Source organism: Ctenopharyngodon idella, chromosome 15 (genome assembly GCF_019924925.1).
Source record: "Ctenopharyngodon idella isolate HZGC_01 chromosome 15, HZGC01, whole genome shotgun sequence".
NCBI lineage: Eukaryota > Metazoa > Chordata > Actinopteri > Cypriniformes > Xenocyprididae > Ctenopharyngodon > Ctenopharyngodon idella.
The window spans coordinates 37043216-37187394 of NC_067234.1; the positions used below are offsets into that span (position 1 = coordinate 37043216).

At 35.5% G+C, this 144179-nt stretch overlaps 4 protein-coding genes across 8 annotated transcripts in view; 3 read left to right on the forward strand and 1 right to left on the reverse strand.

The window, feature by feature from the left end:
• The first annotated feature begins 743 nt into the window (after positions 1-743).
• Positions 744-5382, forward strand: LOC127495208 (uncharacterized). The gene is made up of 4 exons (XM_051861910.1): positions 744-1021; positions 1099-1206; positions 3230-3363; positions 4382-5382. Exons 1-4 carry the CDS (start codon positions 787-789, stop codon positions 4559-4561), a joined length of 657 nt encoding a protein of 218 aa, XP_051717870.1. The 5' UTR covers positions 744-786; the 3' UTR covers positions 4562-5382.
• Positions 5383-6863: 1481 nt separating this feature from the next.
• On the reverse strand, positions 6864-70812 carry clcn2b (chloride channel, voltage-sensitive 2b). Of its 5 annotated transcripts, none has more exons than XM_051861779.1 (25): positions 70499-70812; positions 48436-48589; positions 45198-45242; positions 42450-42572; positions 41000-41128; positions 40789-40922; positions 40570-40647; positions 38384-38462; positions 38147-38272; positions 37215-37299; positions 35054-35155; positions 34180-34264; positions 32958-33113; positions 28833-28902; positions 27586-27696; positions 26070-26283; positions 22708-22841; positions 22022-22212; positions 21805-21916; positions 19739-19806; positions 19405-19473; positions 16066-16104; positions 15047-15151; positions 12949-13035; positions 6864-10761 (listed from the first exon to the last, which is right to left on the reverse strand). In XM_051861779.1, the coding sequence occupies exons 1-25, from the start codon at positions 70547-70549 to the stop codon at positions 10555-10557; spliced, it is 2754 nt and encodes a 917-aa protein (XP_051717739.1). In that variant the 5' UTR covers positions 70550-70812; the 3' UTR covers positions 6864-10554. The 5 variants fall into 5 exon arrangements, with proteins under 5 accessions (XP_051717739.1, XP_051717738.1, XP_051717742.1 ...); XM_051861778.1 differs by having other exon boundaries at positions 42450-42581; positions 70499-70811; XM_051861782.1 differs by lacking the exon at positions 45198-45242 and having other exon boundaries at positions 70499-70811.
• A 9620-nt stretch (positions 70813-80432) lies between these two features.
• wu:fb18f06 (uncharacterized) lies at positions 80433-85929 on the forward strand. Its single transcript, XM_051861914.1, has 4 exons — positions 80433-80573; positions 80685-80779; positions 81240-81419; positions 85679-85929. Exons 1-4 carry the CDS (start codon positions 80552-80554, stop codon positions 85682-85684), a joined length of 303 nt encoding a protein of 100 aa, XP_051717874.1. The 5' UTR covers positions 80433-80551; the 3' UTR covers positions 85685-85929.
• Positions 85930-87271: 1342 nt separating this feature from the next.
• igsf11 (immunoglobulin superfamily member 11) overlaps positions 87272-144179 on the forward strand; it is a 103498-nt gene continuing 46590 nt past the window's right edge. The window contains exon 1 of the mRNA XM_051861852.1: positions 87272-87873. Within this exon, the coding sequence (XP_051717812.1) occupies positions 87813-87873 (61 nt within the window). The 5' untranslated portion in view covers positions 87272-87812. The remainder of the gene's footprint in view (positions 87874-144179) is intronic.

The window sequence follows — 144179 nt, forward strand, 5'->3', positions numbered from 1 at the left end:
GAATCACATCCTCATGTTCTGATATCAGACACACAGTGTTCAACTTGTATGAAGTTCTTCTCTTTCTGCTAGTCGAACAGGAACAAACTCAATTGCGTTTGCAATAATTAAAACTGTATTATATTTTTTGTATATATTTTATAGTTTTCACATGATTTTTAATAATTTTATTCATTGGTTTGTTAAATATACACAGTATTACTGTTATTACTGTATAATGTTTAAACAAAAAAAAGTTCAGATCTTGTTTTTCATGCCGTAAGAACAATAAAAACACAGGAAAAAAATCTTGATTGATGTTGTCATAATTCATGCATGAGAGGGTTAAACACAAGCATCTATTTACTCATTTATTGGTCTTGACACTGATTAGGTTTACTTGTAATTGATGAACAGACACTTGTGTTTAAGTTACAAATTTATACATTTTATTTATATATTTATTGTTCCTACTTGACTCTGACTGGGTTTACTTGTAATTGATAAATACACTTTTAGTGTTTAAAAGTTACAAATGATTTTATTATTATTATTTATTTATTTTTTATTTGCAGTTTTTCGATCAGTAGGATTCTGCGGGTCTTTCTGATAACACTGTCTCCCGCTCATTTGAAGAAGTTTTCCATCTCTTATCTCGTTGACCGTTATTCCAGGAGTGGATTCCAGAGCCAAGGCCTTTTATGGAGTGGTCAGGGTGTCCAGCTGACCCATAATGCACTGCATCTGCTCTCTATATGAGACCCGCTCACAGCAGAGACGGTGCTTCTCTCCTCCATCTGTGAGCCCATGGCTTCTCTGAGCGCTTCTTCAGCCTCGTCGTTCCAGCGCTCGTCACGTTACAGCACGAGCACCGTCAGGTCCTTCAACGCCGATTCCCTCCACCCGAGACTTCACAGTCAGTTTGGAGAAGAAACATCCATCAGCTCCATCACAAACAGGTTCGAACCCGAGTCCTTCAGCCGTTGCCATGGTGATGCACAGGATGAGTCATCATGGGGTGAATCCTTTGGAGGTTATCAAGGTAATCAACTGTTTAATAGGTTACCACAGAGATCAAGAGTCTTTTATGGGTTACCAAGGTAAACAAGTGTTTTATAGGTTACCAAGGAGACCGAGAGTCTTTTGGAGATTACCATGGGGATCAACAGTACCAGACCACCCGAGAGGGAAACCAGGACGACTGGATCCTTGGAGATGACATACAGGGTAAGTGAGGAGAACCCATTTTTAATTCATAATGTAAAGTTCACCTGGCAATAGAAAAGCATTGGAATTAGACAGCATGCAGGTAAACTGATCTCAGTTCATTTATTCTCTGAGGATCGTTAGAGTTTTTTCATTATGAGACTTGAGCCCTTGGAAACAACTGAGATATTAAAAAGTTTTGATTTGTTTCATTTCAATGTTCTTTCCAATGAGTTTGGAGTAGAGTGAGTAACAAAACACACCAGAGAGCATTAATCAGCGCTCAGAGCCCGAACTAACCAGAAAAAAAACGTGTAAAAAACACTGATGTACAGCTGCTGTGAGACCTCAGCCGTCCGCAGAGAGACCTCAGAAATGAGAAATCAAAATTATATTGTGCACTATAAGAAAAAAACCTGAAGATAAATGGAAAAGGCACAGGTAATTTTCTGCCAGGACATTATCTATGAAGTTTACAGATATTTCCTTTAACCATAAAACACAATACAAGTATAAATCAAAATATGGGTAAAACACCTGTGAACACTTAAAAAACTAGTTTTGGCAAACTTTTGTTAACTCCTTATGTACTTGAAAAGTATCATTTAAAAAAACTAAAAAAACAACAAAAAAAAAAACAACCTGTACTTGCAAGCAGTAGTAAGTAAAAGTCCACTTAAGTGCACTTAAAACGAGCACACTTTCACAACCGTTTCTTAACACACTTAAGTGCACTTAAAGCAAGTACACTTTCACGACTGTTTCTTAGCACACTTGAGTGCACTTACAGCAAGTACACGTAACACACTTAAGTGCACTTAATGTGAGTACACTTTCACAACTGTTTCTTAACACACTTAAGTGCACTTAAAGCAAGCACACTTGATGACTGTTTGTTAGCACACTTAAGTGGACTTAAAGCGAGTACACTTTTACGATTCTTTCTTAGCACACTTAAGTGCACTTAAAGTGAGTAGACTTTTGATGATGTTTCTTAACACACTTAAGTGTACTTAAAGCAAGCACACTTTACTCAATGACTGTTTGTTAGCACACTTAAGTGGACTTAAAGCGAGTACACTTTCACGATTGTTTCTTAGCACACTTAAGTGCACTTAAAGCGAGCACATTTTCATGATTGTTTCTTAGCACACTTAAGTGCACTTAAAGCAAGTACACTTTCACGACTGTTTCTTAACACACTTAAGTGCACTTAAAGTGAGTAGACTTTTGATGATGTTTGTTAGCACACTTAAGTGTACTTAAAGCAAGCACACTTTACTCAATGACTGTTTGTTAGCACACTTAAGTGGACTTAAAGTGAGGCACACTTTCATGATTGTTTCTTAGCACACTTAAGTGCACTTAAAGCGAGTACACTTTCACAACTGTTTCTTAACACACTTAAGTGCACGTAAAGCGAGTACACTTTTATGACTGTTTCTTAACACACTTAAGTGCACTTAAAGCAAGTACTCTTTCACAACTTTTTCTTATCACACTTGAGTGCACTAACAGCAAGTACATGTAACACACTTAAATGCACTTAATGCATGTACACTTTTGATGACTGTTTCTTAGCACACTTAAGTGCACTTAAAGTGAGTACACTTTCATGATTGTTTCTTAGCACATTTAAGTGCACTTAAAGTGAGCACACTTTCTTTGCACACTTAAGTACACTTTTAAAAAGTGCTCTTTATAATGTCAATTTAAGTTTTACTTTGAAGTACATTTTAAATCATTACATTTTAATAATCTTTTGTTGTGCTTTAAAGAAATACACTTATTTTGATGTGCTGACTAACATACTAAAGCACATGTGAAGTACTTTATTACAAATGTACAGTACTTAAAAACATGACATCACAACCAAAACCAATATGGAAAAGTTCTTCATATTAACACCAACATAGTGTTATAGAATTATTAAACCTGTCGAGTTCAGCTACACATTTGGATAATTTCCTAAGAGACATCATGTAATGAGCCTCAGCATGTAGGAACGGCTCATATTTATTTCTCATCAGTGTCTCTATTTCAGCTGGCGGCTCTGGCGTGGGTGTGGTCAGGACGATGGGGAACAGCTACTTCCTGTCTGCAAATGTCAGCGGGTTCGAGCCTCATGAAGTGGTTGTGGTGGCGTATAATCAGCGTGTGGTTATTCATGCGGAGAAGGTGTGTGTAATACACAGCCCTTGTAATAAAGAAGCGTGCTTAATGTGTACTTCAAATCTTAAAAATATATTTTTATAAAACTGTAATTGCAGATAACATATTATTTATGAAATAAAATGCCACTTAAGTGCACTTAAAGAGAGTATACTTTCATGACTGTTTCACTTAAGTACACTTTTTAAAACTTATCTTTGTAATATCAAATTAAAAGTCTTTTAAAGTACATTTTAAATCGTTATATTTTAATAACTTTTGTCATGCTTAAAATAAGTACACTTATTTTGATGTGTCGATTAACATACTAAAGCACGTTAAGTGTTTGATTGTAATTTTAACTGTAGTTCTGAAAGTGAATACATTTCAAATGTACTTAATTGCAACTTTATTACAATTTTGTGATTACAAATATATTTAAAAAATGACATGCAAGTTTCAATAACAATTACATAAAAGCAGATTTAGGTTTAACGTAAATTCTTGTCAGTACATTCAGCTGTACACTTTAACCATATTTCAAAGACAGCAAAATTATGAAATTAAAGAATTCCTATTTAAGTTCAAAGTTCTTAAGTTTAACTAATTGCATTTAATATGAATTTAAACTCTGACATTTTCTTTTAATTACAAATAAAATTAATAACAAATAACAAATTGTTCTTTCGAACTATCTTTTCATCAAAGAATCCTGAAAAATAAAATGTATCACATTTTTAACATTGATAATAATCATAAATGTTTCTTGAGCATCAAATCATCATATTAGAATGATTTCTGAAGGATCATGTGACACTGAAGACTGGAGTAATGATGCTGAAAATTCAGCTTTGATCACAGGAATAAATTACACTTTACTATATATTCACATAGAAAACAGCTTCTAGAAAGTGCAATAATATTTCACTATTTTTAATGTATTTTTGATCAAATAAATGCAGCCTTATAGAGCAGAAGAGACATTTAAAAATCTTACCGACCCCAGACATTTGAACCAGACTGTCTTTTCCATCCCTGGTTTCAGATCGGAGCAGATGGGAGTGTTTCAGGCAAATTTACCCATAAGTCTGTGCTGCCAGCAGACATGGACCCTCTGTCTGTGAGCAGTAAGCTGACCGCAGAGAAGATGTTGCTCATCAGCATCGGCCGGATCCGTGACTCCTGTCTTCCACCCTGCAACTCGGCTTTGAGCTTTGACCTCTGACCTTCTGTGATCTCACAGTCAAACCAAGTGTGTTCTACAGTACAGACTCAAACTCCCCCAGAGTCCAAACACGAGGTCAGGGAGGACGTGTAATTCTCAGGTTCTGTCAGGAACTTCATATAGAGAAGCTTTAGTGGTTCCATCATGGGATCATTTTATGGATTTAGTTTTAATTTTTTATTTTAATTAAATTGTATGAATTAGACAACATAACATACTTTATCACTAGAAAAAAGTATTATGCAATCATGTAAGACATTTCTTTTGTAGAACCTTTTTGGTGCTAAAAGAGCTCTTTAGAACCGAGTCAAGAACCCTAGAGTTCTATATAGAACCTGTTGTCTAAGAATGACACTCTTTGATTTCTACTCTTTACACAAGGAATGTTTCTAAGTGTGAGAGCAGAAGTTAGTGAGAAATAAAGATGATCAGAAACAGAGGTTATTTGTGAGTCTACTGTATATTCACATGCATATTTCTCTAGAAGGCTTTAGTTTGCACCAAAAACATTTGGTTTGCACATAACGAACCTGAACTTGAATTTACAAACTCCTCCGTGTGTGTATGGAACCAATAATTTGATCTTTCTTGAGAGTTTCTTCCCTGATGTTTTCAGTTTTGTGTAACAGGTATAAAATACATCTAAACCTTGATACATTCACTGGAAAAAAAAATTTTTTTCAAAGATTAGAGTATGTTTTCCAAACAAAACTTTTTTTTTTCTACTTGAGAATTTCATGTTTAATTCCATGTTACTTGCAATTTCTTTGTATATGTGTGAAATTTACTAACAATTTCTGAGCAAAGATTGTTTCTATACAGTTTCTTTTTCAGTGTGAGTCACATACAGTATGTTTGCGAATGGAAAATCATTATTTATACCATTCAACAATCATTCTCTTTCCAGTTTTCCATATTTTCCTGTGAGGTTTTTTGTTAATTATCATATATAATCATTTTGTATATCTTAAATGAGCCCCATTTATTCTTTTAGTTTTTACTGTCCCTTTTTCTTCCATTTCTTTTTTTTTTATCTCGCTCTGTATATTTCAAATCCTATAAACTCTTTAAATGCCTAGAGTTGTGCCAATAAAGTTGACAGACTCTCATGTAGAAGATGATGACGAAGGTGACTAAAAAGGGAAAAAATGTGTGATTTTGGATTACTAAGGCAAAATTCCTTCATCTTAACACTAACTATATCAAAACAAAGTGAGGTTATGCTTAAAGCAATAAAATATCTGTCAGTGAGGTATGAAAAATAATCTTGTTTTCCTTTGAATTAAATTTATTTATTTACAGATATTTTGTCTAAGCTATCAAAGGATTAGTTTCAGAATTAAAATTTCCTGATAATTTACTCACCCCCATGTCATCCAACATGTTCATGTCTTTCTTTCTTCAGTCAAAAAGAAATGAAGGTTTTTGAGGAAAACATTCCAGGATTTTTCTCCATATAGTGGACTTCACTGGGGTTCAACAGGTTGACCTTTCCAACGTGATTACGTAATGCGTGGTGCATCGCAGAGCAGTGCAAGACGAGCATTTGTGGTTAAAAAGTGTATAATTTTACTTTTTTTTTTAGAAAATGTCTGATGGTTTCTCTAGATAAGACCCTTATTCCTCGTCTGGGATCGTGTAGAGCTCTTTGAAGCTGCACTGAAACTGACATTTGGACCTTCAACCCGTTGGTAACTGTTGAAGTCCACTATATGGAGAAAAATCCTGGAATGTTTTCCTCAAAAACCTTCATTTCTTTTCGACTGAAGAAAGAAAGATGTCATCTTGAATGATATGGAGGTGAGTAAATTATCAGAACATTTTAATTCTGAAGTGAACTAATCCAAAAAATTCAACTCATTGTTCTTCTCCAGTAAATGTATCTTGATTTAAGAATGTTTAGATATTTGTACTGGAAAACAAGACAAAAATACTAAATCATTTTTTGCAGTAACTTTAAAGGTTGAGGTTAAAGTTAAAGGGTTAATGACAGTCTCTCACACATTTCTAATCACTTAAGAAGACGTTTCTAATGATATTGAGATTTGTTGCTCATTTATGACAGATGGGATATTCCTCTGAGTGAACGCGTCCCGCACCTGAAACTCACTCGGGGGCTTCATAACCTACTTAACAGAACGACAGCCAATCACACGATCGAAGAACAACACAACCAATTAGAACAGACACAAATACAAAACTACAAGAGAAAACAGCTCCAGTGCCAGAGCACATGCTGTTCATCTGGAAACACAGAAGACAGAGAGTGGAAAAATGTGTAAAATTCACACCAGTCTGAATGTTCTCATGTTAAAATCTCTTTATTTATCCCTGATGTACAAAAACTTTTTGTTCTATTGCAGAGCTTGATTTTTCTCTCTCTAAAAACAGCAGGAGTTTTGCTGTTGTTGTTGTTTCAACGCTTGCTAAAAATTCATGAAACTCTGAGAATGGGCCGGATCTGAAGATTTACTCTGTAAACTGAATGTGAGTGTTAATATTTCTTACAAGAGTTTTTCAACTAACACTGTTTTTTTGTGGCAATGGAATGTTTTTGGCCCTCGCAGAGTTTCTAGAGCTCTACACTGCAAAAAATGATTGGCTTAGTTTGTATTTTAGTCTCGTTTTCCAGTACAAACATTGAAACGTTCTTAAATCAAGATACATTTACTGAAGAAGCAAAATGATTTAAGATATTAAGTCTTGTTTACTGAAAAAAATGGATCAAAATGAAGTGAGTTTGTGCTTAAAACAAGGAAAAATATCTGCCAATGGGCTCAGAAAAACAATCTTGTTTTCCTTTTGAAGTTTAACACTGACATTTATTTTTTTCCAAGCACAAACTCAAATTTTCAGTAAACAAGACTTAATATCTTCAGTCATTGTGCGTCTCCTGTAAATGTATCTTGATTTAAGAAAGCTTAGATATCTGTACTGGAAAACAAGACAAAAATACTGAGCAAGAAAAACATTTTTCGCAGTGTAAAAACATCAGCAAACACTGGAAACACTATCAGACATACAGCTCAGCTCTTTTTCTTTAGAAAAATATGGTTATCTCCCCACAAAGTCATTAATTCTGGTTACTAATGAAGAAAAAAAAAATGTTATTGCACAAATACATTATCTTCCAATTACTGAAAATAATGACAATGATATCAAAAATAAAATCACTTGATCTACTTTGTTGATCACATGTAAGATTGTTAATAAATATGATTCTCAGAACAACATATTCTAACACGTGAAATGAAATGGACCACCACAACATGAAATAAAAACAGAAGCGATCATGATTTGCTCTTTTGGTCCAGATTCAGGAGGAAAAACAAGCCACTTATGGACATAAAGGAGTGTTTCTGACAGTACTAGATAAAAGTCATTTCAGAGATGATACTGGCACCATTTTGTAGACTCCATAAGTCCATCAACAAAAAAAACAATCTCACGTTTCCACAAAGTTCAGTCCAACCATTACATATTCTTGAAATAGTCTGAATTTTGCAGCTTTGCGTCACACAACAGGAGCAGGAGGAAAAATGACAAAATAAAAGAACAAATAAATGGCAAAAAGAAGAAAATATTTAAGTTAACATGATATTATAAATATATTAAAATCTGTAAATCTACATGAATCAACACAAAAATAAGCCTCTCCTCCACCGGCGAACAGATTAAAGCTTATTGGTCAAATCTGTCAGTTAAGAATCAGAATTAAATAAATTCAATTTAACGATCAGCTAATGAAATGTGAAGTCATGAAACACTTATAAATCACAACAGACATTTACGACAGAGAATAAAACACTCTCAGATTTCACTTCTTGTTCTATTCGGCTGTTGTTCGTAGAAATGCATGAATACGTTTGCAGGCGAATCTGACAAAACCTGTCAAGAGCACGTCTGTGTCACATTAAAAGAGAAATATGATGATATGCTAAAACTTTATGCACTATAAATGTATTCATAATGTATGTTACAATGCATTATATCTTCTCATAAATAATTGTAATCAAAATTAAAATGCATTATATTTGCAGATTCCATGTTAGATCTGAAATGATACTTTCTACAGGTGTGTTCAATAAATGATATAATGTATTATAACTGTGGTTATAATTATTCATGAGATCATACAATGCATTACAAGGCATAATTAATGCATTAAAAATACTTTTATAATGCATTATATATAAAGGCTTTAAGTATATAATATTTAGCGTAAATAAAAAGTATCCTACTTTAAGGACCATTAAGATTTTTTTGCATTAAAAAAATAATTATACACAATAGTTGTATTTTTTGATGCAATTTTTGGTATTTTTTTTTACTCTCAACGATTTTCATTTAAATTCTCATTACAGAAATTTGTATTTGTTATTTTTATGTACTTTTTTATATTAGTCTCAATGATTTTCATTTAAATTCTCATTACAAAAAGTGTGTAATTACTTTTTGAAGTACTTTGTTTTTGTATCTTTCATTAGTATCAATGATGATTTTCATTTAAATTCTCATTAGAAAAAAACAAAAACGACAACAACAAAAAAGTACATTAAAAAATGACAAATGCAACTATAGTGTATAAATACTTATTTCTTGTTAATGAGAATATACATGAAAATCATCACTGAGAATTACAAAAAACACAAAAATGTCCAAACATATTGTAATAAAAATGTAGAGGAAAGACATTCAATTTAAAAATCTCACAATGCTAAAAAAATCTTAATGGTCAATTGCCGAAAACATTGATATTTGGTGTTAAACATGAGCCGGACATGATCTTGACAGGTTTTGTGAAATTCACCGTCAGTCATCATAAACATTTTTAAAAAAGTTTCTGCCAGAGAGAAAGAAAGAGACAGAGAGATTTTACAGTGTGACGTGTGGAAGATGTGACGTGGTTTCTCATATACAGATTAAATAGTGATCTCATCTATCACAACACAAATCACATGGGTTCCTGCGGCTTTAAGTGCTAAACCGTTTACATCCTCCTGGATCAATGGAAAACAGTGGGAAGGACAAAACATATCAAAAATTAGTGGTTATTGCAAAGCAAATATTGTTAAGTTCTCACACAACAAACTCTCACCGTTAGTTTGTTCATAATTTGTATGAATAACAGTATTGTCAGTTGAAATGTTATGGTTGTGTTTTGACTGTGACTGATTTCATAGTGCAAACATGCTGATAAATGGTGCCAAATCTTTCAGAAAGGCACGTTAGTGTGCAGGCAACGTCATTTTCAACACAGAAACCCATAAAAAGTGCGCATTCTTACATAACAGTATCAAACCGTAATGAGTTGATTCTGCTGCGTTGGTGAGATTTGCTGTTTGTGACCAGATAACATACAAACACTTTGGCTTGAAACGGAAACTAAATCTCCTTTTGAAGAGGAACAAAGGCCAACTGCAAAAAAGAGTTTTCAAAAAGTGAAAAGAAATCACTCCCACTCCGTCTCGTTCTCTCCATCACTCTTTCTCTCTGCCCCCTCCTGCGCTCCGCCTACACCGCTCACATCCACTCTTTATTTAGAGGAGAATTTAATGCCCACAGACATGAAACACGACAGATGAAGCGTCCAAACAGATCTTGTGTATCACATTTTTTTTGGTAACACTTTACAAGAAGGTTTCATTTGCTAACATTAGTTAATGCTCTGTGATGAAGTCACATTAACAAAGGTTAATAAATGCTGTGAAAATGCATTGCTGTTGTCAGTTAACTAATGTTAACAAATGAAACCTTACTGCAAAGTGTTATCACATTTTTTAAAAAGTGACTGAAAGGTAACATATGGATCTGTCTCACAAACACACATATAAACACACACACACTGTACAGGCACACGCACAAGTCTATTTGGTCCCTGATTCTCCAAATCTAGTGTAGGAAGTAAAGACAGGAAGACCTGAAAGCGAGTGGAGAATCCGACCAATAAAAAGACCGTTTTGGATGCGTCTCTATAAATAGTTTTCGTGCGGTCACTGGGACTTGTCGTCGGAGTCGGAGGTGTTTGGTTGGTGTTCTCTGGGCAGCGCGAGGCTGGTGTGACGGTCCCACAGTTTGTGGAGTTCAGTGGCTTCGCTTTCACTGCTCGTGCCGCTCGTCCCGCTGTCTCTGAAGCTGGCCAGAGGGGGGCGCACTTTCACGCCCTTCACCGTCATGGAGCCCTCGATGGCTTTACGCAGCTACGACACAAACAAGAGCTGGTTAACAACTGTTCAAAAGTGTCATATTTATTCAGCAGTGTTATTTTAGTATTATATATACACTTGCGGAGCCCCGCACATGACATGTGGACAAAAACATATGTATATCATGGCCACAAATGAACAATTCTTTCGTTCCCTCATTTTAATAAATCGTATGCATGATACAATTCGTTCCCTCGTTTTAAGTAAATCGTGCACATGATATAATATTAAGTTCCCTCGTTTTACTAAATTGTGCGCACTATATAATAATTTGTTCCCTCGTTTTACTAAATTGTGCGCACTATATAATAATTTGTTCCCTCGTTTTACTAAATTGTGCGCACTATATAATAATTTGTTCCCTCGTTTTACTAAATTGTGCGCACTATATAATAATTCGTTCCCTCGTTTTACTAAATTGTGCGCACTATATAATAATTTGTTCCCTCGTTTTACTAAATTGTGCGCACTATATAATAATTCGTTCCTTCGTTTTACTAAATTGTGCGCACTATATAATTCGTTCCCTCGTTTTACTAAATTGTGCGCACTATATAATAATTCATTCCCTCGTTTTACTAAATTGTGCGCACTATATAATAATTCGTTCCCTCGTTTTACTAAATTGTGTGCACTATATAATTCGTTCCCTCGTTTTACTAAATTGTGCGCACTATATAATAATTCGTTCCCTCGTTTTACTAAATTGTGTGCACTATATAATTCGTTCCCTCGTTTTACTAAATTGTGCGCACTATATAATAATTCGTTCCCTTGTTTTACTAAATTGTGCACACTATATAATAATTCGTTCCCTCGTTTTACTAAATTGTGCGCACTATATAATAATTCATTCCCTCGTTTTACTAAATTGTGCGCACTATATAATAATTCGTTCCCTCGTTTTACTAAATTGTGCACACTATATAATAATTCGTTCCCTCGTTTTACTAAATTGTGCGCACTATATAATAATTCGTTCCCTCGTTTTACTAAATTGTGTGCACTATATAATTCGTTCCCTCATTTTACTAAATTGTGCGCACTATATAATAATTCATTCCCTCGTTTTACTAAATTGTGCGCACTATATAATAATTCGTTACCTCGTTTTACTAAATTGTGCGCACTATATAATAATTTGTTCCCTCGTTTTACTAAATTGTGCGCACTATGTAATAATTCGTTCCCTCGTTTTCCTAATTCGTTCTCAAGATATAATAATTCGTTCCCTCGTTTTACTAAATTGTGCGCACTATATAATAATTCGTTCCCTCATTTTACTAAATTGTGTGCACAATATAACAATTCGTTCCCTTGTTTTACTAAATCGTTCTCGCGATATAATAATTCGTTCCCTCGTTTTAGTAAATCGTTCTCAAGATATACCAATTCGTTCACTTGTTTTACTAAATTGTTCTTGCGATATAGTAATTCATTCCCTTGTTTTACTAAATCATGTGCACTATATAACAATTCGTTCCCTTGTTTTACTAAGTCTATAATAATTTGTTCTCTCGTTTTACTAAATCGTTCTCAAGATATAATAATTCATTCTCTTGTTTTACTAAATCGTGTGCACTATATAACAATTTGTTCCCTCCTTTTACTAATTCATTCTCACAATATAATAATATTATAATATAATTATGTTATATTACAATATAATTAATTCCTTTGTTTTACTAAATCATCATCATTCCCTCGTTCTGAGAAGGATGCATTAAATTGATCAAAAGGGGCAGTAAACTCATTTATAAAGTTACAAAAGATTCTGTTTTAAAATAAATGCTGTTCTTTTGAACTTTCTATTCGTCAAAGAATCCTGAAAAATCAAATCTATCAGTTTCCACAGAAATATGAAGCAGCACAACTGTTTTCAACATTGATAATAATCATAAATGTTTCATGAGCAGCAAATCATCATATTAGAATGATTTCTGAAGGATCATGTGACACTGAAGACTGGAGTAATGATGCTGAAAATTCAGCTTTGACCACTGGAATAAATTACAGTTTAACATATATTCACATAGAAAACAGCTGTTTTAAATTGCAATAATATTTGACAAAATTACTGTTTTCATTTTATTTTTGATCAAGCAGAAGAGATTATAAAAGAGATAATATTTTCAGCTCCAACTCTCATATGGTGTTTTTGTGTGACTGCTGAACTCTCACCTCTCTCAGCGAAACAACTCCAATAAGTCGTCCGATACTGGTGACGTAAGCGTGATCCAGACCCAACAGAGAGAAGATGGTGTGAGTCTGTCAGAGACAAAGAGGTTCATTATGAAACTTGATTTTTTTTTTATTTTGGTCTTTTAAAATAAATGAGTTTAGGCACATTTTTAGATTAGAAATCATTCACTATACTCGTAGCACCAGTTATTTTTTAAGTACAAGCCACAATAAAACAAACAAAAAGCACGCTCGTCTCGAATTAAGCAGAAAGAAAAATCAATCTCAAATATCACTAAGGAGATTGAACTTGCATTTCTGTACAGAAATCAATACGCTATTAACAATATTAACTGACGAAATTATATTGTGCATTTTATACTGTATATACTCATAACGGGAAGTTAAATGGTAGATATTTCAGTTATGTTAACCGAAATGCATCACTTATTAATACTAAAAGCTTAAAAGCAAATCTGCATAGGACAAGAATGAATGATTACTCGGCTTGGTTCATGAATGAAGAATTGTTTAAATAAATCTTTCCTGCATTTCACCACTGCTCTGGCTTGTTTCCTAATCTAGCTTTCTAATAAACCTGGCATCATATACTATGAACATCACTGGCACTGTAATAAACAGATTGCTATGTTCCTTCTTTGTAAGCTGCTTCAGATAAAAGCGTCTTCTAAGTGAATAAATGTAAATGTAAATGAATAAAAATTAGGTCATGTGACTGGACAGTATAGGAAGAATGTTACCTGGCAAAATCAGCACAACAAATTAATTTTAAATATAAAGGTTTGCTACAAATTTTTGCAGCACATAGCTAACATGCATGTGAAATTTGCCACAAGGAAGAAAACGTGAATAGAATGAACAATAAATAAATAAATAAATAAAAGTTTATGTACATAAATGCTAGTGTTTTCATGAAAATCGTTTTTTGTGCATGACACTTTAGGTAACATTGCAAGTAAAAAAAAAAAAAAAAAAAAAAAAAACTTACTGGAAACTTTACTGGAAAACTTACTACATTGATAACTAAATTCTGACCACAAATGTAATGTTTTTCACTTGAAATGTTCCCCAAAGTGTCATGCACCAGGCACACAAAACATGTGAATTCACAGGAAAACTTACTAAACTTAAAACTACATTTAAACACAAATTTAGTAAGTTTTCCAGTGAATTTACATGTTTTGTGTGCATGGTGCATGACACTTTGGGTAACATTTAAAGTGGAAAACTTACTAAATTTACTAGAAAACTGACCACAGAATTAAGTTCTAAATTTAGTAAGTTTTCCACTTAAAAAAAAAAAAAAAAAAATTCTGACCACAAGTTTTCCACTTAAAATGTTACCCAAAGTGTCATGCACACAAAACATGTAAATTCACTGAAAAACTTGCTAAATTTACTAGAAAACTTACTAAACTTAAAACTAAATTCTGGCCACAAAATTTAGTAAGTTTTCCACTTGAAATGTTACCCAAGTGTCATGCACCATGCACACAAAACATATTAACTCAAATAAGAAGTAGCAGAATGCACACACAAAAACGTGAATTCACTGGACAACTTACTAAATTTAAAACAAAATTCTGACCAAAAATTTTGTACATTTTCCACTTGAAATGTTTTCAAAATGTCAAGCACCGTGCACACAAAATGTGTAAATTCAAATATGAAGCGACACATTGCACACAAAACATGTAAATAAATGAGAGAGATAAAGGACAGTGTGCATGCAAGTGTGGAAATGTGTAGGTGTATATGAGAATGAATGGACCACATTAAGTACATTCACCGCTGCCGGCAGGAGAGAATGATGCATGTGTGTGTGTGTGTGTGTGTGTGTGTGTGTGTGTGTACCACTGCAGAGCGAGTCTTAATAAACACTTCTGTGCTCTTGCCACAAGTGAGTTTGCAAATGCAGATGATAAATCCAGTGTCAGCATGCGTATGTGTGCCTCGCAAAACCCTTTATTAAAAACGTCAGCTCATATTCATATAGATCCTGAATGCGCACACACACACACACACACACACACACACACACGAGTGTACAGCGTTTCGCTCTAACACCCAATCTGACCTTGTGCAGTGAGGTGCGTTCCACCAGCTGGAAGGGGGCGGGGTCAATCTTGCAGTTGTTGAAGTTCACCTGCTCGTCAAGCTGTTGCTCCTCCCACTCCTCAATCTGCATTCAGAAACATTTACTTGTACTTACTTTTTTTTGTATTCTTTAAGGTCATCCGTTTTATATTAAAAAAAAAAAAAATAGTTAACAATACTTAACGGTTAACTAGTTGTGGAAACACTATTGTGGATTTTTTTTCTATTGGATTTAAAAGGTAATGCAAAAATCTACTATGACAACTTGCACTTCTGAAATTGAGAAAATGTGAAAAAGTTCATGAAACACCTTCAACTGAGACAGGTATCATAATTATCATAAACTTAATATGAAAGCTGCTCTGCATCTACAGATTTTGTAAGTTTACATGCACTTATTTTTCTCAATCCGAATAAATTAAAAAACCCGATTCAGTTCTGTTTATATGAACCCCAAACTTTGCAATCTGATTCACATATTCGTTTACATGTGCATCACATGCATTTCAAACAAGTAACAAGTAGCAGCGTTAAGAACCGAAGAAAGCGATAATGTCACCGGAGCTACTGTGAGTATAATTTACTTGACTTTATTTTATTATCTTTCATTCGTTGACATATCTAAAAGTAAGCTGACAAATATGTAAGAGCTTTTTTTTTTAAGCAAATATGTAGTAAAAAGTCTCCTCCACTGACCAGCTCGTAAAACATTCGCAAGTTCGCAGATCTTATAAAAGGGTAAACATACACATCATGGCACTGCATGTTGGCAAGGCAATGGGTATTGAATCCGATTGAGAAGATTCAAGCGTTTACATGCTTAATTTTCAGATTATTTCAGATCTGCACCATCCCTTCAGACCGAGCTGAATCGGATTGACTGAGATGTGTACATGAAGGCTTTTCAATCAGATTGAGCAATCAAACCAGTTACTAATGGATCATTTGGGTACATGTAAAGGTTTTCACTAATCGGTCTGCATGTTAAAATGTCCTCACCTCTCCAAGAGTCATGTCATCCTCTGCGTCTGGATCCTCCTGAAGAGAAACACACACACACACACACACACACACACACACACATTTGTTTCATTATATTAGTGAGGACATTGCATAGACCTCCACTGATTTCTTATCAACCCCTAAACCTGCACATCATAGAAACATGCAAAAACACTACATTTAAATAAAAACATGTTTTGGCTGATTTATAAGTCTTTTTAACTAGTGAGGACCAGTCAAATGTCTTCACTAGTCTGGTGTCATAATATTTCACTATATAAGAGTATACTATAAACAAAGCATTGATTTAATCAAGCTTCAAAACAGCTCGTTTTGATATCAGGTGACCTGTGACATCACACAGGCATATGACATCGACGAATAGTTATACATCATCGCACCATAGGCCCCGCCCACTGGCGCTTAGTCTCTTAATGTTTAACATTTGCCTACACTGGATGTGAGCGTCGCTCAAAAGCAAAAAGTAAAAAGTCTTACAGGTTTGAATCGACATGAGTGCGAGTAATCATTTTTCAATATTTGGGCGAACTAACCCTTTAAATCATTTTGCTTCTCAAGTAAATGTATCTTGATTTAAGAATGTTTAGATATTTGTACCGGAAAACAAGACAAAATACTGAGGAAGAACATAATTGTTACAGTGCACTTCAAAATTTCACCTTTAATTTAGTGCGCTACTTACTGCTTCTAGGGTTGCATCAATGAATCTGTTATTTTCCTGTTTCCTGCTTTGAAACTATTTTTTTGAGTATAGATTTTCTACACCAAATTTTTCAGTGCATTTTGAGGTTAATATATGGCTGTGTTTTGACGATTTGTAATGTTAATATGTAGTGTCACTGGAAACACAAACATCTGATCAATAGCTCCGAGCGCTGATTTGGCAGTCGACAGATTTCAGTTCATCTCATGGATACTAAATTTAATCGATGAGATCACCCTGCAGTTGCACTTTTTCCACAGAAAAGAAGTACATTACACACACGCATATTGGTGAATAAATCTTTGCAGTACTCTCTACGCATTAATAAAACATCCATCCATTAGCGCTGGTTTTTGTAGAAATGCGAGCGTAATCTAATGAGCAGACCGAAGGCCTGCGGGTCAGGATCATTCTCTCGCTCACATACAGCGGTGAAGCCATTTACTGCAGGAGTACCTGAGAAACAGAGTGTAATGATGAGAGATGTGGAAGTCTGTCATGTGGGTTTGTGGCCATTAGATGTATTTGAAAATCATGCCTGTGGAAACGATCAGCGCAAAACAACTAGAACACACATAATTCAGTTCTTTTTTGACAGTAAAATCACCAAGAACCATATAATACAGATGTCCAGTGCCAGCACAGATCTGCATGAAGAAGGTCCAGGTTTATCACAGCTGTTATGATACGTTCATCATGCTGCAAATTACGCAAGTGTATTTCCATAGCAACATGTCTGACATCACTAATGACATACTAGTTCAGCTTTCAGAAAAATATTTGGTTTCATTTACAGAAGATGTGGGTCATTCAACAGCTGCAGTGACAGATCACATAAATGTACATCATTCCACAGAAATCTAGATAATTTAAATTGAGCATCAGAGTTGATACAGTTTTTATTAACCTTTGTTAATGTTAGTTGAAAAAAAAAAAAAAAAAAAAAAATACAACTGTTCACTGTTAGTTCATGGTAGTTCAGGCCCAATAAATAATATTAACAGATTATTTTAATGTATTATTAACTGTTGAAATTAACATTAATTAAACTTTATAAATGCTGTAGAAATATTTTTCATTATCAGTTAATTTTAACTAATGGAACCTTATTGTAAGTTTTACCAAAACCTATTTATGAAAACATAAATAACTTAAAAATAAGTTATATATGTATAATTGTTTTGTTTTTTTTGCAATTAAATGATTGTACTATATTTCAGTTCGATAATGTTTTTTATGTAATATTTTGTACTTTTAGGGGATTTTGTGGTATTAAATTATATTTATGCAGTAGTTATAATCCATTTATTCACTTTCTAAGCATAGAACTTAAAGTATTATAAATCTTAAATATTTTGGAGCACAGACTGAAGTTTGGACTTTTTTTAAAGATGACACTTGGCAGATTATTGCTAAAGTGGAAAAAAAAAAAAGTTTAAAAAAGTGAACTATATAAAATTTTATATTTGTTTTTTTTAATTTTTTCAATTTCTATATGAAATATATATTTTCCAAAACACGTTTTACTTTAAAACTGTGAGAAAATCAAAGCTATAAATCTAAACAAGTTGTGTTCCAAATTTGAGGTTTATATCTCAAAAAATGAGCTTTCAGTAAGATTTTGTTTGGCTGCAGTACCAAACGCTTCCACTAGATGAAATTCGTCTCCCATTCATTTCCAAATGCTCATTTTTGACAGTGAACAGTACAAGAGTGACTGTTTTTTTGGGACCATTTAACCTTTTTGAATCATGTCCATGATTATTTTGTGTTCACACGGAAAATGGCAAAAACTTTGTATTATAAATACTGTTTCCTTAAAGTTTCGTATAATTCTGATGAAGTAAAAACATGGTAAAACAGCACCAGAGGGTTAAACGTTCGGATTAAGTTATTTATGTTTTCATAAATAGATTTAAAAACTTTACAATAAAGGTTCAATTTGTTAACATTACTTTTTTTAAATAAATACAATATTTAGCTATTCATTTCAAAAAGACTTAGAAGACCTTGAAAACTCAAGGAAAATAGACAAAAAACAACACTGGACCCCATTGACTTTCATTGCATGGACAAAAAAACACTCATACAGGTTTGGAATGACATAAGGGGGAGGAAATGATGACAGAATGATCATTTTTAGGTGAAAATACTAAGATCTAAACTCTACAAGAGTGTTGAGCTTTACATTGGGTGAGTAAGAGAAGTCTTTCATTCATTGGCTTCACCTACTTTTATGGAACTCACACTGATTGGGCAGTTCTGATGTCATGCTGATGATTGACAGCTAACGCATGCTTGGTCGTCTCTCTTGTTCTTGCTAGTGTTAGTGTGATTGATTGATTGATTACACTGACCTTTGATCCCTGCTCCAGTGCAGCCCGATCAAAACAATGAAACTGTGCTGTGTATGGTTTATAGTACAATTAAAAATTACAACGACTCGGAATCTTGGCAAGTAAATCTGTTACTATAAATTCCAGTGAATCTTTATTTGTGTATCAGGTCAAAGGTCAGGAGCAGGTACGAGGGAGACGTTTATGACAACAACAACATGATGACAGATGATGACGCGATGATTTGACGAGCCAGTGTTTTATCGTGGCTCTTACCAAGACCGAAATCCTCACACGCTTGGGCGGCCTGAAGTCAGGAGCCACTGTGTGCTCCACGTTATTATTCTTCCGTAAGGAAAAAGGGAAGGAAAACATAACAGACACACAAAAAAATGATTACCCTTATATTACACACACATACGATTACCCTCATATTAAATAAAACTATGAGTAAAACATCACTACAACACAGCAGCAGATGAAACGGACGACTCGCAACTACAGTGATGAGATTTACCTGTAGCAGATATATGTGTGTGTGTGTGTGTGTGTGTGTGTGTGTGTGTGTGTGTGTGTGTGTGTGTGTGTGTCTGTGTGTCGTGAGTCTCACCTCCATTGCATCTGTCTGAGGTCGAGCACACAACAGATTCTTTAAGCCAATGCCAGAATCATGAGGACCTGACAAACAGAGAAAAGATGGCCAATTTACATACTTCTGATATGAATATAAGACAATATAATTTATGGAGAATTATTTTAAGTTTCCACTCAATATTAGAAGGTATCTTCACTAGTGGCAATTTATTTTCAAATGTGTACATTTTAACTCTTTCCCTGCCATTGACAGGCAATCCATGTTTTTGCTGGTTTACGGTAGGGGGCGCTGTTACGCATCTTCTGAAAGAGTACAGAATCTCCGGATCAAAACACAGGCGAAGAAGCAGAAACAAGCGATAGAAGCATTGTAAAATAATGCGATCAACAAACATTAAACAGCATTAAATCAAAACTCGGGTGTTGATGGACTCGATCTAATCCATCTATGTTTTGATCATCATTCTGTATCCAATCCGGATGAAGTCGAAAAATGTGATTTTTCTGTTCAAAATGTTGCTTTTTTTTAATGAAACTAAGCCACATACAAGTGTTGATAAAAAAAGAATGCACAAAGCTAAAATAAAATGTTTTTTTTGTTTTGTTTTGTTTTCTTTTAAAGGGGTCCTTGATTATGATCTGACTTTTTTAACTTTAGTTATTGTGTAATGTTGCTGTTTGATCATAAACAACATCTGCAAAGTTACGACGCTCAAAGTTCAATGCAAAGAGAGATATTTTCTTTTACAGAAATCACTGTTTAAGGACTACAACAAACGGCTGGTAGGGACTACAATGAGCTTCTTCCCAGGTTAGTGACATCACAAACCCCAAAATTTACATAAACCCCGCCCCTGAGAACACACAACAAAGGGGGTGAGGCCATGTTGGGCTGCTTTAGAGAAGAGGAAGAGTTGTTGTAGTAGAGTGTTGTTACCGTCGTTTTACGCCGGACTGCTTCACAAACGAGGGTCAATTACATGACGGCACATGATAGTGGATGAGTTGAATCAATTCCACAGCAACTACATAAATGTATCCACTAACCGTTCAGAAACACCCAGTTTCATTCTAAAAGTTGTAACTTCTTCCTGAGTCTCTCCATCAGTGTCGACTCCGGTTTGAACAATGTAAGGCTGAACACCGTTACTGACAATCCTCATTTTGGCTGCGTGAGATTCTCCAGCTTTGTTGTTGTTGAGCAACCGAAGCATGAGCTGTTAAAGCTCCGCCCTCTTCTGGAGCAGCAGCTCATTTGCATTTAAAGGGACACACACAAAAACGGAGTGTTTTTGCTCACACCCAAAAAGGGGCAAATTTGACAAGCTATAATAAATGATCTGTGGGGTATTTTGAGAGCTGGCTGGCAACTTTAAAAAAAAAAAATGCCGGCAGGGAAAGAGTTAATTACCACTATTATCTACAACATACCATATTCTTCATCATATAAATTACATTCTACACAATATTTTTCTTTTACTCCTAAAGTTGGGAAAGCAATTTGGTAGAAAGCATTTAGGAACATTTTCACTATTTTCACTGTATAATTTAGAGGTTGGGTAAAGGTGTAGCTTTTATAATTAGCTTCATATTAAAATCAACATGAAATCAAAACTGATCTCATTTACTTTAGCAATAAATGTTCCTGGTACAAAAAAACATAATCTTTTATCATAATGTAAGCATTTTCACAGCCTCTGAATTGACATTTCTGCAGACATAACCAATGCTGCAAATAATATTAATAAAAATATAACTTAAAGTCAGCCAGTAATAATGATGCCCACTTTTCAAAATCCAATCAATTAAATAATGATATTTACAAAGTTTCACTGAACACTATTTTAACATTTGGTTTTGCTCAGATATACATTATATTACTAAAGTTCAATGCACTGAGATTCACTTCATGTCTTCAAGAACAACAGAAGTAAATACAGTAGTGGCCAAAAAGTGGATATTTGTTTTTAATGACCCTACAAGTTCCATTAAACCATCAAAATATGAGAAAATAATATGTAGTGTGAAAAGCATACAAATCATCTTGAATTGAAGAGGTCTGAATTGCATGTGTGATATTACTTGTAGGGATCTCTATGTTCTTCTCGGCCATAGACGTCCTCTTCAGTGCAGGTTTGAGAGGTTTAGGAGAGATGGGACGGGTGGGTGTGAACGACGACTCTTCTGTGGAGATCTACAATTTACACACACAAACATTAAAGATCATGCCTCAAAGATCTGAAACAATGTGGAAAAAGTTGTTCTCATGTGAGAGTCAAATAAATGCTGGCACTCTGACCTGGAAGCGGACCTCGTGGTTGACCTTTTGACCCCCCTCCTCGCTGCTGGGCGTGCTGACAACAGACACGCGCTTCCTCTCTGCGTCCGCACGCTCTCGTACGAACTCCAGCCGCCGCTGACGACTGAGATGCTGCGATAGGAGGGCCTGTAACTGAGCGCGCTCAATAGAGCCCAGCAGGATCATAGACTCTGAGAGAGAGGCATTATTAGGAGGGAAATTAATACTTTCATTCAGCAAGATCAAAAGTGACAGAAAAGACATTCATAATGTTGCAAATGATTTCTATTCCAAATAAATGCTGTTCTTTCGAACTTTCTATTCATCAAGGAATCCTGAAAAATAAAATGTATCAGTTTTCACAAAAATATGAACCGTTTTCAACATTGATAATAATCAGAAATGTTTCTTGAGGATCAAATCATCATATTAGAATGATTTCTGAAGGATCATGTGACACTGAAGACTGGAGTAATGATGCTGAAAATTCAGCTTTGATCACAGGATATAAATTACATTTTAACATAAATTCACATAGAAAACAACTTCTTCAAATTTCAATAGTATTTCACAATGTTTATAGGACAGAAATCTCTCAGATTTCATCAAAAACATCTTCATTTGTGTTCCGAAGATGATTTTTTTTTCTATTTATTAATCTACTCCAAATACGTATGTGATTGTACCTGCAGACTCCACCAGCGCCAGTGTTTTGAGGTTTCCTGCCATGAGGATGTCGTGAAGGTCTCTGTAGGTGGAGTTCAGCTTGATGTAGCGAACATTTCTGACCATGATGTCCTCCACACGGATATTATACTTCCTGCAGACAGAGTTTCCCACAGTTACGCAATCACTGCAGCAGAATTCACAGCTGTTTGATTTATTATTAGCCGTGTTTGTTAAGTCAAGCAGCACTGCTACTACTGCTCATACTTAGTTTGTGATCTGAACAAACCCTTGACAGGTGTAACAGCATGAGAAGTGGCTTGTTTCAAGCACATCAAATGTCTGTTGTAATTATAATATAATATTAATATTACTACAACAATAATATTTTAATTTAACCACATTTTCTCAGTTTTTACACATATACTGTCACCCAGACTCAAGCATTCAACCTTGTTACTGTGTTATTTTAGTATCGAGAAACTATTACACAGTCTTTATCAACATGTTGAATTAGTTTTTATTTTTAGATTTCCATTTTAGTTCAAGTTTTAGTAATTTTGCTGTGTGTTAGGTCTTTTTTTAACATGTCTATATATAGTTTTAATTGATTTCTGTTTCAGTTTTAGTTATTTTAGTACATCAAGTTAAACTAAATTAAAAGGAGAAATGTTGCTTTGGCAATTGGCTCAAATAAAATAAGTTTGTTTTATATTTTATTTTATTTTATTTCAGTTAACCTTTTTTCCCATTTCAAGAGACAAAAAATGTTTTTTTTTTTTTTTATGGTTTTAGTTTTAGTTATGAACAATATCCCAGTTTGTTAAAGATTTTATAGGAAACAATCGCACAACTTTTTTTAAATTTATTAATAGAAAATATGTATTTATCAATTACTACAAAATAAACATTTGGTTCTGGAAAAGTGCAATCTAACAGAACTCATATTTACTTCAGAAAATGCACAAATATATTTAAAATGAATAAACGGCAAATGTAATCTTTTGCGATGATTTCAAGCGATGGCGACAATTGCGAAGACGGTATCTTTGGATCAACGTTCAAAACTTCTCACATATTATCCTTATATTGTAATCATTACGAGCACAAGTTGTAATTGCTGCCTGACACATTCATTATGTTGACGTTAACCACATCACGTATTATATTATAGCTGTGTATTACTGTCATATGGACATTACTTTGATACACTCATCTGATAACAGAATACTTCCTAAATTGTAACACTGAAACGAGTATTTTCTGTAAAGCTGCTTTGAAACAATATGTATTGTTTCAAACTTGAATTGAATAGCTTTTTTTGTTGCCATACAAGACATATTTTGTTCCTGTATTGATTGACATTTTGGCAGTATTGTGTGTAAAACACCAATAAAACACTCTGAAATGAAAATGAAGTGACAGAGAGAGAGGAAGAGATACAGAGCAGTGAATGTCAATGAGTGAGTGTGTGTGTGTGTGTGTGTGTGTGTGTGTGTGTGTGTGTGTGTGTGTGAGTCCGTCCTGCTGAGAAGTGAGTTTTCTGTAGATTCTAACTCAGCAAAAATCTAGCTTCCGTCTCTCTCTCTCTCTCTCTCTCACACACACACACAGTTATGTAATTGTTCTCTTGACAGGTATAAATGCGTCTCTGAGATGCTGCAGATGAGTTTGACACCAGGGCAGAAACACAATCATTCAGAGCAAAAGACCTGTTGTCTGTGTGTGTGTGTGTGTGTGTGTGTGTGTGTGTGTGTGTGTGTGTGTGTGTGTGTGTGTGTGTGTGTGTGTGTGTGTGTGTATTCTACATCACTGCTCCCAATTCAAACTTTGAAATCCTGAACATTTTCCTGAAATCCTAAACACCCTCAGAAACTAATATTTGTGTGTGTGTTGCACAGTTTGCCATTAGTCTGTGTTACACAGGACAGTGTGTGTGTGTGTGTGTGTGTGTGTTGTGTAACTTTAGACCCTGTTTGCAAACAGATTGGCCATTTACACTAATTAAGAGAAAACGCCATATCTGTCTGGAGGATTATGAGTGCCACTCAATTAAATGAAGGAAAAATTAATGCCAAAGAAAAAAATGTGAATCACTTTTCAAATTAACAACATCAAAATATAAAGTAAATTTGTTAATGTAGTTACATGTAAAGATAAACTGATAATTTTAACTTTTAATTGCATTAAAAAAATAAAAAAAATAAAAACATTTGCCAATTACTTTATTTCTTTAGTCATTACAAAGGTTCAGTTATTAGTTCTGAAACCCGGAAGTGAATGAACATTTACGCCACAAGTTCCTTCAGGACTCTGTGTTTTAAGAAACACAGATTTGGATTTATGATTACCCTGTAAAAAATTATTTTCTTACTTTTGTTATTTTTGTCTTGTTTTCCAGAACAAATATCTAAATATTCTTAAATCAAGGTACATTTACTTGAGAAACAAAATGACTTAAGATATTATAATTCAACTTCTATTTCATTTGAATTAAGTTTATTTTTTTGACCCCATTGGCAGATATTTATTTCTTGTTTTAAACACAAACTCATTTAATGTTGATGAGAAAAAGTCATATCTTAAGTCATTTTGAAAATGTAAGAATATTTAGATATTTGTACTAGAAATCAAGACAAAAATAACAAAAATAAAAAAGTCATTTTTTGCAGTGTAATCATAAATCCAAATCTGCTTTTCTTAAAAACACAGGAAATTTCTGAAGGAACTTGTGGCGCAAATGTTAATTCACTTCACTTCATTTTTTGCAGTGATAAAAATCAGAACTGTATTTAAAGAGACTTTCCTTAAAATATAATTACACACAGTGTTTTTTTAAGTATCTTTGAGATACTATTATAGTTTTTAAATTTTTTTTAAAATTAATTATTTTTGTATTTTCTGTTTTAATTTTAAAGTTATATTAATTTTGTTGTATGCTTTTGTCATTTTTTTTTTTTTTTTTTTTAATGTTTATATAGTTTTTATTTTTATTTCAGATTTAGTTTTAGTTATTTTAGCACATTAAGTTAAAACTAAATGAAAATGAGAAATGTTGCTTTAATAACTAGGTAAAATAAAGTTTAAGTTTTATATTTTTTTTATTTCAAGAAAGAAAAGTGTTTTAGTATTATTTAACTATAATAACCCTGACACAGCCAGACTTAAAAGATGAATTTTGAAGTTGTTGTATTTTTTAATAAGTTGTAAAATGTAAATGTAACTAGCTGCAAATCAAGGCAATGACTGTGACTGACTGAGATAAAAGAGTCTTTCTACTTGTGTATTCTGCAGTAGTTACTGAATCCATCAAAACACTCTGTTGACTGAAGAAACAAAAACAATATGGTAGCAAAAACTGGACAGACAGACAGAAACTCACTCGTGGTGACCCCAGCCGAGCTCGGGCAGGTAAGGCAGCTTCTTAATGCGTATTATGGAGTCGTAGATGGATGGCTGAAGACTCTGAGCGACAGCGTTGGCGAGAATCACAGCGATCATGATGGGCAGAATGTGACTTATCTGTCCAGTCAACTCAAACACGATCACGGCCGTGGAAACAGTGTGTGTGACCGCTCCGGATAATGCTGCCGCTCCTAAACAGAGAGAGAGATAGTTTTTAAGGCAAGCCACTACAGGCAAAACCAATGTTTTTTCACACACTAGCCAATTATAGTTTATTTTGTTTCCATAACATGTCTTTCAGGCTAAAAGAAAACATCTAAAATCCACATGTAAGTGTTTATTTTATTGCACTTTATCTATTTGCGTCTGTAGATTTCAATTACAATACATATCTTTAAAGGCTGTGAGTTTTTTTCTCCACTTCAGCAGCACTTGCATACACCAAAACTTACAGTTTTATTCTTATCTATATTCTGAAGGTTTTTACTGAGGGGTTTGTTCATATATCATTCATCTGATTTTTTTTTTACATTTTTTTCTTAAAAACATGGTGAAAATGTGTTTTTTTCTGGCTGTTGATAGTATTTTCTGATTTTTGGAGTGATAAAAAGATATATTCAAAATCCCCATTGTAAAAACTCCACTATGTCAACAAGAGAGAGAGTTTTAACAAAATAAATTAAAAACATTGGTGGTTCGCTTTAATTTAATAAAGCAAAAAGCAACAGTACCAAATGAACACAAACTGCTGGACCAATTCAGCTCATGCTTATCTTATTCAAACTCATGAATTGACAAGATTAAAATTAAAATTCAAAGAAATTCAGCAGGCACACATGCACAACACTGAGGTAAACTTATAAACAGCCAGTAAATATAAATTAAAAATATCTATATTAGCTAATATGTGCTAAAAATGAGCAATATATTTTTACAGCATTTATTCATCTTTGTTAATGTTAATTAGTAAAAATATAATTGTTCATGTTAGCTAATGTTTTAACTAATGTTAACAAATACAACCTCTGATTTTAATAATGTGTTAGTAAACGTTGAGATTAACATTAACTAAGATTAATAAATGCTGTAGAAGTATTGGTTATTGTTAGTTCATGTTAACTAATGTTAACAAATGAAAACTTATTGTAAAGTGTTACCAATTCATTAAGCAAAAATATTCTATTAAAGGGCAATTGTTTGTCAACATCCTACACTTCTATAAACCCTTCTATTGTCTATTAAACTATAAATAAAATAAGTATTCAAGAGGGGTTATTGTTATTTCATAATTAAATCTAGTGGCTATTAATCAAAGACTTCATCTTACTAACAATGAAAACAAACAATCCCCAACCCAACACAACAAAACTAAATCAATGCCTCTCAAAATCACTATGGCAACACTGAGGCAATTTCTATAAAAGGTAATCAGCTGTGATGAACGTGTGTGTGAACATGTCTGTTAAAGCACATCATGTGTGTTTGTTTCTCACCCACTACAGCGTATCCTCCAGGCACTATGGGATAGATGGTTCCGTCTGTATTAATGCCCTCTGGAAACCACGCGGCCATACTTTCACCCACCAAACGGCCAAATGCAGCACCTGAAACACACACGTTCCCAGGTCACATTTTAATGTCTCCATCATTTTTGTTTACACACATCACATTTACATTTTGAAAATGTAATATTTTAAGACAAGATACTACTTTTTCATGCACTGGTCAATTTTGAAACATTTTGCTTCCATAAACTCTTCTTTCAGATAAAATCCACATTTAAGTGTTTATTTTATTGCACTTTATCTATTTGCGTCTGTAGATTTCAATTACAATATATATCTTTAAAGGCTGTGAGTTTTTTTTCTCCACTTCAGCAGCACTTACATACACCAAAACTTACAGTTTTATTCTTATCTATATTCTGAAGGTTTTTACTGAGGGGTTTGTTCATATAACATTCACCTGATATATATTCAACATTTTATTCCTTAAACATGGTGAAAATGCTTTTTCCTGGCTGTTTATAGTATTTTCTGATTTATGGAGTGATAAAAAGAGAAATCCAAAATCCCCTCTGTGAAAACCTTTAACTCTAAATACAACCTCTGATTTTAATAATGTGTTGGTAAACGTTGAGATTAACATTAACTAAGATTAATAAATGCTGTAGAAGTATTGGTTATTGTTAGTTCATGTTAACTAATGTTAACTAATGTTGCTTAACTAAAAACTTATTGTAAAGTGTTACCAATTCATTAAGCAAAAATATTCTATTAAAGGGCAATTGTTTGTCAACATCCTACACTTCTCTAAACCCTTCTATTGTCTATTAAACTATAAATAAAATATGTATTCAAGAGGGGTTATTGTTATTTCATAATTATTTCAAATCCAAAATCCCCTCTGTGAAAACCTTTAACTCTAATAGGTCAACAAAATGAAAGAAGAATTTTGAATCTGGCTTTAGCCAATGTTCAGATTTATGTTCTGGAAACATATGCAAATTACACAATAATCATATGAAACATATGCAAATTGTTTATTATATACATTTTAATTTGATAATGCCTCATTTGCATATTTAAAGTAATATTTCAGAAAACGTAACATAACAACTGTCTTAATCTACTGTGATTAATCAACTGGGGAATTATGGTGAGAAGTGTTTTAACCTATTCACCTGGGGTGTCTTGCCTTAAAAAGCAATATTTTAAAAGAAAACTATACGCACACTTACCAATGACAAAAACAGGCATGAAGGCTCCACAAGGTACAGGAAGAGTTGTGGCTAAAGCAGACATCCAGAACTGCACAAGAGACAACAATAGCTCTCATTTAAACACAAACACTTTTTCGTAATATTTCACCAAAATCCAATACCTCTGCAACAACTTTTCTGCTGATGTAACCAAGGAGAGAGGAGAATATTAGCCAATAATACCATCAGTGTTGAGGGATTAACTAACTAAAAGTGGTAAAGCTATTATCTTGGTAGAATTCATTTTTCACTAGCATGACAGTAATTCAGTTTTTTCCATTAACAAGCTACTTTTTCCAACATGTAGCGTAGTGTGACAAAATTACATTGCTGGTTGTTACAGAACAATGGCAGTGACACACCTGTACGAAATTGAAACTCAAAATAGCCCAGAGCAAAAACAAAAAAGCTATTTAAATGTAACACATTCAAAGTGAGAATTCCAATTCGGAACTTTCAAACAGTTTGTTTGGATCAGTGAGTATGTGAGGAGGAGACTGCAGCTCACGTATCAGGCCTGTCTGCGTGCCTGCAGACGCCTGTCTCTCCACACACAATAGCCTGCCATATGACAAACCAGAGGGGTGTGATATTCACACATGCGCCTATGTGCGTCACAACACATCAAAATCCACAAATATCCTTACAGATCAACCGTTCGCTATACATATGACGCAAAATCTGTCATGCCTGTCATTTGCATGACAATTCATGCCTAGATTGTATGATTTCCTAATCAGACTAAAATAGAAAATTAAATGTCAGGTGTAAATGTGTAAATATAAAAGAATCATGAAAATCACTCATAGATTATATCCAACAAAACAAAAAGCTACTTTCTGTCAGTTTCATCCACAATCGACTCAAAGATCAGCACATTACAAGAAAAGAAATAAATTAACAGTTAAAGAATAATTTCTAGAAATTAAAAATTTAAATTATTTATTATTAAAATTTTGCATTTTAGAAAAATTATATTCAAAATACATTTAATGGCAAGCAAACACGGGGCTTAACGCCAATGATTTTTGGCCCCACCAAAAAATAAATAAATAACTAAAATATTTGTTGTTGTTTTTCTAATAAATATGCCATAAAACGTTTTATAAATTTCACAATTCTAGATTGATTTCAATTTCGATACCACAGCAAAAACTACTAGCCTAACTAATATAAAGTTCAAATATTATTGAAGACAAGTGAGTTTTCAGTAAAAAAATAAGAACAAATAAACAAATTACAAGCAACTGCTCAAATACTTACAACATAAAGATACAAATGAAATAAGTGCTTTAAGTTTTTTAGATAAGTCTGTCTAACAGTATTCAGAAATTCAATAATCAAATGTTAAATAACACTGCATAGTATTATGTATAAATTAAATATGTTAAAGCTACAAAAGTTGTTCAGTCAAAATCAGTGAGTGGTTTTCTCTTTGTCTTTTGTTGTTTGGTTAACAGTAATGGCACAGAAGGCAGCAGGAATATTAGGCTGCTGTCACTTTAAGACTGAATGCACGGATCCAATATACTGTTGGATGTGCGTTTTCTTTCTCATCTGTTTATGTTCAGCATTTTTCCAGTCAAGCAGAAGAAAACACGAAAGAGAACTCAATTCAGTACTCACATGCTGTTTTCGATGTGCACAGAAAGCGCTCAAGTACCAAATTGAGTTCTCTTTCGCATCTTCTTGCAATTGAATCTGAATGGTTAAAAATCACTTGAATGTTTAAATTGACGATACTTAAAAACACGTGCAAATGATAAACTTTCGTGACCGACTGGGCAAGTGACAGTTCTGTCAACTGTCCCGAGCGTTTTTTACACTGATCCCAGGCTATTGGGCAGTTCTTATTGCCCTGAAACAGAAGTTTAACAAAACTTCTTTGTAAAAGAACAAAATGATAAAAGTGTGTATTGTGTGTGTGATCTCATTAGTGAACAACACAAGAAAATCTAAAGTCACCTTTCATTTTAATAACACTTTATTTGAGACTGATAAATTAATTATATTAGGCAAATGGCAACACACAAACACGCCCAATCACACAAAACCAACAAGTCTGAACTTTTGTTCCAATCTGGAAATAGAATTTCAGATGATTTGTTAATTAGACACATGAACACACACACACACACAGAGATAAAGGTAAAACACACACCCACTTGTCACTTGGTACTGAATGTGAGGTGAATCCTGAAATGAACTGTGCGTAATTAGAAAAGCAATCTAATTGGCTGATTCACACACCAGCAACAGAAGTTAATTAAGAGAGAAAGTCACGCACTAAAGCAGACACATGAACAAACACACACGCGGAGCACAATCGATGGTTCCTGCGAGAACAGAACAGCTCCTGGTGGAGGTTGAGGTGGGATAGAGTGAGAATGTTACATAAGTGTTATGTGAGTTATGCTGGAGAGCGTTTGAAAGCTGTGGGTGGATAGAGAGATCATTGCATAATGTTCTCTCCTTCCTTCCTTTCTTCCTCTCAAAAGCTCTCTCTTGGCACAGAAAAATGGACAGATACTGCCGAAATCTGCTCTTCTCTTTCTTTCCACCTGCCCCGGTATTACTTCAGAGATATATATCCAGGGCATAATATATACATATATATATATATCTCTGAAGGAATGCCGGGGCAGGTGGAGAGAAAGAGAAGAGCATATATATACAGTCAAACCAAAATTTATTCAGACACCTTGAACATTTCATTCATTAATTCAGTTTATTCACTATAGTTTAAAAAAATGGTAATAAAATATGACAAGATCTCAGAGTTAAACTGTCAGAAAAAAATAATCTTAATTATGTCAGATAACACTTAAGCAAAACATGGTCAGGTCAAAGTGTCTGAATCATTTTTGGTTCCAAATTTTTATCAATTTTACTGGTAGTCCACTGTATGAAGAATTTTTGGGTATAATATGTCACAGTTTACTTTATTTTGCTGTCCTCACTTACATAAATCAACTATAGTGTCCTGAACACACTAGTAAAAAATATATATAAAAAAAATATATTTAGTGTCTGAATAATTTTTGGTTTGACTGTAATATAATATAATATAATATAATATACAGTATATATACACACATATTTTTATTTATTTATTTATTTTTTTTCAAGATTCTTTGATGAATAGAAAGTTCAAAAGAAATAATGTAGAAATAATGTAGTATAATTTAGAAAGTTTTGCTACATTATAAATGTCTTTACTGTCACTTTTGATCAATATATTTCATCCTCGCTACTATATTAATGAGGAATTGTTTTTTATTAATCTATTTTTAATTACTAGTGAGTAACTCAAAGCTTAGACCTACCCATAAAAAACTCATTTTTTTTATTTTATTCTAGTATAAAGTAGAATTTTAGAATAAAAAAAATAGAATTTAATTACAAATAAAGTCATATCTTACTTCTAAATTGTACTTCCAAAGGGAGGTTTTGTCAGATTTTGCGGTCTTCTAGGGACAAATCTGCCCCAAACTTTATCCAAGATTAAACCACGCAGGTTAAGTCAAAGGTTCCTGTTCAGAAAAAAGGACACACAGGGCACTTGTCCCCATGGCAACGCTGACGACATCACTTCCTGTGCTGTGACAGGTTTCGACTGGGTTCTGATGAGGTTGCCAGGGCGACACACTTATGCAGGTAGCGAGCGATCCAAGTCTTCACAAACACACACTTGTTTTCCTTAGCCAGTGACTTATATAGCTGGGAGCATGGGAGCGGATTTTGTTTTGTTTTTTGAGGGTATTGAAATCTCCTGTCGCTCAAATCAGTGCCAGAGTAAACGCCCCTTCTATACGTACAGTACGTGTGATTGGCTAATGTACCTCAAGCTGTCACTCATCAGGGCGGGTGAAGCTGCTAAATACTGAATAGTGTTGATTTGTAAATGTGGGCGGTCATATGTTAATGAGCTCATGAATAATCATTTCAGTATGAATAAATGTTCTGGAGAGGAACTTGAGAGTTCTGAAAGTTATGGAATGTTTTCATATGCGGCCTGTAAACCCAACAATCAAAAGACAGATTTCTGAATATATAAAAAAAAAAAAAAAAAAAAAAAGTGTTTAGATGTGCGTGTTTATGTACCTTCATAACGATGAAGATGACGAGGATCACAAAGACATTAGCCTGCGGGTGTTTCCAGGCGACCGAGTGACTGTCATAATTAAAGTCTTCTGTGATTCCTTGCTTTGTCCAAGTGCGATTGTCAAAAAATGAAACCAGGGTGTCCTTTTGTGTAAGCTAGAAAGAAAAATACATGTTATTAACAGGAGGTTTAGTATTCACTTGCTTATTTTAAGCATAACTCTCACAATATTACTGTTAGTTTTATGCTTAAAACAAATTAAATATATATATTTGCCAATGAGGTAAACAGGTAAGACAAAAATTGATTGAAGAAGATATATTCTCTGAAATCAAGATTTATTATCATACACCAAAGTTTCCCAAACAGGAGTTTGTGGGTTGATGAAAATCTAATAATTAATTCAATCATAAAAATGTACAATTTATAGATAAAACACTTACTAAAAAGAAGAAATATTTACATGCAAATGTGTTGTTAAAATACTGAAATATTAACTTAACTTCAGTGGGTAAATAAACACTTAAGGTCAAAAGAGTTGACAAAACACAAAATCCCTGTCTTAAATATTTTTTTCAAGAAAACATCATTGGTAACACTTTAAAATAACATGAACTAACAATGAACAATATTTCTACAGCATTTATTAATCTTACTTACTGTTAATCTCAAACCTTTTTTAAGATCAAAAGTTGTATCTGTTAACATTAGTTAATGCACTGTGAACTAAAATTAACATGAACATTTAACTAGAACTAACAAAGGTTAATAAATGCTGCGAGAATTATTGCTTATTGTTAGTTAATGCAATGTTAACACATGAAACATTATTGTAAAGTGTTAACACTTCCTTTTTACAGATGTTTAGATATTTTACTATTAAACAAGACAAAAATACTGGCTGAGAAAAGAGTGCAGTCATACGCTGCTAATGGTGTATTTTATTGCCACGTTCTGTATTTTATATAAGAGTGCGTATGTGTGTGTGAGATAGAGAGTGAGAGTTGATGCCTTATTCTGTATTTTATACGAGTGTGTAAGATTGATTAATGAACGCCTCATGTTTCTCTCAACTGTCTCATTAAGATTATTAACAGGATGGATTTAACAGCCTGGGGAACAAACACATATTGTGTGTGTGTGTGTGTGTGTGTGTGTGTGTGTGTGTGTGTGTGTGTGTGTGTGTGTGTGTGTGTGTGTGTGTGCGTGCGTGCGTGTTACCTGTCCGGCCATGAACTGCCCAAAGCCCGGAGGGAAAGTAAGCGTTGAAATCAGTAGTGTGACCAGGGCGGGATACAACAGACGCCTGCACACGAATCAGACACACAAACACTTGTGATATTATACTTCTGAACAGACCTTCACTGTTCTGAAATTAAGATAATTGTAATATAATAACTGCAGTCTAATTTGATTGCTTTCAGAAAGCTTTGGGGAATTTTAGAAGTGCCCAAATTATGGCATTTTAAAGATTCCTAATGTTGTTTTGGTTTCTCCTACAACAGGTTTACAAGCATCCAAGGTCAAAAAACACTTTAATTTTCTCATAATATTCATTGCATCATCAGCTCTTTTCTCTCAGTGTCTGAAACGGTTCTATCAAAGATTCGGTCTCTCTAAACCCTGTCTTTCTGAGAGCCTGCTCTGCTCTGCTCGGTCAGATGGACCAAATGCTCATTATCATATCTGAATCTCAGCACTTGATTCACAGTGATACGAACAGTAAAGATGGCGTCGGTTTTACCGTATCAATCTCATCATTTGCTTTGGCAGCAGAAAACAGCGTCTTCTCGACATGAACAACACCAACCAAACTCTTCCAGTCTCAGATACAACTACAGTGATTGAGGGCGGGGCAAAGGAGATGCTGTTCAGCCAATAAAAACCACAGGCTGCCATTATGCAAATTAGTTATAAACCTTTGTAGATTCAGCAGGAAGTGAGACTGAATTACTGACGACTCGTTTCAGTTCAGAATCACTTCTTTCATTTAGGAGACAAAAACTCCATTTATCTGAACTTTGATTTTTGAAACTTTTCAGATCTTTTCGCTCACAATTACAGAGAAACAAGCAGACACACAGGGAACACTCACTTCTTCATGAGGAACTTGTTAATAGTTTTCTGTTTTCGCATAAACTGAACAATTAGCCTGTTCAAATACACAAATAAGGCTCCACCAAACCCGCTGGCGATTCTGCAGAGAGAGAGAAAATTATGAGTGACATCATGCATATTCATTATGAATGGAACAAACATGTTCATGAATAAATCATTCATAATACAGTTCATTACAAGATTGTGTGTGCTTTCATCAAATATCTGTTGGGTACAAAGTGTCTAAAACACGTACATGAACAATTAGCTGGAGACATTTCTTCATGCTTTATAATATTAATTACGGTTTACTCTAACAATTATTTAAAGTAACTAAGATTAATAAATGCTGTAGAAGTGTTGTTCATTGTTAGTTCATCTTAACTAATGTTAACAAATGAAACATTGTAAAGTGTTACCAAAAACATATTTACATAAATGTAAGCACTTAAGTTCAGTACTGAGCATCATAATAAACAGATGCTAAATCACAGAGGCTGAAATATTAACAAAAGTTCTTCAAGTGGACTCTGGGTAATGTTACTTGACCAATCTGACACAGCTGTTGAACATTTCTGATATAACTGACGAGAAACAGAGAGAAATGTGTTTATCAAACACTTCTTCAAGGGGTCATGAACTGCATTTTTGTACATTTTATAATGTTCCACTTATAATGTTATCAAGGTTTTTACAACAAAAAAACATCCTAATTTAGAAATAATAAGCTATTTTCTGTCCTGTTTTTGACCCTCTCTTTGAAACACTCTGTTTTGATGGGCGTTTCATTCAAGAGTTGGAAGTAAACGCCCACTGCTGTGATTGGCTAACAGTTTTGCATATTAAAATAATTTTCAACATCCCCGCCATTACACGTGTGGAATTGTTTTGAAAACTTCCAATGTTGAAAAATGTCTCGTTACATAGTTGAAAATAAAACATGCGTATTACATATGCTTTATAAGTCTTGGTTATGGCAAATAAAGTTTAAATACTTAGAGTTAGAAGTTATAGATGACAAATGATAACTTGAATTATGAATGAATGTACCATCATTTGACACACTGTTGTTTTTATAAGCTATTCTTAGTTCATTCTTTTTGATAAAGTGAAAAACGTACATTGTCATTTGCAGTGTCATGTTTTAAATAAAATTAAATGTGTTTTAATGTCTTACTGATGACAAAACAGAAGCTTTAAAGCTTTTATTCAGGATTACAGCGAATCACAGATCAAACAATAACAAAAACAGTGTTCTCTTTTTCTTCCATATATGATAATCCAACGCATTAACCCCATAAATGCCGAAGCAAAGGAAAGAACAGCACATCACAAGTATTCAGTTTGACTGCGGTGCTACAGTATAAAAAAAAAAAAATTGTACATCAAGCGATCTGTATCAGACAAAGCAATAGTCACACATGGTAAAAACACTGTTACTCACACTTGTGTGTTGTGGATCCAATATAGTCGGCACTGCATCATCTTTTATTCTCAGTCTCTCTGAAAGGCCTGCGCACAACTGTGTTTTGTTAAAAAAAACTAATCCGAAGTAAAATTAAGCGAACAAACGAACAGTGTCTGACTGGAACGTCGTTAAAAATAAAGTTCATCCAAGTTTTTTTCCATAACTTGCCACTTCAACACCTCTTGTAATCCTCAGAGGCGTCTCTATGGTTTTGTTACTGGAGTAATCCTGCATTTGTGTCGGTCTCGTATTAACTAGTACGTGACGTGTGAATTGGTGGGCGGGGCTAAAGACGCGATGATGTAGAAGTGGGCATCGATCATCTTCTGCAGAGGCGCACTATGACGTAATAATGTGACAAAATCCATTTTCTAAGCTTGATTTCAATAAAAGCTGTTTTTGAACTAACGAGGAAGTTGAGTTCTGAAACGTGCAGGATGTTTTTAACAGTACAGTGACATCTTATACGTCAAAAGATCAAGGAAAAGTTGATTTCTCAATTCATGACCCCTTTAACTTTTTATCCTTTAACTTAGTTTCTTTAACTTAAATTTACAAAATGTATGTTATCGTTTAGATATTTTTACTGGAAACCAAGAAAGATATACTAAGAAAAAATTATTTTTGCACTGTTAAGAGCTGGTACACGAGAAATGAAGAAACAAGAACAAGAAGAACTGGCAGAACTGACCCGATAACAGCAAAGGCTGGAAGCTCCTGGAGGTCAAAAGGGAAGTCCAGTCTGAACCGTGTTTTAAAGAGAGCCGTGATCGTCTCTGAGAGAGAGAGAGAGAGAGAAGATTCCTTTAACACTCAACATAATACATGTACATAATGTGTGTTTTAAAGCATATAAAGAGCCCCTTTTATGCTTTTTGGTATATTCTCTTTCATGCAGTGTGTAAATGAGCTGATTCTGAATGTAAAAGATCTGAAAAGTTTCAAAGATCAAAGTTCAGATAAATGGAGTTTTTGTCTCCTAAAAGAAAGAAGTGATTCTGAACTGAAACAAGTCGTCAGTAATTCCAGTCTCACTTCCTGCTGAACCTATGTAAATTTGTAGCTAATTTGCATAAATCCAGCCTGTGGTTTTCATTGGCTGCTGTGAACAGCGTCTCCTTTGCCCCGCCCTCAAACACTGTAGTTGTATCTGAGACTGGAAGAGTTTGGTTCATGTTGTTCATGTCTGTTTTCTGCTGCCAAACCAAATCCACTGTGATGAGATTGATACGGTAAAACCAACGCCATCATTATTGTTCGTATCACTGTGAATCAAGTGCTGAAATTCAGATGTGCTAATGAGAGTTTGGTTTCTGACCAATCACAACAGACTGGGCCATCTGACCAATCAGAGAAGGAGCAGCTCTCAGAAAGGCGGGGTTTAAAGAGACCGAATCTTCGAACTAACTGTTTCAGACACTGTGAAAAAAGAATTGATGCTGCAATGGATATTATGAGAAAATAAAAGTGTTTTTTGACCTTGGATGCCTGTAAACCTGTTGTAGGAGAAATCAAAACAAAACTAGCAACCTTTAAAGTAGCATAACAGGGGCACTTTAACACACACACGCACACACGCACACACACACACACACACACACACACACACACACACACACACACCTTCATCCCTGTTCCACACTGCCAGGACTCTGAAGATAAAGGCACTGAATGTAGCAGCAAAGAATCCACGCCAGTAGTTTCGTACGGCGAAAAATGTGGAGGTGACCTCAATGCTGAATAATACACCTGAAACACACAAACATATATAATATTATTTTTATATATATTTTGTTCTTGTTCAGTTTTGCTTTAGGGAAGCTTTCAGATATTTTATCCCAAATAAACCACAGTTTTCACCTCCAATAGGAGCAGCAAAGCAGCATCCGACTCCGACAGCACAGGCAGCTGCAAGCATCTCAATGTTTCTGGACTCATTCTGTTCAACACACACACACAATAGATAATTTAATATACGACAACAGACTACTTGACTGGTTTTGTTTAACACACAAACACACACACAACCCACAAACAGAAGTACACACGCACCAGCACAATCTAGGACCATTCAATACACCAACACAATCACAATAAAAATCTAATTACAAAAACTTACAATTTACAGAACACACACCATCTACGTATCTACTAACAGATACACACACAGAGACACACACCTGTATTTGGTAAATCTATTCAGAGATGGATATCGCTGTTAGTTTTATCCTCACAAAAGGAAAACTTCATCAAGAGAAATACGAAAATAAACACATTTTAGATTAATTTCGAACACACACACACACGCACACAAACCCTCTCACTCTTCCCAGGAATAAATATTAAGGGTCTGACAAGGTAAGAAAGACTGTCATTTTTCTCAATGTACAATACTGCATATAAATTAAATATTTTTGATGAAAATAATAATAATAATAATAATAATAATAATAATAACAATAATAATAACAAACAACACATACGCTTGACTTTGGTGGATCTGTTCAACATCTGTTCAAAATCTTCCAATTAGAAACCGGAATAACAAAACCTAAACCTAGGTTTTTAAACTCACCCAAACTTTACAAGTAGCAGCAGTTACATATGATGATTAAAAAGAGGCATTATTATTAAAATGTTGAAACACACTCATTTTTCTCTTAAGTCCACTTATGTTTACATGTGCACCAATAAAGTGATTATTTCCAATAATCAGAGTAAGAACTTAATCACAGAGAAAGATGTTTACATGACACGAGCAAACCTCTTCACTCCTGTTTACATGCAATTTTCATTATTCTGATTATTCGCTAAGAAGTGTGGTTATTTTTACGGGCATTCTTCACATTCCCCAATGCATAGCATAAAATAACACAGTCAGTGTGTTACTGGCCACTGTTTTAATCCACTTATGACAAATGCAAAACATATTTCTAGGGACATATTGGATTTTATTCTGGTGACGTGCCTAAAAATGTCTTCATTTCGATTTTTTACAATATTAATATACATTATATTCATGTGACACAAAGTTGTCAACATGAACTCTTCAGCACCACAAATATGTGATGCCGTCTTTACCGCTGCGTTCACAAAATTGCGCATGAAAACGTCACGTGTTTGTCACAAGAACATGTGCACTTTGGTCATTTTGAGTGGAATAGATGCCATTAAAGTGTTTACATGCCTGTTTATGGCGATTAAAATCAGCATACACCACATATTTTACTATTATCATGGCTACTATGATTATGAGGTTAATTGCATAAATTTGATCAAACTATTGTGTTTACATGAGGTAAAGTTTATTTGCAATATTGCCTAAATTTCATTATAATTGCATTATGATGTTGCATGTAAAAGTAGTCATTGATAGTCAAAGTGTCTTGCATCAAAATAGTTGCATTTACATTTTTTTTTTTTTTGGTAATTCTTTTTTTTTCATTTGATTCTCTTTACTGTAATGCAGGATTTATTTACTGGATTACAGTTAAAACACTATAATGCAATGCATGGATAAAAGACAGCATTCAAACTTTGAATGCAATTTAATGAAATTATCTGAAACATTTTATGGTGTTGCATGGCAAAATTCACTTGTTCTAATGGCTTTATCGATCTTAGTTTAGAGAAATATGTCTAATTAGAAGAACTTTCACACTAATGAATTAAACAGGAGCCAATAGTTAAATACATCTGGTGGGTACATCCATAATTATTATGTAAATACATGGTTTTACATTGTACTTATTTAAAAATACCTGCATATAATTTACAGTTCTCTCTGTAATTACATACTAATTACAACTTAACCCACCCATAAACCTACCCATACCACCAAACCTGTTCTAACCTTACCCGTATCCACCTCAATAGCAACACAAGTGTTCTGCAATACAACATCTGCTCAATAATAACAATTTTATACTTCACTTTGGTACAAAATATGACCCAAGATACTTAAAACCAATTTTATGTGTACTCCATTTAGTACTATTAGAGGATTCTGCTTAAAATCGCAGGCTATGAAACTTTGTTTTAATTACCTCATAAATTCCACCAAAGAAAGACATGAATTTGCAGAGAAGAGCAGCACACAAACTGGCAATGTGCACAAACGGACCCTACAGGATAGAAAACACACACACTTAAGGCTTGTGATGAATCCAAAACAAAGCAGGGACGCTACAATAACACTGAGGGCAGGTAAATTAGATCTCCAGCTAAAAACACATTGTTCACATATGAAAAATACTTATGTTCACCTCCTTGCCCAGAGGCAAACCACTGCCCAGCGCGCAGGTCAGCCCAACCACTTTGGCCACGAATGTTTTCAGTGTGAGATATTCCTTCAGCACCACTCCTCTGAGAATCGTCTTCATTTCAGGAATACCAGACCCTGATTGAGAGACAAACGCTGAATTATGAAGAAGAACAGAAACCTCTTATGAGTGTGTGAATGTAAGCGTGTCTCACCGGCAGCCTGAGGTGCTACTATGTGTGTGAAGCCTGCAGAGAAACTGATGAGAACCACAGGATACGTGACCCAAGCCAAATACTGCAGGACAACGTTACTGTCCAAACCACCGTACATCCACTTCTGTGCTGTAGAAAGCAGAACACACAAGTAGAAACTTACAGGGTGCACGTATGTGCTGTAACATTTTAATAAGATAAATGACAAAGTATCTACACTGCAAAAAAAATGTTTGTTTTCCGTTAAAAAGATCTAAACTTTCTTAAATCAAGATACATTTACTTGAGAAGCAAAATTACGTCTTGTTTTCTGAAAAAATATCATTAAAATGAAGCGAGTTTGTGTTTAAAATATAGAAAATATAGTTGCAAGCAGCAATTAAGGTGCCAAGCACTTTGGGGCCAAGGCATCTGGAGATGATTTTAAGCAGAATGGTTGAAAACCCATAAACACATTCACTTTCAATGTAACAATTCCTTATTACTTCTGACCAATAGGTGGTGCTGACACCAAATTGATTTGGTGTGGTCAGTGTTGGGTGGCAATGAGACGCACCAAATTTGGTGTCAATATGCCAAAGCCTTGCAGAGATACAGCCTCAGATGCAGTTTGGCATCATGCATGAAATTCGTTGATGCGGTAAATGAAAATGGTTTCGTCTATTGACACAAAATCCATAACTTTTTGCCAGCATACCATAGCCAGATCAGAGTCTAATTTGGTGAAAATCGGACCAACGGTCTAGGAGGAGTTTGAAAGAGTAGGATTTTAAATGAATCAAAATGGCAGACAGGAAGTTTGGCCAATTATGGCATGATTTGGTATTGATGTTCTCAGCATGATCCAAGGGATCTATCAAGACCTGTCATGACAACAGGCTAAACTAATTAACATTTTTTTTTTTTTTTTTAATTATAATTTGTGACCACAATGCCTCAAAACTGAGTACATTCAGGACATTGTGTCAAAGACACATACCAAGTTTTATAACGTTACTCAAATGCATTTGTAAAATATAGTATTTCATGACAAAATTAAAAATGGCCGATGCCCAAAATGGCTGACATGGGAAAATTGGGTATTGTTCGACTCGGTATGCTGCATCTAATCTAAAGAGATTTGAGTCTTGTAATTTCTGGCCAAACTGTTCAGAAGTTAAAAGCAAAGATAGGTTGCAAAGGTTGTTGGTGGTACCACCACGGTAGTAAAAAATTGCCACCGTCACAGCCCTAAACGCAACTTTGGACAGTTGGTGGCACTAGAGGGATTGAGTTAGACTCCAAAATTGCTGTGGTTAATGTTCAGACTCTTTTCTATAAGTGTGCCAGTGGTCTCTAAATGAATTATAGAGCAACTCCAAAAAAACAGAAAAAAAAAAACAGATACAGCCAATAATCATGACAATTCCTGACATCTTCACCTCACACACACACACACACACACACTAACCTTGTAATAGGAGGGCGATGCAGAAATCCATAACAAAACTGACCAGCGCCATGACGAGTCCCAGCAAGATGAGGAAGATCCAGTCCTCGCCGACCCGCAACATGAAGAACCGCTGACAGTGCACTGCACAGACTCCACAGAGAAAGACTACATTACCCACAATGCATCAATGCACACCTGGCACAAAAACAGACTGCACTACCTACAAAGTACCCACAATTCCTAAACAACATACTTTGGGTACATTTTAAGCAAACAATACAGTAATTTTTAAACAATAGTTGAGTTAAATAAAATTACCCAGCAGGGTGGTCAAACATTTAACCCAACCACTGGGTCAAAACAACCCAATTGCTGAGTTTGTCTATTTTCAACCCAACTTGGGTTGTTTTTAACCCAGCATTTTTAGAGTCACTCTTACATTTTGCAACAATATAAAACAATGAAGCAGTTGAGATTTGCTATATATATATATAATTTTATGCATACTTTATGTATGCGGATAAAGTTGGATATCCAATTTATATGGATGTACTTTATATACAGAGCTGGGCGATAATATAGTTACATTTTGCAATGAAATAATAAAATCAGTCAGGCGTGTACGTTCTTGAGTGCAACTGCAGGAACGCAGTCCATTAAACTCAATAACAGCATTTCTGCAGTCATTTTGGAAACATTAATTCTTTATTCTTCTCATAAACAACAGGTCTGGAAAAGCATCTCCGTCATCCATAACACAAACACACGGCTGCTGTTAGTATCCACGGCAACCTCGATAAGAGCCAATGATGACTCACCAAATGATGGAGCGAGAAGCAGCGAATGTGAACATGTACGAGACAGGTGGCGTAGGAGTGACAATGTGGACGTGTCTTCAAACACACTTAATGCTCTTAAAATGACTTCTAAGGCAATGTTTCCAGACGTCTTTGAAATGCAGTCACCAACTTTAGACAAAAATGAGACATGAAAGAATGAGATGAACACACACACACACACACACACACACACACACTGAGGCCTGTGTGAGAAGCGGAACCTCTAAATGTCTTGTTTATGCAGATGTAATGAGGGTGAAGGGTTTATGTAAGAGTGTGTGTGTCACTGCTGGCTTCTGCTTTATAACACCACTCAATCAAAACAAAGTCATTAGCTCGCATTACTCTCACTCTTCTTCATTTAACCCCTCGCTTTCTGTTCACAGAACTGAAATTACCTTCTGTTAGCCCATCCAGATTCACTTATGAGCAGCCAAATCCGTGTTTCTTACAGAAAATTTTGGAATGTAATATTTACTATTATACAATCTATATCGAATCTGATTGGCTGAGAGGTATTCTACCAGTATCGCCACGTTTCACAGTTTGAATCACCCCGCTTACAGCGAGTGTCATGGCAAGTCCACCATATTTTATACTATTGTTGTTGTGTAATGGAATGTAGTTTTAAAGTTTTTTTTTTAGGCGAGAATGTAGTTATTTAAACTTCAAATGTGTTACTTATATAAACACAACAACTATTTGAAAATTTGTTTAGACGCTTTCGCAGATGTGAGCTCCAGGCCGTCAGCGGTTGTTCATCTCGGCCAGTCCTTTGGGAATTTGCCGCTGGCTCTTATGTAGATAGTGTTTAAACATGAAGTATAATTCGTTTTGGGTATATCAAACGGGCAATCTTTGGTTTTAATAATATATTACTTGTTCCAGATGCCAATCAATTTGGGTTAAGGGCTATATTAAGTTTCACAACTTTATATTTACATTTAACTTAAATTCTGTACTAGAACGCTGCTTCTGTATGTTTCACTGAACTGTTTGCTTGTGTTTATTTCCTACTGTACAAACTTCTTGCTGTTATATGGCTATTGTTGTTCATTTAAATATTATTGTTCAATAAATATTGTTTTATATAAATAACATGCCGTATTTGGTATTGAGAAAGGGTCCGTGTCAATGATTGTGTTACATTACATTAATACGCCATTAGATGGCGACTAAGTCTGTATGAGTGAGTCAGCTGCAAAGACTTATTTTGAAAGGGACTGAAACAAGGATGTTGGTTTTACTTTAAACAACATCTTACAAGACGCAACTGACAAATGCATTATCTAGCGCTGTCATGGGAAATCCCCTTAACTGTTAAAAGGACAAAGATATCGCTTTCCTCAGCGGACATTCAAACTGATTTTGTAATTTATCTGAAGGATATCAGCTAGATGCAGGTAATACGCTCTCTTTAAGTCGATCTCTCTCTCTCATAATACTCTACATATAAGCAATATCACACGAGTAGCCGTGCGATATGGCTGTATATCAGCACAGCTGTGATTACCTACAGCCGAATCATATCGCCATATCACACAGCCATATCGCACAGCTACTCATGTGATATTGCTTATTTGCATTATATCAACTAAACATAAATGCAAAAACAAAGTCAAAATTTTGAATTGGTTAAGGGCTACATCAAGTTTCATAACTTTATATTTACATCTGAGCATCATGACTTTTATTTAGCTGCTCCCAAGAACTGTTAATGTATTTCCCAGTACTGTATATGTCAGAAAAACTAAGAGTACAAACACATTAAAGAATCAGTTCATCAATGGATCAGAGACTGATGGTGACATTGTTTTATTGAGGAGTATTTAGTTTGTATTAAGTACATACGTTAGAAGTGATGAGTTAATAAACAACAACTTAATATTTATTGGTTTAAACAGATGCATTTAAATTGTATTTTTACCAGAAAAAAAGTCCGGACGTGATGATTCCAGGGCATATGGAAACCCTGAGAACAAACCACAGACAGTTTGAGGAAAAGTGTGTTTGTGGAGGAGAAACCAGAGAAATGACCAGAGAAAGTGTGCCAAAAAATAAGAGCGAGCGAGAAAGAAAGAATGCGAGAGAGAGAGACAGAGACAGAGAGAGAGACAGAGAGCTGGCAAAAGACACATTTTAGAGATTAGAGAACAGATCAGCTTGTTATTAACAAACACACACACAAACTCATGCCAAAATCAATTTGCAGATCTACAGAAAGTACAGAATGATGAAAAAAACAAACATTTATTTTGTCTCCTGAATACATTAAACAGGATCAGTCTATTCTCTCAAATAAATTAGTTAAATGTCTTTCACATGACATACATATACATACATACACATATACATATATATATATATATATATACACACATACATACACACACACACACACACACACACAGGGCTTGACACCCGCCACCCCGCCGAATGCAGGTATATTTCAGCAGTGTCTACTCCTACTAGACACTTTGGTGGGTTGAATTTTAATATATACATTTTTAAGTGCAATATACAGTATATTGTTGTCAAAAATATCAATATCTGAAACGCTTCCATTACTCATTTTCTGCAGAATAGACACACAATACCAGCATTTCTCTGGTGCCCCTTTTATACTTTCTGATTACACCTGTATTACGTCATAGGCTGTCGCCAGCCAGTAGGATTGTCGTGATTGGACAGATTGTTTCAGACACCGGTCAGGCGAGGGCGTTCCCCAGTTGCGTTCTAGGACGCAGTGTCTCGTTCCCTGTTCTCAGGGAAACAGGGTTACAGTCATAACCCGAGACGTTATCTCAATTAAATTATGTGAACTAAATGTCTTTTAACACTGACACTTTAGCTGAACCAACTGAAGATTTTCAATGCAAGAATCAACATAAAACTGAGTTTTGTCCTTTAAAATCTTTCTACAGTGTATTTTTTACGGCAAGAACTGGTGTTTTAGTTTTATTATGAACATTGCTATTACATTCAGAGGTAGTCAGAATACGAAATATTGCTAAATATAAAGGCAACCAAACATGTGTCACACTTTACCATCTAACAGGGGACCAGTGTCCTTTTGTGCAATGAAATCACTATAACATGCACATTTTGCTGCTGCCTAACTTTACCATGTACACTTTAACTTGTGTGAAAATGGGCATGGAATGGTGAATAAAAAATGTTAACCTATTATGGTAACCTGTTATTGTAATGGCGAATTAGCTAATTTTGTTCAAGTCAATTATTAAACCTTACTGAACCAACCTAAATACATTCATTTATAACAACAAAACCAAGTTTTATGGGTTAAGTCAAGCAGAAATAGCTCTTTGAGGTAACACCACTTTATACAGTGAATATTGATTCAATTAAACAAAATGCTTTTGGTCCCCTGTTAGATGGCAAATTACAAAATCTGTTTGGCTGCTTTGCCATTTCTTACCATCACAAACACACTGTAAAGATTTTGGAGGTCAGATCTCAATTTTATGTTGACTTGCTGCACTGCTGCAAAATTGTCAGTTATCTCTAAATGAGTGTAAATGTCTTTCACAGGATGTTTGACAGCGAGAATAACCAGCATGGCAGAGAGAAAATGAAGCAGGTCAGTGAAAATGAAAGAGCGGCCTGTTGAAACAACTAGTGAGGTTGTCATGGTGACGTATGGAGGGATAGTTTTCTGTAGTGATGATGTCACAGAAAGTGACAATTTAATCTATTTAGTGCTTCACTGTTGCCATGACAACAACAAACTGGTCATCCATCCACCTAAGGAGAGGAGAGGAGCGGCAACCTGTAACCATGGTGACCTGTGGCATGACACAGATCTCCTGCTGACATCACATCTGTTATAGGAAAAGTGTGTGTGTGTGTGTGTGTGTGTGTGTGTGTGTGTGTGTGTGTGTGAGAGAGAGAGAGTATGTGTGAGTGTGTAAGTGTGTGTGTGTGTGTTCGTCTCCCTCTCAATGTTTAATGCATGATCTCACTGTTGGCTTCGACTCCCTGAATCACACAGAAAGTGAAATCTACTCCCTTAGATAAAGACTGAACTGACCGTTGACCTCTGACCTCTGACGCTCTGATGATCTATGATGTTACACACACTGATCAAACCTCAGCATGTCTCTCTCATGTCACTCAGCGCTCATGTTCTCTCAGTAGAGTGATGCCGCCCCCATCAGGACAAACACTGACACTACAACTACTGCATTTCACAAAAAAAAAAAAAAATATATATATATATATATTTATTTTTCAATATTACTTACTTTTATGACTTTTTCCAAAATGAATTTCTCATTACAATAGAAAAGTGTCTAGACATTTTAAAAATTACTATTATTTATTCCCAGTGGAGACTGTCATCACATGTATTCATTATTTATTCATTACTGTAGAGTAAAAATACTGTGAAAAAAGATTTAATCAGCATTAATTAAATGCAAAGCAACAAATAAAATAAGAAAAATATTTAACTAATTAATTTTTGGTAAGGGCATAATTAAAAGCAAGAAAGGATAGATTTGTTTTAAACAAGTCAAGGACAAGGTTAGAAACTGATAAAGTGTAAAGGGTTTTTATGTCCTGTAGAGGGCGCAATATTCAACTGAATCACTATAGTAAGTGATGTTAATAAATGAACCCTCCAGTTACACACCGACAGAATAGATATATATTAGATATAAACAGAAATGTAACGTTAGAAGACTGCACTTCAAACCAAGAGTTCAGTCTGCTCTGTTATATTAAAACTCACTGAAACTTTCTTCTCTCATTTGTACAAATCAAGCTGCTGCTGGTTTTTCTCATGAGAGCAAAGTACAAATCACAAATATCCTGAAGCCAAGTGTAATTATTGAGACAAATGGCATCCTGAATGGTTGCAGGACACGGTTATAAAACCACTAAGAAGCAGCGATGTCATGTTGCAGAAACACTGACTGATACACTAGTTTGCACTGCATCAATCACCTGGATGTTTCAGATCAATAATCGCAGCGGAACACTTCTACACCAAAAATTCTATTTAAAGTGTTAGTTGCTATAGTAACAGACCTGACTGAATGGTTATAAAACAAGACAGTGAAGTGGGCAAAGAGTCTGTGCGTTATTAGCAGTCATATCTGCTGAAGTGCTGTGGAAATGTGGCACAGACTGGACTCACTCACTTCGACACTTGACACATCGTCCCTTCTCATATTCGAGGAGTTTGAGCGACGGGCTGCGATCAGAGATGGAGCGTCGCTGACGACTGTCCTCTCGAAGACGGGCGGCCTCTTCTTTAGCATAAACACCCAGTTCCTGAGTGTAACGGCCATACATCTACAGACAGAGAGAGAGAAACTGAAAACTCATCTACACACTCACACACACATATACGACCCACACAAACTACATAAATATATTTTTATTTATATATATATTTAATATAAAAAAAATATTAAAATAACATTTAATACATATGTTTCTTATCCATTTATAAATAAAATAATATATTTACACAAATATACACACATAAATATACAAAGAAATACAAAATGAATAAAAAAAAAAAAAAATATATATATATATATATAAATTGTGTGTGTATATATTTATATACATTTAATACATATATAATTTCTTATCTATTTATAAATAAAATAATATATATATATATATATATATATATATATATAATAATAAATATATTTACGTTATTTTTTATATTAAAATTATATATATATATATATATAAAATTATAGAGTAATGGAAAAGACAATGTTTGCGCACACTTTGTTCTGCTGATGCTCAGCTGATTTTGATTTTGTCTTTCATGGAGTTTCTTTTTAGGTCTCTGACCTCTAGAGCTCTAAATTTCCACACACACCCAAAGAGCCAAAGGTCAAAGGGCAATTATCATATTAGTCTTCTTCAGTAACATGTTTCTTTGTGCCTGACACACACACACACACACACACACACACACACACACACACACACACACACACACACACACTCGTATCTGTTAGAAACACAACTTCCCTCCAAAAGTTTCCACACAAATTTCACCTCTTTGGTTCAGTTCAGGTGTTTTAATGACACCTGATAAACTTACCAACCCTGCGGCCTATTACACGTACAGTGTGTGTGTGTGTGTGTGTGTGTGTGTGTGTGTGTTGCTCTGTCAGCATTCCATACAGGAGACAGGAAGTGTTTTCCCAGAATCCCCTGCCCTGCTGAAAAGTCCAGCTCAAACCAGCTTAAGGTGGAACTGGTGTTTGGAAGATAGTAGCTGGTTTCTAAAAGGTGAAACAGCTGGTAGAACATCTTGGTTTAAAACCTTACATTCACCATTTATTTGATCAAAAATACAGTAAAAATCTGAAATATTATTACAATTTAAAATAAGTGTTTTCTTTTTGAATATATAGTAAAATGTAATTTATAACCAGTGATCCAATCTGAATTTTCAGCATCATTACTCCAGTCTTCAGTGTCACATGATCCTTCAGAATTCATTCTTATATGATGATTTGCTGCTCAAGAAACATTTATGATTATTATCAATGTTCATATTTTTGTGGAAACTGTGATACATTTTATTTTTCAGGATTCTTTGATGAATAGAAAGTTCAAAAGAACAACATTTCTTTGAAATAGAAACTTTTGTAATATTATAAATGTCACTTTTGATCACTCATATTGTTGATACACATTTAAAAACACATTCCTGGGAGTTTCTAGAGCGCTACATCACCCTCATTCACACACTGATGGGAAAACAAGAGACGGAGATGGACACATGCGTGTCCTTGACCTGACACACAGCCCTCGCTATCAACAGATACAAAGTAATAATTCTTTTATCATGTAGTGTATTAGTCTGGGCTGTTCATTACAGTGAAGAGAGAAACAGACAGAAAGTTGAGAGAGTTTAATAGTGTTTTTGTTGCTTTATAAAGCATTCACAAGGTCACATGACCCACATCAAGATTGACATGAACTAAAAAAACCTTCAAAAGGATGAAGGGAAAATTACTTATGAAGGCGAGGACCTAAATACAGACACAATAAAACCAAACAAACATGCAGCAACAACAAAGTACCAGAGAACTGAAAAGCTATGATTATCATGTGTATTTGCGTGCAGCTATGCGTTTGAAACGACGCTAAATACAGCTGGACGAACGAGACTCGTGACCCCAACCCGACCGACCTCGAGGAACAGTGTTTTTAACCAAAACACAAGAACAACTTTTAAAGTAACAACTTCAGAAAACACTTGTGTTAGAGATCAGAGACAGAGAGAGAGAAACACAATAAAACGGAGACTGAATGTTTAGTTTATTCCATTCTATTCTATTGTATATTAAATCAACATAAATAAATACACATTATACACTTTATGAATTAAAATGAAAAAATTACCACACACACAATAGGTAATATCATAAACAGCAGAATAAGAGTATTCTTAACGTTCGTTTTGCTTATTCTATTCTATTATGTATTGTTAAATCAGCATAAATATACATATTTATAATGCATTGATGAATTATAATGAATTAAAATAATTTTTAAATAATAAAATGAATAAGACACGTTTACTTCACGCATTATGTAACAATGTAATATAAAAACCACAGAATAAGAGTAAACAATGTTCTTACATGTCATTGAATGTTTTGTTTATTCTATTCTATTTTACTGTTAAATCAGTATTAATAAATATACATAATTTATTAATATATTAATTTATAAACGTTATGCATATTTATTTATACCAATTTAACAACATACCACAAATAAAACAAAACATTTAAAAAATACTCTTATTCTGTTGTTTATTATATTACATATTACCATTTGTGTTTAGTAAATGCATTTTTAATTGTTTTTTTTTTTTATTTAATTCATTATAATTCATTAATATATGCATTTATAAACATCATAATAAATTAAATTAAAAATGTATTTACTATGCACAATTTAAATAAAACTTAAATGTGTCAGACTGGAAAATATCTGTTGTGTTGAATTTAGGGCTGTCGAAGTTAACATGACAATAACGCATTAACAGTCTAAAAATAGCGACGTTAAAGCAGGCTCTATTTGACCCTCTGAATCACCCGAAGTTCAAGCCAAGGGGTTGCTAGGTCCACGGTTTTTCCCTACACCAAACATTATTTGTAGCTCGTCTCCCATTCAATTGTCGCAAAGAGCTTTGTGCTTTCTTACTTCTGATTAGAAACAAATTCTAAGCTTTAAAATTACATAGATCAACATCATTTGAAGGGATGCTCTGACCGATCGGCCACAGATTAGTATCGGCCGATAATCACATTCTATGACTCCATCGAAAGTCACAAATTTGGCCGATCTCACAAACCGAATGCAATTTGATGACGTAAAACCAAAAAAAGTCGCCGCTGACGCACAACAGTATAGATGAGGCTTGTGCACCACTTTCTACTTTGTAACTTCGTGAAAAAACACATCTTTATTCAAAGCAGGTTGTCTCGATTCAAACGAGCCCAAACACAACATTACATGATGTGTAGATCTTGAGAAAATCCTAATGGAGTGACATTTACATGCTGCTTCGCTTAAGCAATGGGACTTCCGGGATCTGATAGCATCGCGATCATGACACAGTGTTTTCCAACGTCATTTGAAAGTTCAACCAATGGAAACTGTATCTCGGTATGGTAGGTGGGGATGAGTTTTACAGCTGGAGTGTGTTTGGATTGGTTTGATCTCTCAGATTGACAGGTCTTGATTTACCGTGCGCCATAGAATAAGAGCGCACAACTGAAACAGAGCTGGAAGATCATCACATCAATCAGGATCTTGTTACTTATTCTGTGTAATTATAAATGTTTTTATGTTTTATTCTGACGTCTACACATGTGCGTAGTTCTTTTGTTCAGTAAAACACTCATCTGATTGTTTGGAGAGGTTACTGGACTTTTGATAAAAGGCCGCCGTGGCTCCAAACATCATAACCTTTGATTGCTTTGAGATATCAACACAAATTTGGCCCAGATGCAGTTGACATGATTGTGAACAAGTCCACACTTGATTTTATGACCTGTCATAAATACTTTCTAATAGTCACCATGTCAAGCTTGAATAATAGCAAAATAAATCAATAAACTGCATCACTTTTTCTGGGGCACCTCCAAACATGATCAAAATCTATTTTCTTGAAAATTTGAAAGGTTTTCTATCAAATGAGACCATGTATGTGATTATACCTTGTTTTTTGTAGAGTTATAAGCCATTACTTTTCAGTATGCCACTTGAAATCACATAAAATCCTTAAAAATGCCTTCAGGGTTTAAGGGGTTAACAGTGACAGTCAACAGAGCTTACATATCACTTCTATATGAAGCTTGAGTCATCAGGATTGGTATCGGTCAATCATGATGACAAGAAATTGGTAGTCGTATCACATTAGCTTCATAATACGACATTAATAAGCTATCCTTGTCGGCAAACATGTCGCCCTCGCCTTGTGGTGGTTCAGAAATCCAAGGGGAATCGGATAGATGTGCGTTTAGACGTAGGTCAGATGTTCAGATATCAGATATGCATCTTAAAAAACACATTTGGAAGTAGCTCAGAATGGATGCAAAAAAAAAAAAAAAATCGGATCTCATGTGGATTTTTTTGTTTACACGTGTACAAAAAAATTCAGATCTGTGTCAGATGAGAGTAAAAAAAAAATTGGATTTTTTTGTGCCAATGTAAACGCAGTGTAATATTACAGAAATGTACCAAATGAGAGGGTTCCCTGTATAGTTTACAGCATTAGTTGGGAGAGATTTTTTTCCTTAAGAAAATCAAACTATCGGTATCAGTATCGGCAGATATCATTCTACATTATCGGTATCCATAATTTAGTATCAGTGGGTATATACTATATTTTATGTAATATAACAAACAAACAGAATAAGAGAGAATGTTTCGTTTATTCTATTCCTTTTTATTTTGTTGTTTATGGCTGTTATTCTTTAGGAGAGTCTATTGAATTGGCAATATTGTATTAAAAACAATCGCAAAATACTCTGAAATTCAGTTTAAGAATGAGTGTGTGTCCGTGCAGAAAGAGATTCAAAGAGTCAAATTCTGCCCTTAATAAGTCAGCGAGTTCAACCTCAATTCATCACAAAGAGCAAACGGTCTGAAGTCAGCTTAACCTGATGCACCTCCTCAACGGGTCACCGAACACATACGTGTGTGTTTGTAGGAACAGTTTATTACTAAACACATCCCAGGAAATTCAGACACATTCCATCGAGCGGCACATTTAGGTATGAACAAACACACACAGTTTGAGCTGTTACGAGCTGAAATCGCTCAAAGGTGTACATAAAAACCAGGGGGAGGAAGAAAAGATGAATAAGAATGAGTGAAAAAAAGAGAAACAAATACAGATGGACACATGTAGAGAGACAGAAAGGCAGTAGAGCGAGAGAGAAATGTTTGGCCGTGTAACAGTAGGTTTATTCATCCTGCAGTGTGAGAAGAATTTCAATTTTTCAGAGAGTGGGAGACACGAACAAAGAGAGAGAGACGAACGACAGGAAGAGCGACAGCATAGGAAAGACATGTCGGAACGGCCTCCTAAAATATAAAGACAAAAAAAGATTTCTCTGTTGTGTAATTCCTCACACTGCCACAGGGAGCGCTGTAGAGTGTCGTCTGAGCACAAAATTTACAAATCAAACAAACAAATAAAGCTGAACACGACAAACATCTTTCCTGCAAAAAAATATCTGGGTTTGGTTGACAGTTTTATTCACTTATCTGAGCAAGTTAACGGCATCTGTGACATCAAGTCATTTCAGAAGTGAAGCTAATAGAGTTATCATTATAGTTATGGTTCTTGGTGTGAACAGGCTTTAAGTCAGTGCTGATGGAGAGAGAGATGGACGTAGTTTGAACTCTGACAGTGTCACAATTACACTAACAGTGTGAAAGCAACAGCTGCATCTATCCATCCATCTCTCTTTCAATCGCTGCATCCGTCTCGTAAAGCGAGTTTGTGTGAGAGTAATAGAGAGAGAGAGAGGAGACAGAGGTGTTTGTGGCCCATCTCTGTGGGCGACCGAACACAAAGTGAGCTGTTCCTTCTGCACGTGCTCAGATGCATTACTGTGACACCATTCAGTGCCACCAAACACACACACACACACACACACACAGAGGGAGTCTGTCCTAAAGCGTGTGTGTTGTCCTGTGGTGAATGGCACAGTACATCATGTCCAGGGTGAGTATTACAGCTGTGACAATACTGCAACAATGTGTGAGAGAGAGAACTGAGAAACACAAGAAACCGGGAAAAAGAAGGAATCGTTCAGTGACATGGAGAAACGTGATATCTGATTAAATTAATAAGACATCTTAATAGAGACCTATTAAGCACTTTTACAAGGTCTTGATGTTGTTTTCATGTTTTGAATTCATTATTCATTCATTATTTTTCCCATATTCTCCATTGCTGCAGCTCCTCTCTTCCCAGTCTGTCAGTAACGCTCTGTTTAGTTCCTGTCTCTATGAAGCCCCTCCTTCTGAAAAGCACAGTGTGCTTTGATTGGTCGGCTGGAGCAGTGTGTTGTGATGGGTCAAGCGCTTTGAGCATGTTTGGGAAATGTCCCGCTTCTTACCATAACTGCCAGTTTCAACACACTACTAACTAACTCAACCAGGCCCCGCCCCTTTATTCTGCGTATGAGTTATTTAAATGAGGAATACTGTGACGTGTTGAAAACTCAAGACTCCGATGGAGGTGTTTCAGGGAGTTCAGAAACACTGACACTGATATGGAAAAACATGCCTCTACCAACATTTCCGCAAAACTCCTAGACATACAATTCACTGCCGTTTCCAGCTGAAATGAACACTAGTGGCAGTAAAACATCAACTTTTATTCATTTTCACACAAATAAATTAATATTACGGGGCAGATTGTTGATTAATAAAGACTTACTTTTGCACAGCTCCTGCACAATAAAATTGTGAGGTATAAACTCGGAATTGTAAAAAAAAAAAAAAAAAAAAAACAGAATTATGAGATATAAACTCGGAATTGCAAGAAAAAAGTCAGAATTATAAGATATATATTCGGAATTGCAAAAAAGTCAGAATTATGAGATATAAACTCGGAATTGCGAGAAAAAAGTCAGAATTATGAGATATTAATTCGGAATTGCAATAAAGTCAGAATTATGAGATATAAACTCGGAATTGCGAGAAAAAAGTCAGAATTATGAGATATAAACTCGCAACTGCAAAAAAAAGTCAGAATTATGAGATATAAACTCGCAACTGCAAAAAGAAGGTCAGAATTATTAGATATAAACTCAGAATTGCAAAAAAGTCAGAATTATGAGATATTAATTCGGAATTGCAATAAAGTCAGAATTATGAGATATAAACTCGGAATTGCAAAAAAAGTCAGAATTATGAGATATAAACTCGCAACTGCAAAAAAAAAGTCAGAATTATGAGATATAAACTCGCAACTGCAAAAAGAAGGTCAGAATTATTAGATATAAACTCAGAATTGCAAAAAAGTCAGAATTATGAGATATAAACTCGGAATTGCAAGAAAAAAGTCAGAATTATAAGATATTAATTCGGAATTGCAAAAAAAGTCAGAATTATGAGATATAAACTCGGAATTGCGAGAAAAAAGTCAGAATTATGAGATATTAATTCGGAATTGCAAAAAAAGTCAGAATTATGAGATATAAACTCGGAATTGCGAGAAAAAAGTCAGAATTATGAGATATTAATTCGGAATTGCAAAAAAAGTCAGAATTATGAGATATAAACTCAGAATTGCAAAAAAAAAAAAGTCAGAATTATAAAAGATCAACTCAGAATTGCAAAAAAAAAGTTATTACGTTACATTATATTATTAGGGGCGACTTCTTAATCTGAACTTAAAATGGCAGGCTGGAAAAGAACAGGAGGGGAAGATATAAACGACATAGAAAGATGGAAAATATGATATGATAAGAGATGATAAGAAGTTCATGTGAACATTGACAAAGAATAAACAAAGGGAAAAAAATATTGTTATGCAAGACACACACACACACACACACACACACACACACACACACAATTGACTTCTTTCTGACATTTAGGGAATTAACAGGAATTAAGTTTGTTTCTTCACACGTGATGAGATAATTCTCCATTTACACTGAAACACAATTTAGACTGTGTGTGTGTGTGCGTGTGTGTGTGTGTGAGAACACATAAATCTCAGGATTTGGTTTCATATTCATGTCTTAATAAAAGCTTGAGGAACAAGAACATACTCTAAAGCCAAAACAATACAAAAAGAACAAAAAAACACAATTACACAACAATAACAGTAAAGCCTCCGTACATAATCAGGCAGAAACTCCTTCTGGGTCAGCATGAGAGGTTTGAACACGAACACAAAAAAATACATGCAAATCATTCATAAACTTAGAATTTTTCAGAAAGTTTAAAGTTAAATCTCCAATGTCAATAAAAAAAATATATATATAAATAACATAAATGCAAATATTACTCATATTTTTAAAATGAACTTTAAAGTTAAATATTTAAAGTTAATTTAAAAAACTGAATGGTAACATGAAAAACTATCATAAAGTATGGTTAAAAAAAAAATAATAATAATTTAAACAGAAAATTTATACTTTTACTGTTACTTCAAGAATGTAACAAAATATGACCTGTGAGCAAATAAAGGGAAGAGCTATGAGATGAAAAGAACCAATCAGCTGCCTGGAACAAACAGAACAGATTGTACTGACGAGACGACGGCGACCGGCAGGAGAGACAGGCAGATGTCAGAGTCAACATCTGTAGCGCTTCACAACAAACACACACTTACATAAGAAAAATATCCGACTGAAACTACTCTGAAGAGTGTTATTTTATCAATTCTGACAGTTAGAATTCTACACCTACAGTTAACAACTAGTTAAGTAATGGTTTTGTCTTATTGCAAGACTGCAATTCTATCTAATCCAGGCAAATCCAAAACATTGATAAAATCTGTTCTTTCTAAAGACACAGGCGCTAGCTTTTGTGTCCGAGTATTAACTGTGTGTGTGTGTCTCACAATGGATTATGTAGGAATGCAGACAGAGTTTTACAGAGGTTATCAAGCATTCTTATCCCTGTGAAATGTACGCTGATCTCCTGAACACTTTCACTGAACCAACGCCTCTTCTTCTTAGAAATCAGGTACTTTAGTGACGCAACAGGTCTGTGTGTGTTCATCAGCACAGGTGAGAGTTTGTACGAACAGTCCAAGACGTGTTAAATCACAAAAGGTGCTCTTTGTACCAGCTAACAAGCAGTCAGGGAGAAACTAAATACAAGTAGTGAGGAAACAAATGTAACTACATCTGTCAGGAATATAACAATGCAGCTTTTCAAATAACAAAAAAAAAAACCATTACTTAGCTGTTTGTTTTGTCACATTGTATTGCACAAACAAGCAGAGACAATATAACATGCATAATAAAATTATTAAAATATGAACTGTAATGAACATGCATGGAATGTTTTCTTTCCTGTAGCTACAAAATTTGCTAAATATATTTAGACTGTTATAAAATTATAACTAACATAAATTGTTTTATTAGTTGTATTTAGGATTGATTTAGCTTTTCAAGTTTAATATGAAACATGCATATTAAAATATGAATTGCATGAACATGCATGGAATGTTGTCTTTTCTGTAGCAACAAAATAAATAAATTAGATAAATACTAAATAAATTTTGACTGTCATATAAATTATAACTAAAACATATTTTGTTTTATTAATTAATCTTTTTTAAGATTAATAGTGTCACCCTAATTAACACCCTTAAAGGTTTTTGTTTTACAGAAATATAAATAATGTTGCCTGAGAGTTATAAAAAAAAACTGTGGAATAAAAGGTTTATTTTAAGGTATCTTTCTTATAGTGTAATTATATATTTAAGTACTGAGTAATATAAATTAACTACATGTACTTAGGCTTATGATTAAGTTTGTTTTAGAGTTAGTTGCATGTAATTATGCATAATGTATAGTTATTACAATACTAACTATGTGTAAGGTAACACTTTACAATAAAGTTACATTTGTTAACATTAGTTAACCCTCTGGTACTGTTTGGTCATTTTTGACCAAAAAAAATTATATGTTTTGTTTTTTGAGAATTTTTTACTTCATCTGAATGGTACGAAACTTGGTAAAGGTTTTGGCATTTGCTGTGTGACTGTGAACAAAAACACACTCACACACACACACACACACACACACACACACACACACACACACAAAAAAAAAAAAAAAAAATCATGGACATGATTCGAAAAGGTTAAATGGTCCTGACAAAACAGTCACACTTGTATTGTTCACAGTCAATAATGAGCGCAATAGAAATGAATGGACGACGAATTTCATCTAGTGGAAGCGTTTGGTACTGCGGCGAAACAAAATCTTACTGAAAGCTCATTTTTTGAGATATCAGCCTCAAATTTGGAGCAGAACTTGTTTAGATTTATGGCTTTGATTTTCTCACTGTTTTAGAGTAAAATGTGTTTTGGAAAATATATATTTCATATAAAAATAAAAAATATATATTTTTGTGAATTTTTCATAACAATAAATGTACAATTTTATAACTTTTTCACTTCAGCAATAATCTGCCAAGTGTCGAGTCCAGTTAGTTAAGAGTCCAAACTTCAGTCTGTGCTCCAAAACATTCAAGATTTACCACAGTTTAAGTTGGAAATTTCATTTTCAGGTCTATATGCTCAAAAAGTGAATAAATGGATTACAACTACTGCATAAATATAATTTAGCACCATAAAATCCCCCAAAAATACAAAATATTGAATAAAAAACATTGAACTAAAATATAGCACAATCATTTAATTGAAATAAAAAAATTCTGTCATTTCTGATGGCATACGAACAGCACTGGAGGGTTAACATGAACTAACAATCAACAATACTTATACAGCATTTATTAATCTTAATTAATGTTAATCTCAACATTTACTAATACATTTTTAAGATCAAATATTGTATTTGTTAACATTAGTTAATGCACTGTGAACGAACATGTACATTTTTATTAACTAACATTAATAAATGCTGTGAAAATAAAAGGGATGCACGATATATCGGCCACCATATCGGTATCGGCCGATATATGTTAATTTTTAATGTTAACATTATCGGCCCGATAAGAAAATTTAGGCCAATATATTAAAGCCGATAAATAATGTATTATTTCCGTCAGCCGAGACACTTCAGACTCACACTGTTCACCATGATGATTTTGAATTGCTTGAAATATGATTGAAATCACTTCAAAAAGGAAAATACAGTTAAGTGCAACATGTGCAGCGCAAGTCTGTCATATAGACTACCTGATATTATAATGAGAACATTATAATTGTGTGTTTGGGACACGGATTTTAATGGTGGGACTTTTGTTTTTATAATCAGGCTCTCAAAAATTATATAAAAATTTAGATTTAGATTTATCGGCCAATATATCGGTTATCGACTTTCAAATATACAGAATTATCAGTTATCGGTGTTATTTATTTATTTTTTTTAATATCGGTGCATCCCTAGAAAATACATAGTTCATTGTTAGTTAACACATTAACTAATGTTAACAAATGAGACCTTACTGTAAAGTGTTAACATCTAAAAATATGTTATTATATTATTAGTTGATAATACACATCACAAAAGTTTAAAGCCTTGAGTTTATCAGATTAACCATCGGAACCGGTTCACGATCACGGCGTACTCCCTTCGGTTCACAGATGAAGCGATCAGGATTTGGTATTGGGACGCACACTAGTGTTTTCAGCAAACAAAGACATTGTTTCTGTTGTGGAAAGTCTTTGGTTACATTTAACAACTCAACATGCAGCAATAGACACATTTACAATGAACACAATGAGACCTTTCCTCCAAACACGGAGCTGTTTACATCCACGCAAAACTTCAACTTAGCAAACCTGAGATTTAGTGTGTGTTTCTGGAGGACGACATCAGCCTCACTTTATGCAGTGAGGTATGGGGGGTTGTGTCAAAAATAAAGGATGTTGTTACACACGAGTCACAATATGACACAACCTAAAGTGCTTTTAGAATAGTTACAATATAGTCAAAATATTAAAAGGACACAAGTTACAAAACACTTCACAATAAGGTTTCATTAGTTAAATTTAGGTACCTACTTTAGTGCCGCAGAATCGAGTTAATTTTAATTTCAACATTTACAAATACATTTTTAAAATCAAAAGTTGTAATAGTTATTAACATTAATTAATGCACCTTGAACAAACACAAATATTAAAAACTGCTGTCAAATCTGTTGATTGTTAGTTCATGTTAGATAATGCATTAACTTATGTTAACAAATGAGACAACGTCTATGAAGTCTAAACCTGAATTCATTCAATTCCAGTTTGTTTTCAGTGATGGTGTGAATGATCATTTCTATCCTCTACCTCTAAACCTTCACACAAACCTTTGAACATTTTCATGAACATGTTATTAACTCTATGTATTAATCAGTTTAGCTTGTCGGCTGCTCTTCACAAAGTTCACTCAGAAGAAAAGGTTCTATATGGAATCTTAAAGGGTTCCGTCAGGCGCTTCAAATATAGAACATTTTAGGGGTTCCATCATAGGATCATTTTATGGATTTAGTTTTAATTTATTATTTTTGTTGAAATTCATTTTTAATTGTAATTACATTTTATTAATTAAACAGCTCGTAAACATACCATATCACTAGAGAAAAAAAAATGAAATAACATGTTAAACATGAAAGCATTATGCAATAATTTAAGACATTTCTCCTTATATAGAACCTTTTTGGCATAAAGAGTTCTTCAAAATAGAATCAAGAACACTAGAGTTCTATATAGAACACCAGTGAACCTTTTTTTTTTTTTTCTCCATAAGAGTGCGGATTTCACCTTTTACTATCGCTTGAGGACATTCAGGCAAATCCTGACAGTATGCACATTCAATTCAGTGGTTTACTGGTAAAAACACCCTCATTAAAATCTCATTATTAAGTCTCACACCCGGAGACACACCTGTGTGTCTGTGTGTGTGTGTGTGTGTGTGTGTGAGATCCGCCTCAGTCTATTCATCATGGTTCCCGTGAGAGATGGAGTGAATGAATGAATAAAAGAGAAGAGTGAATCTTTCACTCCCAGACACCAGAGAGAGAGAGACAGAAAGAAAGAGAGACAGCTGGATTTGTACAGTATTTCTCACTCTACAAAAGAACGCGTATCCATGACAACCACGATCACATCAGCCCACTGGCAGAATAGAAACATCTAAAGATTGATGGAGCAGCTCTGGACACGGTCCAGAAGAAAGCTGTTTTTACCCCGCTCACACACACACACACACACACACACACGCACTGAAGAGGGCGTTCTCAACTCTGGCGCTGCAGGAAATTGAGAAAGAGCCACAGAAAAAGAGAAATTACTGCCTGAGGCTGTTTGCAGGTGTTCAGAGAGAGCTATAAACAAAGACGCGAGTGTGCGTGTGTGTGTGTGTGTTGCACCAGACCAGATAACGTGTGAATATTTGTGTTACAGGATCTCACACAAATGCATTCAGATAGCAAGTCATTTCAGATGCATTGTCAAGTCACCTTTATTTTTTATAGTGCTTTATATAATAGAAATTATTTTAAAGCAGCTTTCACAGCAATAAACAGCAAAGTAACAGAATCAATGATACAAACTTCATCAAATATGAGTCAAATTCTGCTATAAAGCAGCTCTAAAAAGAATTTCATCAATTATGAAAGTTTAATTCAGCTATAAGCATCTCTACAGAATACGAGTGTCATTCAAATCCAATCAGTTCAAGTTTTGTTCTCATTCAATAGTGTCAGTGCAGTTAAACCAGTAAAATTGCTGGATATTAAGTATCTTTTGAGGTGTGTTCACACTTGTAGTTCGGTTCTCTTGGTCTGGAGCAACAACAAAAAAAAAAGTGATGCATTTAGTCCTGGTTCGCTTAGCATTCACACTGTCATTTTTAAGATTGTGTTGTATGTACGTATACGATGGTATTTTACCAGCTGAGAACTTGTGAAAAGCTTATAAATTGTGACGAGAAGAAGGTATGCTTAAGCATTCTGTCCTTTTTAGGATCGCATCTTGTGACATCACGTTCTGTTTATGGTTCATTTAGATGTCTTTGGTCCGTGGTGCATATTTCAGTCGAATCGCAACAGAGCTCGTTTGCAAGCAGACCAAGACCCATCTTTTCAGCGGTCTCAGTCCACTTGTTTGGTGAGCACCAATGTTTGAATGGCAGCGATTACTCTCATTCAAATGAATACGCACTAACAGAGCAATCGCACTACAGTTCGCTTTGATTCAACCAAATTTGCTAAGTGTGAACAAACCCTTAGACCCCAACTAAGCAGCCAAAGGCAACCGTTGCAAGGAACCCAAACTCCATCAGGTGACAGAGATGGAGAAAAAAAACATTGCGAGAAACCAGTCTCAGTTTTAACAAATGAACTTAGCAGGAGCATTAATCGCACACGCAGACTGATAGACTACAGAGAATATTGCCTGAGCCTGTAAACACAGAAAGCATCAAACAATATCCAATTACAAGAAGCGGTGCCAGAAAGAGTCTGGTGCATATTACACACAAAAATATCAAGTTTCGAAACGATAAGTTCTACTTGACACATTTTCCTGGAGTCAGGGTGGAAAGGTTTACAGGTGAATCTCAGTCCGACACCAAAAGAAAAACAAAAGAAATATAACAAAAAAAAAAAAATGTTGCTTTAGGAACATTAAGCCTCCATTGAGGACCATTAAGACTTTCACTGCAACACTGATTTCATGACGATTAAGCACAATTATAAACACAACTCTTTAGAGTAAAGCAGAAAAAAATATTATTTAAATTATGCATTTTTACTTCATGGTAGTATTTGTTTTACTGCCTATAAATGTATGCAGATTTATATTTATATAAAAAAAACACTAATTAGTAAAAAGTTGTGCAGTATTACAGTAATGAGAATCTGTATTTTTAACATCCTTGTTAGCACACCCACCTCCCATGCCAGAAACACTGGTTCGGAGTGGTTACAGTGGTGCCGTGACCCGGATGGGAGTGAGGTTTAGGGGAGTGAGTGTAACAGAGGCCAGCTAACGCTTGACGCTAGAGGCTATGGACTTTAACATCTTTGTTGGCGAGCCCTGTCTCCCATGTCAGAAACACCCGTTCAAATTGTGGTGAGAGTAGAACCAGAGGGGTAACATTGGTGCCGTGACCTGGATGGGAGTGAGGTTTAGGGGGGTGAGTGTAGCAGAGGCCAGCAAACAAGCTGTGGCCTTTAGTGTCCTTGTTAGCATGCCCACCTTCCATGACAGAAACGCCAGTTCGAATCCCGCTCAGAGCAGTGCAAGTACAACCAGAGGGGTTACATTGGTGCCGTGACCCAGATGGGAGTGAGGTTTAGGGAGGTGAGTGTAACAGAGGCTAGCTAGTGACTGACGCTTTGTTGGCACGCACCCCACCTGTTCCAATTCAAATCCCGCTTGAAGTGGTGAGAGCTGAACCGGAGGGGTTACACTGGTGCCGGGAACCGGATGGGAGTGAGGTTAAGGGGTCAAATGTAATGGAGGCCAGCTAGTAAGAGGTGTGCAGGTAAACCTCACTCCCCTGGCCTCAAGAGACGCACAAGTGACTGTCACTAGAGGCTACAGTCTTTAGCGTCTTTGTTGGCACGCCCTGCCTCTCATGTCGGAAATGCCACGCGGAGTGGCGAGAGTAGAACCGGACATTGGTGCCGTGACCCGGATGGGAGTGAGTACAACAGAGGCCAGCTAGTGACTGTCACTAGAGCAGGGGTATCCATACTCAGTCCTGGAGGGCGACTGTCCTGCAGAGTTTTGCTCCAACCAACTCACCTGCCTGTAAGTTTCTAGTATGCCTAATTAGACCTTGATTAGCTGGTTCAGGTGTGTTTAATTACTCTGCAGGACAGTGGCCCTCCAGGACTGAGTTTGGACACCCCTGCGCTAGAGGCTACGGTCTTTAGCATCTTTTGTTGGCACGCCCTGCCTCCCATGCCGGAAACGGCAGTTTGAATCCCAATCAGAGCAGTGCAAGTAGAACCGGAGGGGTTACTTTCTTGCCGTGACCCAGATGGGAGTGAGGTTTAGGGGAGTGAGTGTAACAGAGGCCAGCTAAAGCTTGACATTAGAGGCTACAGACTTCAACATCTTTGTTGGTGAGCCCTGCCTCCCATGTTGGAAACGCCGGTTCGAATCCCGCTCGGAGTGGTTACAATGGCATCAAATCTTTGAACGAAATTCAGCATTTTGATTGAATCATTTAATAGGAATTAAACAACAGTCTACCATCACAACTGCCTTTTTTGAAGTTATGTCTACTTTCAGATTTACCGGCCCTAAATGACATGCCGAACACAACAAACTGTGGTTGGTCACTTTACATGTCAGTCTGACTAACTCTTGTTGTTGGTTAAAATAGGCTGCAATGTGGACCAGACTTTATGGGCAGAGTCAAAAAGTCTGACAATACAAGACTAAAAGAGTTGGAGAGATAAATACATTCATGGGTTTTATCTGTTGTTGGTCTGGTCACATAATAAGAGGAAATATGTCAATGTATTGTTTTGATCTGCGTGACCACACATTTATTACAGTTCTGACACACACGCATGGATCTTTGATTTGGACCATTTCTACATGTCTCTGTTTACTGGGTGCAGAGTCCTACTCTTTCATTCAATGTGGTTTGTTTTCCTTGCTTTCTTCTCTTTTTCAGACTTGTCATTTACTTCCTTTAAATGTTCAGCAGCGGGACTGAACTCACTCGCCACATTATGGACGAGAGATTTATCATTCCTGCAGCAAAAACGTGCACGTGTTTGTTCGTTTTTATTCTGGGATGCTTTGCACGTGATCAAAAAGATGTTAACTTAACACTTAATTGCATGCAAAATTAATACATAATACACTTTTTAAACAGATGGACACCAGTTACTGCAATGCAAAAAAAATATTAACTTGCTTAGAATTTTTTTTTAGATATTTGTACCGGAAAACAAGGCAAAAATAATGAGTAAGGAAATCTATTTTTGCAATGTGGGACGGCTGTAGTTTAGCAGAAACTTTTTAATCCAAGTGACAGAAAGTGCAGGTTTACTAGGGTAACCAGAGGTTAAAAGCTCATCAGGCATCTCTGTAACTCTTCAACCTACCCGAGACTGAACCTGCAACCTTTGTGTTTCCAGACCAAACCACTAACCCCTAAAAGACTCTCTTACCATGCATTTATTGGTGCTTTTATTTAAAGGAATAAAAATTCTGTGTTACTTTTAGATTAATGTGACATACTGTCAATTACCACAGAAAATCATTTTGACTCATACTTCAGTTTGTAAAAATATAAATAAGAGTCAAGTTAAAAGTCAGTGCAACTGGAGGATTGAACAGCAGAAATGTGCAGCTTGTGTTTGTGTTCGATCACATAAATTCTTCAGTGTGTGTTATTTGAGATGTAAAGTGTCTACATTGTCCTATTCAAGGGGAAATACTTTTCTAGGTGGATGAACTTCTGTTGATCTGTGACTGATGTAATTTCTGTAGGAAGAGTTTAACCATGTATCCGGTGCTTTATTGATAGTAGCTAGGCATGTGACGGGATCAAATGTTTATATCATGATAACTGCTGAAACATGACACAGTATTGAATTACATTACAAATATAAAAAGATTAGCAAACATCAGTGTTGTCTTAAGTTTAACAGCTTGTTCAAATAACAAAAGAACAATAAAATACAATAAAACTATAGTATTGTCTTTAAAAACTATAGTATTGTATGCAAAATATATTATACTATAATATGGTAAACCAAATATAAACTATAGTATAGTAAATCCAATATTTCAAATATAAAAATTATTTCTAATAATATAGTATAACAAAACAAATAAATGTAAAATGTGGTATAATAAAACATTTTAAATAATATAAAATAATATAATAAAACAAAATATAGTACAAGAAAACAAATATTTTAAATATATTTTAAAAATATTTCAAATAATATAGTATAATAAAACAAATATTTTTAATTATATAATATAAAAACAAATATTTCAAATAATATAGTATAAGACAAATCAAATGCTGTATAAAACAAATACATTTAAAATATTTAAAATAATATAGTAAAACAAAACAAATATAAAATATAGTACAACAAAAATATTTTAAATATATTTAAAAATATTTAAAATAATACAGTATAATAAAACAAATCAAATGTTGTATAATAAAATGTATAATATAATAAAGTAAATATTTAAAATAATATAGTATAATAAAACAAATATAAAATATAGTATAATAAAACAAATATAAAATATAGTATAATAAAACAAATAGTATATTGCATAATAAAACAAATATTTTGAATAATATAATAAAACAAATTTTTCGAACAGATTAAAGTGCTAAAGAACATTAGAACATTTAATCCAGATTAAAATGTGAAGATGTAAAACTATAAAGCAAATTTTGCAAAACAAATATCAAGCCTTTATTAGAATTCAAAAATCTGAATGGAAAAATCTAATTGAAAACATTCAAATACTGTTTGACTTCCGTTCTTCTCCAGGCATCAGAAACAAAGATGCACCGCAGAGATTTTGTCCTAAAGATTTATTTTTACATGTGACGTGAACATGTTTTTTTTGTGTGTTTTCATGCTTTCAAAACAGTGAAATCAGCTGCTAGACGTCTATTATAACGGTTTTACAAATTGAAGAACAATTCAAAATTAATTTCTGTGGAAATCGGCTATTTAACAGCTGTCAGTCAAACGATTATGATGAACATCAAGAATCAGAGAGACCACGTGAGAGAAGATTCTTGTACATGTTATTTATTACCTCACGAGAAGATCAAGAGCAAAACTAATCAATAACTTCATAATGACACATGTAAATGTTATCTGAGGGCGACTCTTATCTGTTCTTATGAACAATGGAAATACACACGATTTATTGATCCAATTATTCCAGATTACACCAAGACATCAAAACACGGCAATTATAATACTAATAAAACACCTTCCTGTCACACACACCTATGAATATCAGCAGATCTGACATGATTTATGAGTGTTTCAATGACTGTTCAACAGGTTTCACTACATTAGCAACAGCGTTTATGAGCCGTAATGAGTTAATGGATCTCAAAACAAGTGCGCTTTAATGTCTGTGCCAGAACCAAAACAAGACATCAGCTCCACCGGGTCTGTGAGACAGAAAGACAGGACGGCTCGCTCCATTTGAGTCTGAGACAAAGCCAACAGGATGTGATGTAAAACTAAAGTTCCTGTTCTCCTTTAATCCAATTAACTGTCTTTCAGTACCCACAGTGCATTTCTGCACAGGATGCCTCACGACCCGGCAGAGACGGCGCTGAATACCGAACGAGAAACATTTGTTCTGCGCTGTTTTTAGAAATGGATGTAATGGAGCATTTTCACCATCCAAATCAATTCCTAATGGATTAATATGGGAATTACGGGAACACTGCGGAAATTAGGAAAAGCTAATGATATTGCCAGCAATGAGAAATGCATCTTTAGATTCGATTAAAGACTGACGCTAATAATGAATCAGAAAAGATGCTTTAAAATCAGAGACGCACTGATATGTGTTCATCAGTCAGATCTCAGTCTGTCTCTTTCACACAAGCTAAACAACAAAGGCCTGTGTGTGTGTGTGTGTGTGTGTGTGTGTGTGTGTGTGTGTGTGTGTGTGTGTGTGTGTGTGTTGATTCAGCAGAGCTCCTGCTTGCGCAAATACTGATAAAGACTCGTTATCTTCCTTTTGTACTAATGATAAAGACATTTATGGCCAATGATACACTTCTGCACACACACACACACACACACACACACACACACACACACGTTTACTTAAAGATTTGGCTATATCAATAGAGACATATGCTAGACATACCTTTAGACATGTAAAACTCATACATGTAAACAAGGTTATATAATAATCATAAATGTTTCTTGAGCATCAAATCATCATATCAGAATGATTTCTGAAGGATCATGTGACACTGAAGACTGGAGTAATGATGCTGAAAATTCAGCTTTGATCACAGAAATAAATTACACTTTACTATATATTCACATAGAAACCAGTTATTTTAATTTGTAATATTATTTCTGAATTTTTACTGTATTTTTGATCAAATAAATGCAGCTTTGGTGAGCTAAAGAGGCTCTTTCAAAAACATTAAAAAAATCGTAATTATTCCAAACTATAAGAGATGCACCGATATATCGGCCAATAATCGGTATCGGACGATAAAAGCAAATTGACACACTATCGGCTATCAGATCATTTAAAAACAGCCGATAGTCATGTCCAATGTATCCTGTCAATCAAAAGAGGGCAGGAAAATGCACTGAATTTGTGCTTTGTGTAAAGAAAATGCTAAGAAACCAATTTGATGTTCAATATTAATAGTAATTATATGAATTAATAACATTCAGAAAGTTAACAAATATTAATTTAAATCTTCAGAATTTAGTTAATTTGTGTTAATATTAATTTGAGTAATGTGTTTGTTTATAACTGATACCAGTTACTCTGAAACAAGTTGATGAAATGGAGAGAATAAAGTTTTTATTTGCATTTCTTTTCTATTATATTCCAAAAATAATAATTAAAAATATAATGATTATTAATTATAATGAAATTATCATTCATTTAAAAGAAGGTATAAAAGGCAGAACCCCCAAACTATCAGTATCGTTATCGGCAGATATGAAAATTTTGGCCGATAACGATAACCGATAATTCTTCATATTTGAAAGCCGATAACCGATATATTGGCCGATAAATCTAAATCCAAATTTCCAATAAAAAATCCAAATTAAATCCAGATTTCTGCTGCACTTAACTATATTTTCCTTTCTGAAGTGATTTCAATCATATTTCAAGCAATTCAAAACCATCATTACGAACAGAGCGCATCTGAAGTGTCTCAGCTGAAGGAAATAATCCATTATTTATCAGCTTTAATATATCGGCCAAATTTTCTTATAGATAACATTAAAAATGAACATATTTTGGCCGATACCGATATGGTGGCCGATATATCGTGCATCCCTATATATATATATATATATATATATATATATATATATATATATATATATATATATATATATATATATACACACACACACACACACACATCAACTCTTAAAACTTAAAACAACTTTACATTATAAATCCTTTTTTCTTTTGATGACGTACGTCCCAGATTGATAATTTTGCCCCCCAAAATGGGTGTGTAAATTATACAAATAAATGAATTCCTGTGTAGATCTGAGTTTTGGGCTGTCAGTGTTTTTTTACAGTGTCTACTGTTGAGCAAAATAATTGAGCAATAACTCCCAAGTCATATTTAATCAGCAGTTTGACAGTAACACCTGCTGAGCTTGAATGTTCAGCCTGAACCACAGTAAAACTATCAGTGAATCACTAATGTCAGATTCAGTATAAACATGACTTAACCTTCAGACATCAATACACACAAACCCATGATGAACTCTGATGAACACAGAGAGACAGAAAGAAAGAAAGAAAGAAAGAAAGAAAGAAAGAGAGAGAGAGAGAGAGCAAAACGAAGGTCGAGAGACAGACAGACAGATAGGACGGGGTCCGGGGCCTCAACAATGTAAATATATGTATAGATACACACATACACACACTTTTATATAAATATATAATAATTCTGTTAATATTATAGGGGCCTATATGTTGGACCACTGAAGAAGAGAGAAAGAGAAAGATAGCAAGATTGAAGAGAAAGAAAGACATATATAGACAGAGAAGTCTCTGATTCACGCTCATCATGTCATGGTTTATGAATCATGATTGTTACTCAACTTACACATGAACTGAAAACAGACAGAAACAGCAATACACACTCCTCACCAGCTCAAGAGTCATACAAACATGACTGACAGCTCTATACAGCAGAAGAATACTGATAACCGCAAAATCAAAGTCTCACAGATAACGCTGGTCTCTGTGTCAGGACCGAAAACAGAACAGAGAAAAAGAACAACACTTACCAAAGTTTGCTCATACTGCAGCGCGCGCTGGTCTGTTCCGTCCACAGCCATGACTGCAGCTCTCACACACTCACACACTTACAAACACTCACTCACACACACACACACGGAGGAGAGATCAAAAACAACAGATCTCGCTCCACACACATTCAAGCACATAAATGCGAGCGTGGAAATGCGGCAAGCTGCGCGTCGGTGCGTCAGCGCGGCTCTTGCGTATTGACACGGTGCGTGACAGACTTCGGTGTGTTTTATGTGTGAAAGAAGTTTGTGTTCAGCTGAACGCGAGGCGGGGCTTACAGAGAGAAGTTCCGCCCACTGCGCGCGCGGCCTGCGCCTACAAACATTCTGAGTTCCCTACATAGGCTGCGTGACACATGTTCTAAACATAACTATAGGATTTATTGAAAATAAAATAGGATAACAAATAACTAAAGTTACATTTTTTGTCTCAAAAGCAAGATTTAGCTTTATGATAATATAATGTAATCAAAAACGTACTTTTGAGTCAATAAAAAGGGTTAGTTCACCCAAAAATCAAAATTCTGTCATCAATTATCGTTCCAGACCTTTGTTCATTTTTGAAACGCAAAAAAATATATATATTAATGAAATCTAAATACACGCAACTTCCAATTTGACGCTTAAAAAGTTCATAAAGAGATCGTAAAACTAATCCATATGAATTGAGCGGTTTAGTCCAAATTTTCTGAAGAGATTAGATCGCTTTATATGATGAACAGATTTAATTTAGGCCTTTTTTTTTTTTTTTTTTACATATTAGCACACATCTGATAAGGCAAAAGCTCCTTCTCTTGACGTGCTAGAAACCAATGAGGTTCATTCTCGTGTGTCACGCGGAGTTTGAGATTCCGCAAGAACCAATCAGGTTTGTTCTCGCGCATCAAGCATGTACAGTTGAGCTTCTGTTTATGTTCGCTGATCAATATGTGAATAAAAGCCTACATTCAACCTGATCATTATATAAAGCAAAGACTATAGATATAGAAAGACGGTTCACTCCTATTAGTTATGAATGGGAGAAACTGCAACGCGCAATATGGCGGAATACGTCCCGCCTTCTAAGTTAAAGAGCCAATCGCTGATTGATAAAGTCATTGCGTCACTGCAGCTGTCGTTAGAGGCTCCGGTTCCCATAGAAATAAGCTTTTTTTTTATTTGAGCATAAGAAACAACAGTTATGGGACAGATTTTGTTGCTGATTTGAAATGTTATTTAATTGTGAGTTCACCAAACAGTTTTTGAGATTTCAGGATTCCCCAGTTCAAATAGATAGGACTTGGTCTTGTATGCCCGAAATAGCTGCCTGGAGGCATTGCAAATATGGCCGCCGAGTGAACAAACATAAAGTGATAGAGTCTCTTCAGAAAATTGAACAGGACTGTCAATTGACCTTTCCCCTGGAGTTTGATTGACAAGCGAGCTAACCAATCATAACGCCGAATCCGCCATTTTGTCCGACAAAGCAGTCAGGAGGTAGAAGATTAACCTCGGTGGACTTGAACTTGAAAAATGGTGCGTACTGACGTCTTTCCGCGTTTGAAACAACATTCCTTCTCATGTTCATTAATGTTTATTTGATGCTATAAATTAACTAGTAGTAAGAGATGATCGGTTCACGAGCCGCTTAAGCTGAGGCGCTACAGCGATCTGTCACGACACATTAAAGAGCCACAAAATGGTTTTTATTATTCGAATTTCTTAAAAATTTACACAGCTTGAAAGCTGGGACTTTGTTTAATATCATAAGTAACCTGCTCTGTCTTGTCTGTCGACGTGTTGTAAGTGTCCTATTTGCTCCGCAATGTATTTTTCACTCTGTGTGGCGTGACAGCGCCATGGCTGGTCGGACAAAGCAACAGTAACTAAGGGGGCGGGTCTTTGCGAAGGGTCTATTGAGGGATGGAATTGACAGACTGTTAATGGAGGGACAGAAATCTCTCAGATTTCAATTAAATGCGTTTTGAAGATGAACGAAAATCTTACGGATTTGGAATGACATGAGGGTGAGTAAATGATGACTTTTTTTTTTTTTTTTTTTCATTTTTGGGGTGAACTAACCCTTTAAACCCCTTTCTTCTCTTTTATTGTTATTTTTATTGTAATTACTGGCATCTTATTTATTTATTATCCAAGCAAGCTTAACACACACGCACACACATATATATATGTGTGTGTGCGTGTGTGTGTGTATTAACCCCAATTAATGTATTATTAGGGAGCTCTATATAAACAGTAGTGCATGCAAGAACAGATGTCAGAAATGATGCAGACTACTTTATTGACAAAATATGCTCAAACACATTGAATTTGACTTGCCTGACAGAATCTACAGTGGATCTTTCCTGTCACCTCAAACACACACAGATCTCTCATACAGATCAAACATTCACCTCACATAAAGGTCTGGGTAATCTTTAAATAGAAAAAAGCATAGAAATATACTCGCCATGCATAAAAACAAATACTGAACGTGCGCTTTTATGACAGAATAAAATCTGAATGGATGAGGATCGTCTATTAAAAATGTTTTATCATTATGTGTAAAGGATCTTTATGTGTTTCCCAGAAACAAAACAGAGACACACGCACTGTAAGACTTTAAAATTCCCCATATTGGTTCTCAGTAGTACAACTCGAGGAAAAACTTCTGTAACATCAAACTTTATCAGCTTATTAAATAGTTTAAGAGGTGAAAGTCAATGAATAACGTTTATTTCTATCTTTTAGCATAGGAAAATAAACGTGAAAGAGCATATAAAAACATCAAAGCAAATGAAATGATTTCCTGCGGTATAATCCCTTTTAATTTCAAAGCATTTCAGATCATTAGCCTGTTGACCACCTACAATGTTCAAATAATCAGCCTGATGAGCAGCTGGTTTACTGTAGGTCTAAGATGTTCTTTCACCAGCTGAAAACCTGCTCCAAAACACACTTACTGCATTTTAATCTGGATCTGGGTGCATAAACACTTTGTCATACATATTTCAAATAGCTCAGTCAAAAAAAAAAGTTCAGAAATTGTTCAGAAAGAACTGAACTTAATTGTAATAAAAATATTGTTATAAAATAATAAAATAGTATTTGCAAGATAAAAAGCGTGTAAATGTCTCCATCTCCTGGTGAAATTCAGAATTAGCTCACTTTGGGAATTCATTCATAAACTACCACCAAAACGCTACAAATCTGAGGTATTACGTGCATAATGGTACAGTGATTAAACATTAAACATTTTGATGTAGTAGGAGAAACATAACTGCTAGAGAACCAAAAGTTACATAGTGTACCTTTAAGTAAACCTGTTAAATGAAACCCTTGCATTATGTGCGTTTAGTTCTGACTGTTCAGAAGAATATTATATTCTGACAAATGTTCAGCCTAATAACCTGCAGGTCAGCGGGTGGTTAATGACTGTGTCCGAGGAGAAAGAAGGAGATTTCTGTGAAGAAACTGAAAGTGTGACAGAAGGAGAACTAGTGGAAAATGTGAGACAGCAACATCTGGAAAAAAGCTTAAATATTAAGTGAAGTTAGTTATGAGTCACACAGACTCTATCTGTGATAATCCAGACAGAAGTTAACTGAAATAGTTAAAATAGTCATATGAAATATGAAATAGTCATAGACTAAAAGATCACTAAAATAAAAAAAAAAATCACTAAAATAACTAAAAGTGAAAAAAATAATAAAAGCTATATACACATAAAAATGACAGAAAATTACTAAAACTTTAGCTAAAATAAAAATAAAACCAGAAAATATAAAACTTCTTATTCAAAAATGAATTCAACATATGAATAAAAACTATAATAGTATCTACTACAATAAAAGTGCTTCAGAAATAATCAACCTGCTCTAATTTCACATTAGAGTCTCCAAACGAGTTATTTAAGACTTTATGAAACATCCAGTCACCGCGAAGTTATTGTCCTGAACATTTCTGATCAAATTAAGCACCTCAGATGCTTTAATCTGGCAGAACTTTGACCCTCTGACCTTTAGTACAGAATAAACCAGACTGAGTCAGACTGAAGGTCAAAGGTCATTTTAAGATCATTAAATATAATCTGTCTGAACTGAGCTGAAACTACAGTGTTTAATTACAAGTTTAATTTTCATCATCATTTTAAAGCCTTGATTAAACATTTTATAAGTATCAGCTCATTAAATTCATATTTTAATGTGACACATTTAAATTTTTTCATAGAAATGATGGTATTTTTAGAAAAACATCCCTCATCCCAAACACACTCTGATGACGAGGGCTCAGCCAATCAGATGCCTGTATTTTGGTCAGTCACGGCCAGTCTTTGTCCTTCCAAAAATGCCAACACATCATATTAATGGAGCGCAGACACACAACAGGAACACACACACACACACACACACACACACACACAGTCACACAGTGTTTGGTTTAGTGAGGACATTTTGGGGCTCCAGTGATGTGTGTTAAACCTTATACTAACCAACCCTGTGCAAAAAACAACAGTAACACCCACACTAAAACTCTTTCACTGAATGGAAAACACGATATAGAGTAAAATGAAATGTCAAAACGCTCACCGGATTCACCTTTTTGTGTGTGCAGCTGTTGGTCTGAAACATACGGTAGAAGTACACAAAATAAACACACATCTGGAGAGTATGTTTAACACTCATGCGTCAATTTACCACAATATAACATGGTAATTAAAAAGTTAAAAATAAGAGTTTAAACACTCTAAAATGGATTCAGGGTTGATTCTGCTCAAATTTGGTGATTAAAAAGCAAACAATTGTACATTTAATATAAACAGATACATTTAAACAGCACCAATAAAGATCTTAAGAAAAACTCTACATGTGGTTTATGTCTGAAAAACAGGAAGGATTTCAATATACAAGCTGTATATTAATCCAAACTTATCAGGCAAGAAACATGTGTGACTAGTCTTCCAGAAAGGGTTTGTGTGCGCATGTGTGTGTAGAGAATTTCAGTTTCTAATAAAAAGTGCACATTTCCCTCCAATATTGTTGTAGTTTATTGTTAGTGTGTTCCAGCAGCTGGAAGGGGGCGGGGCCAATCTTGCAGTTGCTCACCTGCTCATCAAGCTGTTGCTCCTCCCACTCCTCATTCTGCATTCAGAAACAGAGACACTGTACATGAGTGTGTGTGTGTGTGTGTGTGTGTGTGTGTGTGTGTGTGTGTGTGTGTGTGTGTGTGAGTGTGTGTTAAATTGTCCTCACTTCCTGACGTATAGTATCATTTTCTAGTTCTGGGTTGTCCTGGAGAGAGAGGGAGACACACACACACATACACACACACACACACACACACACACGTGTTGGATTTATATATATATATATATGGCCATCCAAACAATAAAGAATGATGGCTAAGGGCTTTTGAATTAGTAAATCAACACAATAATATCACAATAATCCAACACTGCCAATCTCCTCCTTGCTTCAAAAGAAAGACAGGACTTGTCTCTAAGGAAACAGCCCAATTTCAACTTTAATTCCTTCACTAAGGTGCTGAACATTAGGCCCAAAAGAGAGGGAACCATCAATTAAAAATCCCAAATATATTTGTTTTATATTTAAAATGTATCATAATAGAGTAAACATGTGATAACTTAGTATCAACCACCAAAAAAGAAAGAAATACATTGAAGAAAAGTTTGCTATGAAGAAGATCCTATTTCAATACATAGTTTTTACAGTACAATCAGTAACTATAGTAATGTGGAAGAAACTGCGCTTGCCTTTTTGTAAGGTATAGGCCTAGAAATAATGGCAATTAAAAATAACAGATAAGTCTTAAAAAGGTTTTTAATTAGAGTGACAGAGAGAAACTTGAGGACTGCATTTTCACACTGAAGTGCACAGGTTTCTCTGTCCTCTAGATGGCGCAATGTTCACGCTGAACTGAACACAACTACTTTAATTAGGCTACTCTTATATTTTTATCAAACTTGATGCAAAACTTCATCATATTCTACGATAAAGCAGCTCTGAAAAGACAATAGTGTCATTATTCAATTCAATTCAGTTTAATAACTGTGTAAAGTTCATCAATGAAACAAGTTCAATTCAGCTATAAGCATCTCTACAGAAGACAGTGTCATTATTCACATCTGTTATATTAATATTCAGTGTCTTTTTAAATGTGGTGTTTTTCCACGAGCACTCAAAGTTTGAGATGGGAGTTTGTTGTTTAGTTAATAGTACTTTAATAGTACTAAGATGGATAAATGACGTGATAAAGGAGTCTCATAAACCATCTGATCTCGAGGTGTGGTGAACATTACAGTCGTAAAGCGATTCAGGTGCACTATCTAGGGCAGATACTTCATTCTGTAGTTTTGCTGGTAACACTTGACTTTACAAAAAGATTTCATTAGTGAACTACTTTAGAACCAACAATTAAAAACACTTCTAAAGCATTTATTAATCTTAGTTAATGTTCATTTCAATGTTTAATGATACATTATTAAAATCAAAAGTTGTATGTTAATATTATTTAATGGACCTCAGCTAACATGAACTAACACATGTATTGCTCATTGCTGAATGCATTAACTAATGTTAATTAGTGGGACATTATTTTAAAGTGATATCCTTTTGCTTAACATGAGTTAAAAAGAGGCTCAAGCAGATCGTTCTGTTTTCTGATCCACGTTTGATGCTATTGTGAAATAATACACGCATGTGATGCACATCAGTTGAATTCTATATAAATGCAGTTGATTTGCTACTTTTTTCTCACTATTTTCACATTCATCATATTTTGTGCTCATCATTCTCACATGTAAGTAACATAAAACAGTTCTGGCCAGTAAAAACACCTGGTCGAGTGCTGTGGACTCGCCCCTGTAATGCAGACAAACCGGTTTCCCTGTTGAACAGAGGGCAAAGAATATTCTGGTAAGATCTACCAGGAACCAAATGTGATATAAAAGCATAGATCCTGGTGACTGTTCACTTTATGAGCCATGTTTCTCAAATCATTTCTGTAAATTCACAAGAACTTATGCACAAGCACGTGTATACAAGCTCTTTAGGCTACAAATTGGTGTGTATATGATGTCTAAAGCTGAAGACTGGTTAGTTGTCACATGGGGAAGGTGTCCTAAGGGCTTTATAAATATAGTCAAAAAATCTAATTGCACAAATGCTTGTTTTCTCTAGCAGTGGTATTGCATGTTTGTTTCAAACACCTAATGTTTTAAATACTATTTATACTATTTTTTAAATACTATTTTTTACAGTATATATTGGTGCAAGCTGTTGCATGTTTTTCTGATATACAGTATCTCACAGAAGTGAGTACACCCCTTGTAAATATTTTATTATGTCTTTTCATGTGACAACACTGAAGAAATGACACTGCTACAATGTAAAGTAGTGAGTGTACAGCTTGTATAACAGTGTAAATTTGCTGTCCCCTCAAAATAACTCAACACACAGCCATTAATGTCTAAACCGCTGGCCACAAAAGTGAGTACACCCCTAAGTGAAAATGTCCAAATTGGGCCCAAAGTGTCAATATTTTGTATGGCCACCATTATTTTCCAGCACTGACTTAACCCTCTTGGGCATGGAGTTCACCAGAGCTTCACAGGTTGCCACTGGAGTCCTCTTCCACTCCTCCATGACGACATCACGGAGCTGGTGGATGTTAGAGACCTTGCGCTCCTCCACCTTCTGTTTGAGGATGCCCCACAGATGCTCAATAGGGTTTAGTTCTGGAGACATTCTTTAGCAAGGCAGTGGTCGTCTTGGAGGTGTGTTTGGGGTCGTTATCATGTTGGAATACTGCCCTGCGGCTTCAGTATGTCACAGTACATGTTGGCATTCATGGTTCCCTCAATGAACTGTAGCTCCCCAGTGCCGCAGCACTCGTGCAGCCTCAGACCATGACACTCCCACCACCATGCTTGACTGTAGACAAGACACACTTGTCTTTGTACTCCGCACCTGGTTGCCGCCACACACGCTTGACAGCATCTGAACCAAATAAGTTTATCTTGGTCTCATCAGACCACAGGACATGGTTCCAGTAATCCATGTTCTTAGTCTGCTTGTCTTCAGCAAACTGTTTGCGGGCTTTCTTGTTCATCATCTTTAGAAGAGGCTTCCTTCTGGGACGACAGCCATGCAGACCAATTTGATGCAGTGTGCGGCGTATGGTCTGAGCACTGACAGGCTGACCCCCCACCCCTTCAACCTCTGCAGCAATGCTGGCAGCACTCATACGTCTATTTCCCAAATACAACCTCTGGATATGACGCTGAGCACGTGCACTCAACTTCTTTGGTCGGCCATGGCGAGGCCTGTTCTGAGTGGAACCTGTCCTGTTAAACCACTGTATGGTTTTGGCCACCGTGCTGCAGCTCAGTTTGAGGGTCTTGGGAATCTTCTTATAGCCTACGCCATCTTTATGTAGAGCAACAATTCTTTTTTTTCAGATCCTCAGAGAGTTCTTTGCCATGAGGTGCCATGTTGAACTTCCAGTCACCAGTATGAGAGAGTGAGAGCGATAACACCAAATTTAACACACCTGCTCCCCATTCACACCTGAGACCTTGTAACACTAACGAGTCACATGACACCGGGGAGAGAAAATGGGTAATTGGGCCCAATTTGGACATTTTCACTTAGGGGTGTACTCACTTTTGTGGCCAGCGGTTTAGACATTAATGGCTGTGTGTTGAGTTATTTTGAGGGGACAGCAAATTTACACTGTTATACAAGCTGTACACTCACTACTTTACATTGTAGCAAAGTGTCATTTCTTCAGTGTTGTCACATAAAATATATAATAAAATATTTACAAAAATGTGAGGGGTGTACTCACTTCTGTGAGATCTCTAAAATGTTGTTACTTTTTCATGAATTGTTTTGCCATTAAAGCCACTAAATAGCATATTTTAAATATTATGTGTAGATGGTCATATTACAAATGTTTCCTCAAATCAGTCAATGCACAGCAGGTTTCCACTGTGACTTATATAATGTGACAACATGCCCCGCTAAAGGTCAACTGGGTAATAATGAGGGAAATGTTCAAGAGTTGTTTTTGACATAAATGGCTTTTCAAAACAAACTCACCTTGAGAAATATTCACCCTGGTATTTTCTGTACGACACACCTTATATTGAACATTTCTTTTTCATATTCATAATGATCCCACGTGAAGTGCAGTTTTATAGCGCATATGTTTATAACCCAATTTGCATCTTTTGATAATTCTGGGGGAAAGACTAAAAAGTAGGGCAGTTTAACAGATAAGTATTTGTATAAATAGTCAGACTTTAAAAAGGGATAGTTCACCCAAAAACGAAAATACTGTCATCATTTACTCACTCCCAAGTTGTTCCAAATCTGTATAAATTTCTTTGTTCTGCTAAACACAAAGGAAGACATTTTGAAGAAAGTGTGTAACCATGTCGCTTTGGGGCACCATTGACTTCCATAGTAGGAAAAAAAAATACTATGGAAGTCAATGGTGCCCCAGAACTGTTCAGTTTCTCACATTCTTCAAAATATCTTCCTTTCTGTTCAACAGAACAAAGAAATTCCTACATTTTGGAACAACCTGAGGGTTAGTAAATGATGACAGAATTTTAATTTTGGGGTGAACTATCCCTTTAACAAAAGCGTCATACTAACGAAACCCACCTAAAATAACACACTGGTAGTTGTATACCTCATCATTTTAATGTCAAATAATTTCTGCTCGCATCTGAATATGATTACCAGATTGTAGGTGTGGATTTGTTGTTGTTGTTGAAGTAGGAACAGATACTTCCGTGAACACCTGAACGCGATATTACGAGCATTTAACTGATGAATATGCAATTTTATGTCTTTGACGCGCCCAATCACACAGCCTAATTAATATTCATGAACCATCGCCTCCATTTCAGCGAATCAAACCGTGCGGACGTCACGCTACGTATTTAATATGCATTAGAACTGCGTAGATCTCAGCTGAAAGCGCAGATCTCACCTAAAAGTTTAGTAACTCAACTGGCTCATCATGGACTTCGATCTGAAAGCAGGTAAGCTGCTCATATAACGTTTTAATTTTGAATTTCTGAATTAAAAAACGCTAGTTGAATTTAATGCTTGATTTCAGAGTGAAACTAATACGTTTCTTTCTCTTTTTCCAGCTATTGGAGATGAAGAGGTGAAGAAGTCAGAGGGAAAACAAGTGGAAGGAATCTTTGGGTTTGGAAAGAAGGATAAGGACAAAAGCAAAGACAAGGTAAATATAAATATTCATAACAATCTAATCAGAATATTCCAGCAGCCACAAGAGACATTTGTGTTGTGATTGTCTGTCATAATGTCATATTTTCTCTGTTTTAGACACACAGGAGTGTTGATATTGAACAGTTAGCCATCAGTTAGCCCTGGATAACTTTGCATATGGAAATAATGTTATAGATATTGAGCCATTGAATTTTAATAATTGGTCTGAGACATCTAAAATATCATTTTAAAGTCCCCATGTTAAAGGGTTTGTGTGGTTTTAAGTTCACACTTCAAGGGTTGGTGAAATTACCTATTAGTCATTTTAAATAAAGGAACAAGCTATTTGATATGATCCACACCAACTTCCTGTTTAAATAGGAAATATGAGTGCTTCATAACATGTGCCGTAATAGATGCTGGTTTATGGAATGTGATTATTGTTATTTATATTATTTTACATTTTGTTTCAGTGTGATTCTAAGGGTAAGGATAAAGATAAGGATAAACACAAAGAGCACAAAGGAGAACATAAAGACAAACACAAGGACAAAGAACATAAAGGCGAACACAAGGACAAAGACAAGAAGAAGAAGAAAGACAAGGAGCACAAGAAGAAGGACGGACACAAGTCCTCTTCCTCCAGTGATTCGGTAATATTTCTGCTTTTTAACTAACTTTGAATGCTGTGTTAATGCACAGGTATTGCTATGAAGAGCAAAGTTTGGATTGTGACTTATTTTCCGTTTATCAGCAATAATTACGTCAGTGGACGGACTGCAAATAGACACAATGACCAAAGGCATCAGGGTTGGGCTTGTAAAACAGGTTGATCTTGAGGTGTGGTCCAGTTGTGCGGTTGTAAAGCGTTAAGATGCACTAGGGCGGATGCTTTTATTATTCAGGGTCTCCTGAGACTCCTGGAAAGTTTTGCTGTGATTTATTCCCATCCCACGCACCATTCCATTCACTTATCGCACAGATATCACACATTTTGAGACACACCCGCATTAGGGTTTCAAAAATAACTGCACTTTATTCAAATACTCAGAGAGATGGGATCTTTGTGTAAACATACTGAACAATACGCTTAACCTGTTTGGTGAGTGTAGATCAGGTCAGTGGGCGAAAACAAGTTCTGGTTACCATAGTATTTCTGATACACTTGGTTGTTTTTGAGAGAAAAACAAAGTGTGTGTCAAATAACTTAAAACATACAGTCAAATTTATTCAGACACCTTAAACATTTCATTCATTAATTCAGTTTATTCACTATAGTTTTAAAAAAAATGTTAATAAAATATGAGTTGAACTGTGTCAGAAAAAATTAATCTTAATTATGTCAGATAACACTTCAGCAAAACATGGTCAGGTCAAAGTGTCTGAATCATTTTTGGTTCCAAATTTTTATCAATTTTACTGTATGAAGAATTTTTGGGTATAATATTTCACAGTTAACTTTATTTTGCTATCCTCACTTACATAAATCAACTATAGTGTCCTGAACACACTAGTAAAAATATATCAAAAATGTCTGAATAATTTTTGGTTTGACTGTATGCTGATTTGTATTTTTTTTATTTTAATAAAACAAGCTATACAAAAACAGCATATAAATGTGTATATCTGCAGCATACATTGCTGATTTGATTAGGTAAAATAGGTATATTTATAGAGAAACGTCATATACAGTGGCTCCTAAAAGTATTTAGACTATTATGTTATTGTAATGTTAGACAATTATAATATATATGTATTTTTAGACTATATGTATTTTTTAGATTATATTATATTTAGTGCTGTCAAATTAATCGCGATTAATTGCATCTAAGATAAATATATACACACACACATAAAATATATATACACACACACACACACACACACATATATATTCACAAACTTTTATATTAGATGTGATTAATCACGATTGATCGATTTGACAGCACTAATTATATTGTTATATTATATTTTGTTATTATATTATGTTTAGTGCTGTCAAATCTATTAATCGCATCTAACATAAAAGTTTGTGTGTGTGTGTATATATATATATAATATATATATATATATATATATATAATATGCACACAAACATATATTTAAACTTTAATGTTAGATGCGATTTAATCCTGATTAATCGATTTGACAGCACTTATTATATTATATTATATTATATTATATTATATTATATTAATTTTCACAGCATTAAAGTAAATCATATGGGCCTATTTTATATTATATACAATTCCAAGTAAAAAAATATAATAACGATTTAGGCTTATCCTTGTCTGTAAGTGACATGAACGAAACAGAATTAAATTATTAATTGTAATTATTTGTATGACAATTAATCGTCAGTGCAAAATTTATGATCGTGGCAGAACAACTTCTGAAAGTGCATGTTAATATTTATATCCTCCCCCCATAGACTGCCTTTGTAGGTGTATTTACTGTAAACTCAAAAATGTGTATTTTTCTTGCAAAACTAAATTCAATATCTGAACACCAGTGCAAGAAATGTAAATACATGGTAAAATTGTCAATGGAGGGGTTTCATGATGGTGCAGTATTTATTATTTATGCGTTCAGGGTAATAGTCTACTCGTGTACAGTTTTACAGCAGACCGTGTGCTAGTGATAAAAGCATGTATCTATGAATGTGTGTGATTTAACAGTCTCTCCCTCGAGCCTCACGACTCTAATACTGACCGTTTCAGACCTGATATTCACTGCAAGAGTGTTTGATCTTCAGTAGTGGACAGTTTCTCTCTCTCTGCACTTTATTTCATTAAAATGTAGTTACATTGAGAAAACATTCAAAAACATTTAATTAAAATGTAGTTACATTGAGAAAACATGGGATTATTAATTTCCCAAAGGGTACAATATAATATAATATAATATAATATAAAGTGCTGTCAAATTGATTAATTGTGATTTATTGCATTTAACTTAAAAGTTCGCAAAATATATATATATTCGCACACACGTATATACTGTATTTACAAACATTAAGTTAGATGCGATGAATCGCTATTAATTAATTTGACAGCATTAAATATAATGTAATATAATGTAATATAATATACAGTATCTCACAAAAGTGAGTACAGCCCTCGCATTTCAGCAACCATTTTATTATATATTCTCAAGGGACAATACTATAGAAATGAAAATTGTATATACTTTAGAGTAGTCAGTGTGCTGCTTGTATAGCAGTACAGATTTACTGTCCTCTGAAAATAACTCAACATACAGCCATTTGTCTAAATAACTGGCAACAAAAGTGAGCACACCCTAAGTAAACATGTCAAAACTGTGTCCAAAGTGTCAATATTTTGTGTGAGCACCACTGTTATCTAGCACTGCTTTAATCCTCCTGGGTATGGAGTTCACCAGAGCTGCACAGGTTGTTGCTGGGATCCTTTTCCACTTCTCCATAATGACATCACGGAGCTGCTGGATGTTAGACACATGACGCTTCTCCACCTTCCGCTTGAGGATGTCCCACAGGTGCTCAATAGGGTTCAGGTCTGGAGACATACTTGGCCACTCCATCACCTTCACCTTCAGCTTCCTCAGCAAGGCAGTTGTCATCTTGGGGTTGTGTTTGGGGTCGTAATCATGCCATTCAGCCCAGTTTCTGAAGGGACGGGATCATGTTCTACTTTAGTATGTCACAGTACATGTTGGAATCCATGTTTCTCTCAATGAAGCAGAGCTCCCCAGTACCAGCAGCACTCATGCAGCCTCAGACCATGATGCTACCACCACCATGCTTGACTGTAAGCAAGACACAATTTTCATGGTACTCCTCACCAGGGCGTCGCCACACATGCTGGACACCGTCTGAGCCAAACAAGTTTATCTTAGTCTCATCAGACCACAGGACATGGTTCCAGTAATTCATGCTCTTGAACAGGTTGTCTCCAGCTTCAGAAGAGGCTTCCTTCTGGGACGACAGCCATGCAGACCAATTTGATGCAGTGTGCGGCGTATGGTCTGAGCACTGACAAACTGACCTTCCGCTTCTGCAACCTCTAAAGCAATGCTGGCAGCACTCATGCGTCTGTTTTTGAAGCCAGCTTCTGCACCTGACGCACAGCACGAGGACTCAACATCTTTGGCCTGTTCCGAGTGGAACCCATCTTGGAAAACCTCTGTATGACCCTGGCCACTGTGCTGTAACTCAGTTTCATGGTGTTACCGATCTTCTTATAGCCTAGGCCATCTTTGTGGAGAGCAACAATGATAATTCTCAAATCCTCAGAGAGTTCTTTGCCATGAGGTGCCATGTTGAACTTCCAGTGACTAGTATGAGAGGATTGTACTCAAAGCACCAAATTTTAACTGCTCTAATACAAGATACGCAAATTTGTAAGGTCCTATCAAGCAGACAAAAACATGAACATGATGAATAGGACATGTGGCTTTGCGTGGTTAAAAGACGTACAGCTGTTATCACTTAAGGTGTGCTCACTTTTGTTGCCAGTTATTTAGACAATAATGGCTGTATGTTGAGTTATTTTCAGAGGACAGTAAATCTGTACTGCTATACAAGCAACACATTGACTACTCTAAAATATATACAAGTTTCATTTCTATAGTATTGTCTCTTGAGAAGATATACTAAAATGGTTGCTGAAATGTGAGGGGTGTACTCACTTTTGTGAGATACTGTAATATAACATTGAGTTCTTAAAGCAACAATTAACTCCTCAAAAATGTAAATTCTGTCATAATTTACTCACCTTCATGTCATATGGCTTTGTTTGGTTCTTGACGTTTAAATGACTGATTAAAACAGCAAGTTTGCAAAACATAATATCTAAACATTTTCCCATGTATGTTTAGTTTTAATGACTTTTAAAAGTCTGAACATTTCTCTCTCTCTGTGTCTTTTTTGTAGGACTAAATCAAGACTGAAGATTCATCAGATACCTCCAGAAACATAATGTAAAATTCTTTTTTATAAGATTTTTCTAGATAGATAAACACAATATTGTAAGATGCAGATGAAGAACTGTAATTCCAAACGTCCACAAGGTGGCACTACTTACATCTTCAATGTTGAATTTAATGAAACACTGGAATAAAACAGAGTTTTGTACTATTATGTGTAAAATTGTTTGCTGGTTTAATAAATTCTAGTCTCTAAAATTGTTTCCATCCATTTTGTCTTACAGTAACTTTCAGTGGTTGTTGGTTATTATTGATTTGATGTATAAATGAAGCTTATATTTGATCAGTTTACTATATGTCATGTGATGCACAAATAGTAAACTCCTAAACCCTACAGAAGAACATCAAATATAAACATTCAGCACAAATGAATTTTATCTCATTACCAGAAAAGGACTTTTTCATAATTAGGCATAGGTTGAAGAGTGCTAAAGTGAGACTTTCACTATCAACACATTCAAAAACTCAAAATCATCAGATGCCCAAAACGGTAATATCTTTGTCCAAACAGTGTGCTTATGCAAATGCATGGTTGATTTTGAAGGTTTCAGCTCAGATGTGTCTTGTTTGAGCATGATTTGTTTGGTTATTCATCTCTGTTTGAGTACGGCACATGCAGATAATTCATCTGAACAGCAGGGATGAAACGCCGGCTGCTTCCAAACAGTGTTTTGGACGTTGTTTGCTGGGCTGAAGACAACTGTATGCCAGAGATAAGAGAACAGGGCGATTGTTGCCCAGAGGCGGAAGGGAGAGAAATTTCTCTCTGTCCGTCAGGCAGAGACAATCTTTTTCTCTTATTCTGTGCCAAACGCCTGCAGGATAAATGCAAAGCATTTTTTTTTTTTTTTTTTCAGCCACACCCTGTCAATCTTTTGCATGAATATTTCATCAAACACACTGAAAATGCTGAAAGTTTATTCTGGAAAAAAAAAAAGTTGGCTTGTTTTGGCAGTTTGAGATGTTTGGGGTCAGAGATCTGAACATCAGCAGAAAATTCAGCACATTTCTCAGAGAAGATGGACAAATGCAGAGAGAAGTTATGTGGCTTTACTTATCAATTGTTTGGGGACAAAATGGTCCCAGAAGGAAACGTAAATATATATATAATATAATATATATATATATAGTAGTCAACATTTGAAGTGGATCAAAAAAGTTCATCAAAGTTGTCCTAAGAAGGTTTTGATCCACTTCAAATGTGTGTGTATATATATATATATATATATATATATATATATATATAATATAATACATTTATATATAAAACTTGTTAAATTGGACTTGAGGGTGTACTGTAAATATAATACAATGTAGTAAAACCTTTTAAAAGGACACTTTAAAAGTTCCTCAATATTAAAACTGGTTTATAAATGGGCCAAATAAGGACAGAATTACAATTTTACAATGATAAAATGTTCTGTTCAAAAATATAATTAGGTTAATTTAACGACAATCTTCTTTCTCTCTTTCTAAGTCCCGTTCGCATCATTCCTGCGCGCACCTGACGCGCGGTCACACCGGGGCGCGGCGCCGCCTTGCGTGCGTGCGTGCGCGCGCGCTGCCTCCTTCTCGCGCCAGTGGAGGGCACAGTTACCTCGCGCTTCGAATGGCGTCAGCGGTCTCCAGGCAACAGGCCAGTAGTCAGTCAGTCAGTCAGTCAGATTTCTCAATCAGAGTGGAGAGAGGCGGCAGCGGCGTCGGTCATGGCCCTCTCAAGGATCCGGTGCACATTTTTCTGGTTTACCGTGAACGGCATGTGAACACACCTCTGTGTTGTGTTGAAGAACAGAACCGGACCCTGTGGTACCGACCGAACTGGACGCATTCACGCGAACGCGACGCGTCTCACGATTTCTCTGAGGGAATTTTTACGCGACGCCGATTTCATTGTACTATTTGTATTTTTTTTTTTTTTTTTTTTTAGCTTTCCATGTCACCTTTGAAATATTTTAAACATGGTTTAGACTTCATTCATGAATTATTCGGTTTTAATGGACAATTACTTTCCCGCCACCAAACTGTGGAGAAAATTTGATTGACTTTGAACTTCATCACACGACGACTTTCCCTCAGAAAAAATGCTGAAATTTCATAATTCTGATCTATGGATTGCTTGGCTGGTCTTCTTTTGTGTGAATGGTAAGTTTTAATATTACCATTATTTGTTTTTAAACAAACTATAAAATTCATACACTTTTTATTTCTCATTTAGTGCCGCAAATTGTTTTGTCTACTAGTTGCTGATGCCACAGTGTGTGCGCGCGCGTGACGTCACAAAGTCCTATATTTACAATTAATGTAAACAAAGTTCAGCATTTGGAGATGTTGGAGAAAGTTTGACAGCTGTCATGTGAAGATGTGTCCTCTTTATGTTTTTGTGGTGTACCAAATTTCCCATAATCCTCACAAATATGACTTGTTTTCAGTGTTTTATACTCTCTGGGGTTTGATTGCTTGCATATTTCTGGCACGCAAAGTGCAGCTGTTGTGCAACAACACAAAGCTTGATGCTGTGAAATTGTGAGTGGGTCATCATGGATAGGAAGCGGATACATGGGGCCGAGGACTCACGGACGGGCCAGACGGCGCAGGTCTGAGAGCCGTAATCCAACCAGATTATGAAGAGCACTGCTCCACGTGACGCTCTCTGACTGTCAGATGCACGTACACACACACACACACACACTCACACATTTTCATTGTACCTTTCCCTGTGTGAATTGGGATATCTGTGTGCATATGTTGGCCCACATGACATGCACACAGGTATCACCCAAATAGTGTCAAACTCCAGTCATATCCGTCCACTGTCATGTGGGATGCACCTGTTAACTGTGGAAACAGTGGCGTTCCTTTTTTTTTCTTTTTTTTTTTTTTCTTTTGGAGTTTTACAAGGTTCTGTAAAATTAAACCAAACTGAATTGGCATAAAAATTGATTTCTGGTTGGTGGTTGATTATGATTTCACTTTTTTAACTTTAGTTACTGTGTAATGTTGCTGTTTGAACATAAACAACATCTGCAAAGTTACGACGCTCAAAGTTCAATGCAAAGAGAGATATTTTCTTTTACAGAAATCGCTTTTAAAGACTACAACAAATGGTTGGTAGGGACTATAATGAGCTTCTTCCCGGGTTGGTGACATCACTAACCTTAAAATTTACATTTTAGGGCCCCCTGAGAACACACAACAAAGGTGGTGAGGCCATGTTGGGCTGCTTTAGAGAAGAGGAAGAGTTGTTGTAGTAGAGTGTTGTTGACATGCCGTCATTTTACATCGGACTGCTTCACAAACGAGGGTCAATTCAATGCTGGATTTGCACAAAAGATTAACATGACGGCACATGCTAGTGGATGAGTTGAATCAACTCCACAGCAACTACATAAATTTATCCACTAACCATTCAGAAACGTCCAGTTTCATTCTAAAAGTTGTAACTTCTTCCTGAGTCTCTCCATCAGTGTCGACTCCGGTTTGAACAATGTAAGGCTGAACACCGTTACTGACAATCCTCATTTTGGCTGCGTGAGATTCTCCAGCTTTGTTGCTGTTGAACAACCGAAGCGCAAGCTCCGCCCTCTTCTGGAAAGCTTTAATTCAAGCAGCAAGAATTAAAATTTCCTGATAATTTACTCACCCCCATGTCATCCAAGATGTTTATATCTTTCCTCAGTGGAAAAGAAAAGGAAAAAAAAATTCTTTTTCCTCTTCTTCTTCCTTTGTACTTCATATCTTCAAGAGCTGGTCCTCCAGGTATACTGTACTACCTGGTTTTAGACTAAAATGTTAGAGTCAGCTGACTTGAAATAGACTTGAATCTCTAAGTTTAGCCTGTCTTGGGGAAAGTTGAGCATTTGTGGTTAAAAAGTGTATAATTTTTATTTTTTTTAGAAAATGACCGATTGTTTTGCTAGATAAGACCCTTATTCCTCATCTGGGATCATGTAGAGCTCTTTGAAGCTGCACTGAAACTGACATTTGGACCTTCAACCCGTTGGTCCCTGTTGAAGTTCACTATGGAGAAAAATCCTAAAATGTTTTCCTCAAAAACCTTCATTTCTGTTTTTGACTGAAGAAAGAAAGACATGAACATCTTGGATGACATGGGGGTGAGTAAATTATCAGGAAATTTTTATTCTGAAGTGAACTAATCCTTTAAGAAAGAGTGATGATAAATATAAACGTTTCACAGTGTTGCGTTGACAGTATTGATCTAGTATTGACTAAGCGATGATTTGTAAGTCTCTAATTTTTTCTGTACCATATACTATAGCGTTGACCTAATTCAACCTCCACATAACATAGTTTCCCTCTCTCTCCTTCTCTCTGTAAAGCATGTTACCGTTAAGCCGATGAGATAACAGCCCTGAATGTGTAGGTCTATTCAGACATGTCTCATTAATACATGCATGTTTGTGATAGCATTTGCTGGTTCATCCTTGTAGGGACTCCACTGAACAAATACGCAATGTTGTCATCTCTGGTGCAGGATCCATTTACAGAGCACTTCCAGGTGTTTAGTTCTGTTCAGGAGGAGCTCACTGAGTCAGAATCACTTTAAATGTGGTTTTAAAGTCTCATGAGAGCCTGGGCAATGGCTCGGGATCAGACGAAACGCTGTGTTTTTGTCCCACAGAGGCCTGTGTGCATGCGTGCCGTCTTCAGATTCGGTCTTCCCGAGCGGAGTTCACTGCATTTCCTGTGCTGCTGTCACTGTCAGTTTAGAGACACGTCCCTGCACATGATCACCGGATCTTCGGTCATTAATTTTGCATCTTCTGCCATTAGGAAATGGCCAGGCAGCATGAAGGTACCTTGAGGGCATGTGGGGAAAAATGGGCATGCTACTCTGAACTTTATAAAGAAAAGCAGATAGATCGATAGAGACAGAGTTATGTACTGCCACTGACCAAGTCGTCAGAAGTCTGAGCTGAAATGAATGATTTGGTACAGTGTTTTGAAGGAGAGAGAGAGAGAGAGAGATGGAGGTTTCTCTCTGCTTGAGTTCTAATCATTGTATCGCTCTGCCTCAGGGTTCAGGAGCCACACCAGCGAACAGATCAATTCTGCCAATTAAAGTTCATCCGAAGCGCTGCTGCACTTTTTGACCCTACGCTGAATGCAGCTTCACTTAGAAATCAAACCAAACTGAATTAACATATAAAATGGATTTCTTATAGAAAGAGTTTGCAGGTCGTTTTCTCAAGGATAGGAAGAAAGTTGGTTCGGTCAAAATTAGGTTGAAATTTTTGCCACAATAAATTTGCCTGATTAAAAGTTTAATATCTGTTATATTTTTTTTTCTTTTTTATTATAATATAAATATATTTTACTTAATATATTTAATTGTGATTTCCAGGACTGTAAAAGTCATAAAATCTGTTGAAAATTTCTATGGAGAATATAATCTGGTTTTACATCGGGTCTTTCTGAGTGCAATTGCTATAAAATTATTTTTAAGAAACCTAAAGTTAATCGAAACTAGTTACTGGAAAAGTTCATTGGCCAGACAGTGTGGGAACCCTGGTTAGAACAAGTGTTATTATTATTTATATACTATTATAGTATTTATTTACGGAGCCACACACATGACATGCAGGAAAAATAGTAGGCTAAATCGTGCGCACGTTTTATAAATCGAGGTAACGAATTAGTAAATAGTGCACACGATTTATAAATTGAGGAAACGAAATAGTAAACCGAGCGCACGATTTAGCGAATCGAGGGAACGAAATAATAAATTGTGCACACGATTGAGCGAATCGAGGGAACGAAATAGTAAATCGCGCACACGATTGAGGAAATCGAGGGAATGAAATAGTAAATCGTGCGCTCGATTGAGCGAATCGAGGTAACGAAATAGTAAATCGTGAAACACTGCTTCAGGAAGCTTCGGAGCGTTATGAATCAGCGTATCGAATCATGATTCGGATTGCATGTCAAACCGCCAAACTGCTGAAATCATGTGACTTTGGCGCTCCGAACCGCTGATTCGACACGCTGATTCATAACGCTCAGAAGCTTCCTGAAGCAGTGTTTTGAAATCGGCCATCACTATATAAGTCGTTATTTTGTGTGTTTTGGCACACCAAAAATATTCTCGTCGCTTTATATTATTAATATTGAACCACTGTACTCACATGAACTGATTTAAATACGTTTTTAGTACATTAATGGATCTTGAGAGAGGAAATGTCATTGCTGGCTATGGAGGCCTCACTGAGCCATCGGATTTCAACAAAAATATCTTAATTTGTGTTCTGAAGATTAACGAAGGTCTTACGGGTGTGGAACGACATGAGGGTGAGTAATTAATGACATTATTTTCATTTTTGGGTGAACTAACCCTTTAATGCTGGTTAGAGCATCTCTTGATTAGGAACTATTTAAATATAATCCTATTCAATATAATCCTAAAGTTTCTTTCTTTAGTCACTTTTTCTGCAAAAAAAGCTACAAATATGGCCATATTTAAAAAAAAAAAAAAAAAATCATTTTGTGAATTTGCCCCTTCCACTTTTGTGTTTGAACAAAGTGAGGGTCAAAATGAAGATGATGATGATGATGAATGCTTTTTCCCTTGATTTTCTTTTTTCCCGCTGAAAAGCGGAGCAGCTGGAATATGCAGAGGACAGATGGAAGTTTCCACCTCGATTATCTTCAGCTAAAAATATCCGCTCAAAAATTAAACGACCATTGGGACTGCTAGCAAAGTGCCTGAGAGAGAGAGAGACGGGATAGGACGCCTGCCATCCTTGGGTTTAGGGATGAGGAATGAATAAATGATATAAGATTTTTGAGCGAGATGGAGAGTCACCTTCAAGAGACGTGAGGTCAGCAGCGGGCTAGAGGTCTAACCACAACACTCTCACTAGATTCCAGCTAAAACACCTCTGGCTAGACTGCTTCTCAACTGGTGGGTCGTGACCCAAAAAAGATTGTGGATAGCAAAAGAAACAGGACACAACTATCTGTCTTTATAACACAATGATTCATATTTGTAAGGGCACTTGAGTTTCACTATGAAACGGCTGTAAATGAACTCTCTTTCGAGTGGAGTAGCTCTCTCTGGAGATGATATCCACCCTAAAACACTTCTTTTGAATCGTGTCTTTTAAAGAAGACTGTTCTTTCAGGAACTGGGCCGATCAGAGACTCACTGTCTGTTCAAAGCAGCAGATATTCACTGATTCCAGAGGATAAAAAGCACTTTATTCTTTTACCTCTTCTTCTTCTTTTGTACTTCATATCTTCAAGAGCTGGTCCTCCAGGTATACTGTACTACCTGGTTTTAGACTAAAATGTTAGAGTCGACAGAGATTCAAGTCTATTTCAAGTCTAAGTTTAGCCTGTCTTGGGGAAAGCGCTCTTGTGCTCTTAAAGGATTAGTTCACTTCAGAATTCAAATTTTCTGGTAATTTACTCACCCCCATGTCATCCAAGATGTTTATGTCTTTCTTTCTTGAAAATAAATTTCTGAAGAAAACATTCCAGGATTTTTCTCCATATAGTGGACTTCACTGGGGTTCAACTGTTTGAAGGTCCAAATGTCAGTTTCAGTGCAGCTTCAAAGAGCTCTACACGATCCCAGACGAGGAATAAGAGTCTTATCTAAAATTTTTAAATCTACATACTTTTTAACCACAAATGCTCGTCTTGCACTGCTCTGTGATGCGCCAAGCATTACGTAATCACGTTGGAAAGGTCACTCATGACGTAGGCGGAAGTATCAATCCAGTGTCTACAAAGTGAACATGCAAAGATTAAGTCAAACCCTTTACTAAAAAAGGTAAAACAATGATGTCAGACAAATTTAAAGTTAGAGGAGAAAATGAGATGGAGTTTTTCGCCCTACCGTGGTATTTTCGCCTACGTCACGCGTGACCTTTCCAACGTGATTACGTAATGCGTGGCGCATCGCAGAGCAGTGCAAGTTGGGCATTTGTGGTTAAAATGTATATAATTTTTTAATTTTTTTAAGCAAATGGCAGATGGTTTCTCTAGATAAGACCCTTATTCCTCGTCTGGGATCATGTAGAGCTCTTTGAAGCTGCACTGAAACTGACATTTGGACCTTCAACCCGTTGGTCCCTGTTGAAGTTCACTATATGGAGAAAATCCTGGATTGTTTTCCTCAAAAAACTTCATTTCTTTTCGACTGAGGATGAACATCTTGGATGACATGGAGGTGAGCAAATTATCAGGAAATTTGAATTCTGAAGTGAACTAATCCTTTAAAAATAAGGGTCTCAAAAGGGGGATGCGATAAAATAACCATTTTTGGTTCCCCAAAGAGCCTTTCAGTGATTGATTCTTAAGAGAACCATTTTTTCCATGAATCTTAAAGGTTCTTCATGGAACCATTTATCTATCTATTACCATTTTTCAGTCATATCTGACTCTTGGTGATTCTATGGCCATCTCTCGCCATATGCGAGAGACTGTCCATGAATTTTTTTGCCAATGTTTTTTTCCGGGGTAGGTTGCCAGGTTTTTACCCAACCCTCCCCAGTACATGGCTTAGGACTCACACACACACACACACACACACACACACACACACACCACCTGTTGATGGTTCAGTTAAGAATCTTTAACATCCATGGAAACATTCCATTCCACAGAAGGTTCATTATAGAGGAAATTATTACAATGTTCTTTACACTCTTTTAAGAGCTGATCACTGAAAGGTTCTTTGAGGAGCCAAAAATGGTTCTTTTATGGCATCACTGTGAAAACCCCTTTTTTGGATCCTTTTATTTTTAAGAGTGTGAATCTGACAATAGTGAAGCAGTGTTTGTTCTCAAGAGACAAAATGTCCAAGACGTTGTTGAGTCTTTTCGAGACATCTGCCTGTGACATCACTCAGCTTATGGAATTTCTGTAATTCCAGAGGATTAAGCATGTTTGACGATGGAAGCTTTATTTAAATATTGAAACATTGACAATGTGAATTTTTCAGAATGATGTCTCGTATCCCAGTTTAATATGCAGAGACAAATAATAATCCATTTGTAGGTTGAATCCCCCAGAAGTGGAACTCAGTCGTGAAATTAAACATTGATCTGTTTGTTTGAGCGGCCTGACACAGATGCATTTACCTTTTGGGACCCAATTATCTGTTTGGCTGAACAATGGGAGACTGGTGAACAGATTGGGAAAAATGTTTGAAAACTATTACAGTTTTAAGATCTGTTAACATTGCATTTAATTCCGTTTTAGATTTGATTTAAGCAAGTGAAAAATTCTGTCTGCAAACGCGGATGTTTCAAATAAAAAATTCATCCTTACAGAAAACACACACACTTCAGATATTGTTTGTAGAGGGGGTGTCACGAGTGATTGTGTGGGTGTGATTGCAGAGGCTGATATAAATCAATAGGTCAGAGGTGTGTGTGTGTGTGTGTGTGTGTGTGTGGTCTTTAGTAATAGTGTCTGTGCTGTAATACTGGCAGCACCACAGTCCAGTAATTCAGAACAAAGGTCCTCTATCTCATTCTCTCAGCTTCTCATTTTCTCGTTTGCAACCGTCATTAATGTCCAATTTTGTCCTGTGTTTTTGTTTTATTGGATATTGCTTCTCTGCAGGAGCAAAAGATGATATTTTTTTCTTTAGATGATTTGCAGTGAGACAAAACTCACCTTGGCATAAAAGCCAACTAGATTTTTACATATTCTGAACAAAATACAAGTGACTTTTCCCATGCAAAAATCCCCACAATGTTAGGGATTTGTACATGCATGCAAACTCCTGGACTTTCTGTGAAATTCACTGTTCTGATGTTGAAATATGGCTATTCATGTGATTTGTGCATTTTCAGATAAAACATCTGCCATTTTTGTTCAGACCAATTATATAATAATTTACTAGGCTTCAATGTGAAGTTTTTCATTTTACAAAACTTTGTTTTTGTCAAAACTGTAAAGTTGTTTAAATTGTAGTTTACGGTCAATTTAGAGTATGGAAGCTTGTTTCCGCCATGAAATAAAAATAAAAAAGGTAATTGCGACTTTTTTCTTGCAATTCTGACTTTTTATCACGCAATTCTGACTTTTTATCACGCAATTCTGACTTTATAACTCGCAATTCTGACTTTATATCAATCAATTCTGACTTCATAACTCGCAATTCTGACTTTAAATCAATCAATTCTGACTTTATAACTCGCAATTCTGACTTTATAACTCGCAATTCTGACTTCATAACTCGCAATTCTGACTTTATATCAATCAATTCTGACTTTATAACTCGCAATTCTGACTTCATAACTCGCAATTCTGACTTTATAACTCGCAATTCTGACTTTATGTCAATCAATTCTGACTTTATAACTCGCAATTCTGACTTTATAACTCGCAATTCTGACTTTATATCTCACAATTCTGACTTCATAACTCGCAATTCTGACTTTGTCAATCAATTCTGACGTTATAACACGCAATTCTGACTTTATATCAATCAATTCTGACTTTATATCTCGCAATTCTGACTTTATAATTCTGACTTTATAATTCTGACTTTATAACTCGCAATTGAGTTTATATATTTTTTTCTAGTGATAAAGTATGTTTCATTCATAAAATTGAATTAAAATTAAAAATGAATAAAAAAATTAAAAGTAAATCCATAAAATGATCCCATGATGGAACCCTTAAAAGGTTTATATGAAGCTCATGACGGAACCCTTCAATGTTCTATATAGAACCTTTTCTTCTTAAATAAATATTCAATCCACCAGTCCACTAGTTGCATGAATCAGTTTCACGAAAGGTCATGTTTTAAACACGTGTCTGCTGTCTGTGTTTCTGTGAGCTTTAAAATAACAGCAGATGTATGGCGATGCTTGAGCAAAGAACAGAGTCATTTTCTGCCCATCTTGTCTTGCTTTAGTATTTACACCTTCTCTCTCTGTCACGGGAAATCAATATCTGACCACAGAGCGCACTTGCTGTGGGCAGTTAACATGAAAACTGTGTTACAGTCGAATCAATAGCCGTTACTGATTTAAATAGATCGTTAGTGCAGGTGGACGCGTGTCTGTTTATTTGTAAGGTTGTGGCTCTGGAGAAGAATGTTCTTTTGGAGTCACGTTCACCAGAAGAAAGTCTTGAGGTTGCGCTTTTACAGTAGAAGCACTTTAAGGGTCCGTTCACACAGAACTCATTTTTCTGTTCCACTGCGCTAATCTTCTTCTAGTGTTCTTACCCTTGAGTATAAACACACCCTTGAGACAAATCTACTGTATCCACCTGTTTGTGTGTTCAGGTGGAGTCAGAACATCTCTGAACATCTGCCACCACTGCAGGTCAGAGCTTTCTGTCGGAATAACCTCTCGATTTATGCAGAGACAGATTCGTACCTCTCATTTCTCTCCACCATATGGAAATCTTGAACAGCAGACGATCATCTGTCCTGTCAGATCTGTCGCTCCCTCTTCAATCTGTTCATTCTGTCACAGGAAGAACGGATGGAGGGGCTGCGGGAACCGGATGCCGCATTTCTTACTGAAGATGTTTTGAGATTGCAGCTGAGGCTTTATGTCTGCTTGATAGAATATCTGAAATTAATTTTAGCTCGGAAGAGAAAGAAAAGCTGGAGTGATTTTACTTATGGCCACCAGTATCACTGCATGTGTCGTACCCCAAGTGAAGAGCCATAATCCAGTCCAGTTAACAATAATATTAGTTAAGATTTTTTGCACAAAATACAGGCAGTAATTAAACTGACCGAAGTTTTGCTATCCTTACAAATATGTTAATCGGTTGAATGAATGATTCACTGACTCACTCGTACTGGTAGTTGTTGTGTTCGTGAATTAATCAGTGTGTTAAATTGATTTGTTCAAGTGATTCATTGACTCACTCATAATAATTGTGACTTATTTAGTTCCTGAATGATTCAGTGTGTTTAAACAAATTGGTTGAATGAATGATTCACTGACTCACTCATGATTGTTTCGTTCCTGAACCATTCAGTGTGTTTGAAAGAATTGTTAGAATGAATGATATAAAAATGAATCAGTTGTATGATGTTTAAAAGAATCAGTTGAAAGAATGATTCACTGACTCGTAATGATAGTCACTTCTTTTGTTCCTGAATGAATTGGTATGTTTGAATGAACTGGTTGAATGAATGATTCAGTGACTTTTGATTAATTATAGATGTACTTGATTATATATGTACATTTCTGAAATTACATAATTTGGACACAGTCAACTTAAATCAGTTGAATGAATGATTTAATGACTCACTCATAATGTTAGCCTGCGTCTCAAAGTGCATACTATTCATCCTAAATAGTATGTGACATTAGTAATATTTAATACTATTTAGGGTGGATAGTATGCACATTGGGATGCAGGGATAGTCACATGTTTCGTTCCTGAATCAGTGTGTTTGAACAAATTGTTGAATGAATGATTCATTAAATCACTCAAAATGAAAGTCACTTGTTTGGTTCCTGAAGTGCTTCAAGTCGAACACACCGAGTGGCTTATTTCATTCCTTAATGAATTCGCTTTTTTGAATGAATCATTTAAACACATGAATCAATGAATCACTCAAAAAGACTCACTTGTCACCACTTAATGGAGTAACAATGTAACCTGCAAAGAGAGTCAAAAAACATCATTAACTAACTATTGTTAGTATATCATCTATTTTCTCTCAGTTTTTACATCATATGACTCAATTAAACTGAAAAAAAAAAAATGTTTTCGTCTAGAATATAAACTATTAGACATGTTTATTGCAAACAGAGCTTTAAACACAGTGAAAGCACAGAATAATGTGTGTGTGTTTCAGTTGTAGGTCATTTGTCTTCATGTGTGCTCAGGAACCCATCTGTAGGACGCGGCGCATCTCAAACCAACCATTTTACCAGATAATTCTCTCCCTTTTCTGCCTCTGAATCGCACACATTAATGCAGAGCGCCTCGCGAGGGCCGTTTGAAATGAAATTCCCAACACCTCTTTGTCACGTTGACATTCCAGCTATACAATTGAACCAAAATTGACCCGTACGAGCCAAGATCATTAAGGAGATAATGAAAGGACTAATGACACACACACAGAACAGATATTAGTGTCACTGATCGCTGAGTGACCCATTAGTGTGATCCTGTACAGAAAGGCTTTTTTAAGTAGATTCAGGCTATTGGAGAGGCTTTAGTGGACACGTGTGTGTGTGTGTGTGTAAGATAAAGATAATAGTTTGTCAAACAGTGAAATGCTCCTCTGTGTATTCGGGCCAAATCTTCCGCTAAAACAGGCTCAGCTCAGCAGATTAGTGGGCAGTGATTTTATAGATTATAGATCATTTCTGGATTTGATATATATATCAGTCAGACAGCACTCACATTGATCTAACGCTTTCGTCTTTATCTTCCTATTGTCTCTCTTCATTCGACTTTTATTTCTATATACAGTAAACTAATCACTACATCTAACTATGTACTAATGACTACACTGAAGAAAAAACTTTTTTTATTTTTGTTATTTATACTCTTTTTATTTCTACACTTTAAAAAAATGCTGGGTTAAAAACAACCCAAGTTGGGTTGAAAATGGACAAACCCAGCAATTGGGTTGTTTTAACCCGGTGGTTGGGTTAAATGTTTGACCCAACCTGCTGGGTAGTTTTATTTAACTCAACTTTTGTTTAAAAATGACTGTATTGCTTGCTTAAAATAAACCCAAAATATGTTGGAAATTAACGTTTATTAATAAGTTTAATGAATAACAATTAAACAATATAAAATTGCTTATTAATAAATGTTCACTGTTTGATTATTATTGTTGCCTCTAGTAATTATGTGTCTGATTTCCAACATATTTGGGTTCATTTTAAGACAGCCATATAGTAATTTTTAAACAATAGTTGGGTTAAATAAAACTACCCAGCAGGTTGGTCAAACATTTAACCCAACTGCTGGGTTAAAACAACCCAGTCACTGAGTTTGTCCATTTTCAACCCAACTTGGGTTGTTTTTAACCCAGCATTTTTTAGAGTGTAGAAATAAAAAGAGTATAAATAACAAAAATAAAAAAAAGTTTTTTCTTCATCTTATTAAGTGCAAACAATAAGTACAACCATAATCAAACTACTCTGTCAATATTCAAAGTTCAAATAGAGACCAAAACAGAGACCAGAGCTAAGTGGTGGTTACAACTACACAGCCCAGCCTAAGATAGGTTTGATATTGGGAGACAGGTTGTGTGTAGCCAAATTTGCGAGCATCAGGGAGCTCGCGTTTTACTTTCGCTTTCGAATTTGCGATTGTGCGTACTCTGTGAATATGGAGCGGCGGTGCTGAGTGAGCTTTCAAGATAAGACATTTATCAGACGCTTGGGCTCTGTTGCGCAATGAATCCTCCGCCATAGTCTTGTCAGTCATCTTGCCTAATGCCCAGTTCAGACTACACGATTTTACCACGATCTGCTTGACGTAGGGTGTCGTGGGGATTTGTAAACGACAATGGGTGTCGGGACACAAGATTCAATCGTTTCAGCTTGTATAGGAATGCAACTGATGCTGCGTCTGCGATGCATCTTTCTAAATTAAAGTATTAATTTCTTAATTATTTTTACTTATATATATATGATCAATGTTCTAGTTCTTATCGTTCATCCATCACCACTGCATTCACACTAAAGCTGTATGATGCTGTTAATGATCTTTATCCTCTCTATTATACATAATTAATGCTGTTGTTTTCTCGTCGGTCATCAGACTATAAACATCAGTGACAAACTGTTCTCATTTTCTGCAGACAAACCCAATTCATCAGCATGAAGTACAGCAGATCTCTGAGGAGGCGACATCACGCTGATTTTTCTGTGCATTTCATTGGTTCTCCTGTGATGCTTTGGACTTTTATTGCGATTCTTGCTGTCTAGAACTCGTCCAGAGTCATCTCCTGAACCTCAGCACACGTGTTTCTCTCTACGGTAAAAAACGGACAGTGATGGATGTATTTTTGGACTCGCTCTATTCCCAGCTCACATCTGTCTAGGAATAGCTAGATATTTCCTCTATTTCACAGCTCCCTTGACTCAACAGTTTCCCCCCCGCTTTCTCAAGTTCTTTAAGATGTGATTTGTACACTTGCTAAGAACAAACGCGTATGTAAATGTGTCTCTGAGACACAGAGCAACTGATTCATGCATGTATTAGTCCATTAATGAGCGAGTCTCTTAAACAATTAAGTACAACGCCGTTGAAAACCAGCCGATCCCTGAGCTCTGACTTCAAGACATTACATGACCGGAGCGTGAAACCTGATATTATGGATTCTAAATACGACTCGGAGAAAAGTGTGATAAAAGCCCGACTCCCCTTCAAATGATTACACGGCCTCACTCGATGAAAATGAGCTCAATTATAATTAATCCTAATTTAAATACTGCTGCAGGAATTAATTACACATTAGCATAAGGCTGAGTTCTTTGATAGTCTGTGTGTGTAGCGAACAGAGAAAGACTGGAGATAAGCTAATATTAAATCTCAGCGTTGCACCTGATATGGACGTTCAGAAGTGTGTTCAATCTTGTGTAAGCAGATGAAGATTTTCTGGTGAGATAACGTTGTTTTTTAGGTCCAAACATCGTTTGCACTCAAGGCATAAATCTCCAATTGTTTGTTGTTTAGGTGAGATGAGCTGTTACTTGTGATTCCTCTTACAAAAAATAAGTATACTTCAAGTTCATTTTATTGAGTATACTCAAGTAAAGTTCAAGTATATTTTTAAGTATACTTTATGTAGTACTAATATCAATGTACTAATAGTATACTTGTAAGTGTACTATTTCAATACTACTTGGGACTAAATTTGCCCACTTTTAGTGTACAAAAGTATACTTTTAAGTGTTATTTGTTTGTACTGCATCTGTACTACAAGTGAACTTATAAGTATACTGATAGTTTACTAGTTAAATACTTGTAGCACATTTTTTTAGTTTATGAAAGTACACTTTGAGGTATACTCTCAGTAAATTACTAGTTTAGTAGTTTTATACTGCAAGTATACTTGTAAGTTTTCTTTAGAAATCAATATTTTCAAACAATGTACGTTTATAAAACTTATGTAGTAAAACTTATGTACTAAGTTTGTAAAACTGTGAAAAAAGTAGTGCTGTCAAAGATTAATCGCGATTAATCGCATCCAAAATAAAAGTTCATGTTTACATAATATATGTTTGTGTACTGTGTAAGTATTATGTATATATAAATACACACTCATACATATATGTATATATATTTAAGAAAAAGATGTTATATTTATATTTAAAATATTTATATATAATATAAATTATATAAATACATATACTGTATATACATCCAAATATTTCTTAAATATATACATGTATGAGTGTGTATTTATATATACATAATAATTATACACAGTACACAAACATATATTATGTAAACACAAACTTTTATTTTGAATGCTATTAATAGCGATTAATCTTTTGACAGCACTAGAAAAAAGTATTTAATAGGCTATACTCAATCAAAACACAAGCCAAGTATACTTAGAATACTTAATTGTACTTTTTAGTATATCTCGATTCAAAGATTGAGTACAGGCCAAATATACTTAGATTTTTCTGTCAGTATAAGTCTAGCATACTTAAGTGTAATTTTAAGTATATTTCTGAGAAGTACAAACAAAGTATACTTTCTTACTTTAGCTCAAAAGAAGTATACTAATAGCACACTTTTTGTAAGGGCAAACACACCATTTTCATCTGCTCTTACAAAAAAATAAGTATACTTCTAGTTCATTTTATTAAGTATACTTCAGTAAAGTTCAAGTATATTTTTAAATATACTCTATGTAGTAAGTATAGTAATATCAATGTGCTAGTATACTTGTAAGTGTACTATTTCAATACTACTTGGGACTAAATTGGCCCACTTTTTAGTGTATAAGTGTATACTTTTAAGTGTAACAGTTGTAAACTTTGACTAGTTTACAACTGTTTTTCATTTGTACTGCAACTATACAAGTGAACTTATAAGTATACTAGTAGTTTACTCTTTTAATACTTGTAGCACATTTTTTAGTTTATGAAAGTACACTTTGAGGTATACTCTCAGTAAACTACTAGTTTAGTAGTTTTATACTGCAAGTATACTTGTAAGTTTTCTTTATAAATCAGTATTTTCAAACAATGTAAATAAGATAGTATGTAAAACTATGTAAAAAAATTGTTTAATAGGCTACTCAATCAAAAGAGTAAACACAATTACAAACCAAGTATACTTAGAATACTTCATTACACTTTTAAGTACATCTCGATCAAACGATTGAGTACAAGTATACGCCAAATAAACTTACACTTTTCTGTCAGTATAAGTCAAGTATACTTATGTGTCATTTTAAGTATATTTCTGACAAGTACATAAAGAGTTGACTGAAAGTATACTTTCTTGTTTTATTTTAAAATAAGTATACTAATAGCACACTTGAATAAACACACCGTTTTCACCTGCTGGAGCATAAAACAGTGAAGAAGTCCCACAGACGCACATTAGAGGCCTGCTAAAATCCCAACTAAAACTTTTATCCCCAGTTTTGGCTAGTTTAATCTTTTTTTTTTTTTTTCAGTTCAGTTTATTCATTATTCATAATTTCACTTTATTCAGTTTGCTTTTTCTTAGAATATTCAATTTTATCTGAATTAAGTTCATTTTCATTTAATATTTATCCGCTGCTGCATTAAATGTTAAAGTGATCACATTAAATCGTGTTGCATTAAAAACTCAACACCAGAAAGTGTGCATAAGGGCTGAGAATGAAACAGGAAGTGATGTCATGCAGCTCATCTTGTTTCCTGCTTAGTCCCCATTTGACGCAGGAAGTTTTTCTGTGTTTTTCTCACATCGTTGATCTGGACTCAGGTGTGCCTCCATTAGCCGAGCATCAGCTGATGTCATTGTGGTGAAAAATCCTGCATCATGTGAACAGAGGTTGTTTTCTTCAAGCTTAATGTATTTAAAAAGGCATATTGTCTGATGTTTTTTATGTATTGACTTTTTTAAATGGTTTATTGAAGGAGTAAGTTGTGCTTTACAGTGATTTCACTGCAGTAATGAGTTTTTTACCATCCTCAAGTGGATGTTATCAAGTGTTGGTGAGAGCTGTCCTGAAACCGCCCGCTGTAAATACTGCGGCTTTCTCCTCGTACCCTCAACCATGCCAGGCATTCTGTTCTAGAGCCGTTTCCGTGGCAATTGAGGGCCGTCTCTGTGGCGATGGCTGTCCTGGCGAAGGCTCTGGAGCCAGACACGGCTTGTGTGCTTTGTTCCAGTTTATTAGCATGTGAATTCATTGCTGCAGAAGAGTTTCCCTCAAACAACGGGCTCCCTGTTCGAGCGGCCCTCATGCGGGAGGGGCCTCCGATAGGCACTACTGCGCTAAAAGTCTTCATGACGCGCTGACCGCTGCCTTTAGGGTCCGTTTGTCATGTGCTTTTAAATTTGGCTTGTTTAGTGATCATGCAGTGCTCAGAGGAACATTTTTATTGATCAGAGGTTGCTCTTTCATATCTTGGGAGACTTTCCAAACTTCTTTCAACTTCAAGTATCAACAAATTGATTGAATTTTAATTATCTTTTAATTTTTTGTGACTTTAGAGCACAGTTTGAGACATTTTCTTCTGAAAATCTAGTGAACACGTGAGATTACTTGTGAGTTTTTTTCTCTTGAGAAAAATCTGAGAAATAGGAGACATTCAGTTTTGTAGGGCCCTATAAAATCTGTTTTATTTTTTTCCACATTTCATTTTTTTTTCCATTTAAATTTTTCTCGATTCCATTTTTTCCCGTTTTAAGTTTTTTTGGACTCCATTTTAATGGTTAAATAAAATTTTAGTAATCAAAAAACTTGTCTAATTAATTGAAATCATGAAACCTATACAATTTAACAACAATTTATTAAAAGTTTAACAAAAATTACATTTTTTTTAGGGTCCTATGAAATTCTTTTTTTTTTTTCTCATATTCCATTTTATTTTTATCAAAATCTGTGTTTTCTGTTTTTAAGTTTTCTGGTTTCCTTTTTTCTGGTTTAATTCAATTTTAATAATCAAAATGCATGTCTAATTAATTGAATTTATAAAAACAACAAAATGTATAAAAAATATTATGATTTTTTTTTTTCAGAAATTTCAAAAAGTGTTGTGTATTTTAAGTTTTCTGGAAACCAAATGAAGGCATAAACCATTAATTTAATTTATCTTTTAACCGTATGACATTAAACTAACTTTTTTTTTCCAAACAAAGTGCTGCACAACAGAGCTTTAAGAAAAATTTTGATTATTCCTTAAAAAATAATTAGTGTAAGTATAATTATTCCATTGAGACGTAGCTAAATTCTACTTTACAACAGTAATATATTTCTGTCACAATTTCTTCAAGTTAAACCGAAGTTTTATTTTGTCGGGTTGCAGTGAAGGCCGTTGAGTTTCTGTGTTTATGATATGACGATAGTTTTTCTCAAATGAAATGGTAAAATGCTCATGAAGTGACTCTCAGAGCGGCTCTGGAGATGAAGTTCATGTGTTCATGTCCTCATATAGTGAGACGCAGAGACTGAAAACAACACAAGCGTCACGCGTATTTCAGTGTGTGTGTGGTAAATGAAACCGCGCGTCTGCGCCATTCATTCAGACAGAGACATGCAGGATTTATATTTAAATATTCTTTTTGCAGTTTAATATTCACAGACACTAGTCCATATCATGATTTGATTTAAGTGTACTAACCTACTTTTTATTTATTTATTCATCAAATATTTGACAAATTTCATGACATTCCGCGTTATACAGTAAATTCCATTTTCAATTCTGTCCGCATTTTCCGCAATCATAGGGCCCTACGTTTGCTCTCATTGCTGTCTGAGAGAACCAATTGAGAGATTAAATATTACTATGTAAAGTTTGAAATTTAGTGTTTTTATTGATAAGCCATCACACAGGGTCTATAGGCCTGAAATATGTTTTGTTCACAGATGGAGATTCATACTGGCATTGTTGAGAACAGAAGCACAGATGCTTACAAGATAACACTGCCAGTCTCTTCGCAAAATACTTACATCATACACAATATACACAGCCAGCGATTTCTGAAGCGCTCAAATTCACAATATTGACCTGCTCGAGAGCTGCCAGGAGGGCTGATTTCAATCAGTGACATGAATACTGTGTCAGATACGTGATTACACAAAGGGACGAGGATCAATGACAAACATCAATGGTCATGAAGCTGTGGTTCGCTCTGATCCTGCAGGAGATCGTTCCGACCGAGGACATGAGGCTGATGATGTTTGACTGTCTCTGTATTGATTTACAGCTCATCAGTGGGACGGGACCGCAGACAGACGGATTTCATGGGGACCAATTAAAAGGTGTAATTGATGAGGTGCCACAAGCTGATTTACACTAAAGTGTCAAAAACCCCCATGTGTCACAGAGAGAGAGAGAGAGTGCATGTCAGCTTCGTATCTGCATCCTAAATTTAGCTGTTTGTTGTTCAGGCTGTACAGTATACAGGTTTGAGGGAAGGGATGGATGGACGGACAGACAGATAATAGATTAACAGACCAGGATGGATGGATGGATGGATGGATGGACAGATAGGTAGAATGAGAGATTGATGGATAGATGGATGGATGGATGGACAGACAGACGAATGGACAGATAGATAGATTGACGGACGGATGGACAGAGATAAATTGACAGACGGAGGGATGGATGGATGGATGGACGGATGGATAGATAGATTAAAAAGGATGGATGGATGGAGGGATGGACAGATAGACTGTCAGATGGAAGGATGGATGGACAGATGGATAGATTGACAAACGGATGGATGGACAGACAGACGGATTGACAGACAGACGGATGGACAGATAGATTGACAGACGGAGGGATGGATGGACAGATGGACGGATTGATTGATGGATAGATTGACAAACGGATGGATAGATGGACAGACAGAGGGATGGATGGATGGATGGATAGATTGATGGATGGATGGATGAATGGACAGACAGATAGATATATAAATTGACGGACGGATGGATGGACGGACGGATGGACAGATAGATTGACAGATGGAGGGATGGATGGACAGATGGATTGATTGATGGATGGATAGAATGACAAACGGATGGATAGACGGACTGATGGATGGACGGATGGATAGATTGACAGACAGGGATGGACGGATGGATAGATTGACGGATGGATGGATGAATGGACAGACAGATAGATATATAAATTGACAGACGGATGGATGGATGGACGGATGGATAGACGGAGGGAGAGATGGATGGATGGACAGATAGGTAGAATGATAGATTGATGGATGGATGGACGGATGGACAGATAGATAGATTGACAGACGGAGGGAGGGAGGGATGGATGGACAGATAGGTAGAACGATAGATTGAGGATGGATGGATTTATGGATGGACAGATGGATGAATGGACAGATAGATAGATTGATGGACAGACGGATGGATAGATAGATAGATTGACAAACTGAGGGATGGATGGATGGATGATAGATGGATAGACAGATAGATGATGGATGGATGGATTGATGGGTGGATAGATTGATAGACGGATGGATGGATAGGCAGATGGACAGATTGTTAGACGGACGGATGGATGGATGGACGATAAATGGAGAGACAGACAGTAGATGGATGGATGGATGGACAGATGGACGGATGGATGGACAGATTGATAGACTGACAGACGGAGGGAGGGATGGATGGATGGATGGGTGATAAGTGGATAGATGCAGTAGATGTGGTTGGTTCAGTGCTCTGCTGAATGAGTGAACAGGACGTTTGAACAGAAACACACAGTTCTAGTGAATAACACCGAGCTGAAGTTTACTCTGTTATAGCCGGCGTTTACTTTCTGTCTGAATAAATGCTTCCAGTGACTCCATAATCCTTAAGAGCAACATGCGGCGCATATCCACGTAATCCACGCAAGACGCAAAAACAGCACACGGATTACACGTGTAAAAACCTACCTCCGTGCGTTCGCCGACCTCTGACCCCTCCGGCATCAATTCATCCTGCAGCGGAAAACCTGCTGCATTATTCATCCGTACGGCGGCACACATGTGTTTTCAGGAGCGGTCAGAGGAAGTGCTGAGTTTGCTGTGGACTCGTGATGCTTTTTGATGACAGAAAACAGCAGAAGCGATGAAACACAGCTGTATTCTCTGGAGAAACATGTGACATCACCTGAATCCTAATGAGTTCGTCTGTGTGACGGTTTCTCTCATGCACTCTCTTCTGCTGGCTGTGTTCGTTTCAGTCCGTCTGTCATTGAAATTAATGTGCGTATAGTTAACGTATGTCTAAATTAAGCTTGCATGAGACTTCTTGAAAGGTGCGTTGAATGATTAATGACCTTTGTGGGATAATCTAGGTTAAGTCTCGGGAGATTAAAAAAATCAATATTCATAGGGGAATACTTGATTAAAGGCACACTCCGTGATTTTTTCATAATTTAAAAGTTTTACACATTAAGAAATGAATAGTACATGTAAAAAAGTAAAAAAAAAAAAAAGCTGCTTTATTTTAGCTGAAGTACATGACGGAGCGGATGAAAGTGTTGCATTAGAGTCTCATGGTTGTTGATTGGTGAAATGTGTCTGTTTGTGTATCATTTCATGTCCATCTATCACTTCATGACATTCAGCACAGAGAAATCGATGGGTTGAGTCTCGGTCTCATACAGCGGATGGTTAAAGATGTCAGACAGCGTGGTCGTTCATCGTGATTGAAAGTCCAGTGTTTGCTGGGACACAGCCACACGACTGATGGATGTGACACTTCTTTTTTCAGACTAAAAATTGGCCCAAAACTACAGAGACACTGAACGATGCTAAGATAAAAAGCCAATAAAGTGAGATTTTATTTTATTTTTTTTATGTTGTTTTATATCTTGAATAATTTAATTTTATTTAATTTTAATTTGTCTTGTATAATGTTATTTATTTATTTTATTTTAATTTAATATTATTTTTTATTTATTTTACTTTATTTTATATTTTATTTATGTTTTATTTGTCTTGTATTATTTTACTTTAATTTTATTTATTTGTCTTGTATAATTTTACTTATTTTTTATTTTATTTTAATTTTTATTTGTCTAGTCTAATTTTATTTATTTTAATATTTGTCTTGTATAATTTTATTTTATTTATTATGTTTTATTTGTCTTGTATTATTTTTTCTAATTTAATTTTATTTGTCTTGTATAATTTTACTTATTTTTTATTTTATTTAAATATTTATTTGTCTTGTAATTTTTATTTTATTTTCTTTTTATTTTGTTTTATTTATCTTGTATTATTTTGTTTATTTAATTTATACTATAATAATAAATACTATAAGTTTATATATTTGTTTTAGTTTAGTTGTTTTAATTTAATATTGGTCTTGTATATTTGTATTTTTTATTTATTTAACTCTATTTGTTTTATATTGTTTAATTTTATTTACTTGTCTTCTATAAGTTTATTTTATTTTATTTATTATGTTTTGTTTGTCTTGTATTGTTTAATTTATTTTGTCTTATATAATTTTAATTTTTTATTTTATTTTAATTTAATATTTGCCTTGTATTATTTTATTTTATTTATTTTATTGTTTTATTTGTCTTGTATTATTTTATTTTATTTTATATTTGTCTTGCATAATTTCATTTTTACACAGCAGAAATAGAAATGGTGCGTCTGTCAACTAAAGGTGTGTTGCACTTACAGCTTCACTGATAAAACTGTGAAGCCAGAGGACAAACGCTCATATATTATTCCCATGCTTCTCTGTACCACACATTTCAAATGACTGTCAGGCAGATCTGTCCGATGGCCCACCTGTAAAAAAATAAATTGAGGTTTGATTTGAGTCAGTGAACCATGAGGACCACAGCTGCTTAGAGAACAGGTATTGATCTGTTTCACATCGGCTGATTTAACAATAACGTGGCTTTCATGGTAAACGGTTAACAGTGTAACATTCCTCCACCAGGCAAGCCGTGTTCACCATCGTTTTACTGCTCAAAACTTTCATAGCTCTGTTTTTTTTAGGAAAAACATCTGAGAATGAGATTTCAGCCTTCCATTTGTTCTCTGTTTATTCTCATCACTGTCTGCTGTGATACTGAAGAGGTCTTATTTATGATTTGTCTTTTGTGTCCCGCGTTGAGATCAAAGAAAGAGCCGATGTCACGATGAAGTCAGCACCTACTGATTTGTGTTCCATCAGTCTATGGCATGTTCAGAGTACACGGGGGTCTGCGCTAGTGTGCAGCCGTATCCATGGAAACAGACGTTCTTTTGGAACCGCGCACCGTTAGCAGCCATTGTTTGCTGCGGTAATGGGCTGGAATTCTCGCTAAAGTGAATCAGCGGCTGAAATTAACTTTAGCACTAGAGCAGACGGTCAAACACACTGTAGTTACAGCAGTAGAGTGAGACATGAGGGGGGAAAAAACCAGCATGCATTTAAAAAAAAAAAAAAACACAAACAAATTGGAGGTGGTTCAGATGATTGGAAATGACAGTATGCAATCGTGCACAAAAAAAGACAGAGTGACAGAACGAGAGAAATGGCTCATGGGTTTTTCCCACCTCGTCTGCTGCCAAGAAGCGAGTGTTTTTCACCAGCCTGAGCTCTTGACGATATTCAGCTCTGTTCCAAACCCTAGTGAGCGGCCTGCTGTCTGTAGAGGTGCTGCCTACAAAGGACAGACTGAATTGGAGCACCCTTCATAGGCAGCAACTCCAAGTTTCAGTAATTTTTTAATTTGAAATAAATTTTTATTGATACTTTTAGGTGCTAAATGAAATACGTTTGGTTGCAGTTTTTGGTGGGACATTCTTTAACGATACATGAAATGCTGTCTTAAGTTTTAGGCAAAATGGGGTATCTTGGAAGTAGTGGTCGACCGATATTGTTTTTTTAAAGGCTGATGCCGATATCTTAGGGGCTGTTTACATGACACCGTTTTCAACTAAAAACGGAAAACTTTTTATGCGCTTTGGCCGTTCATTTACACGACAATGGCATTTTGGTGGCCTGAAAATGCAAACTTTTGAAAACAGGTTTCAAAGTGCAAGTTTTTGAAAACGATAGCGTTGTCATCTCCGTGGAAACTGCAAAAACGTGAATCTGTGAAAACTGTGACGTCATGCACATCCGTATTACATGTTTAGTCTATCCACCTTATTTTTCAACGTGTTTTCTGTGAATGTGTGAGACTTCTGATTTATTAGCCGCTAACGAGAAATAGCAAGAAGAATATCAAAGTGCAGTAAACTGTAAATAAGGTGGATAGGCATGCGTGTTTGACGCAAGTGCTCTGTAAAGAATGCGTATGCGCAGATGCGTAGTCTTTCTTTACAAAATTACATCGCCAACTACTTGTCTGGAATGTGTAATACAGCGTTTTCAGTCATTTTCACGGATCCATGTGAATGGGGATAGTTTGGACAACATTGTCATCTGTACAAAGAAAAAGTTTCCGTTTTTAGTACATTGTTGTCGTGTAAACATACCCAGAGAGCAGAAATCAGAGTTCACTGATCAAGTGACGAGATGACTGACAAGACGGAGGATTCGTTGCACAACAGAGCCTAAAAGTGTCTGACAAATGTCTTATCTTGTAGAATATGTGCTCAGCACCACCGCTCCCTATTCACAGAGTACGTGCAATCGCAAAATAGAAAGCGAAAGTAAAACGCGAGCGCACATTTAAACAAGATTTCAATACCCCGCATTTTGAAAGCGGCTCCCCGATGCATGCAAATATCTCCCAATATGAAAGCTATCTCTGGACTGTGTAGTTGTAACCATCTTTCAGTTCTTTATCATGTTTGAAGAAAAATTTGGTCTCTATTTGCACTTTGAATATTGAGAGAGTACTTTGATTATGGTTGCACTTATTGTTTGCGCTTAATAAGACTAAGAGAAAACTGTATTATTCATTTTTATTTATACTGTTTTTATTTCTATGATCAATTTGTGGAAAGGAGTTCAGTTAGAAGGTCAAAAGTTGTAGAAGCTCATAAATCATACAGTTCTAAGGTCTGAAGAGACTCATGTGAAATCATACAGGAGAGAAGCCAGTCAGTTGAGTTTATGGCAAAACCTTTTACAGTGTTTGAGTATTGTTGTCTTTTACTGCATATGATAATTCATACTCAGAAAGTAGAACTGAAATGACATTCATTATAAGATGATTAGTTAAAACATTAAAATCTCTAAATTAAACAGATTTGGTTTATAGTCAGTTACTGTAATTGTATTGTAAGGTAGGTTTAGGGCAGGTGTAGACGTTAATTAAACACAATCTGATAAGTAGCAAATTTAATTTATTCTTATTTTATGGTGAAATTTTGTCACTTCCGGCCGTAGCTGTATCCCTTCTAGCCACAACCCTGCTCAGCGCTGTCAAAATAAAAGTCCTGCTTCCAATACATCGGTGAAACAGAAAAACTTATCGGCTGATGCCAGTATTTAAAAAAAATGCCCAATATCGGACAATATATCGGCATTGGCGATATATATCAGTCGACCACTACTTGGAAGGCAGAATAATTCATCAGGTGCACACCGATGAGGGCAATGAATGCTGTCTAGGTAGGGATCTCACTAGGTTTTGGAACAGAGCTTTTTTGTTTCTGCCAGGTTGATGTCTGATGAAATGATTGCACTTTTACCTCTGAAGCACATCCACTCAAAGTTGTAGGGCAGGCATTATTACCATCAGATGGAGGCAGTCTGTCAGCATTCGCTCCTGCATTTTAAAGCCATTTACAGTCCTTCTGCATGTCTTAGACAGTAAATGCATGCTCTCTTTTAATTCTGTCATTCAGATTTTGTTTCATCAAGACATGGCTTATTGTTCTGTCACTTCCTCCATCTGGAGGGGAAAACACATTTTGTACTGAATTTGTAGTTTTGAAATGATTTCTTGCATAGAGAAAGATAGAGTTGCGTTGTTTACTGGGAGGGATGGCTGTTTACTGTTGCTATTTAAAGGGGACCTATAATGCCCCTTTTACAAGATGTAATTAGGGTGTGAACGAAAACACAGCGTTTTTGTGTGTGTCCCTTTAAATGCAAATGAGCTGCTGCTCCAGAAAAGGGTGGAGCTTTAACAGCTCGCGCTTCGGTTGCTCAACAACAACAAAGCTGGAGAATCTCACGCAGCCAAAATGAGGATTGTCAGTAACGGTGTTCAGCCTTACATTGTTCAAACCGGAGTCGACACTGATGGAGAGACTCAGGAAGAAGTTACAACTTTTAGAATGAAACTGGACGTTTCTGAATGGTTAGTGGATAAATTAATACATTTATAGCACTATTTTCTCAACCGTGTAGTGTATGAATTTTATACGGTTATTTTGTAATTGAATATTGGAGTCTGTTAGCCCCTCCCCCTCCGCTACGTAAATAAAGCTGTGACAGTCGAGTGCATGCTTCGTTTTTTGCATCATCTGGCTATTTAAAATCATCATTTCATTCTTATTACTCACACCATCCTATACAATTTTGGTCATATGCCATTTCTGTCCTCATTATTATGAACAGATGAGGTTTTAGGCCTTTACCAGCATGTCTGATGTGAGACGGGCTCCTGCCTTCTGAATTACACATGAGAAACAAGCAGAGAGGAGATGATGGCTTGAGGTTGCTGTTAGACATGTTTCACCCTCTTATGTTCCTGTAACTGCGTGAGCAAAATAGAGAAGCATATATTAAAAAACATCCATAATTCCAGCCGCAGGGTGTTTTATTGCAGTTTAAGCTGCATTCGGAGGCCTTTCACACCAGTAATGCAGCGTTCAGGGATGTATTGTTATTAAGAAACCTGCTAGACTGAACGAAAGCTGTTGCAGATTATATCTCTAGGTATCCCCAGGTACATTTAAAGGGATAGTTCACCCAGAAATGAAAATTATCCCATGATTTACTCACCTTCAAGTCATCCTAGGTGTGTATGTCTCTCTTCTTTCAGATGAACACCGTCTGAGTTAAAAATATCCTGGCTCTTCCAAGCTTTATAATGGTAGTGAATGGGGGGCGAGATTTTGAAGCCCAAAAAAGTGCATCAATCAATCATAAAAGTAATCCATACGACTCCAGGGGGTTAATAAAGACCTTTTGAAGTGAAATGATGGGTTTTTTAAAGAAAAATACCCATATTTAAATCTTTATAAACTAAAATAACTAGCTTCCGGCAAACAGCCTTACGCAAGTCGACTTTCGCCACAAGAGTAACCCCTGATGTGATGTATGACGCAGGATGTAGGAGAATCGTAAGCTTAGACGCATCTCACGGTTTAAACAGATATGACTGTGCAACAAACTCAAGCTTCTCTTCTCTTATATCAAAATCCTCTGACATTTCTCTTTAAAATTTCTCGTTTTAGACTTCCAATTTGTGACCAATGTTTTGTTTTGCTCTATTCTCTGAGCTTCTGCATTCATCAATACGTCATGCATCGGGTCAGAGGTCACTCTTTCGCCGCAAGTCGATTTGCGTAGGCCGTTTTGCCGCAAGTTAGTTATCTTAGTTTATAAAGTTTTAAATATGGATATTTTTCTTACAAAAACCCATCACTTCACTTCAGAAGGCCTTTATTAAACCCGTGGAGTCGTATGGATTACTTTTATGATGGATTGTTGCGCTTTTTTGGACTTCAAAATCTTGCCCCCCATTCACTTCCAATATAAAGTTTGGAAGAGCCTGGATATTAACTGTATAACTATAATTGTGTTTGTCTGAAAGAAGAAAGTCATATACACCTAGGATGGCTTAACGTTGAGTAAATCATAGGATAATTTTTATTTTTGGGTGAACTATCCCTTTAAGGTCAACATAAAATCAATATAGACCCTTTTACAACCCACGTGATCAAATAGTCGCGCGCGCATTTTGGCAACGGAAGTGGTGTTGTTCCCCAGTGGTTCTAACGTATTCATAAGCATCCAGTGATTTATATGCTCGTAATTTCTCTCGGGTGTACACGCTCGGTTTCTCAACTAAATACGTATATATATATTTGGCCACTGTATATTTGGCCATCTGCTAACGTCTTCTATCCACTCCACTATAGTACACGGATCTGGTAGCCGGATACCATTTGATAAAGTCAACTTTTAAAATAACTTTCTCTGTCTGTGTTGCTTAATCCGCTCGCGTAGCTTGACACGCTGCTGATTCTTGCCATAGTTTCGTTGCCAAAATGCACGCGCATACGTTGCTACGTCATCATTGTGTACAAACAGTAAAAGGGTCTATTAACCCTATTTAGTATATAAAACTGTTGCATAAAATGCAAAAAGAAACAAAACAAAAAAAGTTTATTTTGGCTTGATTGTAATGGGATGACATTCTTATATTGACATAGAAAACCATATGTGCTGGAGAATATAATGGCATTACATTAAACAGTTTGAGAAAGTTTTTGTTTTATCTGTGCTAAAGGAGCAAAATGCAGTGCAGTGACCATTTATTCGTTTCAGAGGCACTGCGGCTTTTATAGTTTGATGGAACTGCTACAAATGTTTTGATTCTTTTTCCAAGCTTCAATGCTCCAGAGTCCTGCAAAGATATTTGTATCTACACAAATCTATTATCCGAATGGAAAGTGTTAGACTGCAGAATATTCTTCGGAGTCATTTTAGACAAGCACGGTTTTTTTTTTTTTTTGACATGCTAATTAACTCAACACCATGTGTGAGCGCAAAGCAATACCAAACACGATCAATAACGGGCAATTGTGTTGCTCACAGCACTGGTTATTCTATGGACAGCTGACAGGAAACACTCAATAGCGCAATCAAGAGGCTTGGTCTGGATGTGTGATCCGTTGCGCGTCCACAGATGAAGAGCCAACTTAGACACGTGGAAAGAGACGCTCAGATCATTGGCTGATAATTACATTATGAACTGGGGTGGCTGGGAAAGTTTTAATTAGCTGTGCAATGAAGTGCATGGAAAAATCAATCAATATTTGGCTTGTGTTGAAGAGAGAGGCCGGTTCAGGCTACAGACATGTACTGATATGTTGTACTATTAAAGGATTAGTTCACTCCAGACTTAAAATTTTAAAAGGTATATAAATTTGTATTTTTTTTTTAGAAAATGACGATTGTTTCTCTAGATAAGACCCTTATTCCTCGTCTGGGATCATGTAGAGCTCTTTGAAGCTGCACTGAAACTGACATTTGGACCTTCAACCTGTTGAACCCCAGTGAAGTCCACTATATGGAGAAAAATCCTGGAATGTTTTCCTCAAAAATCTTAATTTCTTTTCAACTGAAGAAAGAAAGACATGAACATCTTGGATGACATGGTGGTGAGTAAATTATCAGGGAATTTGAATTCTGAAGTGAACTAATCCTTTAAGATATATTATCTTGCTCAGTTGTTTCTCCTAGACAGCAGTGAGATTAAATGGAGAACAAATGTAGAATTTGCTGAAGTCTCTTGGTTCTTAGATTTATTTCTTGTGAAGAAGATTGTTTAATATTATATCAAGTCTCAATGATCCCAAACATTACTCATCAAATGTTTCCAAAAGCACATGCTCCACATGCATTTTAAAGCTCATATAATATGACAACTCATTTTTGTCTTTTTATTTCTTATCAGACATTGCTGAGAACTTCATTAAGTCTCCTGAGCTTTAAAAGAGCAACTAACATCTTCCTCTGTGTGTTTTCAGATTAACATGTGCGTTTAAAGACCGCCTCCGCTGATGAGTTGAGGGCAGGTTTGTTTAGACCGTAGATGTAGTTATCAGGCTTAATTACTATCATTTACAGCTTGTTAGTGTGAACGCTTGTTTTAGAAGTATGCAAACACACACAGCCTTCAGTGTTTAAACACGAAACACAGGCTAAAGATCATAAATAGTCGTTCTCCTATGTGTTTTTTGTCACTGTCCCGTATCCTGCATCTCTTCCGAACACGTGTAATCTCACATGTCGTGTGCGTTTGTCCGTGTTGCCGGCTGTTTGCCGTCTGATGCTGAACTGACCGAGTCTGTGCACGGACTGAAGCTCATTTCAGAGAGAAACACAAAGTGAGAGAGAGAGTATTAACAGAGGCTCAGGATGTCTCTCTCTCTCTCTCTCTCTTGTATGGGTATTTCTAACAGATGGAGTTTCTCTGGACGGCTCTCCCTCAGAGAATCATGGGAGTATTTTAGTCCAGAGTAATCCTGACCATCTGCTGTCTTCCTCTCTGCCTCCAACTGCCCCTCCAAGCATCCCTCCACTGGCCCTCCATCCATCCATCCATCCAGTGCCAATTTGACGACCCATCCATCTAATGCCCCAACCCTTCATTTACCCGTTTTATTCTTCGAAAAAAGTTCCATATAGAACTCTAGGCTTCTTGACTCAAAAAGAACTCTTTATGCCAAAAAGGTTCTAAATAGGCAGAAATGTCTTAAATGATTACATAATACTTTTTTATACAATTTTTTTGTAGTGATAAAGTATGTTTACGAGCTGTTTAATTCATAAAATTTAATTAAAGCCAAAATTTATTTAATTAATAATTAAATAATTAATTAAAGGTTCCATATTGAACCTTTTTTTCTAATGGTGTGTGCACACCAAAAGCGAAGCGAATATTCGCATCGCCTTACTCGCTCTAGATTACTTGCGGGATTACTTGTTTTCAGTGTCACTCGATCATCACGTGATGAAGAAGTGTCTTCACGCTACGGAAGATACTGGTATCGGTGCATCCCTAACTTTAAAGGGGACCTATAATGCCCCTTTTCACAAGATGTAATATAAGGTTCTGGTTTCCCCAGAATGTGTCTGTGAAGTTTCAGCTCACAGATCATTTATTATAGCTTGTCAACCCTATTTGGGTGTGAGCAAAAACACGTTGTTTTTGTGTGTGTACCTTTAAATGCAAATGAGCTGCTGCTCCAGAAGAGGGCGGAGCTTTAACAGCTTGTGCTTCGGTTGCTCAACAACAACAAAGCTGGAGAATCTCACGCAGCCGAAATGAGGATTGTCTGGGTTGGTAGATGCTCCGGGGACCCGATTATAGCACTTAAACATGGAAAAAATTTAATTTGATATGTCATGATATGTCCCCTTTAAGTTTATTAGTTAGTTTTATATTAAAACTGTGTAATCCAACTGCATGGAAATTTTATATGCAATTCAAATACATAAATATGTTTTGAGTGTTCCCAGGGAATACATGAAGTAATAAAATGCGTACCTTAAATGCGATGTAAGTCGCTTTAGATAATAAAAGCATCTTTTAAGTGCATAAATGTAAATGTACCTCCTGTAATGCTGCTCTCTGCATTCCCAGCATGCATCTGTCCCTCCAGCACAGGCAGGGCTAATCTGAGCGTTCTGATTGGCTGGAGAATTATGGCATGGCCAGTTTTGCTGAGTGTGCAGAATCAGAGTGAGACTGTGGAATATGAACACACGCCGTCAGTGTTTTTGATCATTAGATGTGTCTAAAATAATCTTCCTCACCCAGCATATGTCTTCATCATTGTTATGGGATTACAATAATTCTTCAGTTCCTATTCGAAATGGTGGATAATTAACTATAAACGATAATCCACTTATAATAATGAAGTGTTTGAGCGTGTCTGATATTCCTCACACGCAGCAGAATGGATCAATCTGAATAATATATTTCATCAGATAACTGGAGCACGCGCTCATGAATTCTGCCGAATGTGCAGAAAGTTGTTTTTAATTTGTCTCCGTTCAGATCCGATCATGCTGACTGATTGGAGGACGTAATGAAATTTTCATGTTGTAATTTCTGTAAAACATGTATTTCATTTTGTAGTGTACTGGCTTCAGTGCTTTTCATAGAGAAGTGCTTTAAATTTTTAATCGGAATCAAACTCTAGAATCTTTACCATTGCAAACAAACAAACAAACACGTTCTCTCTCTCTCTCTCTCTCTCTCTCTCTCTCACACACACACACACACACACACACACACACACACACAAACTGTGATGGTCTGCTATTAAATATTTATGCACTTTTAAGGGCTTGAATTGATTGACTTGATATTTACTTTATTGTGCCCAAAGGGGATTTTTTTCATACATTTGAAGATGCTGCAGACATACATAATAAATTTTTACTCTCATACAGATTAATGATAATACCATGTAACGCATCATATCACAGTAAAGTAAAATTGATGGAAACCCAATAAAAATACCATGTAAAACATCAAAAACATTGTCAAACAGACCTTTAGATATCTCAGCAGAAACACACTGGCAGCCCTAATTTATGTTATTAATAGTATTGGTTTTATTATTATTGTATTATATATATAGAATTAATTATTATTATGGTATCATGTTTAATGCAGGTGTCTTATATATTATAGTGTATAAAATATAAAACTATAGTTTATTTATATCCATTTTCATTTCAAAATGTATTTAGTTTGATTTTTTTTTTAAGTTATGTTACTTTTTATTTTTAGTTAAAGGCACAATATGTAAGAATTTTTAATTAAAAATCAAAAAACCACTAGAACAGTGTTATATATTTAGTTGACTTGTGTACTTACATTATTCTAGATGTTTCCGAGAATGTTTAAATCCAGAGAAATAAGCCATTTTAACCAGGACATGGACCGTGTCCGTGCGTCGCCTATCAATGACGTCATATCCGCATTACCCTCGGTTTCCGGTTTTATTTTGTAGAAACATGGAAACACTAAAGACGCTTTAATATATTATATTTTATTACACAAGGGAACAACTGTTTGGATACATTTATAGTCAGAAAACTAATCATTTTTATATAGCTCAACAAATTTAGTCTTATTGTTTGAATCTCATTTTCTTAATTTACCGCGAGTACATGTTTTACCATGACTAATATCGATCTAGCTTACTGCAGTGTGCAACAAGTGTCTCACAGTAGCTGCCGAGTGAAGACGACATCTCCCATGATTCCGCGCTCAATCTCGGCATCATCAAGCTACGCCTTTGTTTTGAATAGGCGACCTCTAGTGGCGAAAAATTACATATTGTCCCTTTAACAAAAATGTTTTAATATATTTTTTGTTTGAGGTTTCATTAACAATAATAACACTGGACTGGACTGTTTTATACTTATTGTTTATGATTTACTTATATATATATATATATATATATATAAATCATTTCACATTTTGAGGGACCTTATTAGTCCTGTGTATGTATATATATCATACTGTGTATGTTGAATATGTGAGGATATGGTAATATATTCTGTGCTTGTCTGAGAGCAGACTCGATGGAATCGTCATGCAGATAAACCCAACAATAAGATCCTGACACGCGTAACAATACAGAGCAGATACAACTACTCAAGATACCACACATAATAGAGTATCTCATGAAAACAGTGACAATGAAGATGAACGAACGACTAAACCAATAAAGATGTTGCCCATCTAGGGACCAGGCATTGGGCCGCACGGATAATTGAGGTACAATACAACAATTGTCATGCACTTTACGAGAGCATCCCGTCGCAGATCACAGCGTGCACACACTTCATCACAATGATTCAGCACACAAAAGCATAGAGCTCCACTGAGACAGTCACCAAGCTCAGAACGGCGCAGAATCCAGCGCTGTCACGCTGAATAGAGAGAAACAGAGAGAGAGATGGTCCCACATGGAGAAAGAAGAAATAGCCCTACAGAGCCTTAGAGAACAGGACAATGAAACGCTCTGCTGCCTGTCTAAACACACGTTTATTTATGTAAATGAAGACACACCATAGACTTCTCTTGTTTTAAATGAAGCTACAGTAGTTATGATCACTACAGACTTGGCATTATTGTCTGATTCAGATTAATTGGTGTCATTGTTTTACTAGTAGATCCAGAGGTGATATGTCAGTTAATTTACGTTAACGTTGGTTCAACTTTGCATTTGTAGTGGAAAGCAACCAACCCAGATGCGTTCATTTTACGCATTTGCAATCACTTTAGATTTCTTTGATTATTGGGGGGGCAGCCCTGGCGATGTGGCGCAATAAAAGATAATAAAACCCATTATAATCAGTGATGCTGTCTACACTGGATGCGGTGCGACCCGACAAATCTCCAACAGTACACTGATGCCCCGTTCTACTTCTGATGTACTTTAAGCATCCGCGTTACTTTTCAAAGTGCAAATAGACCAAATTTTTCTTCAAGCGTGATAAAGAGTTAGGAGATGGTTACAGATGGTTTGCCGCTTTCAAAATGCAGATATAAAAATCATGAATGCGCTCGCGTTTTACTTTCGCTTTCAATTTCGTGATTGCGCGTACTCTGTGAATAGGAAGCGGCGGTGTTGAGCGCGAATTCTACAAGATAAGACATTTGTCAGACACTTTTAGGCTCTGTTGTGTAACGAATCCTCCGCCATGGTCTCGTCAGTCATCTCGTCACGTGATCAGTGAACTCTGATTCCTGCTGCACTACGTACGGCTCTGCTGCTCATGTTTGATGAGCTGGATGGGATTGAAGCGACCGTTATCCAACTGAATTAAATGGTTTTTATTTCTATAAAAAGTAAAACGACAGTGGAGGTGTAATGTAAATGTAGCTGTGGCATATTCTATCCTAATTTCACCCTCACACTCCGTCATGGCAATATCATGAGACAGCTTTTTACCTTGACGAGAAATCCCGTCACATTTTAATCTTGCGAGATATATATACAGTATATATACTGGATCGGTTTTATACATTATTTATTTATGAATCATCAAGGCAGGTTTTGTCAGATATAGCACTTTGCAACAGTTTTGTTATCAAATTGTATCTAAATAAACACACAGACAGACAGGATTGACTTTTCCCCTCTCCCACTTTGAAATATTTAGCTTCCCGCATACACGACATGTGCTGATTAATATGTGAGTGTGTGTGTGTGTGTGTGTGTGTGTGTGTGTGTCGCTTCCAGCGAGACATGTCAGTGCCCTTGTTAGCACAGACAGATGCTACACAGGCGTGTGTTAAAGCAGAGATCTCGTCTCTGTGGAGCCGCAGCCGGCTGCAGTTCTGTTCTGACATGCAGACGGTCCGGAGAGACGCTCACGTTACTGTACTAAACATCTCAAGGAGTCCGTGTGTGTCCAGAGGAAAGAAGCATCACAAATGAGGTCTCCTTTACATTTCAGTTGTTTCAACTAGACCATAGGGGTGGGAATCTGTAGGAGCCTCTCGATTCAAACTGATTCTGGGATTCCAAAATAATACTTGATCTATATTTTTTTCCTATTAATTAATGAGGTTATTTGTGCACTTTTATTAAATTACTTAAGTATTTTTGGTAACACTTTAGTTTAGGGTCCAATTCTCACTGTTAACTAGTTGCTTATTATCATGCATATTACTAAGATATTGGCTGTTTATTAGTACTAATAAAGCAGATATTAATGTCTTATTCTTCATGATCATATTCTACATCCCTTAATCATAACCAATATCTAAACTTAACAACTACCTTACTAACTATTAATAAGCAGTAATTAGGGGTTTATTGAGGCAAAAGTCATAGTTAATAGTTAGTTAACAGTGAGAATTATACCCTAATCTAAAGTGTGACCATATTTTATAAATAATTACAAACTAATAATTTTCTTGTTTTTCTTCCGATTCTTCTTCTGCTTCATCCTGTTCTTCATCTTCTTATTTTAAGTACTAACAAGTACTTTTTAAAATAATTACAAACTATTAAAGGGTTAGTTCACCCAAAAATGAAAATTCTGTCATTTATTACTCATGCTCATGCCGTTCCACACCCGTAAGACCTTCATTCATCTTCGGAACGCAAATTTAGATATTTTTGTTAAATCCGATGGCTCCGTGAGGCCTACATAGGGAGCAATGACATTTCCTCTCTCAAGATCCATTAATGTACTAAAAACATATTTAAATCAGTTCATGTGAGTACAGTGGTTCAGTATTAATATTATAAAGCGACGAGAATATTTTTGGTGCGCCAAAAAAAACAAAATAACAAATTATTTAGTGATGGCCGATTTCAAAACACTGCTTCATGAAGCTTCGGAGCGTTATGAATACCCTTTAATATATCAAAACAGTTGTATGTTAAGAATTATTAAATACAGCTATAAATAAAATATAAAAAGTTTCTTCCCTATTGTGACGTATAGCCAAGTGAAACGGCTTTGCAAACAAGAACAAATGTAGGGCGGAGCTTGATTTTGTCTGTGGGGAATTGATTGGATGGTTGTGGTTTGCTATTGGTGGATCTCATGTGAGTGACGGGTTGCCCCGCCCTCATCATTAGAGAAGAGGAGAGATGTCGCTGCAAAGGGGAGCGAGAGGGGAAGTTATTCTGATTCAAGATTACGAGGAACATGAATTTAAAACAATAATGATGTGCATGAATGAATTAAAATTTTTTTTACATTTTTCAGAATCCATCCTGAATCATTGAAAAGGGAATCACGATGCAGCAGAGAATCGTTTCTTTTCTCCCTGCTAGACTACAATGAGATGAATTGGAGTGCAAATGGAGACTTTCAGTAGAATCTCTCTAGGTTGAACTCTTTTTGATGTGAGACTCTGTCCTGCTGTGTTACTGCTTGCACCTGCTACACAAACACACACACACACACTCCCATCTCAGTGTGATTAGCAGCGAGAGGTTAATTTAGCTCTTTTGCCTCGTCAGAGTAATAAGATCTGTGATCAGTCGCTCTGTTTCTGTCTGTCTCAGAGACGGACAGCTGTCTGGAAGCGCCGTCTGTGAGCACTGGCTCCAGTACAGCCGTGATTCACTGCAGGTTATGATTTCAACATGCTCCTGTGGAACGCTAACAAATGCGCACATGATGCTCACAAAGACCTCATGAAATCAACATCAGTGTTTTGTTCCTTTGTTTGTTCTGCGCTTTTGTTGGAGCCGCTTGATGGTCGGGACAGGAAAATAAACTCTTGCACTTTATTTCCTTCCTCAAACATCAGTTGGTCACAAAGGAAGTGGCTGTAATTTATTTATTCTGAGTGTCTTCATTGCTGTCGTACATGGTACACCCTGTCAAGTGCAGTTTTCCTGTCACATAAACTAAAGACAGTTGTACCATCCCGACTTCCTGTTTTAATAGGAAACACATCAACACGGTCTGGAAACAAAACAACACTTGTCAAAAGATCTTAGGCTGGTATTAAGATGTGACGAGGGAGACATTCCTGTTTACACCTGGTGTTTTAATCCGTCTCTTTTGTCCACTTTCAACCAGTTCTGTCCTGATTTCTTTGAGGGGAGGGTCTATGGGTGGGTAAATGTATGGGTTTTTTCAGATCTTTCGATCTAATGGACAAAAAAAGCTTGAGCAACTTACATATGAACGTGACCGGAGACGATGGAAAAGCAGAGAGCAGCAGCTTTCATTTGTCTTCAGTGACTGTTTGAACACATTTGCCCACATGAGTGTTTACACTACGAAATCAATCCGGTTGAATGCGCTTTCAACTACCTCTGGAAGTGGTTGAAAGTGGACAAGCTCAAAATGTTTTAGACCTGTATTTAACATTGCCCACTTGTAAACAGGGTCTTAAAGACCCCCTGTGTTGAAAATCAAGTTTTTAATGTTATTTATATGTCTATGTGGTGTTTTTAATATGCTTTAAGAAAAACCATGTGCACATTCATTTGTCAACACCATTGCTGTGTATTTTCTCTTTAAAACTGCAGTGGAAAAAAAGACTCACTGGTGTTTCTGACGTCACAAACTACATTGTAACCAATCACGTCAACGTGTGGGTGGGCTTATCTTTAACTATGACCGCTCTGAAGCAGGGGAATCTCAAGAGAAGGTTATCCCGGTACATTTAGCAATATATCGGGTGTATGATGTATATTATGATGAACAATATGCTTTTCTTCACTGACGTTATGGGTTCAAAAAACGTTTCTAAGGATATTGATTGTTAGAAGACAGCTGTCTGACAGCTGTAACATTAGCAAAACATTATTAGCTGTTTGATAACATAGTCACGCAAAAGGCTAATCATATTAATTACCGTTATGTGTCTGATGTTGTAAAGAGCGATACCATTGTGCAGCGTTTACCTTAGTAAGTTGACCGAGTGGATCTCTGAGCGAGTGTGAGTAAGTGGAGGTGGGGCTAATTAGCATATTTATTGATTCACGTATAATAAATGAGGCAAGGGTGTAGATTTAAATTCAAGCTATTTTAAGGCATGAAAAAAAAATTTTCACAGGAAAAAACATTTAAATATGTCATTTTGGTGAGTTTTAAGGGATACAATTATTGACTACAGGTGGACTTTAAAACATAAATCCTATAGTGAATGAGTCTTGTTTAATTCTTAAGGTTATTGCAAAGTGCCCTGAGTGATATAAATGATAAATTATAGCGATATGAATTACTTCTTCTTCCTCCTCTGCTTCTTCTTTTTTCTTCTTCTTTCTTCTTCTTCCTCTTCCACTTCTTCTTCTGCTTCTTCTTGCTCTTCTTTTGCTTCACATTCCGTTTCTTCCTTTTCTTCTTCTTCCCCTTCTTTATCTCTTTCTCATTCCGAAGGCTGCATCCTCCGGAGGTCACATTTGTTGGCCGTATACGTCATAGAGGCTTCTCATTTCAGTAAAGTAACCATTACATTCCTAATTCATAAGGAAATTACAACAATCTACATTTCATCACAAGGAACGGTCAATTTTATAATGGTTATTTTTCTGAAATAAGGCATCCTTGATGACTGTTTTGGCCAACAAATGCTTCCTCTGGAGAACACAGCCTTCGAAATGAGACGCAACTTTTGTCTTTGCTTCTTTGTCTTCCTCTTCTTCTTTTTCCTCCTCTTCCTCTTGTTCCTCTTCTTTTTTTCGTAATGAAATGAAGTCTAATAAATCTCATAACCTTTTCCCATAAAGTCAGTGAATGAGCCTGTGATGTTGAATGTCAAGTGTCGTTCTGTGGGACTTTTCCAAACACTAGGTTGGTTATTGTGACTTTTTCCTATATTGCTTGCTAGTCTACAGTAATGCCATTGATGACCGTTCACTTCCTGCTCAGATGGATTGATCTGAAGGATTGCTGTGCACCTTCAGTTGTTTTTAAGCCATTTGTTTTGACGAATGTTAAAGCCCATTTTTCAAGCCTGGTCAGGGGATTGGTTTTGACCACAAGTTGGATTGCGTGTGCGGTTGTGTTTGTGTGCTCTGTGATGTTGAAAAGTTGGGATGGATTTGAATCGAAAGAGTTTTCCCCATGCGGCTTCACATCATGAAATAAACTTGGAAAGCTCTGCTGCGGAGAGAAACGAGCAATGTCAGGACTCAGCAGAACCGGCGACTCAGCGCTCACGTTAATGTTACGTAAAGGCTTTTCATTTGGGGAGGGAGAAATCTGCGGGTCATGTTTTATTTATGCTGAATGAATTATTGAAGTTATGATGATATCCTTCTCCTCCTTCTTTCTGTCTTTCTCTTACTTAAACATATGAAAGAATAATCATAAACATTATTTGCCATAATCTAGACCCGAGCGCATCAGCTGAGCTGTGTTTAAATGTGTGTGTCCAAATGTTTTGCATTTAATCTTTCTGCAAACTCTCCCTCTCTTTATTCTTATTCTCCTCCCTCTTTCTCTCATCTGTCTTGCTCTCTGCCCTTCACTCTGTTTCATCTCATCTCATTCTCTTGTTCTTTAAACCTCAGCATTCCACAATACAGCTTTCTGTGGATGAGAGAACAACTGGCTTTTCTGCGAAGACCCTTATGACCTGCGTTACAAGATAAATCACAACTGAGGTCTCATTTTTTGTCTCACTAGAGTACGGAGCCCCTAAGGGGACATGGTGATGGAAAAAATATGAGATGGGAGGAAAAATTAGCTCGCAAATCTATTGCGTTTCCCAGATAAACTTTTTGTTCTCTTAAAACATTTGCATTTGCTTGCAAAACTATTGTGTTCCCCAGATAAACTTTGTCTTGTTTCTTAAAATACTTGCATTTGCTCACAAAACTATTGCGTCCCCCCAATAAACTTTGTGTTCTTTCTTAAAACATTTGCGTTTGCTCACAAAACTATTGCGTTCCACAGATAAACTTTGCTTTCTCTCTTAAAATATTTGTATTAGCTCACAAAACTATTGTGTCCCCCTGATAAACTTCGCGTTCTCTCTTATAATACTTGCATTCGTTTGCAAAACTATTGTGTTCCCCAGATAAACTTTGCGTTCTCTCTTAAAATACTTGCATTCGCTCGCAAAACTATTGCATCCCCCCTGATAAACTTTGCTTTCTCTCTTAAAACATTTGCATTCGCTCACAAAACGATTGCGTTCCCCTGATAAACTTTGCGTTCTTTCTTAAAATACTTGCATTCGTTTGCAAAACTATTGCGTTCCCCAGATAAACTTTGCGTTCTCTCTTAAAACATTTGCATTCGCTCACAAAACTATTGCATCCCCCCCGATAAACTTTGCTTTCTCTCTTAAAACATTTGCATTCGCTCACAAAACAATTGCGTTCCCCTGATAAACTTTGCGTTCTTTCTTAAAATACTTGCATTCGATCACAAATCTATTGCGTCCCCCCCAATAAACTTTGCGTTCTCTCTTAAAATACTTGCATTTGCTTGTAAAACTATTGCGTCCCCCCGATAAACTTTGCGTTCTTTCTTAAAAAAAATTGTGTTTGCTCGCAAAACTTTTGTGTCCCCCCGATAAACTTTGCATTCTTTCTTAAAATACTTGCATTCAGTTGCAAAACTATTGCATTTCCCTGATAAGCTTTTTCGAAAGCAAAAACACTGAACACTTTCTACATGTTTCTCCTCTAGTTTCAGAAGAAATCTCTACATTGTCTCAAACTTTGCCAGGATACCAAAGTCTGCAATCAAACGTAAAAGATCTCGATGTGAATTTCTCATCAAATTCATCCAAATGATCTGAGCTGCCCTACATTAATATTATAACTAATATTAATATTAATATTATACTCTTACTGTATGACAAATATTGACTCATTTGTGTCCATTACACTTCTCACAAGAAATTTTAGGAGAAACATTTGAGACAAAGTTGATCCTTTATCAAAACATAAATGCAATAGAATCTCCTAAAAGAGCAACTTTTGAGCTGCTTTTTTGACCTTTCATTCAGTAGACAGACGTGTGTTTAAGTAATTAAATATGAGCATGATACTTTAATGATTTAAAAAGTTGGCCTTATTATTGTTAGCCAGAGTGACTCGGATAACATGTTTTTTAGTGATCTGTGGGCAATCGAGCCCTGAAACCAGAATCAAAACAACACATTTGCTCCTCTCCGTCTTTCCTCCATGTCCGTCTGTTTCATCTGAGTCACAAGTTCCTAGGCTTTCATTTCCAATGTGAAAAAAACAGATTAGCGTTGCTTCCAGAGAGCGATGGACGCTTTTGAACAGAAGTCGATTGTCTTCAGGGGCCTTAGGACTTTCGAGACAGCTTGAAAAGGGGACAGAAGTTCACTTCATAAAAGCCAAAACACAGACGTTGTAGCTTGAGGAATCTTTAATTGTTTGAAATGGAAAAAAATCATTCTCTCGGGGATCCGAAACAAACCCGGTGACTTTCCTCTAGCAACAGATCAAATCCTCTGGGAGTTTAATTGGTGATATTTTAGCAGTTCTCGGTTTGAATCAGAAGCGTCTGTCACATGGCAGAGTTTTAGAGATTTTCAGCAGTGATAATTTTGTTTCATGGTCCCAGATGTATGAAAAAGCATTCACAACACATTTACCTTCTATTGTGTGACGCATTTCTGAGAGAAACCGAATACTCAGCTTGAAATGATGTAGGTCAGGAGTTGATTTTATCCTTTGGGATTTGATTGGATTGCGTTTGCATGACTATAATATTATTACTGTGCTTGCAAGGTACATCTGTATTGATATTCCTCGTCTTCTTCTTTTCTGCAACTAATTCATCTCGTACTGCTTAATGTACAGAGTCCAGAAGAGAAGAGAAAAGACCCAGAATAAAATAATGATCTAAAACAGAACTGACCATCAGGACAGCATAAGATTTCTATGTAATAAAACAAGGTTTACTCTGATCTGATTTTAGGTGTTTCAGTGCTTTTGCACCATAAATCCAAAACAAGATTTTACCCTTCTTGTTTTATAATCAGTACTGTGTTTTATTTTGGGCCTCTCTTTTCTTTCTTAACATACATACCTCATTCAAAGTTTGTTTTGTATATCATTTCAGCTTATTATTCTGTATTTGGTTTTGATAAACTTTGTTTATATGGTTAAAGTTTGAAAATCAACCGACTCTGTTGACATCATTATAATATTTGCATACTGAATTATGGTTGGTCTTTTCTTTCTTTAATCTATTTAACCATCTTTTACACTTACCTTAAACTTTAACACTACACTTTTGCTGCCTTGCAAGCACTTTCTTCAGAAAATGCAAATCTACAATGAAAAAAAAGGGTATAGAAACATTTTCACTAAGAAAAATTACAATTACAAAGAAAAGTAAAGAACACATTTAATTAAAGTGAAATTAGTGAAACATATATATTTGTAAAACATACCCGTCTTTGCCTTATTAGAGGCCAAGTAGGCACCTATTGTAATCGTTAGTCTTCTTCTTCTTCCACTCATGAAGTCTATGGCAGCCCATAGAAGCGTATGGTAAAAAGTTGTGAAATTGGGCACACTGATAGAAGAGAGTCTGAACATTAACCACAGCAATTTTGGAGTCTTTAACTCAATCCCTCTAGCGCCACCAACTGTCCAAATTTGCACTCATGTTTAGGATAATACATTTTAAACCGTATGGGCTAGAAACAAAATTCTATATTCCATGATGATTCGATTGTACCCTTCAGACCATGCTGACAAAAAAAAAAAATAAGTCATGGAATTCAAGCAAATTCGTCAAACCATTCTCGAATAACTCGCAAAGGAATTCGATGAAGAGCACGCCAAAATGAATGTGAGGCTATATCTCTGCAACGCTTTAGTGTATTCAGACCAAACTTGGTTTGTGTTATGACAGCTATGACCTGAGGACACCTGCACAGTTTTGGCACAGTGCCACCTAGTGGTCAGGAGATGATGGCTATTTTTGCTTAGAACTTCTGAACAGTTTGGCAAAAAATTCTCAAAACAGGTCTTGGTCAAACGATAGTCATCGGCACCATGCCCTGAAAGTACTCAAAAAGTTTCAAAACACTGCCACCTTGTGGTCAAAAATAATAATCCTATTTCAATAAATGCTAATAGCTTTTGATTAATTTTGCCTATTGTCATGAAACTGGTCTGAATAGATTCCTTGGATCATGCCGAGAACATGTGTACCAATTTTGCCATAGTTGGCCAAACTTCCTGTCCACCATTTTGATTTTCTTTAAAAACCTACTTTTTCAAACACCTCATAGACCGTTTATCCAATTTTCACCAAATTCGAGTCAGATCATCTTTAGACAACGCGGCAAAAAGTTACGGACTTTGTGTCGATAGACAAACCCGGTTTTTGTATTTGATAGCATAATGGCAAACTGCATCTGAGGCTGCATCTCTGGGAAGATTTGACATACAGTACTGACACCAAACTTTATGGGCCCTATTACATACCTGCTGCAATGCGGCGCCAGGCGCGACACAAGTGTTTTTTGATAGTTTCAGACTTACGCAGTTATCATTTTCACATCATGTGCCATGTTGTTTAAATAGCAAATGCCTTTGCGCCGTGCTGGTCTGAAAACGAGGTGTGTTCAGGTGCATTGTTGGCGCGTTACTATTTTGAGGCAACTGAAAACGACTGCGCCATTGACCAACTGAAACCTGGTCTAAAGTCAATGGGGCAATATTTGTTTTGTTATTTAAAGAGTGTGTTAGTAATAATCGCCTATATGCGGGTCACGGGTGCACAACGCGAGTACACTCTGCTTATTACACACACACAGGGACGCACAGCAGCACACAAACATGCCAAATATTAAAAATAAAAGATAAAAGATTATTATTGTGTGCATAAAGATAAAAATGCTTTGGTGGAATCCGGCTTTTCCCATCCTTAAACTAGCAAAAGTGGATTCGGACATGCCCTAAGTGCACTTTAGACCATGTGCTTAGATAATTAAAATAGGGCCCGTAGTGTGTAATTGTCACCCAATACTGACCACACCAGTTCCATTTTTATCTCCTCATTTTGCCTCTGTGGTTCTTGGCCCCTTAATTGCTGCTTGCAGCTATATTTTACAACTTGAAACCATTTGTTTGATAAAACAAACATTATTTAGAATTAGAATAACATGGATTGATGTATTGCGCATAATAACCAGGAACATTTACTAAAGGTCACTCATTAAATTAGGTTGATTTTGGGTGATGAAATCAAATTAATTTTATTGATATTTGTGCTGTAGGTTAAATGTAGTTTTTTGCTTCAGAAACTGCATGTTTGGCATGAAAAAGTAGGTTGAGATCAAAGGTTAGTAGGGCAGATCATCAGTCATTTCTCCTAATGAGAGCTGAATTCTCATTTTCAGGTACAGAAAAACCTGTCGAGTTTTCCAGGTCCATCAGAGCGGCTCTCATTAGCAGAAGCGGCACTGCGCCGCCATCAAGCGTCCTGGGGGTCCGACCGCATTGATCCGAGCCAGAAATACTCTCATCATTACCCAAACGACAGCTCCTACATAACCTGCAATTTATGTGTAAAAGGTTTTGAAGCAGGATCGAGTGGCACTTCAGACAGATGAAAAGAGCAGCTTTGCTTCTTTCTCACTCCATGATGGAGGAATATTGCACTTCTGTATGTCATGAAGTTGGCATTATGTAAGCTGTAGCTTGTTTTAGGGTGTTATTGTAACGTCAGATGGAGAAGACCCAGATAATCTTATTGCGAAGAACAAGTGTGAGTTTTGGGCCATAACTTGTTCAATTTGTTTCATATTTTCCTCCTGAATTCTGCTTTAGAGCTGATCTTTTTGTTTTTCTTTTTTTGTGTAGGGTTTCTGACTTCTCAAGTTAAAAGCAGTGGCTCTCTGGCCACCCATTGAGTCGATTTATTTATTCATACGCAGAGCCGAGAGCTGTCAGAAAGAAGCGTGGCCTTGCAGATGAGGAGAAGTTATTCCTCTGAAGCATCGCTTCACGCTGGATCTCGACTCTCTTAGGAGCGTATTAGAGCCCAGAAACGCAGAAAAACTCGGGCGAAAACACTCCCCTCGGGAGGTCATTGATTTTATCACATTTATATTCAGGCAGGCTGATGGACTAACGTATGCCACCCAGAAACAATATTAACGCATGAATAAATTTTTCAGACATTTTAAATTGTAATTTTTCATTTCCTCGCGGAGCTGCCGGCAGCGGCCGTTCCGGTGAGGGTTTACAGTTGTGGATGGGGCAGAGAGACGAATCGACAGCGGGAAAAGCATTTCCTTTCATGTCTCATATAAAGGAGCCTCTGTGTGGCGTGACATTCCTCATAATGTGATTCATTACCGACTCCGGCACATGCACACAAACCAGCGCGGAGTCAATGCACAATCCCAGATCCTTCTCCTGAACATCTTCCTGTCATCCGATCACCCGTCTGCTGTCTGTTCCAGGTCACATTATAAATCCATAACTATAATTCTCATTATTCTTAGTCATGACCGTCATGCTTATTTTCAGAAATTACAGTAAAAAAAGAAGATAATTTATTTGTTTTATAATAATAATTCTACTTAATAATTTTAAATTAAATGTAATTAATAACCAATTTCATAATAATTCTACTTATCAATTACATTTAATTTAGAATTGTTAATATGTTTATTTTACATATAATAATGTTTTATTAATTCTAAATTCAATGTAATAAATAATCTGTTTATTTTACATATAATAATGCCTTATTCATAATTTTACTTAACAATTCTAAATGAAATGTGATAAATAATCAAGTTATTTTCAATATATTAATGTTTTAATTATACTTAATTTTAAATTCTAAATTGAATTAATTATTATTGAATTAATCATTATTTATTTTACATATAATAATGTTTTATTAATAATAATTCTACTTAATTTTTTTCCCTTTTTTCCCCAGATTTATAATATAATTTCTTTTTTTCTTTCTTTGATTATGAAGTGAAATGTGACCTGGACACTCTTGTTTTCTGTTTATGTAAGGCCATTTCATCAGTTATGTTTACACATTTGGCAAACGCTTGCATCCAAAAGAGACTTACGTTGCATTTAAGTTTGCATTTTTCTCAGTTCATGCATTCCCTTGGAATCAAACCCATGACCTTCACGTTGCTAGCGCCATGCCCTAGTTTTAGAGGTACACGCTTCAGACATCATTAAATAAATTATTATGTTTTAATATTTTGTTTTGTTTTAAGTTGTACTTGAGGTGTGATGTGAAATGGGATTGTGCCACTGGAGGGTTTGGTCATTAATCGCAGCTGTGTTTCATGTGGGATCAAGGTGACTTTCACACCTGAACTCACCTTATTCAAGTGCAGCGTTCCTGGCGTCTGTGGCCCGGATCACTCTTAAAGTGAGACTGCAGAATGATTCAGTAATAGAGATGTTAGAATAATGGAGCTAATGAAATAAAGACCTTGGATGTCTTGTTTAGGCTGTTTTCTGAGAAATGTAAGATCTGTTGCAAATTGCATAAGTTAAGCGTAAATGAATCCGGCTCCAAACTTGATGAGTCTTTAGCCTCATTAATCAGAGAGTTGTAGTTTTTTTTTTTATGTAGTTTGAGATTTTTTGTGTGAAAACTGTTTATGAGGAAGCGCTGTTTAAAATCTTTTGCTGCTTATCCTCAGAGAAATTAAACTATAAATGTGTGATGTAAATCCTTGTACACCACTGAGATATAGTCAGAATTGTGAGTTATATAAAGTCAGAATTATAAAGTCAGAATTGAGAGATATAAAGTCAGAATTGCGAGTTATAAAGTCAGAATTGCGAGTTATATAAAGTCAGAGTTATAAAGTCAGAATTGCGAGTTATATAAAGTCAGAATTATAAAGTCAGAATTGAGAGATATAAAGTCAGAATTGCAAGATATAAAGTCAGAATTATAAAGTCAGAATTGCGAGTTAGAAAGTCAGAATTGCGAGTTAGAAAGTCAGAATTGAGAGATAGAAAGTCAGAATTATAAAGTCAGAATTGAGAGATAGAAAGTCAGAACTGCGAGATATAAAGTCAGAATTATAAAGTCAGAATTGAGAGATAGAAAGTCAGAATTGTGAGATATAAAGTCAGAATTATAAAGTCATAATTGTGAGTTATAAAGTCAGAATTGTGAGTTATAAAGTCAGAATTGTGAGTTCTATGAAGTCAGAATTATAAAGTCAGAATTGCGAGATATAAAGTCAGAATTATAAAGTCAGAATTGAGAGATATAAAGTCAGAATTATAAAGTCAGAATTGAGAGATAGAAAGTCAGAATTATAAAGTCAGAATTGAGAGATAGAAAGTCAGAATTGTGAGATATAAAGTCAGAATTATAAAGTCATAATTGCGAGATATAAAGTCAGAATTGCGAGATATAAAGTCAGAACTGCAAGATATAAAGTCAGAATTGCGAGATATAAAGTCAGAATTATAAAGTCAGAATTGAGAGATAGAAAGTCAGAATTATAAAGTCAGAATTGCGAGTTATAAAGTCAGAATTGCGAGTTATATAAAGTCAGAGTTATAAAGGCAGAATTGCGAGTTATATAAAGTCAGAATTATAAAGTCAGAATTGAGAGATATAAAGTCAGAATTAAGAGATATAAAGTCAGAATTGAGCGATATAAAGTCAGAATTGCAAGATATAAAGTCAGAATTATAAAGTCAGAATTGCGAGTTATATAAAGTCAGAATTATAAAGTCAGAATTGAGAGATAGAAAGTCAGAATTGCGAGATATAAAGTCAGAATTGAGAGATATAAAGTCAAAATTATAAAGTCATAATTGCGAGTTATAAAGTCAGAATTGTGAGTTATATGAAGTCAGAATTATAAAGTCAGAATTGCGAGATATAAAGTCAGAACTGCAAGATATAAAGTCAGAATTGTGAGTTATATAAAGTCAGAATTGCGAGATATAAAGTCAGAATTATAAAGTCAGAATTGAGAGATAGAAAGTAAGAATTGCGAGATATAAAGTCAGAATTGTTGGTTATAAAGTCAGAATTGCGAGATATAAAGTCAGAATTGCATGATATAAAGTCAGAATTGCGAGATATAAAGTCAGAATTGCGAGATATAAAGTCAGAATTGTGAGTTATATAAAGTCAGAATTGCGAGATATAAAGTCAGAATTATAAAGTCAGAATTCCGTGAGATTTAAAGTCAGAATTGCGAGTTATAAAATCAGAATTGCGAGATATAAAGTCAGAATTGCATGATATAAAGTCAGAATTGCGAGATATAAAGTCAGAATTGTGAGTTATATAAAGTCAGAATTGCGAGATATAAAGTCAGAATTGTGAGTTATATAAAGTCAGAATTGCGAGATATAAAGTCAGAATTGTGAGTTATATAAAGTCAGAATTGCGAGATATAAAGTCAGAATTATAAAGTCAGAATTCCGTGAGATTTAAAGTCAGAATTGCGAGTTATAAAGTCAGAATTGCGAGATATAAAGTCAGAATTGCATGATATAAAGTCAGAATTGCGAGATATAAAGTCAGAATTGCGAGATATAAAGTCAGAATTGTGAGTTATATAAAGTCAGAATTGCGAGATATAAAGTCAGAATTATAAAGTCAGAATTCCGTGAGATTTAAAGTCAGAATTGCGTGTTATAAAATCAGAATTGCGAGATATAAAGTCAGAATTGCATGATATAAAGTCAGAATTGCGAGATATAAAGTCAGAATTGTGAGTTATATAAAGTCAGAATTGCAAGATATAAAGTCAGAATTGTGAGTTATATAAAGTCAGAATTGCGAGATATAAAGTCAGAATTATAAAGTCAGAATTCCGTGAGATTTAAAGTCAGAATTGCGAGTTATAAAGTCAGAATTGCTAGATATAAAGTCAGAATTACGAGATATAAAGTCAGAATTATAAAGTCAGAATTCCGTGAGATTTAAAGTCAGAATTGCATGTTATAAAATCAGAATTGTGAGACATAAAGTCAGAATTGCGAGATATAAATTCAGAATTATAAAGTCAGAATTCATTTATAAAGTCAGAATTGCGAGATATAAAGTCAGAATTGTGAGATAAAATGTCGCAATTACCTTTTTTATTTTTTTTATTTAGTGGCGGAAACAAGCTTCCATATGGTCTTGGACTTCAGCAAGAGGACGTTTTATTTGTCATTTGGTTTCTATTTCTGCGGCAAAAACCCTTCTCATCGCTCTGACGTTACACTCCACATAAATGTATAATAAACAATTTATTTGTTCTGATTGGCTGTTATAGAACCATGTGGTGCTGCTTTTTCACTTTCATTGAGGACAGAAAAAATACTACTGTACATTTCACGAGTTCGTGTGCCCATATAATCTTAGCGTAAGTGGTAAATGGTAAACATTTGGCTTGCTGTCTGTTATAGAGGGGCTCAGAGAGGATATTCTACTCCAGCTCCGATTGCCCCCCTATAACAGGCAAAATTGTACAAAAAGGAGGAGAAGGGGAGGAGGAGGGATGCCGAAAGAACTAACAAAAGGAAGAGGTAAGATGCTGGTTTTATACCTTGGTATTAATTGGAAGATTAGATGGGCGTACTCCTCCCGAAATTACATCTAATAACTTCACTTGTTGATTTCCTGAAGAGTTTTTAATATATTGCCATGTCAACGTCTGACTCAACCAGTGGCGTGAGTTTGGGGTGGGATTACCTGTCTGTCTGACCAACAGAAGATGTGTGGTGAGGCAGAAGTGACGGTAAAAGTGTTTAGTAAACCTCACCAGACCAATTTAGTTCGCAGATGAACTTAACTAGTTCACCAACTGTGGATGTGTGTATAAGAGTGATGGATTGTTTCTGATGAAGGCAGATGAGTGATGTTTCATAATGATGAACAGATGGTTAGAGAGGAGAAGGAAACATAACATCATGTCTCGAGGCATTATGATGAGGAGACGAGAGAGATGGAGGGTTGAGAGTCTCATGGGTTGAGTTGAGGAGCAGTGATGGATTGTGGGACAGCAGACCTGTCTCTCTCTCTTGTGCCCGAGGCGGTGTCGAGTCTCTTCTGCATGGTTTGAGGTGATTGTGTGTTCGACTGGCTGCAGTGTGATTTGATTTGAATGCTGCTGTAGTTTTACAAACCCCTATTCAGATGACACTGTTGTCCTGACGAGTCCACAGCGTTCACTACATGATCACACACACACACACACACACACACACACACACGGACATTATCAGAAAGTGTCTTAAAAGTTTCTTAAAATTAATTTCTTAAATATGATTTCTGCACTATATTCTCTAAATTTGATACAAAGACACAGGACTGCATGAAAAAAAATACATAATTGTGATTTGCGATTAAAAAAAAAGGCTGCACAATTTAGCCAAAATTTTATGATTATCAATGGCTATATAATAATGCTAATACTAATATTAATACTACTACTAATAACAAGTATTATTATTATTATATTATATATTAATATATTACTATTTTGCATATATATATTATATTATCATAAGTAGTAATAATTTTATTTTACATTGCAACTTTAAAATTACAATACTAATATTTATGGCTGTCTTAATTTCTTCATTTTGATTTTGGTTTTATTTTAATAAATCATGTAGCCCTAAAAGAGTGTCAAAACTGCTATTTATTTATTAAGAAAGTAATTTTTATGTTTATTTATTTTTATTTTATTTTTTATTGAGTAAACTTTGTCTTTAATGTACTTTTATAGCAGTTCGGTTACACTTTCGAATATACATATATATATATATATATATATATGTGTGTGTGTGTGTATATATATATGGGTTGAAAATGGACAAACCCAGCGATTGGGTTGTTTTGACCCAGCTATTGGGTTAAATGTTTGCCCAACCTGCTGGGTAGTTTTATTTAACTTAACTATTGTTTAAAAATTACTGTATCGCTCGCTTAAAATGAATATTATATTTCTAATATTATAAATTCTGTTATACCCAAAATATGTTGGAAATTAACATTTATTAATATGTTCAATAAATTAACATGTATTAATAAGTTTAATGAATAATTAAACAATAACATTTTATTAAATAGCTTATTAATAAATGTTCACCTTTTGATTATTATTGTTGCCTCTAGTAATTATGTGTCTGATTTTTAATTTCCAACATATTTTGGGTTCATTTTAAGTCAGCCATATAGTCATGTTTAAACAATAGTTGGGTTAAATAAAACTGTCCAGCATGTTGGGCAAACATTTAACCCAATCGCTGGGTTTGTCCATATTTAACCCAGCTTGGGTTGTTTTTAACCCAGCATTTTTTAGAGTGTATATGTATCGATCAGTCTGTTATAAGTAACTTCGCAACTACATGTCAACTATCAGTCATTAGAGTATTAGAAGAGTGTTAGGTCAGGGTTAGTAGATCAAGTTTTACTTATAGTCAGTTGAATGTCTGTTAGCAGATATTAAGCAGGCAGTCTATTAATACACCAATGACTGATAGCTGACAGACATGTAGTTGCAAAGTTACTTATAGTTAGTAGAATGTCTAACGTGGACTATCGAAATAAAGTGTTACCATAAATTCATTCTGTCTATCTTTCATTTCATGAAAAAACATTTTATAAGCGTTGACAGAACTTCTGGATTTGACTCTGTGTGTTTGTGTTTGTTTGTGTTAAACGCTTTTAAGACTTTAGCGCTGCGTAACATCATAAATGTGCTGGTGTGTGTTAGAGACTCACAGGCTCTTCTGCTGAAGATCTCACGGGTCATTTAACAGCAGTGTGCGTGTTGTCTGGAAGTGGAGGAGAGGGTCGTCTCCTCTAATCGCCCGTCTGGGCACCAGCTGTGGTCACATGATCAGTCACATGACTTTTGATCCCTCTCTAGTCCTGCTGTCCAGATGAGAAGAAGTGAAGAGCAGAATCTCTCTTTCTCTTTAAGAGTGTTTAATCTCTGTAAGTTCTCAGAAATTCTCAGTTGGAGCTCTGCGTGTGTGTGTGTGTGTGTGTGTGTGTGTGTGTGTGTGTGTGTGTGTGTGTGTGTGTTGTTCTCTGTAAAATCTACTGGATTCTTTCAGCACAAGATCTTTAAGTCCCGCCGCAACTATAAATCGAAAACTCATAGAATTAGTTTTACTCTTTACTGCAACAAAGAGAGAAACATTGATCTCATCTAAAGCTGCAGAATGACCCAGAAACACACTACAATCATAAATAAAATAGTATTGCTCAGCGGTTGCTCTTTCATGCATCAATCAAAACTATATATATATATTAGGGCTGTCAAGAAATTAATCATTTTGATCTAATAATTACATCTAATCTAATTAATCTAATTAATCACAAAATAATCAAAGTTGGCTGAGAAATTACCCACAAAAGTTCATTTAAAGTCATTATTGTGTTAAATGAGAAAAGCATCAAATAGACATTACAAAAAGTAGCTTTAGAAAATAATATTAGCATAGAATTTGTTAGACATAAACTTTTAGGCTTTAACGCCTGTTATTTTTTTGTTTCAGAAGCTGAATTGGTATTTAGATATATTTACAGACCAAAATAGTTTTGGTAACAAACATTCTTCAAATGATCTTTTATGTTCCGCAAAAGAAAGAAAGTCATACAGGTAGGTTTGAAGTTACATGAATGTGAGTAAATGTAAATAAACAGAATTTTAATTTTTAGGCAAACTATCCCAAAAATATGAAGTTTTCTTTTTTGTAATGAAGTGATACTCTAAATAAGAAACTAAAACTATCAGTAGGTGACGGTAAATGTCTAAATGAATAAGTCATTGAATCATTCATTCGATTCGTTCAAACGGCTGATTCATTCAGGAATGAAGTAAATAGGGGCTTTCGCACCGAATAGTTCTAGGAACTCAGTTATAGGAACTAACCACTGAGATAGTTCCCCAGGAACTAATTTCTCCCCCTGGCCATGTTCCTGGTTGCATTCGCACCGGGAATAGGAACTGTAAAGCTGCCCACAGTGACGTCTTTAAGCGCGGCATATACAAATGCTAAAAACCAGTGGATGCCGTGATCAGAGCTGTGTTTGTTGTGTGTCATGGGTTTCATGATAACAGAGATGGAATGTAAACGCATAATTTACGCGACTGAAAGAGCAAAAAGTGGGGCTAAGAGACAAAATCTCTTATGACAACTTTCAATAATACATATCATCGAGGCGGAGAAAAGAACACAACCCTGCAGACAACAGGTAAATGCAGTTATCGCTGTTTTCCATGTTCGTGAAGTAAATATGTTTACACGGCTTTTTAAAAATGCCGAGTGCCGGTGTTTGACATGCGTTTGACCAATCAACGTACACTGATAGTTCCTGTAGTGCTGGTTTAGACCCTACTCTGAAGTAGGAGCTAATTTAGTTCCCCCAAAAGGAGTTCCTAGAACTAAAATCGTTCCTAATTCCTGCGGTGCGAACACGCCAAAATCCAGGTACTTCAGCCAGTAGTTCTAGGAACTATGAAAAGGTTCCTATGGTGCATTGGTTCACCCGATTGATTCGCTCAAAGCGAATCAATCGTGGATTCATTTGGAAATAAAACACCTTATTGCTCGGAGATGAACAACAGTTCTGCTCTGGCTGTAATATTTTCGTCTGCAAAATTGAGCAAAAACAGTTAATATTGTGTCTAAAATAGAACACAATATTAACTTCTTATTTATTGAACTGTGTATAAAATTAATATCACATTTGCACTCGTGCTATTTGGAACAAATGCACTTGTTACTCGATACTGCACTCGTAACAATATAATATCATATAAATATGAGATAAAAACTCATGCAGGGGCATTTTTGCCCGATAACTTCAATTTTAGGGTCATTCTAACTACATTTTATAGGCTTCGTCACGCAGTGAGTTGTTGCTTTGCTTCATGTTCGTCATCAATCAACTGTATGAATGTAAGATGATCTACGCAGGTCTGGGGCGGGTGTGTTAAATGCGCTAAATCGTTTTAATGTGTATTTTTCCCATAACTAATAAATTAAATTAACTAATTAAATCGACAACTCTAGTCATAAGCTCTTTTTAAACCCACAGACAGAGGTAAAGGGTGGACAATAGTTAAAAAAAAAAAAAAAAAAAAGAATTGTGGTGGACCGATAATTTTTCTGATTGACCGATGTGACTTTTATTTTGACGGGCGGCGCTGATCACGCAGCGCTCACATTCTCCATCTTCATTAGTTTACGGTCTCAGTTTAACAGTCACATCACGTTATTAGATTGAACTGTACAAAGAAAGTAAACGGTATGCAAAAAAGTATAGCATTTGCTTTTATATTATTAGTAATAGAAAGGCTATAATACTTTCTCATTTACCATCACATCATCTATATCATTTAAACAAATCTCTGAGTATCTAATAAACATTTAATTTCACGCGATATAGGCTATAATATGCGAAACTCTACAGGACACTATGGACTCAATAGAAAAAGCTTAGGAGAAACAATTAAGAGATCTCAGTGATTTTTCTCTGCTGTGATTATCATGATTCTGTTTTATCACCTTCATGTTTTTGTGCATTTTAAACACTCTTTTCTCAGGCATCTGCAGTCAAGGTTATTTTTAATCTGCAGCAGCTGCAACATTTCACAAGCAAGAGTGAAATTTGTGTCAACAGTTATTTACAGAGACAGTAAACAGACTCGGATCTAATCGACGGATAACGGCTCCGTCCTGCGTGTGTGTGTGACTCAGGCTGAAGGAGTTCCCGTCTCTGGTGAGCGGGACAGTTTCGTGTTTCGGGATCTCGGGTGGCAGGGCTATTCCAGGGTCCAGGTTTGGGTTTCATCTTTGTAATGTGGGAATACCAAGGAGGGCGTGTTCGTCTCCGGAGCGTCTAAATCTGATGCTGTGAGACGCTGCCGCTCTCTGGAGTTTTCTTGGCTATTTTCACCTCCGCTTCGAGCCGACAGACATAAAGACACGTCTGACTGTGTCTAAACACGGTTACTGTGGAGCAGATACAAACAGAGCTCAGGTTAATGGTTTAAGCGTCATTTGATGATCGTTTTCCCCTAAACATGTTTCCCGTAAATGGGTCACATTTTACACGCATTTTAACTTATAATGTTAGTAAAGCCTTCTCCAGAAGCAACTATAAATCTCACTATCTTACACCCTTTCTGACCCTTTAACCAGAAACAGTTTTACAAAAATGCAGACCTGATTGCAACATCCAATATTACACAGAGTTAGCATGAATTCTTGCATTATTGTGACAGTAACAAACGCCAGTGCTCAAGGGAGCGATAGAGTTTCCCTTACATTCTATTATTATTTAGCTAGTTAGTTTAACTAACTTTAACTAACTTGTATTAACTTCAGTTGATATGTTAATGAGCTCATGATTGGGATGTCATAATCATGATTATTCTTGTACTTTAGTTTTTATGAAATGTTCTGGGGGACTGTAAAGTGTTGTAATGTATTATTTACTGTGGAATTTATATTGTATGTATATATAATTTATAATTTTCCTATTTTTATTTAATATTTTCATAATATTTTGTATGACTTAAATTATATGATTTGGGGCATTAAAATATAATAACAAAAATAAAAAGAGTAATTCAGTAAAAATTATTTAAAAATGTAACAATTTAATTTATAATGAAATAAAATGTTTACGTGTGCATTATATAATTTTATGTATTATATAGTATATATAATGTATATATGTAATGTATAAATTACTGTGGAATTTTTTATTATATTATATAATATATTTTCATAATATTTTGTATGACTTAAATTCTACAATTTTTAAAAATGTCATACAAAATATTACTAAAATATAATTTAAAAATAATTTATTCATATACATGATATAATAAGATATAAGATAATAAGAGTAATTCAATAAATAATAAAAAGTAATAATTTAATTTATAATAAAATAATGTATACATGTACATGATAGATGTGTGTGTGTGTGTGTGTGTGTGTAATATAAAAATATAACAAAAACAATAAAAAGAATAATTCAGTAAAAATAATACAAATGTAATAATTTATTTATAAAATAAAACAGTGTATTCATGTACATTATATAACTTTATTTATTAAATATATAATATAATGTATTAATTACTGTGGATTTTTATTATATATGTATATTTTTATTAATATAATTTAATTACATTTTTCTTATTTTTATTTAATATTTTAATATATTTTCATAATATTTTGTATGACTTAAATTAAATTCTATCATTATTAAAAAGGTCATACAAATTACATATTACTAAAATATAATATAAAAATAATTTAGTCATATACATTATATATTTTATAATATATGTATATATAATATAATCTAAATATATAAAAATTATACAAATATAAAAATATAACAAAAATAATAAAAGAGTAATTTAATAAAAATAATAAAAATGTAATAATATTATATATATATATATATATATACGTTTTGTATGATAATGTAATTATATGAGACTGTTGATGTTTTCTGGACAGACGTTATTGTTGTCGCAGTGATCAGGTGACGTTTCATGTCTTATGTTTCATGCGTTTGTGAGTTTTGTGTGTGCTGGGACTGAACGTGAGAGTGACGTTTGTTCTCACAGAGAATATGAAGATCACATTTTGCATCTTGTTCAAGCACCAATTAAGCACACACCCGTCGGAGGCCCAAAAGTGTGATATTTCACAGAAAAAGCGTGAAATCTTGCAGTCAAGGTTAAAATTACACCCATCCTAGTGCTGTAGGTTCTGTCTGAGATCTCTGCCTCGTTCTGCTCTTCACCTGTGTCAAAAGCCACAGAAATACATTCAAATTCATCGGATGCATATTTCATACGATACAGATTTGGCCCCAAGTGCTTGGCTGGATTTTCATGATTTAGATCCGTTCACTTCAAGCTGTGAGTGTAATATTTTCAGTGAAGTATTTCATTCAGAAACACTGGCCTCGAAATCTCACGCTGTTAATGTCTGAATGTGTTTGTATTAGATAACAAATTATCTGCTCACATGTTGCACAAGTTTCAGAACTAACTAAACTTTTCTTAACCATTTGAGTAACGAAACTTTTTGCACTACCTGCTTTTGTGCGATTTATAGATACAGCCTGAACTGTGAGGCCTATATTTAAGCATTTCATTGAAACTCCTCCTCAGTGGGACTGTCAAACACAAATACCGATCACTAGTTCATCATGGAGTACCCCAAGGCTCAGTACT

Excerpts from the sequence above, each read along its gene's own strand:
- LOC127495208 (XM_051861910.1), top strand. The coding sequence starts at position 787 with ATGGCTTCTCTGAGCGCTTCTTCAGCCTCGTCGTTCCAGCGCTCGTCA. Across the intron at positions 1,022-1,098 it reads ATCCTTTGGAGGTTATCAAG|GTTACCAAGGAGACCGAGAG; the intron begins GTAATCAACTGT and ends AGTGTTTTATAG. Across the intron at positions 3,364-4,381 it reads TGGTTATTCATGCGGAGAAG|ATCGGAGCAGATGGGAGTGT; the intron begins GTGTGTGTAATA and ends CCCTGGTTTCAG.
- clcn2b (XM_051861778.1), bottom strand. The coding sequence starts at position 70,549 with ATGGCTGTGGACGGAACAGACCAGCGCGCGCTGCAGTATGAGCAAACT. Across the intron at positions 48,590-70,498 it reads TGCAGTATGAGCAAACTTTG|ATGTATGGCCGTTACACTCA; the intron begins GTAAGTGTTGTT and ends CTCTGTCTGTAG. Across the intron at positions 21,917-22,021 it reads ACCACGAGGTCCGCTTCCAG|ATCTCCACAGAAGAGTCGTC; the intron begins GTCAGAGTGCCA and ends TGTAAATTGTAG.
- wu:fb18f06 (XM_051861914.1), top strand. The coding sequence starts at position 80,552 with ATGGACTTCGATCTGAAAGCAG. Across the intron at positions 80,574-80,684 it reads GGACTTCGATCTGAAAGCAG|CTATTGGAGATGAAGAGGTG; the intron begins GTAAGCTGCTCA and ends CTCTTTTTCCAG. Across the intron at positions 80,780-81,239 it reads AGGACAAAAGCAAAGACAAG|TGTGATTCTAAGGGTAAGGA; the intron begins GTAAATATAAAT and ends ATTTTGTTTCAG.